The sequence below is a fragment of the Equus asinus genome, chromosome 6, assembly GCF_041296235.1.
Source record: "Equus asinus isolate D_3611 breed Donkey chromosome 6, EquAss-T2T_v2, whole genome shotgun sequence".
Lineage (NCBI taxonomy): Eukaryota > Metazoa > Chordata > Mammalia > Perissodactyla > Equidae > Equus > Equus asinus.
In genome coordinates, this window is record NC_091795.1 from 44857862 (window position 1) to 45002040 (window position 144179).

The following is a 144179-nucleotide window of genomic DNA, read 5'->3' on the forward strand; positions in this document are numbered from 1 at the left end:
TTTGGTGGTTTATTTCTAATTTCATTACACCATAGGAAGTCTTCATTGTGGGCTGCATATATGCAATGCTACCCATGGCACGTCATCTGAGGAAGTTCCCTCGCAGTGTAAATGGAATTGGAGCTGCTAAGCCCACCTAATGAAGTTTAAAATCTCAGAAATAATGTGTGACGCTGGTGGAAGTACTGTACTTATAATTTGATGGTTTCACAGAGTACCAGCTACTTCTCTTCATGGCTTTCCATCTTGTGTGCTTGATGAGAAACGAAAAGTCTCTCAGATTAATTCCAAACTTCAGAATGACCAATTTTCCTTTGAGATGCCTCACATTCTGCTTGATTTTCATTGGTCAGGCTGGACTAACTGCTCATCAGAGATACAGGAAAGTGAGCTTATACTGCCTGTTTTTCCAGAAGCTCTCCTTCAACAGCATCTCATCCTTGATACCAGAAAACACAGAGTATGGGAGTTATAATAAATAGGCAAAGTGGTACTTCTGTTTAAACGGATCATTCAGAAGATCTAACAAAGTGATCTACACTCTACTTCCTCTAGATCAGTGGTTCTCAACTGTGGTTTTGCTGGGAACACTTGTGGAGTTTGTTTTAATATGAATGGCCCATCTGGGAGATCTTGATTTTGTAGATGTGTGATGGAGCTGAAAACCTGTTTAAAGAGCTTCACAGGTGATTCCGATGCATACCTAGATGGAGAACCACTGTTTTAATAAATTTAAATTAAAAAATGTTAACAGAAGTACAACTACCCATTCCTAAACATTCACAACATTCTGAATCTCCCACTCCACAGACTCCTTCTTCCTGTCTATAAAACATGCTCTGTGTTCTGACTGTAAAAACAATACAACACAAACTTCGACCACTTTTGTTCATCTCTATACTTCTCCAGAGTGATCGCAATCAATATCTTTATTTTCTTTCCACTTTTTCTTCCTGAAAACCCTGAGATTTTGCTTCTATCTATGCTACTTATGAGATAATAGAAAATACATAGATTGGTCTTTGTCCCCATTTCCTGGCATAGACCTCCAAAGTCCCTTGTAATTTCCTAAGTGGCAAGAGCACTAGGAGCATCTTTTGTTCTAACGAGCCAACTCTGGGTGGGCTCCTGGTCACCAGACAGATCAAGCCATGATTAGAAGCTTGGAATTCTCAGCTCCGCCCCTCACCCTCCAGAAGCGGGAGAAGGGCTGAAAATGGAGTTAATAATTGACCATGCCTACATGAGGAAGCCTCCATGATATTCCAGTAGTATGGGGTTCAGAGAGCTCCCACATCCACATGCTGGGAGGGTGACGCACCCCAACTCCATGGGGATGAAGCTCCTGCGCTCATGACCCTCCGACATCTCGCCCTATGCATCTCTTCATCTGGCTGTTATCTGTATCCTTTATATCCTTTAATAAACTGGCAAATGTGTTTCCCTGAGTTCTGTGAGCCACTCTAGCAAACTAATCGAACCTGAGGAGATGGCCATGGGAACCTCTAATTTGTAGCCAAATTGGACAGAAGTTGTGAGTAACCTGGGGACTTACTCCTTGTGATTGGCATCTGAAGGGGGGTGGGAGCAGTCTTATGGGGCTGAGCCCTTAACCTGTGGGATGTGACGCTATCTCCAGGTAGATTTCATTTAAAAATAACAATAAACTTATTATACATCAACACAAGTAATATATTTTATTAAAAACAATTTTTTAAAAATTTAGTGAGATGAGTGCCATTGCTTTACATTTTTGTAAATCTCTTTAATGTCTGGCTTAATAAAAGACAGCTGGATTCTCAGTCTGCTCTCCTATGTTGTTTTGCTTAAAGTATCTGGAGAAAATTAGGCCTTTCACAGATACGTAGTTGGAAAAGAAAAATGTATTTTTGAAGGCTTTTCAAATAGTTGTCAATATTATTTTTAATATGTCACCAAAATTTGACAAATGGCAGCTTCAGAAAGGTTAGTTGCAATGTGTAATCTGAAACCACATTAACAAACTTTACACCCTGTTACATTAAGTTCCATTGGTCTATTTTATGCTTTGAATGGATCTTTTACCCATGCCGGATTTTGTAACATACACTGGTCATTTGGAAAATATTGGCTCACTGAGATCTTCCAAATGTTGACATATCTTACTATATTATCAACAATATCATCAGAATAATTTTTAAAGTTTTGGGAACCTAACAACCTCACAATGACAGACACAGATTTTCCCAAATTCTAATTTTTGTTTGAAAGCTTAAATTTTACAATTACAACAAATACTGGTTGTTGTTTTCCTTGAAAAAAGATGCTCACTTAGTTCAGTTTTGAGGAGCTGTCCGCCAAATACTCAAGTTTGAATAACCATAGTATGTCTGCCGGTCGTTCTTTCAAGTAAAAATTTTGTTCTATGAAAGAATCTGCTAGTTCGGTTTGCAACTCAATTATACAAGGGCTTTCCTCAGGATTGAGACTGTATTTCAATATGCAACAAGATGGGATATTCAAATTAGACTCCAACACTCCCTTCTCTGACTAGTCCCATTCTATCCATTATTTGGGAACTGCCTCATCGCCTTTGGAAGCTCTTTGACTGTGGACCCCATGTCTTTTTCTTCCTCCTATCGTCCATAGTATTCAGTAGTCATGTTAGTGAATGAATAAATATCCAATCTTCCCAAATAGATTGTAAACACTTTGAAAATAGGAATTCTATGCTATTCTTATTTGAATTACCAGCACCTAAGACAGGATCTTTTGCACAACTGTGGTTGTTTATGATAAAAAAAAAAGTTTATTATGTACATTATATTAGGATGGCCAATAATGGTCTCAGCATTATTCTTTATCACTTTTCTTTCAATACCTATTGTAGAGGCTCGGCTTCATAAGTTAGGTTTGCAGATTGGTAGGAAGAAACCACACACACACCCCATTACAGGTTCCTACTCAAGAAAGAGAACTTGGTGGGGAATGAGGTGGTCTCACAGAGCAGGGCTGTAGCTGCACGTCGGTGGGCGGTTTCTCCCTCCATGGAGTGTGTTGTGACACTGAACTCTGAACAGATCAGTTGGATAAAAGTCACCATCCATTTATTCTCAGCTTTACATCACCATTCTGGAAAAATTATGCTCATAATCTAACTATTTTCATTACAATGAATGTCTACAACCATCAGGATCTTCTAGTTCTAGAAACCAACAGTGTCAACAAGACCGTCGTCAACCTGGGAGAAAAAGCAGAATCTATACCTAAGTACCATTGAAAAATCTTCGTGTCTCCAGTTTCCCAAGGTCCCAAAAAAACACACCTCCCCTCAAGAGGTGGACAAAAAATTTTTCCTTTTAGAATTAAGCACATAGGTGAGGAATGTATATGTGATAATTCCGACCATGATGGAGGCTGGGATGTAGTTTAAATTCCGTGAACGCTATGATAGGGAGAGTTGGCTCTTATCCATTGTTTAGGACAGCAATTAATTAATGAGTCAAGTTTTTGTTAACACTGCTCTTGAACCCACTGACAACCTAATGTCATCAGCTTCCCTCTATTTTGGAAATCATGGATGCAAATATAGTCCAAATACAAGTAGCAAATTTTCTTTACACTCTAGCCAATTAAGTTACATATTTGTAGATTGATTATACTCCCAAGTGTCTTCAGGTAGATTATGAAAGGCACATCAAACTATCCTTAAAAATAGCTATCACGAGCTATCATATTGCCACCAAGAAGAATATATTCTGATATTAAATGTATTTTTCTTTCTAAAAGACTAGGGTCACTTTTTTTTTTTTAGTAATTTTTTTTTATTAAGCTTATAAAAGTTAACATCCTTGTGAAATTACAGTTGTACATTATTATGAGTCATGTTGTAGGTTCACCACTTCACCCCTAGTGCCCTCCCCCCACCCCCCTTTCCCCTGGCAACCACTGATCAGTTCTCTTTGTCCCTATGTTAACTACCACCTATGAGTGGAATTATACAGAGTTCGTCTTTCTCTGTCTGGCTTATTTCACTCAACATAATACTCTCAAGGTCTATCCATGTTGTTGTGAATGGGACGACTTTGTCCTTTTTTATGGCTGAGTAGTATTCCATTGTATATATATATACCACAACTTCTTTATCCACTCATCAGTTGCTGGGCACTTAGGTTGGTTCCATGACTTGGCTATTGTGAATAATGCTGCAATGAAGATAGGGGTGCATGGAACTTCTGGAATTGCTGATTTCAGGTTCTTAGGATATATACCCAGTAGTGGGATGGCTGGGTCATAAGGTATTTCTATTCTTAACTTTTTGAGGAATCTCCATACTGTTTTCTATAGTGGCTGCACCAGTTTGCATTCCCACCAACAGTGTATGAGGGTTCCCTTTTCTCCACAGCCTCTCCAACATTTGTCACTCTTGGTTTTGGATATTTTTGCCATTCTAACAGGTGTGAGGTGATATCTTAGTGTAGTTTTGATTTGCATTTCCCTGATGATTAGTGATGATGAGCATCTTTTCATGTGTCTATTGGCCATCCGTATATCTTCTTTGGAGAAATGTCTGTTCATGTCCCCTGCCCATTTTGTAATTGGGTTATTTGATTTTTTATTGTTGAGTCGTGTGAGTTCTTTGTATATTATGGAGATTAACCCTTTGTGGGATAAATAACTTGTGAATACTTTTTCCCAATTAGTGGGCTGTTTTTTTGTTTCAATCCTGTTTTCCCTTGCCTTGAAGAAGCTCTTTAGCCTGATGAAGTCCCATTTGTTTATTCTTTCTATTGTTTCCCTCATGTGAGGGGTTATGGTGTCCGAAAAGATTCTTTTGAAGCTGATGTCAAAGAGTGTGCTGCCAATATTCTCTTCTAGAAGACATTGTTTCAGGCCTAATCTTTAGGTCTTTGATCCATTTTGAGTTTATTTTAGTAAACGGTGGAAAAGAATGGTTGATTTTCATTCTTTTACATGTGGCTGTCCAGTTTTCCCAGCACCATTTGTTGAAGAGACTTTCTTTCCTCCATTGTAGGCCCTCAGCTCCTTTGTCAAAGATTAGCTGTCCATAGATGTCTGGTTTTATTTCTGGGCTTTCAATTCTGTTCCATTGATTTGTGCATCTGTTTTTGTACCAGTACCATGCTGTTTTGATTACTGTAGCTTTGTAGTATGTTTTGAAGTCAGGGATTGTGATGCCTCCAACTTTGTTCTTCTGTCTCAGGATTGCTTTAGCAATTCAGGGTCTTTTGTTGCCCTATATGAATTTTTGGATTCTTTGTTCAATTTCTGTAAAGAATGACATTGGAATTCGGATTGGGATAGCATTGAATCTGTAGATTGCTTTAGGTAGTATGGACATTTTAACTCTGTTTATTCTTCCAATCCATGTGTATGGAATGTCTTTCCATCTCTTTATGTTGTCGTCAATTTCTTTCAAGAAGGTCTTGTAGTTTTCATTGTATAGATCTTTCACTTCCTTGGTTAAATTTATCCCAAGGTATTTTTATTCTTTTTGTTGCGATCGTGAATGGGATTGAGTTCTTGAGATCTTTTTCTGTTAGTTCATTGTTAGCATATAGAAATGCTACTGATTTATGTATGTTGATTTTATACCCTGCAACTTTGCTGTAGTTGTTGATTGTTTCTAATAGTTTTTCTATGGATTCTTTGTGGTTTTCTATATATAAGATCATGTCATCTGCAAACAGCGAGAGTTTTACTTCTTCGTTGCCTATTTGGATTCCTTTTATTTCTTTTTCCTGCCAAATAGCTCTGGCCAACACCTCCAGTACTATGTTGAATAAGAGTGGTGAAAGTGGGCACCCTTGTCTTGTTCCTGTTCTGAAAGGGATGGGTTTCAGTTTTTGTCCGTTGAGTATGATGTTGGCTGTGGGTTTGTCATATATGGCCTTTATAATGTTGAGGTACTTTCCTTCTATAAAGACTACGGTCATATTTTGCATTCTTTTTTAATAATAGCTTTAAGATAAATAATTCAGGGGTCAGCCCCACGGCCTAATGGCTAAATCTGGCATACTCTGCTTCAGTGGCCTGTGTTCAGTTCCCGGTCATGGACCTGTGCCACTCATCAGTGGCCATGCTGTGGCAGCAACCCACATACAAAAGAGAAGCAGACTGGCACAGATGTTAGCTCAAGGACGGTCTTCCTTAAGCAAAAAAAGAGGAAGACTGGCAACAGATGTTAGCTCAGAGCGAATCTTCCTCAACAAAAGAAAGATAATTCATATACCATAAAATTCCCCTTTGAAAGTGTACAATTCAGTGGGTTTTTAGAGCATTATGCAACCATCACCACTAATTTCAGAACACTGTTATTACTTCAGAAAGAAACCCTATGCCCTGGCAGCTGCTAATCTACTTTCTGTCCCTATGGATTTGCCTATTTTGGATATTCCACGTAAATGAGTTCATACAATACGTGGCCTTTTGTGTCTGGCTTCTTTCACTTAGCATGTTTTCAAAGCTTATCCACATGGTAGCACGTTTCAATACTTCAGTTCTTTTTTATGGCTAAAAAATATTCCATTGTATGGATATACCACATTTTGTTTCTGTATTCATCAGCTGATAGACATTTAGGTGTTCTTTTTGACGATTATGAATGATGTTTCTATGGACATTGTGTACAAGTTTTTATGTGGACATATGTTTTCAATTCCTTTGGGATATATCTACGAGTGGAATAAGGAACACTTCAAGGATAAATCAGCACAGGAATGAGAATAAGTTCAAAGATTTTTTTCACAGTGTGTCAAGCCCCCAAGACTAAAGGGATATTGGAAGGGGAAAATGAGTTCCCAAATAACAGAAGAGGCAAAGTCAGAATAATAGGTAGTAACAGTCTAGAGAAATGTTCATCTTGTCCTTGCCGTGGTTTAGGACATTTAATATGCGACTACTTGGAAATATATTTAAAAACACTAAGAAAATTATAAATCTGTCTTGTCTTGTATCTTTTAAGACACAAATTCTTAGGTTATCTTAGGATAGAACATATTAGTGTTTAATACTTGGTTAGTGATTTATGATTTCAATACTATAACTACCGCTCTGTATACACAGACCCAACTGTTATTAAAGGTTCTAAACTATATTCCAAAAATCTAAGTCACCCAAAATGAAGAGCATTACAGGGCCTAAATTAGTTTAAGAACAGAGTTACAGAGATATACTTCAGAAAACTGGAGAATAAGGGATTTCTTCAGGAAATAAAAGGCCAGAATCTTAAACACTGGCAGACAAATTGCCACTTTCATCTGAGGACAAAAGAACTAACATCATTTGAGAAAATTACACTTAAAAATCATTTCTATATTCTTAACGTAAAGATAGCATGTTGTGAGTTAAAATAATCAGGCAGGACTTTAGTTTGGAAAAAAACCGTCAAGCTCTTTGAATTTTTCTACCTTTAAGCTCAGACCTACAGTCAATTACAGCTGTGGGACACAGAATAACATCCCCTGTGTGGGGAACCTTTCCCTTCCGCAGTCCAGCTGAATCCATGCTCAGTAGCCATTTGGTACTAATTTCCCCAAGTTTCCAAGAATGAAAGTAGTAAATGAAATTGCAAAACTCACATCTAGGGTACTAGATAAATAATAGCCACTCTCTGATGGCTGTCACTTTTTAAAGCCTGGTTCTGCTTGAAGAATTACTTCAGTAGCAATGAGAGAGACGTGCCTTCCCACCCGTGACGGAACTGCCTGCTTACACTTGCACAGTGTTCCACAGAGACAGACTCTTTGGAGAAAAGACCAAAGTTTTGTGCAACATATGGCTTTTATTTTTTATTACCAACACACAAAGGACATGAAAAAATATCAATTCTTTCTCTTTGACTCTCTGTCTCCTTCCTATTTCCAGGTGCTTTTACATAGGATAGAGAAATCATAGCCACAAAACAAATTCCATCCACTCCACTGAAGGTTGACATTTCAATGTTTCATTTGCAAAGAGTCAATAGTAAAGACATAACTATAAAAAGGAAAACAGTTATTGCTTAAGTGCCTCCTTAGTTCCTGAATTTTTTCCCATAAAGAAGAGTAAATGTGAGCCATATGCTATCACTGCAGAAAAGAGTTACTTTTTTCTTTTCATAAATTTTTTTGCTTCTTTCAAAAGCTCTTCCGTATCTTCCTTCTCTTGGTCTTCCTTTTCTGGTTCCCAGTCAGAATCTTCATCTGTTGGCTCATATTCTTCTTCCTCATCATCTAGAAAGCTGTCATTCAGGTCGTACTCGTTAGGCTGCCCAACATCATCATCTTCACCTGAAATGCTTCTCACTGAAAAATGGAAGTTTGGTACACAACATATCAATCCCACTCAACCTTGGACTGGAGAGGTCTAACTATAAAATGTCTTACTCCATCAAAAAGAATTAATTTTACTTAATACATATCTAACCACTACAAATTTCCAGAAAGGGGACTCAAACGACCATTTATTATTCATTATTCTAACTTCTCCTACCATGAGGCTCCTGAGACTAAAATGTCCCATGAGTAAGGGGCACAGTAATGGCCCCTTAATAATATCATAATTATATTCATGCTACCCTACCCTCTGGGGTGGTAGAATGTATTTTTGTCCCAGTTATTCACTGTCCCTTCTTGTGATATGATTCTCTATTTCCCCACCCCGACTGACAGCAGATTTGGCCACAGACAAGTGACTGCAGGTAGTGCACGCTGCTCCCGAGGAAGAGCTTTGCTGGGGCTCTGCTACTCCTGTTTGCCCTCTGCCAGGAGAACAGCACGGGCCAGACAGGGGCTGATCCTTCAGCCTGGATCCAGGATGAAAACACACTTGGGATGGGGCCACAGCCCCCATGCAGTTGTAATATGAAGGAAAAATACACCTATTTATTGTTGTAAAGCACCAAAATTTGGGGATTATGTGTTATCATAGCAAATCTAGCACAATTGGTTTGACACACCAGAGTCGTGACCAAATGAGAAGAGTTTACATACTTCGGAAAAGTTTAGTTTTATAGATCTAAGATATTCTTACAGTTCATGTTTCAGTAAGACTAGGATTACTATGGCACAATCATTAGAATTTACAGATTTCTAAATAATATTATAATGCTACAATTCTTCTGTCTCCAAATTCATTTCTTCTGTCATCCTGCTTTGTTTTCTTTTCTTTCCAGAGCTGAGCAACAGAGTTGGTTTAAAATAAGGCACTGTGAGAGTCTAGGGTGATGTGGAGCGTTTAAGAGACAAGTAGGAAGAGTCTATCCGGAAATCTTCTGAATGGCAGGGGACAAATTTAAGATACAAGATTTGCTGTTCTCTGTGATGAACAGCAAACGAATGGGTTAAAAATATTAATGCCTGCACTTTTGTATACGCTTTAGTTAATGTCTTCCTAAAATGTTCACACACAATAGACAGATGCAACTTAAATGAAAATCAAGGAATTTGATGAGGAAAAAGGGAGAATGATGACAAAGGAAGTAATTTATCTGTCTTCTTAACACCCACAGCCCGGTACATTTACATTTTTCTTAATACAACTACTTATCCCAGAGAGGATTTGAGACAGCTTATAATAATAATAATGAGGTAATAAAAAAATACAAATAAAAGTAGAAACTAAGAACATAAAAAGCAGAACATAAATATGTCAACCTTGATTTTTAACATAATTATTATAAATTGAGCATAAATTTCTCCCCGAGTTTCTTGGTAGCCAAGGCTAAAAAAGTCTACAACATAACTCACACAGTCCTCCTTAGCATAAGGAACACCAGCTCCTTCAGGGAAATCTTGCATTATACTTATTTGTATACCTATCTTATCCTCTGTAAGCATCTTGAGGGCATGTTTTATGTCGAGCTAATCTCAATTCCCCATATAACTTTTATGACAGAACACATTTAAAAAACATTTGGAGGGTAGTTTGCAGATGGGGAAGAGAGTGAGGAAGAAAGAACATCAATATCTCTATTCTTGTCCATTTTGCTCTTGGAAGTATCTCATATGATATAACTAATGACATCTCAATAAAACGCTTCTTTCAGATTCAGAATTATCTTAGCAGATTTACAAGAAAAACAGACATCAAGCTGAAACAACTCTGGCTCCCCCTCCGACTTTACTGGATGCTCTTTCTGGGTCTCCTTTGCTGGATCTTCCTCCTCTTCCCAACCTCTAAATTTTGGAATACCCAAAGTTTTAGCTGGGACCTCTTCTCTAACACATTCTTTAGATAATTCCATTCAATCTTATATCCTAAATGCCCAAATTTATATCTGAACCATCAAGTGAATTCCAGACTCATGTATCTCCTGCCTATGTATTATCTCTGTTTGGGTGAGTAACAGGCATCTGAAATGTAACATTTCTAGAACACAATTCCTGAGTTGCTTCACCCAAATCTGGTCATTCTTTTACCAGTCTTGAGTATATGACTTCTCCAATCCTCCAACCTTCAATTGTTTTGGCAAGAAACCTGGAGTCATCTTTGGATGTCCCCCACTGAAAATCCAATATCCAATAGGTCAAGAGATCCTAGTGGCTCTACTCAAAATACATCCACCACTTCTCACCACAGCACTCTAATACCCTGGTCCAAATACTATCGTCTTCTCCCTGGCCTATTCCAATACCCTCATAACTGGTTTCCCTGCTTCCCCTCTAGTCTATTCTCCACAAAGAAGCCAGAAAACCTTCCAATATCTTTCTATCTCACTCTGAATAAGATCTGAAGTCCATACTCGTAGGTCTTGGCCTTCAAGACCCTATACAACTGGCCCATTGCTAACTTTTCTGATTTCATCTGTCATTCTCTGCTTACTCTCTTTGTCTCAATTCCACCTTCTCTTCACTGCTCCTTGAACAGTCCAGGCAGGTTGATCTCCAGGGATGCTGAAGTCACTATTCCCATTGCCTCGCATACTGTTCCCTTGGATAATAACCTGGCTTGCTCTCTTCTTAAGGCCTTTGTTCTAATATCAAATTATCAGAGTCCTTCTTTTACTATCCTATCTGAAATGGTACCTCTTCCCCACATACACACCCTTGCCATTCTGTCCTCTTACACAGCTTTATTTTTCTTCTTAGCAGTTATCACCACGTGACCTCACATAATTGTTTACACGTGTACTGTCCACCTTTGTAAAATTCTACAAATACAGAGCATTCTCTCTATTGTATCCTCAGCTCCTACATGTAGAAGGCACTTAATATATATATTTGTTGAATATATATGAATGGATGAACAAACAAACCATTTGCAAATCAAGGGGCTTTAAGCCTCAGTGAACCCTGGAAATCTTTAGCAACTTATTGGGCAGGCTCATTTGTTGAAACAATAAGGCCAGAGTAATCAGAAAAATCCCATTTGTTTCCTCAAAAAATTGTTTACACCTATAAAATTACCATTTACATTCGATGTTTAAATTTACACATTCATGTTCTTTTAATAGGAGGTTACGAATCTAACAAAACCATCCATAACAGAACTGGCTGTGGCTGGTAGTCAAATTTCATCCACTTTGTTTCACATGGACAGGCACTGTAACTGGGCTGTAAGCGAAAGCACGCGAGGAGCCAAAGTCACGACCGGGGGGGAGTCAGCTCCAGAATTCAGCTCTACGTCCTCTGTAAGAGGTGCCATGTTGACACTTCTTAAGAGGGTTTTAAATGCTGACATGAGATTATCTTTGTGGAATCAATTAATTAATGGACCCTCTTACAGCAAATTCAATTAGTGATTTTAATACTCCACAATACAAATGCCATCTAGATGGGAGTTTACCTTTTTTTGTTCAATTGCCGAAGGTGTTTTTAGAGAAACAGTTTCTGTCTTTCAGTGTAACTGGGTCATAAAGATAACAAGACTTTATTTACTTGGGAAATGCTCTGAATCAGTGTACTTGTTGATCTAAATTATTACACGATTTCCTGAATCATGGGTACAATCTCAGGAAGCAGGGTTCTGAAATAAGTATGACTAGTACCTAACGTAGGAATTGGTCCCTGCCTTACATAAATGATACAAAGAAGGCAGAATTTGTTAAAGGGAAAAAATATTAGAGTTTGGAAACAGAAGGTACAACAGACTGATGTAAACAAGACCCATGGACATTTGATAGTTGCTTCTCTGGTGTCAATCTCCCTTCTCCTGTTCCCCTAACTTAAGTTTCTATTGGGGACCCCTGTGGTTCTGAAGAAGGTCACTCTACCCTGGTTCCAGGGGTACAAATCAGTGGTATAGTTATTGGTTCAAGAGTAAGAATGGGATCTAAGATAGTAAAAAAAGTGAATTTCATGATTTTTCCTAGGAATAGTGAGATCCAAAGTTGTATGTGTGTGTGTCTCTCTCTCCTTAGATGTAAACACAGGTGCGTATCGTCCCAGCTGAATAAGGACGCATACAGTCCCTTAGTGGGGAGGAGCCAGTCTTAGGATAATAATCACCTCTCTAAAGACAGCATTATGGAAGGAAATTGGGTCCTTGGTGACATTATTGACACTATTAATAATTAATAATTATTGACATTATTAATGAGCCAAAGCAACAAACTTTGTCTAAATCCAGCCCTACTTCTGGACTTTTTAGTTAGAGAAGTCACTAAGTTCTCATTATCATTTAGGCCAGTTTGAGATTTTGTTTTCAGTACATGCAAACAAAAGAATCTTAACAAATACAAGGATAAATACATATTGTTGGATAATGATTGTAGAAAACATCTTCTATTTAAAAAATTTATCATTTTTTTAAGAAAAATCACTAAAATTATCAATTCAACAAATTCACAGAGCAGATTAAAAAACTATTCACAATAACTGGAAACTCTATCTAGGTTTAACAGGAGAATCATTTGAAGGTTTCATTTTGAGTTTTCTGAAGTAAAATGACTTACTTGAAAGTGTACCATGTCTATATTCTATCTTGTGCTGGGGGTTCTTCCTGAAAAAAACAAAACAAAAGAAAGCAAAAATAAGACCTAGTTTTTCAACCACTAGAAATTAATAAAACTATTTAAATTAAACGAGAACACTCACTAACCTACAAATAAAATTAATAAGCCTCTTATTCAAAAAATTTTTTTGCTATTGTTGTTGTAGACTATAGTCATCATGCTGTACAAAACATTTGCATTTGAATTACAATATTTATTGAGTGCCTACTCCATATGAGGCATATTTCTAGATGCAAAGATAGAGTGGTTAACCAGACAAAGCTCTTCCCTCAGGACTTACACTCTAGAGAAAGACAGTATGAGACAAATAAAATATATCACATTCCTAAAATACAATATATTATATTTCTAAAATGTCAATGTCATGTATCACATATATTAAAAAAAAAATGTAGGGGGGCCAGCCTGGTGGCACAGAGGTTAAGTTCACATGTTCCGCTTTGGTGGCCCGGGGTTTGCCAGTTTGGATCTTGGGTGTGGACCTATATGTACTGCTTGTCAAGCCATGCTGTGACAGGTGTCCCACATATAAAGTAGAAGAAGATGGGCATAGATGTTAGCACAGGACCAGTCTTCCTAAGCAAAAAGAGGAGGATTGGTGGCATATATTAGCTCAGGGCTAATCTTCCTCAAAAAAAAAAAAAAGTAGAGGCTGGCCTCGTGGCTTAGTGGTTGGGTTTAGTGTGCTCTGCTTCAGTGGCCCGGGTTTGTGGGTTCAGATCCTGGGCACAGACCTATACCACTTGTCGACCATGCTGTGGTGGTGACACACAGACAAAATAGGGGAAGACTGGCACAGATGTTAGCTCAGGGCTAAACTTCCTCAGCAAAAAAAAAAGTAAAATAGTATATAAAATATATAACACAAAATATCAGATACGTGCGTGTGTGTGTGTGTGTGTGTGTGTGTTTAATGTCTAAAGGAAATTTTTAAGGCTCTTCTTGAACCCAATACAAAAGCATTTAAGTCATGTCTCTCCAAAGAACTCCAATCGTTATGAGAAAACAAGAAAGTCAATTTGCATTAAGAAATTTATATGACATATTCCAAAGTCAAAGAGAAACTACTGTGTGAATCTCTACTATTGATTATATGTTCTTATGATCCCTATTATTTTATTTGTTAAATAAATGTTTGGGTATCCTATATATACAAAACATTCTCCAGACAATTCAAAATTGCCCAGGCAGCAAAACTCCAAAGCAGTAACTAGTTGATCATGATCCACCTGATGAGGACCTCGCAGGAGACTGACACAGGAAAGCTGGGGTACACTGTCAATAGGTAAGTGCAGAGGTGCACAGCTCATATGAAGCTGTTGTGAGGATCCATGAGGAATGCACAATAAGTCCTTAGTCTAAGAGCATGGTAAGTTGTAAATAATTAATGTTAGCCATTGATCCATTCATCATTGGTTCAAGAAATAGTCACCGGGCAATTATTGCATGCCAGGCTCTGTGTCAGGTGTCAGTGACATTTCGTATTGCTAATATCTCTTCTTTTCTGGTAACTTTTCCTACAATATGACTGTTAAACACAGTACAAGAGTGCAACCACACCGTTAATTAGGGTCATAACTCAACAGTTTTGCAAAGTGGAAAGAAGGTTCAACATGAAATTGTGTGTTTGGGGTAATTAACCCAAATTTGACCTTTTGATGGAAAAGAAACTTGTATGAGAGAAATAAACTGGACAACTCAAATGTGATGAAGAGAGCTGCACAGGAACAAACCGCAGCGATGACCTGCAGGAAGAGCGTCCCCCCGGACACCCGACCCAGGTCGCCGACTTGTTCGCTTCAGTCTTTATTAAAGTACATTAACGCGGGACATCGGGGGAGGAAGAACAGAAAATGAGGGACACTAATACCAAAGGTCTTCTTCACCAGTAATCTAGAAAAAGACTGCTAGCCATTTGAGATTATTTTCGGTAAACCTTTTTTTTATTGTGGTAAAATACACTGGTAGCTTTTTATTTTGAAAACATTTCAAACTGACCGAAAAGTGGCAAGATTAGTACACTGAAGTTCCATATACCTTTACTGAGATTCTTCAGGTGTAACATTCTACACGGATGCCTCGTTATTACTATCTATCTACAGGCATTTGAGAATTTAAGGCTTTTTCTCCACCCTTTTAAGATACTTTTTCTTCAGGCACCACCAGTCCCATTTTTCCCTGCTTTGCCCTTACCAGAGCAGGATTACTGAAAAGTTAAACATGGTCTTCATTGTTTGCTACTGGAGCCTCCTTCAAAAGCTGCTTTAGAAACTCCCAAATAAGTAAATGTCAAGCTTTAAAAACAGGTACAGAAAATGGAACCAAGAGAGTTAACAGAGACTCAAGTAGACTTTATGCACCAAACGCCAGTTAAAAGACTGCTGACATCAGTTCTAGAAAAAGACTGAAAGCAAGAGTAACTTTTTAAAAATGCAAAGTGCAGACACAGTATCAGAAAATGGAGTGGGGAGACTGGTTCAGCCTTAAAGTTGCAAAAGGTAGTGGCCATTCTCTGCTGTCTTGGAACAAATCCACAACTGCTCTCGCCCGCTCATCTACACAATCTCACATCAACTAGGAAAAGGCAAGCCTTTTCAGAAGAAATGAACAGGAGAAAAGTTTTACACTTGGATATTCCAAAAAGCAAGAGTAGAAAAACGTATCATGAAAATTTGCACTCAGAACACGAAAAGATCTTCAGCTCTGTGTGCAGATTTTCATCCGCCTTTGAGGGGGCAAAGGTGTTTGAGGCTCTGAGAATAGTTTCCATCCTTTCCTAGAACTGGCTAGTTTCATAAAAAGACAAGTGTAAGACTGCAATAGACCAGAAGAAACTAGTTGAGTTGGTGCTTTTCCACATTTAACTTAGAGATCAAATTTCCAATTTAAAACAAAAGCATTAATTAATATCAATAAAGTTTTTGTTTGAAAGTGAAGAAAAAAATATCATCTGTGACAGGTTCAAAAGTTCCCTGTTTTGGATAGTTTCAAATATTCTTATTTGTTGATGACAAATATCACTCTCAGAATGGACTTTATAAGAAAATGAGCCAAAACAGAAAAGATATCACATGCAAAAGCACATACTCAAAATAAAAACAAATTTAGATGTTTTATTTACATGGCAATTTAAATGTTAAAAAAATTTAAATATTCTGAATGTTAAATTCTTAAATTATACTGTCCTTCAAGGTCCCCCATAATCTCAGTCCCAACCTTTATTTGTGGCCCAATCCTTCATCTCTACTGTAGGAGAGGAGTTTTTGATTCTTTGCCACTGATAGGCGCTTGCTCACAGTCTTTTTGCCAAGACTACTCTTCTAACTGCCTAAGTTCAAATCATACCTCCTTCAGGAAGGCACCTCTGATCACCACTGGAAAACATCTCTAGAATGTATTGTCTTTCTCTACCATTTGGTACTTAATTTCTTATACTGTCATTTAAATGTTCAACACAAATGTGCGTGTGTGTGTATTATCTCTATCATCTGTCAGATGAGCTGTTGGAGGCCATGGGGTTTTTCTTACCTCTTTTAATATATTCTAAAGCACTTACAACAGCACCTTTTATAAGGGGACATTCAACTATACTTTTCATAAATTAATCTATCTACTAGAGTACAATCACCTTTTTTCCTCAAAAATTTTTTAATTAATCTTTTACATGAATTTCCAAAACGATGGACTCCTTTATATTTCTCTATTTAATAGGAAAAAAAGACATTTGTTTTTGCTACCTTTACTAATATTTCTTAAAAAATAATTGTTCAAAAGAACTTGCAAGAAAATGTTTAATACAGATCACAGTTTAAAATTCTCATTGATCAGAGGACAAAAAAGTAGTTTCTAATAATTTCTAGACTGATAATGTTTTCTTGAGTTAATATTAATAATTTTTTTTAGTAAATCCTAATCTCTGGATCCTGATGTTTTCAGAAGACTATCCTTTGACACGCAGTTTTTCTTTGGAAATAAGCCAGAGAATGCCTATCCTCATTAGGTTGAAAGGAATGTCAATGTGCTAAAATTGCTTTGCACTCACACTCAAAAAGTTAATCATCAAAGCACTCACTGACTCTTTTTACACAAACCTAAGACTAAAATATGTTAGAATTTCCTGCCATTAACAATTCATATTACTTCCCCAGGAAACAATGAAAATCTGACAATCACATTAAGCAGACTCCATTGCAATCAGGCTCCTAAGATACTGGCTGCTCAGCATCATAAGACACTTAGCTCGTCAATCAATCACATGGGGCAACAAGGAACACAGAGTCCTCGTATGCTTAAGAGACAGATGCCACTGTGTCTTGGACCTCTTCTCATCTGGCTTGTTAAACTTTCTATCACCAGCATTCTGTCGTGAAAGGGGCTCAGGTTCCAGGAGCAGAAGAGCTGAGTCTGCATTTAAACTACACTGTTTCCCGGCTGCACATCAGAGGAAGCTCTATGAACCAAGTCTCCACTTCGTCACCTGGGAAGCAGGGACGACACCACCTACTTCCCACAGCGCTGGTCCAAGGGTCAAAGGAAGTCATGTGTGTAAACATCTGTAGGCTATTAAGCATTTACAGGTATCAGCTATTTTTATAGAAATAGAGATCAGTTTTACTTTAAGATAGCCAACAATGTCTGGAAACTCTATGTGCCAATAAAAGAAATTGCCAATTAACACTACATAGCTGAATTTTGCCTTCAATAATACATACAGTTATTATGGTTAAATATTTCCTCGATCATACTTCACACATTTATGGAATATTTTCTAACATTTGCTTATGCATATCCTATTTTCAACAATCCGTTATTTCATAACAAGGCAGAATATCTTTTTCATATAACCTTGTTTTAGGCAAAGTGGCAAGTCTGTACAGCTCTTTGGGGGCATTTGAGCATTTGAAATAACTTTCAAGGACAATGACAAATTCCACCCAGGACTTTTTTCCTAATAATGAATGGAAATACTTACTCAGAGTTCATGCATAAAAGATTTACATCAACTCACAACTAGAATATACAACTATGTACCAGGGGGCTTTGGGGAGAAGAGGAAAAAGAAAATATTGGCAACAGATGTTAGCGTAGGTGCCAATCTTAAAAAAAAAAAAAATTTACATCAACCTTTTTCAAAAATGGCATTTTCTGTAACTCAGCAGGTTTCAAAATCCTTTCTGTTTTTTGTTTTCATTATTGTTAATTATTAATGGAAATTTTGGGGTTCTAAACATAGAGCTATACACCCATAACCACACCAGGTTTTTGTGAGCTGTTATATTTTAAAATACACATTTTACAAAACATCTCTGATTTTAATAATATAGATATATGAATAACCAATACATATCTGAAGGAAGAACACTCCAGGAAGAAGAAACAGAAAATGTCTTTAAATTTACTAAGGCCCTGAGGTAGGAAACGAGCTAGGGTATTTGGAAAAACACACAGACTTGGATAGCTCCAGGGGAATGAGTGAGAAGGAAAACAGTAGGAAAGGAAGTCAGAGAAGAACATATAAGCCACGGTAAAGAGTTCTGTGGGAAGCTACTGGAAGACTTTGAGTAAGAAAACAACAAGATATGACTTATTTTCAGGGAATTACCCTGGTTGCTGTGTAGAAAGTGAACTACAAGAGGGCAAGAGAAGAAGGACGGATATCAGTGGAGAAGCTACCGCAGAACGTCAGGTAAGAGATGGTGGTGGTTATGTCTAAGACGGTAGAGGTAGAGGAAGTAAGAAGTGGTCAGGTTCCTACTATATTTAAAGGCAAGAAGTGAAATGAAATGAAGTGGCAAGAAATGGCAAGAACTGCTGATGGAGTGAATCAAGACTGCTGCCTGCCCTGGGGCCTAAACACTATGAATGGTGAAGTCATCTACAAAGCTGGAGAACATTTGGGAAAGAGTTGTTTTCATGATAAAAATCAAGAGTTCTGTTTCAGATGTGATAAGTTTGAATTACCTATTTTACCACCAAGTGGAGGCATTTAAACATATGAGTCTGGAGCCATTAAATTGAATTCAATCACCTAGGGAGTACAAACAGAAAAGAGAAGGGGAGAGATCAGAGACCCGAGCCCTGTGCCTCCACAATAATCACAGGTGGAGAAAAAGAAGAGGAGACAGCAAAGGCCAAGGAGGAGGAGCCAGGAATATAAGTGATCTGACTTTATGAACATGAATATATTGCTCTCTGCTCTGGACTTCCCCACTAGTGACTGGAGGCCCTCAGAGCACAAATGATCCAACCTCTGTGTTTCCCACGTTTTCAGGAGGAAGAGAAGCCCAGGAAAATCAAATGACATGCAAAGTTACGCTACAAATTGGCGTAACCATAATTAGAACCTGGTAAGAATTAAGTCTGCTGATTAAAAAACCCATTCTTGCTCCATCATAAAGAGCTACCTAAAGATTAACTAGTCAACAGTAATGAGAACAGAATAATAATTTTTATTTTTGCTTACTTCCAAAGATTTGGTAACTTAATACCAAAATTTAACACTCAAAATTTTAAATGAACCTAAAGTACTGTTTTACATCAGTTTCTATAATAGTGACTAGTACTTTAGATGTTCAATATTTGCTTGATGAATAAATGAGGATACTATATTTTTGTTTTCATTCCAAAATAATTTATCTTGCATTTTTGAAATTCAACACATTTTAAAACCTAAAGCAAAAACATGAATCCTATGTTGTCAAATATCTAAGTCTCAAAACCAAGGAGAAATAACAAATATGGTCTTTATCAAACAATGAAAAAGTAAACCAGCATAAAATAGAAAGTGGTCAATTTGTTAATTGAAAATCATTACAATTTACTCTTTTTGCCAAAAAAACTCTGAAAATTCTTTTAAGATTTTATTTTTTCCTTTTTCTCCCCAAAGCCCCCTGGTACATAGTTGTGTATTTTCAGTTGTGGGTCTTTCTAGTTGTGGCATGTGGGATACTGCCTCAATATAGCTTGATGTGTGGTGCCATGTCTGCACCCAGGATCTGAACCGGTGAAACCCGGGCCACCAAAGTGGAGTGCACAAACTTAACCACTCGACCATGGGGCTGGCCCCTGAAAATTCTTATATATATACAGTAGACCCCTCTTATCCATGGTTTTTCTTTCCATGGTTTCAATTACCCACAGTCAACCGAGGTCTGAAAATATTAAATGGAAAATTTCAGAAATAAACAATTCATAAGTTTTGAAGTGTGCAGCATTCTGAGTAGTGTGATGAAATCTTGAGCTTTTCCACTCCATCCCATGAGGGACATGAATCATTCCTTTGTCCAGTGTATCCACACTATATACGCTACCTGTCCTTTAGTCACTTACCAGCCATCTCGGTTATTAGATTGATTGTTGGGGTATCACAGTGCTTGTGAACGTTCAAGTAACCCTTATTTTACTTAATAATGGCTCCAAAGCATAAGAGTAGTGATGCTGGCAATTCAGATACGCCAAAGTGAAGGCGTAAGGTTCTTCCTTTTAAGTGAAAAGGTGAAAGTTCTCAAATTAATAAGGAAAGAAAAGTATGCTGAAGTTGCTAAGATCTATGGTAACATTTATCACATTATACATTATGATTGTTCTATTTTATTATTGTTGTTGTTAAGCTCTTATTGTGCCTAATTTATAAATTAAACTTTATCATATGTATATATGCATAAGAAAAAACATAGTATATACAAAGTTCAGTACAATCTGTGGTTTCAGGCATCCACTGGGGGTCTTGGAACATATCCCCAGCAGATAAGGGGGGGTTTACTGTATGTGCAATTAACACTAAACATAACAAAGAAAAACAAATTTATTACTATGAAAATAAATGCATATTCAAATAAGGGAGAAAGAAAAACAAAACCAGAGAAGACATTCCGGCACATTTTGTTACGGCTACATGAATATAATTGATGTTGTTACTGCTATTTCTAAATGAAGTTCTAAAAACATTATAGCCAAATCTTAAGCAAAACTGTGTAGCTAGTGATTAACATTTAGTCTCCGATATTTTCTTCTAAGATTATATTCTTACACAAGATTAAAGAACTGTAAGCATGGCAAACAATGGTAGGTTACTTCCTCTATGCTGATCCTATAAAAATGGATTAAGATGCTATCCATTTTGATTATTCTTAACTATAAATAAAATGATTGATAGCCTCATATGATTCATTCTGGGAATCTCAACTACCAGGCAACTAAACTTTCCCCATTGAAACCTATTTATTTTGCCTCAAATAACATGGATTTATACTAAACACACATGTTCCTATTTTTTATTAAGCAGTTTATAAAAATCGGTATCTTGAAGTCTGACATGTACATCTGCATAGTTATGTGCTGCATAACAATGTTTCAGTCAATGACGAACCCCATATATGACGGTGGTCCCATAAGATCAGTACCATAGAGCCTAGGTGTGTAATAGGCCACACCATCTGGGTTTGTGTAAGTCCACTCTACGACGTTCGCACAACAATGAAACGGTCTAACAAGGCATTTCTCAGAATGTACCCCCGTTGTTAAGCGATGCATGACTATATACGATCAATTAAGACAACAGTATAATAACTTGGAACACTTTTCAAAAATAAAAAAGGAAATAGCAAAAAAATTTAGATTACAGCTAAAAACCCAGATCGGCAAATAACAAGAGATGACAAATTTACTTACTATCAAATATATGTTTTGTTTTTTTTTTTTAAAGGTTTTATTTTTTTCCTTTTTCTCCCCAAAGCCCCCCGGTACATAGTTGTATATTCTCCGTTGTGGGTCCTTCTAGTTGTGGCCTGTGGGACGCTGCCTCAGCGTGGTTTGATGAGCAGTGCCATGTCCACGCCCAGGATTCGAACCAACGAAACACTGGGCTGCCTGCAGCGGAGCACGCGAACTTAACCACTCGGCCACGGGGCCAGCCCCTCAAATATATGTTTTTTAAAATGAACTATGCTTGTGGCAAAACACTTGTGTTCTTTCACACTATACAGATCATGGTGCAGATTCATCACAATGAGAGCATTTAGAGTTGATGACTGATACACTTCCTTACGTCAGCCCTCTTAGAAGGTATTATAATTAAAAAAGAAAAGTAGGGCATTAGCTTCTGAAAAATATCAAGGCATCAACATTGTTGTTTGCATAAAACATGCCTGCCTAAGGTTTTGTAAACCCAAGGTAACATATGTGTTTGACTTGACTTTACTTTTTCACTAAGATTGTTGAAGACGGATTCCACTCATTTTAGTGTGTGTGTATATATATACATATATGTATGTATTCTAAGTTTAGTGCTTCATTTCACAAGCAACAACAGGAGTAACGCACTGCATAAAATCCTATTACGCATCAGAGGAAGTGAATGAGTCAGAAGCAGGCACAGCAATCACTAGGTCATACTGGACGTTAAGTATCCAATGTTCTATTTCAGACAAGTACCTTAAGCTAATCAAATGCATTAACTGAGCGAGTCTTCTGACAGACTGCAGTGCACAGCACAAAAGGAATAAATCAGTTAAATGGGCAAGATACTTAAAATGACAACATCAACTGATTCTTTCAAATTATCATTTTTTAAGTTGATTTAATTTTGTTAGATTTTAAAAAATATAACATCAGAGAAAATGTTAATAATGCTTGTGGTCTAGAAAAAAAATTTAATAATTAAATATCCTTTTCTAAACATCAACCTCCTACATTATATGGCCTATGGAAATCTTTATTTTCACTATGGTATGTATTTAATATGTGATCCATATCTGTTTTTCTGTTTTCCTCATGAGATGAAATGGCTAAGAGAATAATTTCACTTCAAAGAATAATTGTCTTTACTTGAGAATAATTCTTATTCTGTTTAATGAAGGCAAACCTTTAAAGATAAATAGCAAATAAAGATGTTTTAGCTCACTAATTTCACCCCCCTTCCAAATGTGTCAACCATCAGCGAAAACAGGCTTACCACAACTCTACTATTGGAATATATGTGTTTTTGCTTTTCTAAATATAATAATTTCTGGCTGATTTTTGTGGGTTATGATCTGTGAGACTTCAATATTTTTTCTGTGGCTATAGGAAAAATCTAGCATGCAATTACATGAAAACTTGATTTTAGGCAAACTAAATTAGAATATTTTATCATTCTGATACAGTAGGCTTGTAGTACTGTTGAAATAAATATCTGGGACCAAGATGTGGCCACTCCTGCCCGGGTGTCACGTCAGCAAACCAAAACTTACATCTAACTTTCACGTCCCTGTAAACGCTCTGCTTGACCAGAAACACAGTGTATTCAGTCAGCCAATCCCAAAAGCCAAGCCAGTTCTGGGCTCTATACTTACTTCCTTCTTCCTTCTCACCCCACACAACACTGACTATGTGGCCCCAGCCAATCAGCGATTTTCTATTTTTCTCTTCCTTGTTCTTTATTTTTTATCCCATAAAAGCTTCCTGCCTTCCACCCCATTTTGCACTTCTCTGAAGGGAGGCTGTCCACTTCATGAAGTGTTAAATCAAGTTTGTTTGGATCGCCTAAATTGTCTTCTTTAACCACTTTTTAACAGCGCTAAATATTATATGGCTAAAAATACATACATTTTTGCAAATCAACTTTGTTAAAGAGTAAAATGATTATAACATCAGTTTAGTTTTAGCAATGATACAAAATAAATCTACTAGATCACATTTCTCGCCTAACAAAGATAATGTGACAAGAAAGGGCATATAAATATATATCATACTTCCGCAACTAGGGTATCTATTATCTCATTGATCTGAAAAATTCATGATTTCTTCAATCAAAGTACTTTGTCTGGAGTTTTAGGGGTTTTTTTTTTAACTCCAAAATACGACTTTGCCATTCGAGTAAAAGACACTCACTATTAATACCTTAGAAAGCCACGAACAACAATGGTGGAGTCGGGCCGCACCACAGACAAACACTGGAGGACGGAGGAGACTTGATGTTGATCTTACTAGCTTTGCAATATTACCCTCTCACAGTTTCCACTCCCTCACGTATAAAACAGTAGTCAGAATAAGCCATCATAGGGGAAAAAAATCTTAAGATTTTATCTCCAAGTAGAACCAGGACACCAAGCAGCTCAACATATGAAAAATGTATATACTCTCTCTATATATAAATATATTTAGATATAGATATGAAAGTTTCTATTAGCACTTGTGGGTCACTGGTGTTGGGACTAATTTCTCTTGACTACTTGCTGCTCTGACCTCTCTGAAAGAGACTGATGACATGGAGGCAGCAATTTTCGACATCGTTATTCTTAGCAAGGCTTTGCATTTTATTCTTCTTCTTAAGTGTAGGCATATTTGGATTTTGCTTCTGGGAAAAACGTAGGACATCATGGCAGACGAAGACTTGTTTTAAAAAAACTGATAAACTGTAAAAATAATTTTTTATGAGAGAACTGTGGGAGCAATGAGAATTTTAGATAACCCCACAGAGGAAAAAGCCCTTCCTGGGTGAGCTGATAATCACTGGGTGTTTTGGTCCGTAGAGGCCTTCGCCAATTCTTGGTGTGAGCTGAGATTAAGATTTAGATCAAGTGGAGGAACTCTATTTGAGGAAAGAGAAACTAGTAGAGATTTTCATGATCTTCTGGGGTTGTCATGACAGTTCGAAAGCAAAAGGAATCCCAAACACAAGGCTGATTTTTCCCAAGAAATATTTGCTGAGTTCCTGGGAGGTGTGAGAGGTTTAAGATCTGGGTCTGAAATTTCAAAAAGGCAGAATGAATCTCCAATTCATGTAGTGTTTCAGAAACAAAGTTCCCACTGAACACTAGTGTTCAGAAACAAAGAAAGGGATCTGTAACAAACACATAACTAGCCTCCCCTCAAGAAATGTGCCAGAATTTAAGATGCATGGGCTGTAGCCTAGTGGGCTAAGCTCAAAATCTCCGAAGGGAAGTCTCAAAGCTAAGAAGACAGAGACCAGCTTTCCAATCAAAAGTCTAGAAAAACCATGCCAATGGAAAAAGGACACCAAAGGTAGGCTGAGTTTTATTAAGATGTCAACCTAGCTATTACCTAGCTAAATCTCTGCCTAGACAGAGATGACTAGCTCTTATCTGCTAAACAGAGGGGGCATCCTCACCGATGGAAGATAAAATCTAGAACCCAATAATTCTTGTTATAAACAATATTAGTATTGCAATAAAAAATTACCAGACATGAAGAGGCAGAAAAATGTGATCAATAATCACAAGAAGAGAAATCGATCCAGAAATGTTGGTTAGCAGATAGAAATTTTAAAATAACTAAGACAAATATGTTAAAGAATATGTGAAGGAAGAGTGAAAAAATGGGGAAAATGAGTTAAAAGATGGAAATTTAGAATCTATATAAAAAAATCATGGGGATATTCTAGAACTGAAAAATGTATCTGAGATTATCAACTCTCTGGATGGGTTTATCAGCAGACGAGCCACGCAAGAGGATTAGTAAACTCCAAAACAATCAAAAGCAAATATCCAATCTGAAGCACAGAGGAAAACAGGAATGGAAAGAACAAAACAATGTATAAGAGACATGTGGAACATGATCAAAAGATTTAATATACGTTTAATTGGAGTGGAAGAAGGAGAGAAGAGACAGAATGGGGCAGAAGCAATATCTGAAGAGATAATAGCTCAGGAATCGCCTCAAATTAACAAAGATATCAACCTGCAACAAAGCTCAGTGACCCCCAAACAGGATGATTACAAGGAAAATCATATCTAGACACATGTCAATTAAACTGCTGAAAGGAAAACCAACAATAAAAATCTTAAAAGTGGCCAGAGAAAAGGCACATTAATTTCAAAGCAACAATAAGACAAAAAACTGACCTTCAACAGAAATTATGGATGCAAGAGTCAATGGAATGACTTTTTTCTTCTTTTTTTTTTTTGAGGAAGATTAGCCCTCAGCTAACATCTGCTGCCAATCCTCCTCTTTTTGCTGAGAAAGACTGGCCCTGAGCTAACATCCATGCCCATCTTCCTCTACTTTATATGTGGGGTGCCTACCACAGCATGGCTTGCCAAGCAGTGCCATGCCCACACCCGGGATCCGAACCAGCGAACCCCAGGCTGTGAAGTGGAATGTGCGAACTTAACCGCTGTGCCACCAGGCCAGCCCCTGGAATGACATTTTAAAGTGATGAAAGGAAACAAAACTAGCCAAGCTGTAATTCTACACCCAGTGAAAAAAGCCATCCAAAAAAATTTTAAAAATCAAAATAAGGATATTTTCAGATACACAAAAGCTGAAAGAATTCTTTTCCAGAAGATTTTCACTAAAGAAATACCAAAAGAAGTTCTTCAGACTAAAAGAAAATGATCCCAGATGAAAGGATAAAACTTTAGGAAGAAATGAAGGGTGCCCAAAGTGACAAATATATCATAAATATAAAAATATGCTGATGCTTACACTCATGAAAATAATACTAAAGTCTTACAAGATAATGTGTAGAGGTAAAAATACATGCTAAAGATAGAGAAAAAGAAAAAAAAAAAGCCAGAAGAAGAAATAAATGGACTTAAACCAATGTAAGATTGTTGCACTGTTTGAGAAATGGTGAAAGTACCAGCTGTAAGGTAAACTGTAATAAGTTGGTGATGTCTATTAAAATCTAACATAACTAATGAAAAAAAGAATATATAAGTAAAAAGTTAATGGAGAAGAAAAAATGGAATGAAAAACACTTGATTAATCCAAAAGAAGTCAGGAAAAGAAGAAAGGAACAAAGAATATGTGGGGCAAATAGAAAAACAAACAGCAAAATGGCAAAATCAAACTCCAATATAGCAGTAATTGCATTAAATGTAATCAGACTAAGCATTCCACCTAAAAGGCAGAGGCTATCAGACCGGATTAAAAATAAAACCAATGAACCAATTATATGCTATGTGTAAGAGACATCGTTTAAATATAAGGTTTAAGTATAAGGACAATTTATAAACATAAATTGAAAGTAAAAGGATGAAAAATGATAATCACACAAACACTAACCAACGAAACCTGGAGCTTTTTTTCGAAAGGGACTCCTTTTGGTGGCTATCCTCTGCCTTAAGATTATTGATTTTTATATTTTTAACAGAGTATAATTGCTACCTGGGGGAGGTTTAGTCTGATACAATTTCCTCTGTCATTACCGGAAGCAGAACTCCTACTTAATTCATTTAACTAACCTTCTTATTTTTTTAAATATATTTTTAAGATATTTACATTAAGTTCAAAAGTAATTTTGTAATTTTTCATTCTCGTATTATTCTTCCTGGGTTTTAGTTTCAAGGTTATACTGGTCTCATTAAATGAGTTGAGAAATACACCTTCTTTTACTTTTTTTAAGGATATCTTGTATAAAAATTGAGTATTTCTTCTTTAAATATGTAGCAGAATTAGCCATTAAAGCCAAATAGACTTGGAATTTCTTTAGTTGAAAGCTTTTTTTTTTTTAGGATTGGCACCTGAGCTAACAACTGCTGCCAATCTTCTTCTTTTTTTTTCTCCTCAAATCCCCCAAGTACATAGTTGTATATTTTAGTTGTGGGTCCTTATAGTTGTGGTATGTGGGACGCTGCCTCAACATGGCCTAACGAGCAGTGCCAGGTCCGCACCCAGGATCCGAACCAGCGAAACCCTGGGCCGCCGAAGCGGAGCACGTGAACCCAACCACTTGGCCACGGGGCCGGCCCAGAAGGCTTTTAATTATGTATTCAATTTCTCTAATGTTATAGGATTATTCCATTTTCTTTTTCTTCTTGTATCTTTTCTAAAAGTTGTATTTTCTAGGAATTGTTCATTTCTCCTAAATTTAAGTTTATTGACATAATTGATGACAATATCCTCTTCTTATTATCTGTAGGATGTTATGCTGTAATGGAACACCTATTTTTCAAATGATAAGGCACAAGCTTTTTGACTCTTCTTTCCAGCCTCAGAAGCTCATTCTGCCTTCTTATTGAAAATCACAATCATAGAAACAGCAACAACTTCAAATAGGCCTGTAGGTGCAGTAACTTATATTCTAAAATTATCTAAGAAAGATGGCTGTCTGGAATTAAAGCTCTCTAAGCTTGGAATCACTACTTCTTTCTTTGGTAGTTTGCTTTATTTCAAGTTCATTCATTCATTAAACAAAGTTGCAGATAGACGGATAAAAGAGTCCTTGCTCTCAAGAAATTTACTGTCTGAAAGAGAAGCCATTCCAGTAAGAAGCAAACACAATCCCATGAGATAAATTCTACTCTGCATGATACAGACGGGTATAAGATGCTATGGAAGGAGAGAGGAGGGGTACTCTTACTTTTCTTTTAGGACTGAGTTTCATGTGTTGGCAATAATGGTGGAGTGGTAGGAGTTGAGGGAGGCAGAGAAAACATCCTGAACTGATTAGACATTAAGGAGTCTGGATAGCGTGTATGATGGGGTAGCACTGACAGCCTTTAACTTATCTGATCTACATTTCAGAAAGTTAGAAATGAGGAACAATTTTCAAAAATTTAGAATTATCTAAAAGAAACATTATAATCCTACCTATTAACAAAATGAAAACCTATTAACTGTGGAAGTTTAAAAACTAAAAGTTAAAGGCTTGAGATGAGAAGCTGCCTGCAATTTCTCCTGAATAAATAACAGAGATTAAGGAGAAAAGGAGTACAACCAAACATTTCAGGTTCACATACCTATAGCAAGATGCTCCATAGGGACATTCAGGCCGGTCATCTGCCTCATCTTGACACATGACTTGTACACCTCCATAATCACTATCACCAGGGTGACTGAAGTGTTGAAAATGGACAGGATTCTTCCTATGAGGGTGACAAACATACTTTAGAAAAAATAATTAATAGGGTATAATAGATTTCTAGATATACTAGAAAAAATAATTAATAGGATATGGCAGGAAACTAAGCAATACACATCTGATTACTCAGGAAAGTGAACCAATATTCTACATTGTTAAAAACAAAGCTCATGACATGTAGTCAGTACAGAACTCTCATGGTAACAAAATAAAGTTTTGGTGACATATGGTATGTCATGAATGTAAATGGACAATTTGAAAACAGTATTTTATATTGGATATATATATATTATAAGTATACACAGCTTTTAAAGACTTTTAATAAAGTCAACACACCTATGCACCCTCCCCTAAGATAAGAAACAGAACATTACTGAGATTCTAGAATTCGCAGAAGGTCCCCCTCCAATCATTAAACTCATTTTACTAATGGGTTTAATGTCACCTAAAACAATGTTTCTCAAACTTTTCGGTCTCAAGAAAAATTAGTAAAACTCCAAAGACCTTTTGTTTATTTGCGTGTTTTGGGGTTTTTTTTGAGGAAGATTAGCCCTCAGCTAACATCTGCTGCCAATCCTCCTCTTTTTGCTGAGGAAGACTGGCCCTGAGCCAACATCTGTGCCCATCTTCCTCTACTTTATATGTGGGATGCCTGCCACAGCATGGCTTGACAAGCGGTACATAGGTCTGCACCCAGGACCCGAACTGGCGAACCCCGGGCCCCTGAAGCAAAGCGTGCAAATTAACCGTTGCACCAATGGGCTGGCCCCCATGTGGGTTTTTTAACCTGTTAGAAATTAAAAATGAGAAATTTAAAAAATGTATTTATTTAAAAATAACAATAAACCCTTCCCATATTATCATAAACGACGTCTTAACATAACTCTATCTTCGAAAAACATTTGTGGAGACGTTGTTTTATACTTTGGAAATTTCTTTAATGTCTCTACTGTACACTTGTGACTGAGCAAATGAGAGTGAAAAAGGTACACACACACAAAAAAACATATGAAAATGGTTTTGACCTAACAGATTTCCTAAAGCATCTTGGGACTGGAACACTCAGAGGTTTCTCTCTGGACCACACTTTGAGAAGCCATGTTATAAAACAACATAATAGTTTTGCCCTTTCTTGAATTGAAGTGAAAATATATAGTATGTACTTCTTTGAGAATTACTTTTTATGTTTGCACAATTACTCTATGTTGTTTCACATAGCAGTAGTATATTTTCATTACAATGTAACATTTCATTGTATGAAGCTGCTACTATTTATTTGTCCATTCTACTATTTATAGATTTTCGGGTTCATTCCAGTTATTGGCTTTTATAAGTAATAGTGCCATGAACATTCTACTTTTGGTGTACATGTATATGCATTTTTCTACAGATGTAGAAAACCCTAAAGATTCTACACACAAAAAAACTGTGAGAAGTAATAAACTAACTCAGCAAAGTTGTATACAAAATTAACATGGAAAAACTGGTTGTGTTTCTACATACTCATAATGAACAATCCCAAAAGGAAACTAAGAAAAAAATTCCATATATAATAACATTAAAAAATAAAATATTTAGGATTAAACTTAATCAAAGAGGTGAAAGACTTATACGATGGTTTAATTTCTATTAAAGAAGACACAAATAAATGGAAATAAATCCCATGGAATGGAATGGAAGACTTAATATTGTTAAGATGTCAATACTGCCCAAAGCAGTCTACAGATTTAATGCAATCTCTATCAAAATCCCAATGGCGTTTTTTGCAGAAATAGAAAAATCCATCCTAAAATTCATATGGAATCTCAAGTGACCCCGAATAGCCAAAATAGTCTTAAAAAAGAACGAATTTGGAGGTCTCACATTTCCTGACTTCAGAACTTATTACAAAACTACAGTTATCAAAACAGTGTGGTACTGGCATAAAGACAGGTGTATAGACAAATGGAAGAGAATAGAGAGCCTAGAAATAACTTCTCACATGTATGGTCAAATGATTTTCAGCAACGGTGCCAAGACCATTCAATGGGTAAAAGGACAGTTTTTTCAACAAATGGTGCTGGGAAAACTGGACATTCACATGCAAAAGAATGAAATTGGACATTTCCCTTACACTATATATAAAATTAATTCAAATGGATTAAAGACCTAAATGTAAGACCAAAATTTTAAAACTCTTAGAAGAAAACAGGAGGAAAGCTTCATGACATTGGATTTGGCAAAGATTTCTTTCCAAATGCAAAGGCAATAAAAATAAAAATAGACAAATTGGACTACATAAGAATTAAAAAATACCTGTGCATCTAAAGATACAATTAACAGTGAAAAGGAAACCTACAGAAGGGGAAAAATATTTGCAAGTCATGTATCTAATAAGAGGTTAATATCTAGAATATATAAAAAACTCCTCCAACTCAATGACCAAAAAGCAAATAACCGGGGGCCTGCCTAGTGGCACAGCTGCTAAGTTGGCACGTTCTGCTTCAGCGGCCCGGGGTTCACCAGTTCGCATCCTGGGTGCAGACGTATGCACCACTTGTCAAGCCATGCTCTGGCAGGCATCCCACATATAAAGCAGAGGGAGATGGGCATGGATATTAGCTCAGGGCCAGTCTTCCTCAGCAAAAACAGGAGGATTGGTGGCAGATCTTAGCTCAGGGATAACCTTTCTCAAAAAAAAGAAAAAACAACAACAAATAACCTGATTCAAGAATGGGCAAAGGACTTGAATAGACATTTCTCCAAAGAAGATATACAAATGGCCAACAATCATATGAAAAGAAGCTCGACATCACAAATCATTAGGGAAATGCAAATCAAAAACACAATGATATATTATACCTCACACCCATTAGGATGGCTACCACCAAGAAAACCCAGAAAATAACAAGTGTTGGTGAGGATGTGGAGAAACTGGAACCTTGGACATGTTGGCAGGAACGTAAAATGGTACAGCTGCTATGGAAAACAGTATGGTAGTTGCTCAAAAAATTAAAAATAGAATTACCATATGATCCAGCAATTCTACTTCTATATATATATCCAAAAGAATTGAAAGCAAGATCTCAGTTATTTGCACATCCATGTTCATAGCATTATTCACAACAGCCAAGAGATGGAAGCAACCCAAGTGTCCACTGACAGATGAGTGGATAAACAAAACGTAGTATATACACACAATGGAATATTATTCAGCCTTAAAAAGAAAGGAAATTCGGACACATGCTAAAACATGAGTGAATCTTTAGGACATTACGCTAAGTGAAATAAACCAGTCACAAAACAACAAATCCTGTATAATTCCCCTTATATAACGTATCTAGAGTAGTTAAATTTTACCTGCTTTAATCCCCAACCACTTTTATGCTATTTTCATATATTTTAATTTCACATATATTTTATACAACACAGAAATTATTACTACTTTATATAGTCAATATTCACTTATATTTATGCTTATATTTTCCCTTCTGATTGTCTATGCTTCCATATGGGGACCCTCCGGCTTGGCAAATACTGAACTCCACGTTTGTTGCCTAAGCCCCATGAGACTGCCCAAAACTCTGCTTGGCCTCTTAGCCCTCAGCCTGAAACACTAAAAAATTGGCAAATGTCACAAGGGGAAAAGCCTCAAAGTCCTGGCTGCCTCGGGTGTTTTCAAACCTGAGTGTTCAGCTTGCCTAGTAGTTCTCACTGTGAAGTTTGGTCTTCAACAAGATACTCCACCTTTACCAGAGGTGAAAACTTTATTTTATATACTATTAACTCTTAGATAATTTATATAACCTTATATAGATAAAAACTACAAGTTTGAATTAAAGTATAAATTCTTTGCATGCTAGTAAGAGAAAGACATTGCAACTTCTGCCCAGTTTTTAAAATTAGTTTACTAATGGAACTATACACGCTAATACACAGAAAAACTATATGACCTCAAAAGAGTAAAATTTTCGAAAAGAAGTTTTTGGAAGTAACAGTTCCTGCAAACAAAGTTAAATGCTACTTTGCTGTAAGTTTGTTTCACAAAGGATTGAAATAAGATGCCATCGCTTTAGTGATGTTGAATTTGAAGCACCTGTGGATACAGTGGTGGATAAACATCTGGATCTAAAATTCAGTGCAGAAATCTGTGCTGAAGATACAGATTTGGGAGTCAACAGCACGACATCAAGGGATTGAACAAGACTCCCCTTGACGAAGAATTTTCTATTGAGAGACAGAACACGTAAATAAATAATTAGAAATCAATGATTAGATTTTAAATATTAGATCTAATATCAAATATCAGAAACTGTATGAGGAAAAAGTTGCAAGTAGGATGAGCAATTTGGGAAAGAAGGGGCATGTCAGAAAAGGACTCAGAAAGGAGCTGAACGTGAGCAGGGTCTTTAAGCAAGACAGGAGTGAGAAAGAGGGAACAGCAGGTCCAAAGGACATAGACAGCATGGCAGGAGCAGAGAATTAACGGGAGCTCAGGGCCGTCTGGACTACGCAAAGAAACCCGGACACTAATCACCAAACGATTCCGTACAAGAGAGTGATGTTGTCAGATGTTTTTTCTCTCTCTTTCTCTTTTTCTCTGTTTTTATTTTCTTAACCAGATCACTCAGGCAACAATGAGGAATATGAACTTGAGGGAAAATGTGGAGACTTAGGAGATTATTCACTCGGCCCAGAGAGACCACAGCATGAACCAAAGCAGTGGCAGTGAGGCTGGAGAAGAGATACATTTAAGTGATTGTTACGGTGTACATATATAACAAGAACTCAAGATACGTTATTTTCTCCTCTTTGTTACAAATATAAGCATTTTGTTTTCAAGATTCAGTGGTAAATATTTCTTAGGTATTAATTATACATACCAAAATTAGTAAAAAATGAAATAACTATTCATAAGCTATGACTGATTAAAACTAACGTGTATCATCATCAAATATGAATGAATTCATTGTGACCTTGATAAAGCATTCAAACACCTTTAACAAAGACAAACGCCAGTGTTGAATACTGTTGTGGACTGAATTGCATCCTCCTCCAAATTCGTATGTTGCAGCCCTAACCCCTAATGTGACTGTCTTTGGAGACAGGGTCTTTAAAGAGATACTTAGATTAAATAAGGTCATAGGACGGGGCCTTAATCCAGTATGACTGGTTTCCTGGTAAAATGAGGAAGAAACACCAAGGATGTGCACGTACAGAGAAAAGGCCACATGAGGACACAATGAGAATGAGGGCTTCTGCAAGCCAAGGAGAGAGGGTTCAGGAGAAACCAAACCTGCCGACCCCTGATCTTGGACGTCCAGTCTCCAGAACTGAGAGAACAAATCTCTGTGGTTTAAGCCACTCGGTCTGTGATATTTTGTTAGGGCAGCCCTAGTGAACTAACACAAATCCGAAACAGGATTTTTCAAAAATCCAAAATAATAGAAGGTTATATACTTCTATTCTACAAGTTTATACATTATGTTCCATATGTGAAACTAAGGGTATTGAAAACAGACAGAATTATGAATAAATGCATAAATTATAACTGCTGAAATTAAAAATTATGGTTAGTCAAGTGCTAAAATGGCAAAGCATTTTAAAGAGAGGTAATATAAATGTGAAATGAATGGAATATTCGATATAAAAATGCTACTGCATAGAAGACAATAAACTCTACTGGAATGTATTGGGAAGATATTTGATTTGACAAGTTGAAATGGAAAAGAAATACTTCTGAATTAGGCCTGTGTAATTATAAACATGCTAGTATAAACATTACAGCTAAAATTATAGCCTAAAAATAAGGGATTATAATTTAAATTCACAAAATAAGAAATCAGAAAATAGAGTACAATATAATAAAGAAGTACAGGAGTAACTCATCAATGCACAAAATATATATTCAGTTGTTTTATTTTTGTTTTTTTTAAAGATTTTTTAACAATTTTTCCTTTTCCTCCCCAAAGCCCCCCAGTACATAGTTGCCTATTTTTAGTTGTGGGTCCTTCTAGTTGTGGCACATGGGATGCTGCCTCAGGATGGCCTGATGAGCAGGGCCATGTCCGTTCCCAGGATCCGAAACGGCGAAACCCTGGGCCGCTGAAGCTGGAGTGCGTGAACTTAACCACTCGGCCAGGGGGCCGGCCCCTATTAGTTGTTTTAGAAGGCATCATGGTGATTCAAGAGCACCATTAGAAAAATATAAAGGAAAATGCACAAATATAATAAGATGCCTAAACACAACCTAAAATTCTCTTAATAGTTATACTGTATACAACAACTACTTATGATGGCCTCTTTCTAGTATCTAAATAACACACTAAATAAGCAGGTATTTAGGTCTGAGTGATTGAATTTTCAAGTCTGGATTCCCCAGTTCAGATCCTTGCATTAATCAGTATGTCTGCTTACGAAACACTTAACTCCCCACTGTATCTTAAAAGCCTCTAGCAGCATTTGCTAGAATGCATATTGAGAAAGTCCAAACCAGTAGATATAGGACAAAACTCCTAACCTTTAGGCCAATGGGTTTTATTAGGCTTCTCATACACTATAGCATATATCTACATGGCTACATGCTGTTGAAATAATGGAATTACATGCTACCTGTAATTTCATTTTACCTGTAGCAGTTTGCCCCATACATGCAGGATGTCCTCTTGACCTTGTTTTCTTCAGAAGCTTGTGGAACGGAATCAGTTGCCTTTGCACGTGAAGTTCCAGGATTGGAAGGATCAGAGCTGGACTCAGGGTGAGATCCTTGAGCCTCATCATGGAACGACTTGCCTTGGGCCCTTGAACAACTCTCAGAACAACTCACTGCTTCGTCTTCTTTATTTGGTGTCCCTTCAGTGATGATGTTATGTTCAGAAACCTTACCAAGTTCCTCTATTGGGATTTTGTTTCTCTGTGTATCAGTCTTCGTATCATTCACCTCCGCGTTACTTACTGTGATTGCAGAAAATGATTGTGGCATTCCCTGTAAGATATATCAGGAAAAAAAATTAGAAATAAATGGAACATGTTTTTAAAGAAATATGTAAATTTAAGCATAAAAGCATGAAACTCAAGATTCATACAATATGTATATTTTTAAAAATTTAACATTCACATATTAAAGTTATTACAATTACCATTTTCTATGTCTCTAGTTTAATAACTTTAAAACAATCTATAGTTATTAGAGAAGGAATGTATAGTTGTACCAAACCTTTATAATTATGTCAAACATTCAGTGAAAAACAACCACAAAAATACAAATAAAACAGATGAGAATACAATATTCACTTTCATTTGAATATAATCTTTCCTAAAAAACCTATTAGGCTCTTAAATTTCTTGTTCAACGATGTGTCATGCTCTTAACATGCACTGTCCTTATAATTTCTTATAAGTTACTGCAATACTTTATTTCTACCTTCTAAATATAATCATGATTTTGCCTTATAGCTGAATGATAAAACTGCTCCTCCCTCACAGAAAAATTTGCATGAAGCTATGTTATGACCAACTCAGAAAATAAACATGATTCCTTTGAAGTGGTTTGAATAAAAGTTTTAGTTTAACCAATTAAAGGTGTTTCAAACCAAGTAAACATTCCCATTAGCACTGCAGAACCTTTTTAATTTGTACTTACCACTAGCACAAAGAGTAAATCTAGTCTTATCTTATTAAAAATGGCTGCTTAATTACTTATACTTCCTGTGGAGTGGAAGCACTACTCAGATAAACCTCAGTCTTCCTGGTAACCATTTCTAGAATGTGATGACAACATATCAGACATACATGAATGTCCCCCCCCACCATTTATAATTAAGGACTCATGTATGCTGAATGCCATCTGGACAAAGCTGGCTTTGATATTACTGAATATCCAACAACTCCAATTTATTGAGAAGATATTATTAGTATGACTTCTTTTGGACTAATTACTTAAGTGTTTATTTTCTTCTTTAAGAAACACAGTATGTAACTTTAAAACACTATCCAAACTGACTAAAGACCTTGCAAAAGGAACCTGGGTCTTATCATGATTCTTGTAAAATAATAAGTAACCTATGGGAAAAGCAATCATTTGGCTACCTCTTGGAGCTGACCCTTGGCAGGTGGCATTTATACCACACCCCTCTAAAACCCACACTCTCTTCTCCCAACTATTCAACTATACCCCAACCTCATCTCCTTCTATTATAGGACCAACTGACACATGCCAGGGATTGGAACTCTGGCTTGGGAATGGGGCAATTCTGACCCATCTCCCACTTGACAGTCCTCTACCAGGTCAACTCTCAGCAGTTTTCTTTTTCCCTGTTCAGGTGGTAATGGGGTAGGTCAGCAAATCCACTGGCTAAGCAGATGTCCAATTAAATGCCAGTCGCTTGTTCCTATTGGCATCTCTAAACTCTGCAAGTAATTCTCTTAGAGTGCCTCCCTTCTCTTAATTTTAGAAAGGGAGAAAATAACTTTTCCCCACAAACACAGCTCTCCCTCAAATCTTAGAACCTTCTTGTCTCTCAGTGCTCTTTGCAGAAAGCCTGGGTGGGACAGTGAACACTTCTCATACCTTTCAGTAAGCCCCACAGGGAAACATCCAGATCTCACTGCTGGGGGCTCCTTTCAAACACGAGTACTTACCCTTAGTCCCCAGCTTTTGTCCCCAGCTTTGGGCTTCAGCAACAGTTTGGTGACAATAGGGAAAAAATCCTCCTCAACAGCTTTCATATTTATTATAGAAAAAAAAGGACACGGCTAGGGAAGTAGTTAAATAAATTAGAATACATCCTTACCATGAAATACCATGCAGAGGTTGAAAACAAAGAGGCAGGTATTTATACATCTAACGATTTTTAAAATTAAACAAGAACAATACATATATATATACTATGATTCCATTTAACTTTAAAATAAATTCCCTATATATCTATGTGTGTACTTACCTGTGTGAATCCAAATGAAAAGGTTTAGGATACAAATCAGAATATTAGGACAATGGAATTGAAGGGTGAAGCAAATCAAGATTTTCACTTTTTACTCCACATGCTTCTGAATATTCTATTTTTTGACAACAGCATATATTATTCTTTCATTAAAAAATGAAACATCAACCAAAGAAAATGAAATGAAATATAAGATACGAAATATTTGGCATCATATTTCAAATCCCACTACTTCCATGAAACGTAAAGAAGGATTTGTTTTTTTAAACACCTTCACAAGGAAGATGTTTAACATGTTAATTTATTCTAAAAAGAGAAAGGAATGATAAAGTCACAGATGTCAATACTATGGATCAGGAGTTCTCAAATATATTTTAAGAGTCATGGGGCCAGCCCCGTGGCCGAGCGGTTAAGTTCATGCACTCCAGTGGCAGCCCGGGGTTTCACGGGTTTGGATCCTGGGCACGGACCTAGCACCGCTCATCCAAGCCATGCTGAGGCAGCATCTGGCATGTCACAACTAGAAAGACCCACAACTAAAATATACAACTATGTACCGGGGGGCTTTGGGGAGAAGAAGGAAAAATTTTTTTTAAAATCTTTAAATATATTTTAAGAGTCACAAAAGCTGGAATTCATAATGCTCTTTATGGAACTCCATGAAATACTGATATTCAGTAGACCCTTGGCATTCAAGAATTTAACATTCATGGTTTCAATTATTTATAAGTGATCCCAAAAACCCATTACATGCAGTAATTTGTAAGTTTGCTGAGACATAAATTTGTACTGTGCCAATTACAAAGCACATGAGCAAGTCAGTGAACTGGCAAGTGAGGCAACAGGAAAGACAGAAGATGCTCTGTACTTGGAAGAAGTAGAGGAAACGCAGAGAGCTCCAGATTTTATAAGCACCCACATTGCTTATTTCTTAGATTAAATGAAAATGTTAAGAACAAAAGTGTGAGAGGCTAGAGATTCATGATAGAGAGGTCAGATCCCCTAAACTGTAGAAATACTTGCCAGAGACCTCAGGGATCAAGGAGCACGGAGCTGGTGAAAGGTGACCTTGGTGCTTGGAGGAGGCTGGAATGTACTATTAAGGCTATTAAAATAGTCCATTCCCTTGCCAACAAGCCCTCCCTCATCCCGCAACCACCTGAAGCTTTAACGTACTGTGAGGAGCAAGACAAAGAACTCCCCCCAATACAAGTTCAATGACATAATTTATTGTCGTTGTTCCAAGCTGCCCTTAAAAAGAACATCTGTACTAATTAGTTGCCTTAAAAGTCCCGCATCGATCCCCTTAGCACCCACATGCTAAAGACTAAAACAATCCTAAACTCCAGCCCCAACTTCACTCTTGCATTTCAAACTCATATAATATTCAATCACTTGCTAGACATTTCTTCCTCAATAGCCTATGCACCTAAAACTCAAAACGTCAAAATTGAAATCCTCCCTCTGTATTCTGAACCACAGTTTTGGTCAACATAATTCATGCATTCATTCTAGCTGGAACCTTGGAAGTCCCTCTTCCACTCCTTTCTCTCATGATCTCAAGTAACAAGTCCTGAAGTTTTGATTTCTAAATACTTCTCTAACCCAACACCCGCGCATCATCCTTAATGCTACTGCCCTGGGTCCGATTCTCTTTATTTCTCGACTGCCTTAGTATCCTAATCTCCTCCCTCATCCCCCTGTCTTTCATCTTGTTCTCTTCCAGTCTCTTCTCTGAAGAGCTGCCAGAGTTATCTATGTGGCTGAAAGTATTTCAAGGTCCTCCCTTGAAGAACTAGTCCCCGCCGCTGGCTTCACCCTCATCTCATGCTGCCACCTGACTTCGCATCCAGAATTCTAAGAACAGTAATTCCAGCGTCCTATTTGTATCCCCCGGGCCCTTACAGCTGGGATGGACTCCTACTTCCACCTCTTCTGCACCTGGTTCACGCCTACTGCTCTTCTGTTAAGATGCAGCTCAGACCACTTCTTTTAGGAACTCTTCCCTAGGAATCCTCCAGCTGGCTTAGGTAGTCCACCTCAAAGCTCCCATAAAAATCAATGCGTTGTCACATTATTTTATGATTTTAATCATGTCCCCCAAAAGACTATTAGCTCCTTATCAACTATGTCTTTTCATCTTTTAATGCCAGATTCTAGCACACTGCCTTCCATATAAAAGAGAGACTGCTTAGTGTAATGATTATTAGAATGGTCTTTGAAGCAAAAAATCCTATTTGAATATCAGCTTTGCCATTTCTTAACCTTTGACCTTGAACAAGTTGATTTAAACTCTGAGAACCTCAGGTCTCCTGATCTGTAAACCAGGGATACTGTCAACCTACTTTCCAGGATTTTCTAAAAATTAAATGAAATAAATATATCTTAGCACTGGGTCTAGCCCAGAATAAGAGCTCACTAAATGGCTGTGTGTTTTTTTAGTTGTTGTTGGTAATAGCATTATTAATGCCACTATATTACTACTATTTGTTTAATACATGCCTGTTGAATGAATGAATGAAAAGATGTTTCTACGGGACTGATCAGAGCCATGCTATAAAATGGTACTAACCCAAATGGCCAACCAGGAGCAAAGGGGATAAGACTTTTTGATGTAGTAAAGCAGCATAGAGGAGCTCTGGGGGATATAGCCTTACCTAAGAGACAGCTGTGCAAGTAAGAGTTCTTGCTATTTCCATGAAGAAATATGAGTAAGAGTCCATAGCAGGCATCTGTATGCAGAGCAATGAGATACTTAACAGCCAGTTTATTTGACCCAGCAGTTATTACCATGGGGGAAGCTGCATATACAGGACAGAGCAGGCAGTGTAACAGGAAATGGCTCTCGATGCCAGGGCACCCCCTCCACATACTGCATACACTCTAAATGCAGTGTCTGCAAGTTTGCTTTCTGATAATATGGATATAACAGAACTCTCTTTAGCCCTGATTTTTGTCTCCCCTGTGAGGCAGGCTTTCATCTCTGTCTATCAGACAACTTTCATAGATATGCCACCATTGCCTCAAACCAAGCAAATCTTCCTTCCTTCCCTAACTGCCATGCCTATCTCTTACCCTCTGCTCTGTTAAAGAGCATTTTCAATATCTCCTCCTCAATATTTTCTTAGTCATGAGGTTCTGATAATTCCATCTCCAAAAAAATCTCTTACACTTGTCTGCCTCTTTCTGGTCCCACTGCCACCATTCCAGTTCAGGCCTTCATTCCCTGTGGCTTCCTGTGACAGCTTTTTAGGTGGCTCCTGCCTCCAGCTTATATCACTGCTAACCACATGACTCCCTCACTCAAAACCCTTCAAAAAGTCTCTGAAGCCATAAAATACAGTCCTAATTTCTTATTTACTTGGGCCAGCAAGCGTCATCCTGATTTGTTCAGTAGCTTGCTCCTCCCATCTCTCACGTCCATATCCAAACACACCCACCCATGCACACGTGCACAGGACACTCCAGTGTAGATGTACATTCATGGAGCGCACACACTTCCTGCCTCTGCCCACATTGCCCTTCACTGACAGTACTCTCCTCACCAATTCTGCCTGCTAACATGCCAGCCATCTTTCAACACAACTCAAAAACCTTCTTCAAAAGAAGTTAAATAAGCATTTTTCCCTCCCGCCTTATGGTGTACCCCAATGTTCCCAACCATTCCAAACCTCCTCATTTATTAGGTTGATCTCAACCAACCTAAGAAACTACCAGTTCTTTTCCTTCTCTTTGAATGTATCCAGATCTAACTATAAAATCCAAAAACTAGTGCAATGCCTACTGTATTTCTTCCTAGACTGCTTTTCTCCATTCATCTGATAATGAGTGAACATATGGCCCAGAAAGGGGTAATGATACCATCTCATCTCCCTGACTACTGTGAATGGTCAAAGAGGAGATTCCATGACTCAACTCTCTAGAAATTTAACACTGAAGAAGCCACAGAGAAACTCTTGTTTTTCCTCTTAATTGAAAAAACTGGATGACATGAGCCTGGAGCTACCTGTGACCATGTCATACACCATGTGAAGAAAGTCTGCTGATAGCAGTAAAGAATGATTCAGGAGGCAAAAATGGGAAAATCACAGAACAACCTGATTTTGATCAAGTCCCTGGTCCCAGCTGGTCCCTATGATCTGTAGTTCCTGCTGTTTTCCTTTCCATTCTAGAAACTGAATTATTCCTATATCTTTGTGTGGTAGATAGTCATCAAAGATGGCTGCCAACAAGCGCTCTCATCCCTTTATACACAAATCACTCCACCCATCAAGTGGAGCCTAATCCCCTACCCCTGAATCTACGCTGATGTAGTAACTTGCTCTGACCAAAGAATGAAGCAGAAATGACAATGTACCAGGTCCAGTCGTAGGCCTTAAGAGACCAAGAAGCTTCTACTTTCATTCTCTTGAGATCCAGCTGTCAGGAAAAGACTGAGTCTAGACTCCTTAATGGTTAAGTGGAGAGAGGGAGGCCCACCCAGCCCCCGAGCCATTCCATCAATGCTTACTGAGGCTCGATTCATATGAATGAAGCTATCTTGGATGCTCCAGCCTCAGCTGAGCTCCCAGCTGAATGCAGCCCAGCTGACACCCAAAAGCTGTCATAAAATTGCCTAGCTGAATGCAGTCAACCCATAGAATTATTATAATAAGTCATTGTTGTGTTAAGCCACTAAGTATTGGAGTAGCTTGTTTCGCAGCAATAGACAGTTGATACGCTTTACAATACTACTTTGCTTAAGTTGTTTCAGTTAGGCTTCCTTCTGTCATTTACAACAGAATCCTAATTAGATTTTGTAAAGAACATACCATCCTTTACTTTAAAGTTAATAAATTCAAGCACCCTCACTTTCACTTCCAAATTGGGCATTACATAACTGGTAAGGAGTTGCAGATGGACGTAAGAGAGCTGATGAAAAACACAGGCTATTTCAGAGCAATTATCTTCATGATCAGAAGTTACTAGAGTCACAAAAACTTTGGAGGCAGTCTAATACGTACAGTAGAAAAATACATTGTACCCAAAATGAAAAGACCTGTGTTTGAGACCCGAGATCCCTAGCTGTGTGGCCTTTGGCATCAGTTTCCTCTGAGGTATTAAATGATGTACATCATTAGCTCTCAACTTCGAATGCACATTAAAATTGAGAGAATTTACTCAAAATAATACTGATGCACAAGCCTCACAGACCAGCTGAATCAGAATCTTAGGAATAGGGCCCAGTAGGAAGAAGGTGATTTCTGCTCCTACTCTCCACTTCCTTTCTTAACTCTCCCCCAAAAGAATGGAATTGACTTTTTCCAAGTAAAATGACCACGTCTACTCTGCAGTCCTGGCCAAACCGTTTTCGTTCTTTGTAATTGGCAATCTCCTGCCATTAGACTAACCAGGTAGGCCCAGCCTCTTGTTTTCTCTCACTTTGAACTTCCCCTCTCACCTGCTCTGCTTGTAGACATCTCTTCAGGACTAGCTGCTCACCAGTGTCAAGACTGAAACTGGGTGGGGTTTGGAAAAGCCCCGCCTGGGGTCTTCAGTCTAAGTCTTCTCTGGCCCATCCTTACCAGAAAACCCTCATAAAGGGTTATGAAACGGCTATGAAGCCTTGAGCCCTGTTTCTCCTGTGCTATGAGAGGCGAATCTCCCTCAGAAACTCTAAGGGAAGGAAGGGCAATTGGCCAAGCCGAGCTCAGGCATTCCTGGGACCTGGCTGAACACTCCCTGATGTCATCAAAATCTCGCAAATACCTTGAATATCTTGGATCTCCTCTCTACAATCTATTAATTAAGAAGGTGTTTCTTAAAGTCTTTCTTGTGATTATCAAACTTTATGGGTTAGGATAAACGTAGTAAAGCATGTATACTACAGATTTTCCTCTGAAAAAAATAATTTCTCTTCTTGGCCAAAAAAGGCAGCCATATTGATACATTCAGAAAACAGAGAAAAGTTTATATAAAACAAGTTTTATCTTATTAAGTTTTTATGGCCAATATATGTGTCAGAAAACACTTTCTTTTCATTTATTAAACTTGATTCCGTAAGTAAGCAAAGGAGTTGAGCCTACAGTGATCAAGTCTCCACTTCTCTAGCTGGAAGAAAGGATCCCGTGCGAAGCTGGTTCTTCTCTAATGGGAGAGGAGGTAGGAGTGAGGGAAGTACTATAAAAGGCCTGACCCTCTGGGATAGCTATTCGCAGTTCAATCACTCCAGCGCACACTATTCTAACACCAACTCTACTCCTTTCGCTCTGAGACTAAAAAATGGGGGCCCACAGAGCTCAGCCATAGGTCTGCAAGGATCATGAAAACTTTCATCTAAAGCCACCCCTCTTTTGAGAGAAAGAATACGTCGCCTTTCTGCCCTGGGACCATCTCTATCATTTTTCTTCTCTCTTTTTAAATGCATCCAATAAACATGCCTCATCTTCTTTAAGTATCCAGTGTTAAAGAATGTTTAAGTCAGCCAAACCATTCTAGTGAGCCAGCAAAAACTGAAAGAGGTAAGAGGTTTATAAATACTGTAAGTTAGCCCAGAAGTAATCCTGCAACAGGCTATTAAGAACTACCCCATCAATTGTTATTCTCTTCACACTTCTCAAGAAAAAGGTGGTTACATGCAGTCTGAGAATGAAAAACCAGGTTTTCAGAATGAATGTACCAAATTATGACTAGAGTCAAGTGGTCTTCACTTTTTTCCAGTCTGAAAATTTCTGAATTAAAAGTTGTGTTTTCTACAATGCAAGTGCTTTATTAAATATCAGTTTCAGTAAGTCAAAAAAAATCTGGGTTAGTTTTTATCTTCATAAACACAATAATGAAAAGCAGTTTTGATTTTTCCTTGCTGTATACAGCATATAATTAATTCTTATCAAGAACACTTGGTGAAGAAAACAATCAAATAATGAATTTTTAAAAAATCACCTTGGATGAAATGACAGACTCTTCCTGATCAGCATTTTTGCACTTTTTTCCTGTGTCTTGCTCTGCTGATGTACTTTCTGAGCTTCCTGATGAAATTAATCGCTTTTTTCCTTGCTGTGTTATGTTAACTTGGGTTTTATCTTTGTAGATTCCTTCTTTTCCACTTCTCTGGGTTACAATATTATCTTAAACACACACACAAAGAAAAAGAACAAAATTATCTCTCATATCTTCAATTGTCAGTAATCCATACCAAAAAGAAAGAAAAAGGATAGAAGTGCTAGTAAAATTAAAGTCCCATTTATATTAACGCCAACTTGAAAACACTTATTTGCAAATCTCAAAAAATATTACGCAGCACAATGGCCAAGAGCTCCAGGCCTGGAGACAGCCAGGCCAAGACACCAACGTGGGCAGCCTCCATTCTTTAACTCTTCCACCTCACCTCTCTGAACTTTGGTTTCATCATCTGGAAAAAGGTATGCATAATAACAACTCACGGAGTTATCAGGAGGAGTAAATGAAGTAAGATATATAAACTATCTAGTAGACTACCTGATATATCTTAGCTATCTTTTTGTTTTTTATTTCAGCCTTGAATTTTTCTAAAATAAAATCTGACATGTAGTACCCAATGATTTTACATATACTTATCAAGCCCCTAACATCCACAGTCAGAGATTCAATTTAAGTTATCTTAAATACAGATTGAGAACCCAAAATAACCCAAAAGGAAGAGTGATCTCTACAAACTTCACCAATGAAAAAAATGTCTCAGTAAAATGGACATTGTATCCCATATAATACTTACCGAAGGTTCAATATAGTTGGGAAACTTAAGTCAGTATCATAATTTGTTAACAAATTCATGAACTGTCTAATCAGAAAAGAAAATAGATTTACTAATTTTAAGAAGACAATCATCATGGTTAGTTGTCTGTCTCCTCTATACTCAAATGATAAATTCACGATATGCCTTGTTTACATGCCTTGTTCATTGGTCCCCCCTTATGTCTCCAGTACCTAGAACTGTGCCTATCACAAAACTGGTGCTCAATAAATATGTTTGACTGAGTGAACTGTGAACATAAACAGAACTTATCCCAAGATTCCCTTAGGAGCTTAGATAAAGGTACGTAAGGCAATCAGTAATCCCTACTCTAAAGTTCTAAAGCAAGGGTTAGCAAAGTTTCCATAAAAAGCCAGAAAGTAAATATTTTAAGCTCTATGGGCCACATAGTATCTGTCACAACTACCCAGCTCTGCCTTTGTAGCATGAAGGCAGTCACAGACCATATATACACAGATGAGCATGGCTGTGTTCCAATAAAACTTCATTTACAAAAACAGGCAGTGAGCTGGATTTGGCTCATGGGCTGTAGTTTGCTCAGAGCTGTTCTAAAGGACATACCGGCGGCCTGAAATAACACCCCTTCATTAAGTTCAAGAAACAAATGCTAATACAATACTGTCCCTACTATTAAACAGGAAAATCTATTGAACCAACATAAAAATAATGTATTTATCAAAGGAAACTTATGAATACACTAATAACTAAACTTTGCCTAAATTATTTAAGTATTTGTTTTGAATCTAGATTAGGAAGCATTCTGTATCATTTTAGAAACTGTCAGAAACAGGACTAAACAGGACTGTATAGCTTGGTGAAGCAAATGACCAAAGGCTACAACAGTTATGAATTAGTCAGACGAAGCGAAATAATCAGCTATGGCATTGCTTACCACGAGAACTAAAACCCAAAACTGTAAATTCAACAAGACAGGCTTCTGCCAAATGGCAGTTTACCACATGCCGTGTCACACATGTACACTAATTCTAAAATTAAAATTATATATATTTAAAATATTCAATCCTTCAAAATTCCAAATTCTCTACTACAATATTCCTTCTTTGGACCAAAGCTAATTCCTTTTTGCAGAGGAAGAAGCCATTTTGAAATTGTTGTTAAAATGCTCTTCACAAAAAAGTATATAAAACAAATGTTAATTAGCTCATAACAATCTTTATACCTGGCATATCAAATAATTTTCTAAATTCAGGATAGGTACAGTTAAATGATAGAAATATAAAAGAAATTAACTATTAAAACAAACCAGTTTATTTTTAACTATTACTAATTGCATTTACTTATATGAGCTCTTACACTAATATTATAGGAATGATGGCTCAACTGTATGCATGCATATGTGTCATTAAAATTATATCCATCCAATTTTGTCATCCAAAGGAACCACTCCTAACAGTTATATTAACAGTTTGATGCATATCCTTCTCAACTTTTTCCTAAGTTTAAGCAAATATATCTACAAATATGTATATGTAATCACACAAATGGTTAATAGTATAAATGTCATTATTTCTACGGGATAAACACCTAGAATTGGAATGTCTAGATCAAAGTGTGTTGTATATTTAAAAATTTAAGAGAAACCAGCCAATAAGTTTAAAAGGCTACACCAACTTCTACTTTCACCAACAATATTCGATAATTCTTACACCACTGGATATTACAATTATTATACTAGATATTATTAATACTTAGATTTTGATGAGTTTAATGAACAAAAAAATGGTACCTGGTTGTTTCAATTTTCATTTTCCTATCTGACAGTAGTCATATATTTACTGGTTATTCGTATTTATTCTTCTGGGTATGTCATATACAATGCCCGAAATTTCTACTGAGTCTTACTTTCTTTTTTATTACTAAGTAGACAATTATTAAAAACCTTCCATCTACTTTATAAGTGTGACAAATACCTCCCAGTATATTGTTTGCCACTCTGTCATTTGCCTCTGACTTATAAGTCAGTCACGATAAGTCACTATAGTGTCTTTTGTATATTTTTTTCATTTTTAATCTAGATAGATCTGTCAATTGTCCATTATAGTTCTAGGCTTCCTGTCATTTTAAGAAAGCCTCCCAGAAGTAACAAAAATATTTTTCTCATATTTTCCTCAAATGCCTTAATAGTTTTAATTTTTACAGTAAGATTACTAATTCAATAGAAATTTATTTATGAATATGGTACGAATTAGTGCTCTAATGTTATTTTTTTCTAAACAGAAAGCTAATTTTCCCAACATCATTTTTTTTTTGAGGAAGACTGGCCCTGAGCTAACATCTGTGCCCATCTTCCTCTATTTTATATGTGGGATGCCTCCACAGCATGGCTTGATAAGCGGTGCATAGGTCTGCACCTGAGATCCGAACCGGTGAACCCTGGGCCGCCAAAGTGGAGCACATCAACTTAACCACTACACCACCAGGCCGGCCCCACAACATCATTTTTAATAATGCATTCTTTCCCCATCAGTTTGAACTAATATTTTTATGTATTTATTTATTTATTCATTTATTTAGTGAGGAAGATTTGCCCTAAGCTAACATCTGCACCGATCTTCCTCTATTTTGTATGTGGGATGCCTCCACTGCATGGCTTATGAGTGGAGTAGGTCCACACCCGGGATCTGAACCCATGAACCCGGGTTTTGGAAGCAGAGTGTGAGGAATTTTAACCTCTTGGCCACAGGGCTGGCCCCTGAACTAATTTTTTATACATTAAATGTATGTTATTCTGATCTGTTTCTGGGTGTTTCATTCTTTTTTACTGGTCTAACTTACCTCTTCCCATGCTAGAACTATCAACTACTAAAAGTAGGCACCAGGCCAAGATTGTGATGTAGGAAAGTTCTACCAAGAAACAGATATTTCTGTTGTCTGTTCTTAAGCATATATTAAAAAACCTTCTAATTCATTTTATACAACACTGACATAGCTCTAACACTAAAATCTGATGTAGATGGCACACATGGAGAAAAATACTAAGCACAATTATGAATATATATACAAATGTCCTAAAATAAATATTAGAAAATCTAACAGAGCATAAAAATAATAAGCTATCATGATAAAACTAAACTCATTTCAGGAACACTAGCATGGTACATATTAGAAAATCTACCAACATCATTAATTATATTAACACATAAAAATACAGGACTATTTCTATGTCAAAAAATTTTTCAGGGGCCGGCACGTGGCCAAGTGGTTGAGTTCACACGCTCCGCTTCAGCAGCCTAGGGTTTTGCCGGTTTGGATCCTGGGTGTGGACACGGCATCACTCATCAAGCCATGTTGAGGCGGCATCCCACATGCCACAACTAGAAGTGATGAGGATTTTTAGGCTGCTTAATTTTAAAATGGCTTATGATGAGAATTTTTAGGCTGGTTAGTTTTAAAACTACAGATGAGATTCAGGCTCCAAGGAGTGGAATTTGTTTGTCCCTTTGTTGGGAAACATTTACATTTCTAAGGGAAACCTCTATCTGTGAAGATGCCTCCCTCTCTGTGCCAGGAAGAAGGGGGGATGGTCTTATCTCTAGAAGCTCTTAATCAATGCCAGAGGCAAGAACTTAAGTTGGTTACTGTCTGGCAACCTCATGTAACTGACCCCCACCCCCCCCCCCCAACACACAAATCCTCCTTTGTCTTTAGCCGAGGATAAAATTAAAGCGGTGACTTCTGCCATTTACTCAATCCGGTTTGATTCTTATCTAAAAGTTGTGGGACCGCCAAATGGCCAGACCATACGGGCACTGATACCATTTTAACTTTTTTACATATTCTTTGTCTTGTAAAGAGATAACTCACATACCTATGCCTTAAATTTAGCCCTAACCCTCAACTCGGGGCAGCAGCAGAAGCTCTGCCTGCCCATGGGTCCTGTCCCCATGCTATTCTATACTATTCTCTAAATAAAAGAGCACTACTGCCAGATCTTAAGAGTCTAAAGAAATCTTTCTTTCGACTCCTCGGCTCACGGACCCCGCATCAGAAGGACTCACAACTAAAAATATACAACTATGTATGGGGGGGGGCTTTGAGGAGAAAAAGGAAAAATTAAAAAAAATCTTTAAAAAAAAATTCTTTTTCAAAGAATTCAACAGTCATTCCTGAAAAAAATAAAACATCCTCAACATGATAAGAGTATCAGAATTGGATACCAATCATATTAAATGCTGAAATACTAATAGAATTCCCATTAAAATCAGTAACAAGACACAGATACCAATTTTATCCATTTTTACTGAAAATTTACAGGGCCTAGCTCATAAAATAAGACAAGAAAAAACTTTTAAAGCTGTAGATAGAAGTGCCAAAGTTATCATAATTCTGTAGATATGACTGTATAGCTAGAAAATCCAAGAGGCTAATAAAAATCTATTAATTAGATCATTTAGCAGCATTGTTGGAAATAAAGTAAATATATAGAATAACTAGTGCTTTAAGTAAATTTTTAACTATCATCAAATTAAACAATGTCAGCTCAATATTTATTATCTGCACTGAGTTGTCACACAGAAAATATTCAGAGTACAAAATTAAATGTAAACCAAATGGTTTCGGGACTACTTCCTACTTCAATCTTTATCGTACGTGCCACTTTTCATGATTCCATGTGGGAGGGTCAGAAGATGGGGAAAGAAGAGTACTGCAGAGTACCATGACACCAGTGAAAATATCAAAGCTCTTTCTTCAGTGTAGCAAGAGTGTCACACCTAGGAGTTATGACTTGTCCCGGGGCCTAGAGGATTTCGAGAACAGAGCTAAATGGAAGCCAAGAGAGGAGAGGCTCTGAGAGCCTTTGCCCAAATCCCAAATATATTGACTTCCCAATCACTAAGGGACATGGAGAAAATTTTAGCCCAGGCCTGAGAAACTCATGATAACATCCAAGGACTAGAACCTGGGGACCCAGAAAATAAAATAAACTAGAACATCACTGGTTGAAAAACAGAAAAGATAGCCTGATCACAGCAACTATTCATGTACGTGTCAGGATTAAACCAAGAGTGAAAGTGAGAAAAGATCCAGGAGAGAATGCAAGTGCATATTTAAAAAGAAAAAACAAAAGGAAAAAAACACCAAAAATAGAACATACCGAGGGTAAATTCCGGAGGCAATACAGTGATATGGATCAGAGCACGGGCTTTAGAGTCACACAGCGCTAGGTCTCAATTACAGCTCGGGCAGTCATTATGTGATCTTGAATAAGCCATTTAACATAATTAAAATTATTTGTCCTGTACCTAATGACACAGAAGCTTCCAAAATATCAAGATGGTTTCGGATAATCTAAATAAATATCAAAGAACACAGTACAGTACTAAAGCTGCAAAAGACATAAGAAAGTGTCTTCCATCTAAATGAACCTAAAATGCATCCTGGAAATTGATTTTTTAAAATCTCTAACATTAGTCTATTGACCTGGATGATTCATCACTTAAACAAACAAACAAAATAATAATAATAAAAAAACCTACACAGCAGAAAAAGTCTAATTATTTCAACCTTTAATAGCTGGATTCAAGTGCTGAACTGTCCTGTTCTATAATCCTAAATCTTTAAAGGAATTAAGTAACCTAACCCTCCTCTTACAAGTACTCTCTAAAAGTCTAAGTTTACAAGAAGAAATACCTGCATCCAAAGACTTTTCTCTCATTTTGAAGCTTTAGATTTTAAGTACACTGTGTACTATGTAATATGCCTGTCCAAACCAATGTCAAATTACTCTCCTTTGCATTTTCAAGGTGAAGTGCCCAAAAGGATGCTTCATATTTTATATGGTACATTTATCAAGTGGAAATTAATAGCTATTTATAATTTGAAGCAAAATATATTTTAGACTATTATAAGCAATGTCATAGTGGTAGCACAGAAGCAGTTACAGCACAAAACAAGACAGTCCTGAAAGCAAATGGCTTGTCTGCAGGGAGGCAGGTCACATTGGTCCAATTTTTGGTCAAGGAGCTATTCTTTCTATATCAGAGAAATAGTTCTACTGAGGGAAACTGCCTGCCTTCCTCCACTACCATCTCCAGATCCCCATTTCCTTCCTGCAAATGGAGGATTAGCACACTTAAGGAGAAAAGCTACTGATAAAATACACTACACATGTATTGATGGGCTGGAGGGGACTGAAAACCACTGTGCTGGAATAAAACTCTTACTGGGAAATCTTAGGTTTAGATGCAAAAATTCTCCAGATCAAATCACATCTACCTCAACATACAATATATAAGGCAGTTTTCTCACACGATCATTCTGATCCTACTATAATCCAAATTAGCATTAAATAAGGACTATTCTATACATAACATATTTGACCAAAAACTTCAGAAGATATCTGTGACCACTATGCTAAATATTAGAAACAGTAAGAGTAGTAATATTCAACTAAAATATATATTCAATTGTGCCGTAAATCTATAAAAGACAGTATTCAGCGCAAAATGGCAGAGTAGCTTCATTGAACTAATCATCTTAAACAAAACAATTATAAATTTGACAAAATATTAAAAAACAACTATTTGGGGGGCTGGCCCCGTGGCCGAGTGGTTAAGTTCGCGTGCTCCGCTGCAGGCGGCCCAGTGTTTCGTTGGTTCGAATCCTGGGCGCGGACATGGCACTGCTCGTCAGACCACGCTGAGGCAGCGTCCCACATGCCACAACTAGAAGAACCCACAACGAAGAATACACAACTATGTACCGGGGGGCTTTGGGGAGAAAAAGGAAAAAATAAAATCTAAAAAAAAAAAAAAAAAACAACAACTATTTGAAGGCACTGGAGAGTGACCAAAACTGGATACCTCTGACCTTGAAAAATCAACTCCAACCTGTGAGGTTTGTGAATTTGTAGTTTTTTTCGGAGGGCATCCCCCAGTTCACAGGCGGCAGAAAGCTGCAGCCTTACCAGCTTAACTGGCCCGAGGACAGAGTCTGAGCCTTGTGGAACAGGATAAAATCCTGGAAGGAAGAAAGCCACAGAGAGCCACAAACCAAAATCTACATAAAATCAACCCCAATCTTTGGCTGACTACTAAACTACATGTGCATGGGGGAAATCCCTGGAACCCAGAGACAAAGCAGCAGCTGGAAGCTGAGAGAACTAGGCAGACACTGCAGCTGCTGCCCATGACAAAACAGAATTTAGGGCCTGCATTAACGGCCTATTAGAAGGAAACTGACTTTTAGGCCAAATTAATTGCCTATTAGAACAAAAATATTTATTCAGAGGAACATAATATCAAAAGTCTCTAGAATACATCATTTATAACATCCAATATCCAATAGAAAGTCACCAAGAGAATAAACAGGAAAATGTGACCCACAGAAAAGAAAAGAAGCAGTCAAAAGAAACTAAACCTGACATGACTGAAAAGTTGCAAAGAAAATGCTGACTAAGTAAGACAATGCAGAAAACATTTTAGCAATCTTGTATCAAGGAGAACATCCAACAAATGACATAAATCACTGTGATGTCTGCCACGTCAGGGAGCTGTGCTAGGACAGAGGTCACCTCTTCTTTGAATCTGTCAGCATATAACATTGTGTGCCTGACACTTTCTTATTTAATTAATTAGTTTAGAAAGCTCTTACTGCGCTGGCCTTTTATGTTAGACATGACACCAACAGGTTTGTTTGCAAATCTATATTAAGATGATAAGTCTGGCACATAAGATAAATAGCACTTTTTAAATCAAAGTAATTAGCAGGATGGTGTTTGATAAGTGGCTTGTTTTAAATTCAATTTCATGTACATATCTAAAAAAAATGTTAAGCTAAGTTATCCACTTTTACAACTACTACTCCATCTCCATTTGTTCAGGAAAACTTTCAAATTCTGCTTAAGGTTTTCTTGAAACAAAACCTACCTCCAGTGAGGACTGGTGCTGAAAGGTTTTGATCTCTTAGATCTGTTAACATCCATGCGGGAAGGATTCTTTTCCTCTGGGCAGGGTTTGACTGCTGCTTACTGACGTCTCTACATTCACCTGGGAAAGACTAAAAAGGCACCTATATATTAATTACTAAAAATAACCATATGTCCTTAATGAAATCGTAAGATCATTTACTTTGCAGACAACTATCATTAAAAAATCCATCTGCAACTGTGGACTAAGTTAGTCATATTTCTCAAGGAATGAAATTCATTCTATTAGTTGAAGTAGTGGACTAGTGTGATATTCTCTAGAGCTTCACTTAAAAACAGCAAGACTAGTAATATTGTCATGATATGTCTAATTTCAGTTGTCTTTTCTCTCCTCGAAATAAGGAAGATGCTTTAAATGGATGCGATCCTAAGTTTCTCACCACACTCTTCGCAGTAGCAGTCTGGGTCTTAGCTACTTCTGTGCTTCTTTCCAGCTGTGGGGCACCAGCTGTCTCATCAGGCAAATTAATTGAGGAAGATTTTGGTGTTTCATTCAATACATTATCTTCATCAAGCATTTGACTGTTTCTATAAAATAAAATAAAAATTCATTTATCATTTAAATTTAAAACACTTCCATTGCCTACCATGTCATGATAAATGAGATTCTCTCAAGTACATATAACTAATGAGTTATGCTCCTTTTCTCAGACTTAGCAGGACCAAAAAGCAGATTACAGTAGACTAGAATACATATACTAGACTATGTTCTTTATCTTCTGCCCACTGTATCACCATAAAATACATTAATCTTTCCAAACCATGGGCCTAGAAACCACAGCTATTTATGAGACGGGCGAAAGCCATCTCTCTCAAGTAAGAGCTATTTACTTATTCGGTATTTGTCCAGATAGTCCATAAAAGATCACCACTGAGCATCCAAAGAGAAACTGCAAACTGCAAGAACATCAGCTAAGCTACTTAAGCTTTCGAAGAAAAAAATAAATAAAATCGTGATGTCAAGTTCACACATAGCTGCTACTGGAGTTCTGGCCAGTACGTCCACTTGTGAAATCTCCCCAAATTTGTAGTTCCACTGGAAGCTAAATGTTCAGACACAGGAGCATCTGTGGTCAAAGTGGAACATACTAGCAGAACCAACTACCTCCCACTTGCTGCAGAGTGCAGTAAGGTCATCCAAAGTTGATGGTTCATTTTTCCTTATATGTGCAGAGAGATGATCCACCGAATTTATCTTTTGGAAAATTTGAAAATGCAGATGGAAATACTACTCAGAAATAAAAAGGAATCAACTAGTACTGATATATACAACAACATGAATGAATCTCAAAGGCATTTTGCTAAGTGAAAGAAGCCAGATACAAAAGGCTATATGTCATATGACTCCATTTATATGACATTCTGAAGAGGTAAAGCTACAGTGACAGAAATCAGATCAGTGGTTGCCAGGGGCTGGGGGTGGAGGGAGGGGACTGACTACAAAGAGGGATGAGGGCATTATTTGGAGAAAGGGAAATGCTCTAAATCTCACTGTGGTAGAACTTACACAACTACATACACTTGTCAAAGTGCGTTGAATTGTACACTTTAAAGGGTTGAATTTTACTGTATGTAAATTGTTCCTTAGTAAAAGTAAATTTTAAAATATCAAAGATATAAGACTTTAGAAGTGTGTCTAGCTGAGAGGACAGTAATTAATGGTCTGTTTTAATAGGAATAACCTCCTTCAAAGGTAGACTTGAATTCCAATGGCAGGAAAAAGCCAAAAGAGAACAACCTACTTAGACTAAATTATTGTGTAAGACCACAGTTCTTGTTTATTCAGTAAATATTTTTAAAATACCTACTGTGTGTCAGGTACTGTGCCAGGCACCGGAGACAAAAACTTGAAAATGTATGAATGTCCTATCTATGAAATCTCACTTTCACCCCAATATTCAATTCCATTTTACTCATAGGATACAGGCATACTTCCAAATTATGATTTTTCCTCAAATTTTCTTAATATTTAATTAGAAAAATATTAAGAAATATTCAAGAGTAATGTAATGGCTTTTCCTAATTTACAGTATTAGATTTTATAGTATTAGCAATTAAGTAACATTGTCTGTTCCATTTCTAGTTTATTTTCTATTGTGGCATAAATTCAAGACTAACACACACAGCCTATGGCCCACAGGGAATTTTTTGTTAATATTTACCAAGAATAAACATAACAACAAAAAAAGTCCAATCCCAGAACAAAATTCTAATTAACATTTAGTTTTAAAGAAGTCAAAATACAAATTATTCTCACATCTTTATGTAAATATCAAACACTGTCACCGTGATGCAGACGTATTTTTTTAATCTGCAAATACTTCTAAGAGTAATTAACTACCACAGGAGTTATAATTCAGTGTTACCAGAATTTGTTAAATAAAAAAATAAAAACTTGGAAATTTACCTAAATACAGAATAATAAAGGTAACCGAGCTATCCTTTTTAAATAATAGCTTTATTGAGATATAATTCACATAACTATAGAATTCATCCTTTTCAAGTACACAATTGAGTGGGTCTTAATATATTTACAAAGTTGTGCAACCATCACCAATACCTAATTTTAGAACATATTCATCACCTCAAAAAGAAATCCTGTATGCACTGCAGTCACTTCCCATTCCCTTTTCTTCCAGGCCCTGGCAACCACTAATCTCCCTTCTGTCTCTATGGATTTACATTTTCTGCACATTTCATGTAAATGAAACCAAACAAGCTTTTATGCAGACAGATGTTTTCAGTTCTTATATTCCAAGCAGTGGAACTGCTGACCCGCATGTAATTCTATGTTTGAGATTTTGAGGAACTGTCAGAGTATGTTCCAAAGAGGCTATACCATTTTACAACCCCACCAGAAATGTGTAAGTGTTCCAATTTATCCACATCGTTATCAATACTTGTTCTTATCTGCCTTTTTGATTATAACCATCCTACTGGATGAGAAGTGGTATCTTATGTGGTTTTCATTTGCATTTCCCTAATGACTAATTATGTTGATTATCTTTCATGTGCTTATTGGCTATTTGGATATGTTTTTTAGAGAAATGTCTACTTAAATCCTTGCATTTTTTAATTGAGTTCTTTGTCTTTTTATTGCTGAATTGCAAGGATTCTTTATATATTCTGGATGTAAGTTCCTGATAAGACATACGATTTGCAGATATTTTCTCTCATTCTCTGTGTTGTCTTTTCACTTTCTTGATGGTGTTCTTAGAAGCAAAGAAGTTTTTAATTGTGATAAAGTCCCATTTATCTACTTTTTCTCTGTTTGCTTATGATTTTGATGTTTTATCTAAGAAACCATTTCCTTATCCAAGGTCACAGAGATTTACACCTGTGCTTTTTCCTAAGCATTTCATAGTTTTGGGGGGGGGTGTTTTTGCTTTTTGGGTTTTTTTGCTGAGGAATATTAGCCCTGAGCTAACATCTGTGCCAATCTTCCTCCATTTTATATGTGGGTCACCACCACAGCATGGCTGACAGGTGGTATAGGTCCACTCCTGGGATATGAACCTGTGAAGCTGGGCCACCAAAGCAGAGTGCGCTGAACTTAACCACTACGCCACAGGGCCGGCCCCATTAAGTCTATTTTTTCTATGGTGTGAGGTAGGAGTCTAACTACATTCTTTTGCACATGGATATCCAGTTGTCCCAGCACCATCTATCGAAAAGACTATTCTTTCTTCATTTAATTATCTTGGTACTCCTATCAAAAATCAATTGGCCATAACGCAAGGGCCCTCAGTTTCTGGACCCTCAATTCCATTCCACTGATCTACATGTCTTTCTTTATGTTAGTACTACACTGGCTTCATTACTGTAGCTTTAGAGCAGGTTTTAAAATTCGGAAGTATGAATCTCCAACTCCTTTGTTCTTTTTAAAGACTTTTTGGAATTAAGTTAATTCTTAAATCTTCAAAATATACTCCAAATAAATTTAAATATAAGCTATATATTTTGGATCTTTAACATAAAAAATGCTATAATATGAATGAGAGGGATCTAGAAAAAGTTTAAAAAATAACTACAAATGAATTATAAACATGCACATTGTCATAGTATAATGGCATTTTCATCAACATTTTATTGTTTTGTTCCAAATCAAAAAGTGATTAAAATTAGCTATTTATATGGAATCTAATTATTAAGAACCTTAACAATTTGAAAAAAAATTTGGTATGACAAAAGATTTACTTTACTTTCCTCAACCGTGTCTTAAAGAAGACAATTTCCCTAGAGAGACAATGTTGTACTTCCTCATCAGCAACGAAATTCAGGTACAAAAACAAACTGTTATACAACATTTCATTCACGTATTCAAGAAACCAACACTTGCTAAGTACTCACTATTGGGAAGGCAATAAGGATGCAAAATTAATGTTGGTGCTTCTGATGAAATATGCCATAATTTAATTAACTAAAATATAAAACCAAGTGTCGTTTTTTTTCAATTTGGTTTTCTTTTACTTTGACTTCTCAAAAAAGTACGTGTTTTTGGTACTTCTAGTAGAATAATTCCATAGAAACATATTTGGAAAAGAGTGAAAAATGAACCAACTAGCACCGATGTGTGTAGACCTGTACACTCCCATGGAGTCGGTTACGAATGAGATTTATTTTACAGAATCTAAATGCTATACAAAAAGCACGCTGACAGGAGTAAAATGAAAACCTAAATAAATGACAAGCTTTTTTTACTGCTGCTTTGTTGCTCAAATCCCTTTCTTAAATTCACAACTAGTTGGAAGAAAAAATTTATAATGGCATCAAGATCCGGACAACTGCCACAAAACACACAAGTTTTCTTTTGTGTTCTTTTTTAAATTTTAAAATATTTCCTTCTTCAAAGGAAAACACTAGCCTGATTTTGATGTCCATTATTCACATGCATATCTTTATCCTTTCACAATAGGATGTGTGCATCTACTCTTTGTGTGTGTTTGTATATATATATGTGAATATTGTACATACACAAAAAAGATATATTATGCATATATGTTACATAACTACATAATATATATGTTATTCATGAAGTAATCCATAATATACATATACATTACATATATGTATGTCCATATACAAATAGTGTGTGCTTTATATATCTGTTACTTTTCTGTTTGTTTTTTTTCTCAACATTATAGTGTGGAGATTTATCCAAGTTTTAACCTGTAGTTCTCTCTAGTACATTCACTTTTACTCCATTATAGAACTACACCAAACTTACTTAGCCATTCTCCAAGTGTGTTCACTTCTAGAATGATTGCTATCGTAAGTTTTCTTGTACAACAGGGGTAGTCAGTAAGAGCTCTGGAACTAGGTAGCTTGGTTTGAATCCTAGCTCTGCCATGTATTAGCTGTGTGACTTTGGGCAAGTCTCAAACCTTCTGTGTCTCAGTTTCTTAATCTGTAACATAGGGATATTAACAGTATCTATCCTTTATAAAGATTGTTATGAAGATTAAAAAGTTTATACATATAAATCTTGTACACAATGTTGTTATGTGTTAGTGCAAAATGGAGCTAGTTCTAAAATATATGAAAATCCCATTGGTATCAAGAAATGTCTGAAATATATTTCAATACTTCCACAGTCTAAGATATGGTCCACTTCCCCTTGCTAAAGGATGGTAGCCTCTCCTTGTCTGGAGACTAGGCAGCTGCGTCCTATGGGTAGACACCTCTCTGATGATACTTGCCTTCCTTAAGACCTGCCCCCATTTCCCCTCATGGCTTCTATTCCAACAACCAGCGTCAACACATCATTACCTGACTAGAAAAGTACCATCCCTGCTTCAACAGGAAAGCAAATATTCACTAAAGAGCTACAGAACCTGGCTAACATGTCCTGATAGAAACCAGAAGAGTATGCCCAAGAATGGAACTTGAAGATGCCAGACGAGGGGATGCAGAATATAAGGCTAGATAAAGAACACTCTCCTGCAACCTAGGATTTAAGGTGCTGGAAGGACACCTAAAGCCAATCCTAATAAACACCTGAGATGGCTTGTTCATGCTTGGAAAAAATACGGCTTTTAGTAAATATGGTAGAAATAGCAGAGAGCCTTGGTAGAGTATTGAAAAAGGGGTCAATAGACTCAAAGAAGTAGGCATGCTAAAATGGATTTATTACATAAGACTAGAGAATCCACCAGTTGACTATGTTCCCCAGAAGGGTCCAGAACAATAGGCAATAAGGTATGCAATAATGAAGCTGTGTTTGGGAGTTCAATGGCAGCTGCCTCTAGAAGTCAGTGTTGGTGGTAGGAGAGGCTGCCAAGGAACAGGGCTCCTTAGAATCAATGGAAATGACAGGATTCTAGAATTGTACAGACCAGGTGGCTACCTTTTAACCATCAGAGGCTAAGTGGATGTTATTTGCATAACAGACAGCAAAGTTGGAGTGGCACTGATCTGTAAGCTTCTGTAACAACGTTTGTCTATCTAGCTGGAGACTACATTTCCAGCCTTCATTGCAATTCAGCGTAGCCATATGTCTAATCTTTTTCAGCGGGATATAAATGGAAGTGATATGTACAAGACAGTTATCCTGGATTCTCTTCCTCATTTCCTTCCCACCAACTGGAAATACCAATGATGAAGCTAACTTGCAAGCTAAACATGAGGATGGCAGAGATATTCCATTAGCTGGAGCACTTGGATTACTTTACGAAGGAGAACACACCTACAACTCTGGACTATTATGACAGAGAGATAAATTCTGTCTTGTTCAAGCCCTGCATTTTGGGGTTGTTTTGTTAAGCAACTTAGCTTTTACTCTAATACAGGCATCAGCAAACTAAAATGCTTAAGTCCAAGTCCAACCTGCTACCTGTGTTCGTAAATAAAGCGTTACTGACACACGGCCATGTGCATCTGCTTACATACTCTCCACAGTTGCTTTTGCACTACAAGAGTAGATCTGAGTTATTATGACATAGATTCTATGGCCTACAAAGCCTAAAATAATTGCAATCTGGTCCTATACAGAGAAAGGCTTTCAACATATGTTCTAATACACAGCACCTTTTGAGAAAGTACTCAGTATTTTAGGTTTCATTTTTATTTTGTATGCTCAAATGTTAAATGTTTAGCCAATGAAACCAAAGACATCCCAAATAAATCTAAAACTGCCAAAATGCTTAAAAGAGTGAGCTATATGCTTTGAATTACAAATGGAATGATGCAAATGTGATAAATATCTTCAATTAAAAATAGCTATTATACTTAGACTGATCTTTAGGAAAATGGTTTCAGGCTGCTGATCTTTCAACTATTGTTACTTCATGAGCAATAAGGATCAAAGTAAAAAAAAAAAAAACCAGAAAATGATTACTGCAAATCAGAAATTCAATGTATTATCACGGGAATATCTGAAAACTCCAAATTATAAACTGAAAAAGAGCTGAAAGTAAAATTAACACCCTAAAGGAAACTTTGCACTACTAAGTCAAAAACAGAACATTTAATTTTTTAATATAAAATACAATTAATTCGGTTACCCTAAACTAGCATTCAATTACTGAAAAAGATATATAAAATATTTATTACCTTTTTCAACACATTTAGCTTGAGAGCAACAATGCACCATAATACTACTCATAATAAAGAGCCTGAAAAAGTACAGTGCTGTTGAAGTGGGTTGTTTTTTCACTTTTATCAATACTAAAAAAATTCATAATTCACTAATCCCACAATTTGATTTATTTAAGATACAATATTAGTCTTTCACACTAAAGGGATAAGCTAATTTGAATGGATACAAATAAAATTAAAGTTGACATATAATACTTTAAATAAGTTATCAGGCAATGACAATACTTTGTTTTATAGCAATGTACAACATTTCCCTGATTTTTGACAAAAAGCATATAATTCTGCTATGGAAATTTATTATAACAAAAAAATTGGTTCTTTATATTTCTTTTTTTTTTTTTTTTTTGAGGAAGATTAGCCCTGAGCTAACTACTGCCAATCCCTCTCTTTTCACTGAGGAAGACTGGCCCTGAGCTAACATCCATGCCCATCTTCCTCTATTTTATACATGGGATGCCTACCACAGCATGGCATGCCAAGTGGTGCCATGTCCACACCCAGAATCTGAACCAGGGATCCCCGGGCCGCCAGAAGCAGAATGTGTGCATTTAACTGCTGCGCCACCGGGCCGGCCCCTCATTATTCTTTTAAGGTATGTAAGATCAGTAGTGATATCTCCCCTTCCATTTCTGCTACTGATAATTTGTGTTTTTTCTTTTTTTCTTGGTAAGCCTTAGTAAGTTTATCAATTTTATTAATCTTTTCAAAGAACCAACTTTTGGCTTTGTTGATTTTCTTTGTTGTCTATTTTCTATTTCACTGATTTCTAGTCTTAGTCTTCTTATTTCCTTTTTCTGTCTGCTTTGGGATTAATTTGCTCCTGTCTATCTTCCTAAAGTAGAAGCATAGATCATTGGTTTTATAGCTTTCTTCTTTTCTAAATATAGGCATTTAATATAAATTTCCCTCTAAGACTGCTTTAGCTTCAGCTCACAAATTTTTATCTTGTGTTTTCAGTATTATTCTGTTCAAAATGGTTTTAATTTCCCTTATGATTTCTCTTTGAGCTATAGGTTATTTGGAAACGTGTTGTTTAATTTCAAAATATTTAGAGATTTTTGTACATATTTGTTATAGATTTTTAATTTAATACTATTGCAATCAGAGAACATACTCTGTATAATTTTGTCCATCTAGTTATATACATCCAGCTTATGTATTCTATAATTTAAAAAACTGAAACAAAGGCATATAATCTGCTAATGACTGCTTCAACAAAACTAGTGGAATAATTTTAACTTTACACCAGACGTTTATTGTAATACCTCGCTTCCTCAGTTTCCCTATGGTATATTTTCTGTTATTTTTATAAGAATGAGGAGTTATACAAGTTTAGTCTAAGCCAGAGCTTAAGACTTTAATAAAATTTTAAAAGCTAAGAAAAAAGATTAAGAAAACGTAGTTGGTTTCAAATTAATCATCCTGGTTACTGTTGGATGGAAAATACATTCTGAACACAACAGTAAAAGACACCACATATGGGAGCAATCACTATTAAGACATAAGTTTCCAAAGTCAAATGTTTTCCAGAAACACACATACACACATCATGTAACTCCTATTTCACCCATGCAGTTTCATCGTACAATGGTTTCTACTGAAGCATTTGTGAATGGCTGAGAGATTAGGTTACAAATACCATTACTTAATCTCATTTCATCAGGCAATCTTACCTTAAAGTACACTTCATTTCCATTTCAGAGTGTGTAGAGAAAACACGGAAAATATATTTGTCGACTAACAACGAAAAACTATCTCCAGGATTCAACTGGTGCCACAGATTTATCTCTAATGGTAAGAACTGGCTCTTCTCAGTAGACAGACAAAAACATGGATTTGTGTGTATCTAGCAAGTAAAAAATACAATGAGGTTATAACCCAAAATTACAACAAAAATATAACTAAGAAGAACTGATCCAAAATTTTAGTATTAAAACAATTTAAATATAAACTTAGACTTAAAAGTCTAACAAATCTGGCATGTATAAGTACCATAATTATTATCTATACATAAAAAAGGAAAAAAAGATACAATATGCCTCCCATTTCTCTAGGAATCAAAGAAAAAAGCAAAGTTATCAATTAACTGGTTAAAAGATACTTTCTTATTATGCTTAAGAGAGACAACCGGACATTGGAAAGAGAAACAGGAAAAATAACTCTAAGAAGAGAACTGAGTCCTCCAATTTTGATATCCAAAATTCACTAATCTCCTGGAAATGGCTAACTTCTTTTCCACTTATTTTCCCCTAAAAATTTCTTACTGTGATTAAAAACTGAGAACCTCTGGGGAGGGAAATTTTCATCAAATCTCTCAAGCAAAGCTTTTTGTTTGTTGTTTGCTGTCACAGAGGGATCTTCTTATTTCGTGTGGATGAAACTCCCGTTATGAAGGTCTTCATCCATATTCAAATTGCAAGTAGTAAATATATCTCAACGTAGAAACTATTACAGTATCCACCACTTTGAATTACGTTTGCCACTGTTTTCCCCCATGTTAGCAAAGATAATGAGAGTTGCCTCCATACTAAGACTTATTGAAAGGCACCTTAAAAAGTCTAACTAGAACCCAGCTGAAATTGGCCATTTCTAAAAGTCAAATAGCCTTTTTATTATCACTATCATCGGGTTTTTAAAACAAATAAGCTTTAGAGTACAACAAAGCAATCTATATAATGCAGATCTTTGGTTTTTGTTTTGTTTTGGGTTGGTTTTGGTTTTGGTGAGGAAGATTGGCCCTGAGCTAACATCTGTTGCCAATCTTCCTCTCTTTTTTTTGCTTGGGGAAGACTGTCACCTGCAGAGCTAACATCCACACCAATTGTTCTCTATTTTGTATGTGGGATGCTGCCACAGCATGGCTTGATGAGCGGAGTATGCAGGTCTGTGCCCGGGATCCAAACCTCTGAACCAGCGAATCCTGGGCCACCAAAGCAGAGCGCATGAACTTAACCACAACACCACCGAGCCAGCCCCTGGTTTTTTAACAGAATCTTATATAGAGCAACTCCCTATATACCTATATAGATATATATATATATACCTATATACCACCATCCATCTATCTACTTCATCAGTTTAAATGAGACCTTTCTGGAGACATCAACAACCTCTCCAGTACAGCAAGTTAATTACCACTCTGGGATTGGACATACACTGAAAATTCCCAGTTTTTCTATTTATACTTCATTAAAGTATCTTGAGATACAACTATATTTTCATACATCAAAATCTTTTTTGATCCCAACCATTTAAAATAACTGTTGGTGTTAAGATATGTTTTACTCACCTTGAGTTTTAACAGACTAGAATTCAGTATAAATTCAGTAGGTAAAAACTTCTGTTCTTACTGTAAAAAATATTCATTATGGAAAAATTAAGGAAGTTTACAAAAGGCCTATTTTTAATGTGGGTGTTTTGAAATTCTAGCAATGTGTCAGCTCTTTCCATTTTTTCTTTTTACCCCTCAACAATTTCTTTTCATTGGGAAACCTGGTTAAAATTTTTATTAAATAATTACTTTCATTTTTTAAAATCTTAAGCTTTTATAGATATAAACTAAGTAAAATATAAACAAGTCTAGAATGTTTTATAGAACATGAAGCAAATCATGTTATTAATTTTGGTAGGCTACTTTAGACTATAATTTATTTTTCTTCTTTTTTAAAAAAAAAGCCTACTTGTGCAGAAAATGTATAGGGTATTTCAGGGCAATATATTCTGATTTACTTTCTATTATATATTAAAACACATCAAAATAGCCACAAACATCTGTTGAACATCTACAACATTCTCCCACTCCATCCAAATGTCAAGTCCCACATCATTTACCTCTGAAGTGTTTCTTGAATCCATTTCTCTTTACCATTTGCAGTCACTGCCCTAGTTGAGGCGCTTACCCACTGCTTGCACTTCCTGCTTGTGCTAACATCATATCAAGTCTCCCTGTTTTCATTCACCTCACTGCTTCCCAAGTCATTCTTTCACATTTCCCTGTGTACAGTCTCTGACGGTCCCCCAATATACACAAAGCACTGCAGTGAAGGCTCTTCATAAACCGACAGTGGTTTCCAACGCCATCTCCCACCTCCATACTCCAAAACCTTCACCCTATACACACAATCTTTGATCCAACCATGAATGTCTACTCAAAATGCTCTTTCATTTACTAGAGCCTGAGATGCCTTATCCCACCCCACCCTTCTGCTTGACCTGTTTGAATCAGTCCCTACACAGCTCTAATAGTCTATGATTAAAATGACTACAGAAGTCTTTAATGGCAGGAAGAATCATAGATGTTTCAATTGTCAGTCATTAGTGAATAATCTCAGGAACGGTTCCAAAGAGTTTACTACAAGAAGTGAGGCTTAAAATCTAATGTGTTTACTAAAAATGCTACCCACTGAGTCACTTAAATAAACTCATCCCTAAAATCATTTGAATTCCATTCTCTATGTGATATGAGGGTTGCATGATTTTTAAACATTTGAATATAATCTATACAACTAGGTAAACTAAATTTTTAAACATTACCCACTTTCATCTTCTAAGAAACTTGTGGTAAAAGAAAAAAAAAAGCAGCTGAGCACGAGCTTACTCGCTTTCATAATCCCAAGAAAAACACATAAGTAACTTTACCTGTCACTTCACATGACTTCATTTGATCAAATACCATACATGATAATTTTAAACTAACCACAGAACTATGGGATTTGGGGAAAGGATCCTAGAAACTATTTAGCTCAACCGGGAAAGAAAATAACTACATTTTAGAAGCTGAAGTTTCCCAACAGTACTTTTCGCCAAGGATGGGTGGGAGAGACTGATACAGAACAGGGAGCATTAAAACAAAAGCTGCCAGGAAAATAAGCATCGTTACTTACGTGCCCAAATTTACAACAACAACAAAAAGACAACTTTGAAAGCTAGAATGAATAAAATCTACCTAGTTCTGGCAATTTAGTTTCATGAGGATCTGGCCATAAGTCCTTCCTAGGTGTATCTGCAATTGAAAATATTGTATTTCCTTTAAATCTGTGTTAGGGCCAGGCCTGTGGCGCAGCAGTTAAGTTTGCACGTTCCGCTTCTCGGCAGCCTGGGTTCGCTGGTTCGGATCCCAGGTGCAGACATGGCACTGCTTGGCAAAAAGCCATGCTGTGGTAGGCGTCCCATGTATGAAGTGGAGGAAGATGGGCACGGATGTTAGCTCAGGGCCAGGCTTCCTCAGCAAAAAGAGGAGGACTGGCAGTAGTCAGCTCAGGGCTAATCTTCCTCAAAAAAATATATATAAATAAAAAATAAATAAATCTGTGTTAAAAGAAAGCAGTAAAATAAAATTTGAAGATAAAAAGTAGAAGTAGAAATTAAAAACAGAGACTCAACAAATTTGGGTAGGCAATTATTGTATTGGTCAGAGTCATTTTACAAACTATATACAAGACTGCATAAGAACGGGAATGCAGCGCAACACCATGTTTATGCAACACCATACTCCTAAAAAGAGTTGTGAATATCTGATTTTTTAAAACAAGCTATAATTTGAATTAATGTTTAGAAAGCTTTCATTATGCTATCAGCCACCCCTAATTTATCTCTCAAAGTGGCTCTCTGGCTCATGGCTAGAGTTTTTGAGTGCAATAAGGCAGGACAAACTACCAGGTTCTGAGCTGATGCACAGTGCCAGCCTTGGAAATCGTTTCCTGCTACCCCTCAGCCTTTTAAGCAAAGCGTCCCCTTCCTTGAATAAGCCATGATCACCACAGTCAGGAACACTGGGTAGCGGGAAGGACAAAAGTAAAGACAGGAATACACATGGCTTCTGCCTGAACCTTGAATATTCTTTAAATGAGGTTTGCTTCTTATAGGCTAAGATAAGACCATGTTCTTATTCATAACTATTTTAAAGACTCAGATGAATCTTAAACAACATTAAATAACAACACAGTCCTAAATTTACAAAGGCTAAGATGTTCAAATATGAAGGCACAAAATTCTAAAAGTTTCCACTTTTCTAAGGTAAAATTCTTAAAAAAGGAAACTAATTACATTTCTTTAAAAAGGCATTACAAACCCAAAGTCAAAGAAACATTCAGTTTGAGTAATTTTTTCCTCAGCTGAAAGCACTTATTTAAATTTTAGGTGGTGAAATATTAGGCATCTAGCAAAATCAGCCACAAACAAAGTGGACCGATGTGTGTGATCCATGATCATCTTTTTCTTTGTCTAAAACTGCTCATACCAGGGATCCCAGGACTAAGAGCAGAAATGACATTCCAAGATATCTAATGTTTGATCCTTTAACTTAAAACCTAAATAAATGTTACTGATTGAAGAAGTTTTTAAAAATTGATGTCAAACTATATACATTCCAACTAAAAAGCCACACATACATGAAGTCCAAAAGGTAGTTTTCTAAAAGCTACAAAGTAGACAAAAATCTAGAAATATTAATAAACAGAAAGGGAGAAGAAACACACACACACAAAAATTTGGAATTAAAACAATGACATAAGTACACATAAAATAAAACTTTTGAAAAGTAGTAGAATACTTTATGCCAATATATTTGTCAATATGTCCAAAATTTACAATTATCTTAAAGAATATACACTAAACTGACTGAAAAAAAAAGCATGTATATTTAGGTGTGAGTGTGTGGCTTGTTTAGAAAGGAGATTGAATAATACACAATATTTTTTAAAATATCAATAATTAAAAATCTTTCTAATCTCTCCCCAAACCAGACCCAAATGGATTTAAAGATTTTTCTGAATATTCAAACTCTTCCCAAGACCAGAAAAAGATGGCAGACTCTCCAATTCCTTCAGTAAGGCTAATTTACCTTTTATTCTAAAAGCAGACAAGGGCAGTCAAAATACTGGCAAACCCAAACCCACGGTGAATCAAAGATATGAGCTACCTATATGAGAGGCCTATCTTTGATGTGTGCCTTTTAACATATCCATGGGATTATAAATGGGAACTTAAATAGACTACACTATAATTTTAGAAGTGGTACAAAGACTGCATTATCCCTGAGGAAATGGAACTAAAATACAAATCAACTTTCCATAGCTTTCTTTTGGAGTTAGCACTAAATATCAAAGAAAGATTGATGTGTACCCCCCAAAAAAGTTCCTCTCATTTTCAATGTCTTTTTTTCTTAATTTGGAAAGCATTCTTTTTACGTATTTATTCTACAAAATGAGTTGTGGAAAAGCTTTGTAGCATTTTATAACTATTTTCCAAGTACACTCATAATTTCATGGGAAGAAAAACAATCACAAGTCAGGAATTTTATTGTGCAACAGAAAAAACACAACCTTCCAAAGAAGTGTATTTTAAGGATCAATACCAAATGGGAAAAAAAAAAAAAAAACCTTTTGCAATTTATACGTAGTTATGCAACTACTCCTTCAATCCACCAAGAACCAAAAAGAATAAGATTTTATTAAAATGAAATAAAAGCACTGACAGCTATGAACTCACCCTGAGGCTCTAACTAACCACTGGTGATACCGTCATTTACAGAGACCATCATTATTTTGCCTTTAAAATGTATTTTCTCCCTGCTGATACCAGACTGTGGATTAAATTTGAATGACACACAGAAAAGCTAACATACTCTCCTCATGAGCTAACATTATCTCCTCATGCACTATTTCTAAGAACTGGTGAGAGCTACAGCCTTTTTTAAAGGGAAATATTAGAGGAAAAAAAGACAAATTCATCCAATTTAAAAGGACAAATTTGTAATTGCCCTAACTACATTCACCTATCATTGTCAAAGCTACATTTTTATTTGATTGGATTTCTAATTTTAAGGAAAGCATGAAAATATTTAATCACTTCAACATAATTTGGAGTATACAGCATACAGAATGGATCACCAAACAAAACATTTGCAACTGCTGGGAAGATGGTGTTGTAGAAAGACTCTGAATTCACCTCCTCCTACAGACACAACAAATTTACAACTACCCTTGGAACAATTACCCCTGAGAGAGAATTGGAAGTTGGTTAAAAAGAACCCCCACAAAAAGGGATGGTACTGACTGAGGTGGAAGAGGCAGAAATTCCTTTCTGGAGAGGAAGAAGCCACATCCTAGCCATGGTGCTTCATGACCAGGAGCAATCCTAAGGTACAAAGCATTCCCTGGGGTAGCAGGGGATCTGAGCAGAACTTTGCCACAATAAGCAGATTTTGGACTCAGCACAACTGAGACAAGCATCATTAACACCTGGCTTTGCTGACTATTAACAACAATGGGGAATACTACCAGAAAAACTATCAAACATAAGGGAAGGAAAAAGCCTGCTCTTAAAGGGCCCACACACAAATTCACTCATTTCAGAAAGCAACCTAAAATCATCAGAAAGGTGCACAGTCCTTTGGTGAAAAGAGGCTCACATGATAGGTTCTGAGTGCATCTCAGTGAAAGGCAAAACCTCCCCAGGCTAGGACCATCTCCACTAGGACTGAAACATTGGTGCAGTGATTATTGTGACCTAGTACAGGCCTGCTGAGACAGACGTTGACAGATGCCACTGGAGTTCTTCCCCTGGCCCGTTAGCACAGGAGTCTGCCCCACCCACTAGAGTACCAATTTAATCCAGCTCAGCCAGGGCAGGCAGCCCACCCTACGGACTGGCCCCACCCAACAGCAAGCCCTCGGAAAACTTGTGGGCCTGCAAAGGCAGGATGTGTTAGACCTCTGCAACCAAGGGAAGTGGGTCTGCCTCTGTGAGGCAGGATGTATGTGAGGGGTGGGTCTGCATTGGCAGAGTGTGTGGGGCAGGGCAAGTGGGTCCACTTCAGCGGGTCAGGAAGTGTGCTTGGGGCAGGACTGCATTGATGGGGTGTGTGGGGGCTGCAGCTAGTGGGGCTTGTCAGCTACAGCAGACTTGTGCTTCTCAAACAGCCACATAGGGGATTGGCTCCACCTTTCAATGCCTGAAATGATTGTATGCTGCCATGCCTGGGTCTGGCCCCAATAAGGTGCACTACTGAGAAATCTGACAACAGCCTTGCAGGCCAGAGGCCTACAGCAATTGTAAGCCCCTGAGCCTAGCAACCAGCCAAGTTAGGGACCTACTCACTTAACATAAAAACTGCAGCAAGAATGTGCTATTAGACTCTGCATCCAACTGTGGTGGGGCTCCTCACACCCAATAAAGTGACTGAAGGGACCACAGCAGCCACACGCAGTTGAGCATTATAACTCAGCCAGCCTGGGGAGCAGCCTAGCCTTCCCATGCACCAGCAGCAAGAGCAACCCTGCCACAACAGAAGGACACACATAGCCCACACAGGCGACACCCCTGGAATATTTGGAACTGGTGACAAGATAGACATGCTCTGCTGGGCTCCATAAGGCATCTCTTACATAAGGCCAATTCTGCAAGCTCAGCAGATGTAGCTGATCTACTGAGTACATAGATATAAGCAAAGAGAAAGAGGCAAAATGAGGAGACAAAGGAATATGTTCCAAATAAGGGAACAAGACAAATACTCAGAAAAAAAACAAAACAAAACAGAGATAAACCACCCACCTGATAAAGAGCACAAACTAATAGTCATAAGGATGCTCACTGATCTTGGGAGGAGAATGGATGAATTTAGTGAGAACTTCAACAAAGAATTGGAAAATATGAAAAAGAACCAATCAGAAATGAGGAATACAATAATGGAAATGACAAAATTCACTAGAGGGAATCAATTGCAGAATAGATGATACAGAAGAACAGATCAGCAAGCTGGACAAAAGACTAGAGGAAATCACCCAAGCTAAACAGATAAAAGAAAAAAGAATTTTAAAAAATGAGGACAGTCTAAGGGACCTCTGGGATGACATCAAGTGCACTAACATCCATATTATATGTGTCCCAGAAGGAGGAGAGAGAGAAAAATGGGCAGAGAATCTGTTTGAAGAAATAATAGCTGAAAACTTTCCTAACTTAAGAAAGGAAACAGACATCCCGGCACAGGAAGCACAGAGAGCACCAAAGAAGATGAACCCAAGTGGTCAACACCACGAAATATTATAATTAAAATGTCAAGAATTAAAGAGAGAATTCTAAAAGCTGCAAAAGAAAGGCAACAAGTTACACATAAAGGAAACTCCATAAAGCTGTCAGCTGACTTCTCAGCAGAAACCTTACAGGCTAGAAGGGAGTGACACAATATACGTAAAGTGCTGAAAGGAGAAAATCTACAGCCAAGAATACTCTACTCAGCAAGGTTATTATTCAGACTGTAAGGAGAGATAAAGAGTTTTCCAGACAAGCAAAAACTAAAGGAGTTTATCATCAATAAACTGGCCTCACAAGAAATGCTAAGGGGACTTATTTAAGTGGAAAAGAAAAGACTACAAATAGGAATAAGAAAATTACCAAAAATAAAGAAAATAAAATCACTGGTAAAGGCAAATATACAATAAAGATAGCAGATCAACCACTTATGAAGCTAAAATGAAGGTCAAAAGACAAAAGTTACTAAAATTATCTATTCCCATGAAAAGAGGGTAATGGACACACATGCACAAAAAAGCAGTTAAATACGCTATCAAAAACATAAAGTGAGGGAGTAAAGAGCAGACCTTTCAGCAAGAGGTCAAACTTAAGACACTGACTTACTAATAGATTGCTATGTATGTAGGTTATTATATATGAACCTCATGGTAATCACAAACCAAAGCCTATAATAAATACACAAAAAATTAAGAGAAAGGAACACAAACATAATACTAAAGACAGCCATCAAACCACAAGGAAGAGAGGAAGAGAAGAAGAAAGGAATGGAGAACTATTAAAACACCCAGAGGAAAAGTAACAAAATGGCAATAAGTACATACTTATCAAGAGCTACTTTAAATATCAATGGACTAAATGCTCCAACCATAAGACATAGGGCAGCTGATTGGATAAAAAAACAAGACCCACAAATATGCAGCATACAAGAGACATACATCAGACCTAAAGACACTCACAAACTGAAAGTGAAGGGATGGAAAAAGATATTCCATGCAAATAGCAATGAAAAGAAAGCTTGGTAGCAATACTTACGTCAGACAAAATAGATTTTAAAACAAAAACAGTAAAAAGAGACAAAGATGGGCACGACATAATGATAAAGGGAACAATCCAACAAGAGGATATAATACTTGGAAACATCTATGGACCCTACACAGGAGCACCTAAATATATAAAGCAACTAACAGACAAAAAAAGGAGAAATAGTAACACAATAATAGTAGGGGACTTTAACACTTCACTTACACCAATGGATAGATCATCCAAACAGCAGATCAATAAGGAAACATTGGCCTTAAATGACACATTAGATCAGATGTACTTAGTAGAGATATAGAGAACATTCCATCCAAAAACCACATAATACACATTCCTTTTGAATGCACATAGAATGTTCTCCAGGATAGATCACATATTAGGCCACAAAACAAGTCTCAAAAAATTTAAGAAAACTGAAATAATACCATGCATCTTTTCTGACCACAACAGTAGGAAACTAGAAATCAGCTACAGGAAGAAAATTGGAAAAGCCACAAATATGTGGAGATTAAACAAAACGCTACTGAGCAATGACTGGGTCATTGAAGAAATCAAAGGATAAATCAAAAAATACCTGGAAACAAAAGAAAATGAAAATACGACATGCCAAAATTTATGGGCTACAGCAAAAGTGGTTCTAAGAGGGAAGTTTACAGTAATACAGACCTACCTCAAAAAATAGGAAAAATCTCAAATAACCAATCTAAGAGTGCACCTAAAGGAACTGGAGAAAGAAGAACAAACAGAGCCCAAAATGAGTAGAAGGAAGGAAGTAATAAAAATGAGAGCAGAAATAAATGAAATAGAGACTAAAAAACAATAGAAAAGAAATAACGAAGAACTGGTTCTTTGAAAAGATAAACAAAATTGACAAACCTTTAGCTAGACTCACCAAGAAATAAAGAGAGAAGCCTCAAATAAATAAAAACAGAAGTGAAAAGAGGAGAAATCACAACGGACACCTCAGAAATACAAAAGATAATGAGAGAATACTATGAAAAGTTATATGCCAACAAACTGGATAATCTAGAAGAAACGGATAAATTCTTAGAATCATACAACCTTCCAAAACTAAATCAAGAAGAAACAGAATTTGAATGGACCAATCACCAGTAAGGGGATTGAAACAGTAATTTAAAACCCCCAAAAAATAAAAGTCCAGGACCAGTCGGCCTCCCTGGTGAATTCTATCAAACATTCAAAGAAGACTTAATACCTATCCTTGAACTCTTCCAGAAAATTGAAGAGGAGGAGAAGCTTCCTAACTCATTCTACAAGGCCAACATTACCTTGATACCAAAACCAGACAAGAACAACACAAAAAAAGAAAATTACAGGCCAGTATCACTGATGAACATCAATGTAAAAATCCTCAACAAGACACTAGCAAATCAAATACAACAATACATTAAAAAGATCATACACCATGATCAAGTAGGATTTATTCCATGGATTCAGGGATGGTTCACCATCTGTAAATCAATCAACATGATACACCACATTAACAAAATGAAGAATAAAAATCACCTGATCATCTCAATAGATGCAAAGAAAGCATCTGATGAGATACAGCAGCAATTTAAGACAAAAACTCTGAATAAAATGGGTATAGAAGGAAAGTACCTCAACATAATAAAGGCCACATATGACAAACCCACAGCTAATATCACACTCAACAGAGAAAAACTGAAAGCTTTCCTTCTAAGAGCAGGAACTAGACAAAGATGCCCACTTTTGCCACACCTATTTAACACAGTATTGGAAGGCCTAGCCAGAGCAATCAGGTAAGAAAAAGAAATAAAAGACATCCAAAATGGAAAGGAAGAAGTGAAACTGTCACTATTTGCAGATGACATGATCTTAATATAGAAAACCCTAAAGAATCCACCAAAAAACTTTTAGAAATAATAAATGAATACAGTCAAGTTGCAGGATACAAAATCAACATACAAAACTCAGTTGTGTTTCTGTACACTAACAACAAAGTAGCAGAAAGAGTAATTAAGAATACAATTCCATTTACAATTGCAACAAAAAGAATAAATTATCTAGGAATAAATTTAACCAAAGAGGTGAAAGATCTGTACAGTAAAAACTATAAAACATTGTTGAGGGGCCGGCCCAGTGGCGCAGCAGTTAAGTGCACACGTTCTGCTTCTCAGCAGCCCAGGGTTCGCCGGTTCAGATCCCGGATGCAGACACGGCACCGCTTGGCAAAAGCCATGCTGTGGTAGGCATCCCACATACAAAGTAGAGGAAGATGGGTATGGATGTTAGTGCAGAGCCAGTCTTCCTCAGCGAAAAGAGAAGGATTGGCAGTAGTTAGCTCAGGGCTAATCTTCCTCAAAATAAATAAATAAATAAATAAATTTTTAAAAATCATTGTTGAAAGAAATCAAAGATGACACAAAGAAATGGAAAGATAGAATGTACTCATGGATTGGAAGAATTAACACAGTTAAAATGTCCATACTTCCTAAAGCAATCTACAGATTCAATACAATCCACATCAAAGTTCCAACAACATTTTTCACAGAAATAGAACAAAGAATCCTAAAATTTATATGGAACAACAAAAGACCCTGAACAGCCAAAGGAATCCTGAGAAAAAAGAACAAAGCTGGAGGTTTCACACTCCCTGATTTCAAAAGATACTACAAAGTTATAGTAATCAAAACAGCATAGTAGTGGCAGAAAAACAGACATATAGATCAATGGCACAGAACTGAGAGCCCAGAAATAAACCCACACATCCATGGACAGCTAAGTTTCGACAAGAGAGCCAAGAACATACAATGGAAAAAGCAAAGTCTCTTCAATAAATGGTATTGGGAAAACTAGACAGCCACATACAAAAGAATGAAAGTAGATCATTATCTTACACCATACACAAAAATTAACTCAAAATGGATTAAAGACTTGAATGTAAGACCTGAAACCATAAAACTCCTAGAAAAAAAACATAGGCAGTATGCTCTTCAACATCAGTCTTAGCAGCATATTTTCAAAAACCATGTCTGACCAGGTAAGGGAAACAAAAGAAAAAATAAACAAGTGGGACTATGTCAAACTAAAAAGCTTCTACACAGCAAAGGACCATCAACAAAATGAACAGACAATCTAACAACTGAGAGAAGATATCTGCAAACCATGTATCTGATAAGGGTTTAATATCCAAAATATACAAAGAACTCATACATCTCAACAACAAAAAACTAACAATCAAATTAAGAAATGGGCAAAGGATCTGAACAGACATTTTTTCAAAGAAGATATACAGATGGCCAACGGGCACATGAAAAGATGTTCAACATCACTAATTATTAGAGAAATGCAAATCAAAACTATAATGAGATACTACCTCACACTCGTCAGAATGGCTATAACTAACAAGACAAGAAATAACAAGTGTTGGAGACGATGTGGAGAAAACGGAATTCTCATACATTGCTGGTGGGAATGCAAACTGGGGCAGCCACTATGGAAACAGTATGGAGATTCCTCAAAAAATCTAAGACTAGAACTACCATATAATCCAGCTATTCCACTGCTGGGTATTTATCCAAAGATTATTAAAACATGAATGCGTAAAGATACATGCACCTCTAGCACCTCTATGTTCACTGCAGCATTATTCACAATAGCTAAGACTTGGGAACAACCTAAATGTCTATCAAGGGATGAAGAGATAAAGATGATGTGGTATATATACACAATGGACTACAACTCAGCCATAAAAAAGATGAAATCTTGCCATTTGTGACAATATGCATGGACCTTGAGGGTATCATGCTAAGTGAAATAAGTCAAATATTGTACGATCTCACTCATAAACAGAAGATAAAAACACCACCACCGACAAACAAACACATCGATACAGAGATTAGATTGGTTGTTACCAGAGGGCAAGTGGGGAGGGAGGAGGGTAAAGAGGTGATTAGGCTCATGTGTATTGATGGATAATAATTAGTCTTTGGGTGGTGAACATGATGTAATCCACACAGAAATCAAAATATAATGATGTACACCTGAAATTTATATAATGCTATATAAATCAATGTTACCTCAATAAACAAATAAATTAAAAATAAAGCTTTCCCCCAAAAAATCTGCTGTATTCTGTTATATAGTTTTACAAAGGTTTTTTGAACTAAAACTTTTCTCTCAACATTTTATTACAATTGTGTATATAACTTGCTTTAGCAGATCAAGTAATTTGTGATTAACCAGGAAACAGAGAATAAATGATATTTAGCACACACTAAGTAAAATGAATGAACTGGAAGTTATTTACCCATTTATTCTCATTATTTTCAAGATCTTAAAACTTGCATTAACAATTAAGGTCTGTTTCAGAATTTCTGTAAATTTCTCTAAATTGCACCTTGAAGATGCACTAATAATAAGTAGCTGAATAAGTAAATAAATCTATTTCAAGGGAATAGCCATTTTATTGAAACTATATTAATATAAACAAGAAATCAAGCATTACATAAAGCATAGGACCTAGATGTATATCACCACGTCCAAGAAGTAGCTTCCCTTCAACTATTACAACATAAATATAATAATTCTTGGAATAAAATTCAAAACCCAATTAAATATTTTTCTCAAAGAGCAATCAAATTCTAGTACTACAGTTGTGCAGTTCCTTAAAAACAAATACACTTTCCCATGTCTTCCAGTGTTTGGTAGTTTCGTTTAAAGAAGTAATTACAGTACATTGTACTATTTTTCACACCTTTTTCATGTTGTAAATGTTCCATGATAATTTTTCTTTTCCCTGAGGAAGTTTAGCCCTGAGCTAACATCTGCTGCCAATCCTCCTCTGTTTGCTGAGGAAGACTGGCCCTGAGCTAACATCTGTGCCCATCTTCCTCTACTTTATACGTGGGACGCCTACCACAGCATGGCTTGAGAAGCAGTGCGTACATCCACACCCAGGATCCGAACTCCAGGCTGCAGAACCGGAATGTGTGAACCTAACCGCTGCACCACTGGGCCGGCCTCCCATAATAATTTTTTAGAGACATAACACATACAAGATATTATGTGTGAACCCAGCACCCAGTTTAAGAAAAAGAAAATTACCATTACCTTTGATGTCCCCTGTGAGTCGTTCCCTATCCCGTTCTCTTCTCAGTTCCCTCAGAGGTAAGTATTATCCTGATTTTTCTGTTTCCCACTTCCTTAACTTTCTTTATGGTTTTACTATCTATTTTTATAACCTTGAAAATACTATTTATTTTGTGGGATTTTTAATCTTATATAAACAGAGCCATACTGTATGTATTCTTCCAATGCTTGCTTTTATCATTCAGTATTATGTTCCTGATTTTTAAAGATTTTTATTTTTTTTCTTTTTCTCCCCAAAGCCCCCCAGTACATAGTTGTATATTCTTCGTTGTGGGTCCTTCTAGTTGTGGCATGTGGGACGCTGCCTCAGCGTGGTTTGATGAGCAGTGCCATGTCCATGCCCAGGATTCGAACCAACGAAACACTGGGCCGCCGGCAGTGGAGCGCACGAACTTAACCACTCGGCCACGGGGCCAGCCCCTTATGTTCCTGATTTTAATCCACATTTTTTCATGCTTTCACTGTAATTTATCTTCACTGTTATAGTATATTTCACAATATACTTACATATAGCATTATATATAGTTGGTATATATCACAATATGTTTATCGATTCTACTGTTGTGGAAATTTATGTTGCTTCCAGTTTTTCACTACTGTATAAAGAATTTTGTATTTCAGGTGCTTGTACATTTTGTTGGATGTGTGTTGTGAGGTCTGGCACGCCTGTATCTTTGGGAAGTAACGTCAAGCTATTTTCCAAAGTGGCTGTACCATTTAAGCTCCCACCCACAGTTTATAACTATTCTACTTGTTCTACATCCTCACCAATACTTGAAATTGTTAGACTTTTCATTTTTGCCAATCTGTTGGGTGTGAAATGGTATCTTATTGTGGTTTCATTTACATTTCTCCACTTAAAAAGGAGGCTGAACGCCTTTTCATGTTTACCGACGAGTCAGGTTTCCACTGCCATAATGTGCCTCTCAAGGCTTTGGCCCACTTTTCTACCGAATTATCTTTTTCTCATTGATTGAAGGCATTTGCCATATATTTTGGATGTCACTCCTTTGCCAATCATATGTGTTTTAAACATCTTCTCCCTGTTGTATTTTTCATTTCATTTCAATATAGCATCTTTTGATAAACAAAGGTTCTTAATTTTAATGTAATTGGCTTTTTTTAATCTTCCTTTGACAGTTTCTGCTTTTATATCTTACTTAAAAACTCTTCCTTAGTCTGTCATAAAAGTTTTTTCCTAAATTGTCTTCTAATAGTTTTATAGTTTTGACTTTCACATTTAACCCACCTCGAATTGATTTTTGTGTATAGTTTGAGGTAGGGGACTAAATTTTATTCCCAAACAAATAACAACTGTCCCAGTAACATTTACTGATAAAAAGTCCTCTTCTCCACTGATACACAATGCCAGCTCTGGCCCAAATCAAATTCCCACATAGATAAGCCTGAATCTAAGGTTGCTTTGAGTTCTAAAATTCTATTCACTTGAAGGCACTAAAACTTCTTGTGAAGATAAATCAACAATAAGTTTTAACTTCAAGAATTTTTTTTTAAAGAAGAGAACACCAAATGGCAAGAGAATCCTGACTTGGGAAATAAAACGGGAAAAACTACTGCATAGGGTTCAAAGAACCTGAGTTCTATTTCCCATGCGACAGCTTGCTGACTACATAGAATCAGACATTCTCCAGTTGTCAAAAATAATGGTACCAAGAAAAGGGTAAAAAATATTTACCTTTCTCTCATTTCTATAAGCTCACATTTACCAGAAAGTTCATAACATTATACTAAGAAATATTTAAAAGATAAATATAAACAAAGGTATAATTTAAATAAACTTCATCATCCCAAATTTTACTTTTATATGTATAACCTAATGAGGAATTTTTGCTCTAGCTTCTAACTTTGTATCAACCACAGTTTGGTGCTCAAACTTGTTGACTTCATATAGTTGTCTTACATGAGTACAATCTATTTGAAGACCAAGTAAAGGCGAAGAATATTTTCTAAAAGGTGTCTTGAACATCATGGAACTCCCATGCAGAAATGTGACCCACTTCATAATGGATAAAGTTTAACTCGAAGAGAGAATTCTCCATTAATAAAATCACCTTTAATTTAAGTGTACTTATTTTATATTATTAATACTCTTTTGAATAGTCACAGAAGTTCAAAATATATCGGAATACTTTTCATCTAAGTATAGACCCAACTCCAGTTAAGAATCTTTATGAAGGCAATTCGGAAAACATTCTAGTTTTTACAATAAAAATGTCCTTGATTAACACTGAGAAAAAGTATAAATAAGTTTTAAAATATGCATGCATTAGTAAAACTGATGGTTTCCTAATGGCCTATTTTTGACACATAAAAAATTTAATGCCATGTAAATTTCATTATAAGGGTTTCTTCTTAGCAGTGAGTAAATAAGAGTCTAAAAAGAAAATCTAATATTTATTCAGTTGTTCACAATTCAGTTGATTAACTTGCTCACAAATAAATGTGCTGAGTTCTTAAAATGGATCATTTCATCGTTTACTACTCTGTTACTGTGAATTTTTCAGACGTTATTTGAGGCGAAAACAAAGCTGCAACAAACGATAGGAATTAGAGGCAATAACCACTGTTTTTATAAGTGGAATAAAGAGTACTGTTGGTTTTTTAATTTTCTGTGACATGTGCATCCATGGTTAGTAGGATCTGAATACTAATTATACAAACCTAGAAAAGTCTAGAAACCTACTGTAGAAGCTGATATTCTCTGCTTTGGTATCAAAAATAACCAAACATGTAATCATCAGGGACTATTTAAATGTTACACTCATCAAACAATTAAGTACTCACTATAGGTCCTCATTTCATTAACATGAATTGTAGAGCAGTAAATCTAAACAATGTAGAAAGTAAGTAGTAAGTTGCGGGCCTTCCACTTGAGGAGCCAGGTGTACTACTTGCCATAATTGCTATTAATGATATGCTCTATCAGAAAAGGCAGGATAAGGAATTAGAGATTCCTATACTCCTAATCTTAATGTGCTTCAGCATCAACAAAAACAAATTTCATTTCAGGCCATAGTAGCTTATGGAAAATGTGTTAGAAATTAGGTACTAGAAAATAGCAGAATTCTGTAAAAATCCAGGACATTCCCACTCCTAGAAATGCCACATATAGTTCTCACTGCAGCGTTATAAAGGAATGAATTTTGTTCCATAATAATTTCACCACAACAGCATGTGGTCCCGAATAAAGGGACCCTCATACACGCATTTCACTCTCATGTGCAAAAGATTCTGCAAACGAAAAGGAATAATCACCCAGCGTATTCTCAGAAACTGCTGTCCCTACAGAGCATCGGCGCTCAAAATATAAAGCAGGCAATTAAAATTCTATCCCTCACCAGGAACTTTCAAATTAAAGTTATTTTTAAAACCCTAAAGTTGAACAAGGTATAAATTTTAGAAATAATCAACTGTATACACAGAGTAAAGAAATCTGTTAAAACACAACCCTATAACACCTAAGCGGCTTTGGTTGCTACCCGACCCCAAAAAGACCAAACATTACATAGTTAAGTGCTTTCTTAGAGGCTCTTGCTTGTAATATCCAATTTTGAACAAAATCATAAGGTATACATGAACTGGGAGTCATCTTTCATTAAAATTCTAACTACATAAAGTAACACGGCCCTGTGAGAAAATAGGTAGTTTCAATAGTTTAAATCTTTCTCTCCCAATTATCTTCTGGCAATAAGAAGGATATATTCTGACATTAATTCCCTATTCCCTTAACCTTAGAAAATAATCCCCTCTCATCAGGAGCTGGAAAAAGGTGAGAAACAAAAGAAGTTAAAATAAGTCATTGATAACGTATTTACCGGTTTGATTCGAAGCTGACCATCTGCCACCTCAAGAATGGCATGTCTTCTGGATACTCTCTTATCTGTTATCTACAGGGGAAAAAATTAAAAATTTCAAACACAGCCACCTCCCTAAAAAACAATAACAGCAACAACAACAAAAAAAACCATAGCCACGTTTCTGCAATTAGTAGGCTAGATATGAAATATATTATTCATTCAACAACTATATAACGAAATGACTATCCTCACTGAACAGATAATGAAACAACTCAGAGATTAAGGGACCTGCTCAAGGTCATAGAAGAATAAATGGCAGAGCAAGAGACTCAAGCTCGGAATCTAACAGATCCCAAAACCTTGCATGATGATTTCCATATAAGACAGACAGACGGTGGGGATTCTTATCAATAAAAATCATAAAATGAGAAAAAAATCTATATAATATGTACTCACTAGGAAACATTTCAAATACAGGAAAGACATAGTATTTTATAACGACAAAAGTTTTCAAAAAGCAGCAGTCTGGCAAATGTAACAGGTATGACTACAAGCTCTGGGGTCAGGCAGACCCGTATTTGAGCTCTGGGGCTGTCAGCAGTAGTTAAGAGAATGGAAGGCAGGAGGCGGAGTAGGGAAAACCAAATATTTACAGTGAAGAAGAGATCATCACCTATTTTTCAAAATATATATTGGCTTCCTGTTTTGAGCCAACAGTGTCCTACTTATGCTCACAATCATTTCTGCATACCAAAGTTTAAAAACTGTTTGCACTTTAAATGCTGAAATTGTCAATCAAGACTTCCCTGCCTGGCTATAAACACAACACTTAAGATGGCCTTTGTAATTTGTGGCTGATACATCATGAAAACATTTTAAGCACTCCCCTTACTTAATACCATAATTATTTGGCCCATCTCTCAATTATCTTATATCAAGTCTGATATTTTCCACATCAGGACCAAAATTATCAGTAAAACCAGACTACAGCAATGCCTAAATTCAATTAAACCCATTAGTTCTGTAAAAATGTGAAACTGCCAGGAATCAGTACTCACTGTTTTCAACCAGAGAGTAGTTCTTAAGGCTGTGATTATATAAAAATAGTAACATCAGGCATGACAGCAGGATGAATTCCAAATACATGAATTTTCCACACAGCTACAGTTAATTTTTATAACATTTTTTAAAATAAAATATTTCAGGGACTGGCCCCATGGCATAGTAGTTAAGTTCATCGTGCTCTGCTTCAGCAGCCAGGGTTTATGGTTTGGATCCCAGGCGCAGACCTACACCACTCATCAGCCATGCTGTGGTGGTGTCCCACAATCAAAATAGAGGAAGACTGGCACAAATGTTAGCTGAGGGCTAATGTTCCTCAAGGGAAAAAAAAAAGAGGAAGATTGGCAACAGATGTTAGCTCAGGGTGACTCTTCCTCAGCAAAAAAAATAATAATAATAATAATAAAGTATTTTAAAGGTAGCCTATTTAAAACATATCCACTGTTAGCCACAACAGCTATTTCAAAAAGGTAAATATAAATAATCTATCCTATCAGAAAAGAGAGGAGAGAAATTTGGAGGTTCCTACAGTCTTTCCTATAACGTGCCTTAGTGGGCCAAAAACAACAGCAGTCATCTAATAACCCACTTTACCATTTGCATAGATTTTATCTTTCTAAAAAAATTTTTTTTACTAAGGAAGATTCGCCCAGAGCTAACATCTGTTGCCAATCTTCCTCTTTTTCTTTTTGCCTGAGGAAGATTAGCTCTGAGCTAACATCTGCACCAGTCTTCATCTATTCTGTATGTGGGTCACGGCCACAGCATGGCTGATGAGTAGAGTAGGTCCACACCCAGTAAGTCCCAACCTGTGAACCTGGGCCACCAAAGCGGGGCATGTAGAATTTTAACCACTCAAACACAGGGCTAGCCCTAGCACAGATTTTATCACTTGCAAGGAACTTTCATGTAATGTAGAGATTCACCATAATACTGTCACAGCTATTATTTACATTTTACATATTTGGAAATGGAAAGTCCACAGAATTCAAGCAACTTGTGTAGGTCACTCTTCCAGTAGATAGCACTCAAATTCATACTCATCAATAAAAACAATTATGTGAGAAAAATAGTCATATATGATTCTACACCATGTAATCATTCAGAAGTACTTTCAAGAAATGTAAATTATTCTGTGTTGGGCATAAGAAGTTTCTATTTTTAACTTGGGTAGTAAACTGTCATTGCTAACTTAAATAATACAAATCAATTTTCTAACCAATAGAGTAACAAACTATCAGATATAAAGCTATGACATACTGATGGTTCCCGGAATAGTCCAGCTTGGGTTTGTTTCTTTTCAAACCATATTTTTGCAGGAAGCAATAATGGACTTTTCCTATCTTAGTCTTTTTTTGAAGTAGACTTCACTGACACTAGCAAGAAAAAGATATTTTAAATAATATAAAAGCATAGTGTGACCTCTAGTGGACACACAATTCCACAACAGCGTAATTTCATTGCAAACTGCATTTTGATAGAATACCAAAAAAACTGTTTTTTTTAAAGAGTCTTTGAAATTAACATCTTTCAGGCATTTAGCTATAATTGTCCCTTTTAAGTTATATCTCTAAACAAGTAAGCTACTGATGGGGCTGAGAGCAGGCCGCTCCAAGGTGTGGCACTCTGGTATGCGGACTATTTTGAGCTGAAGACAATGAAGCCTCAAAAGACCCAGAAAGAGCATCTGACCTTCCCCCAAGCTGCCTAAAGAAATTTAAAATAAAGGTTGTCTCCAGGACAGGCCATCACCGTAGATAACTATCTAGGACACTTGCGGGGATCCTTGCTAAGTCCACTCTTATCAAAGTCCTGCTTATCAAACTTCTGCATTCCATCTCTATGACGATTGTCTTCCCTTGAAGCCCCAGATCACTATGTGCTCCTTGTCCATAGCTGAGGGTACTTAAACGGGTGGACTCAGCCAGATGGCCGAGTTACTCAGTTTACCCTGAGTTTCTCCCATGTATACATGCTATTAAATTTTGTTTGATTTTCTCTTGCTAACCTGCCTCTTTGATTATTTGACCAGCCATAAGAACCTTGAGGAAAAGCAGTGGTGGGGAATTCTCCCACTTCCCCAACACTACAAAATAAGAATTTATGTTTTCTCAATGGGAAGCTTAAAGGTTTAACAAATTATCATTAAAGTTTATTTTAATTCCAGGATGGGGTGGGGCAAGTAGGGGGTGGTTGGGAGGTAGGTCACAATTAGATTATCCTAAAACTCTGATGACCTGCTTTATTTAACAGCAATCACTGCTCCTTGTGCAGAGTCAATATCCATACATTCTCACTAATACATTAACTGTAATACCAATTATTTACCAAGACCAAGGACCCTTCTACATATATCATGTATAATCTTTTTTAGTCTTCACAACCTGTGGAGAAGACACTATTGTCTTTATTTTATAGGTGAGAAATGGAAATGCAGAGAAGTTAAGCAACTACTTAAAGTTACACAGCCAATAAGCCACGGGACCAGGATTGGAACCCAAGGAATCTGATTCTAGAGACACCTTTTGCTCTTAACACTGTACTAACTCTCTCACTATCATCATGTAAAATATCATTTTGTAAATTATTTACCATGAGCTTAACTGTCTAAACTAGAACATACTAAAGAACTGGAAATAGGCAGAATAGCTATTTAAGAAGCAAGTAGACTTTCTGAGAAAGAGGCCTTCAGGTTTTCATTAGTTCCTGTTTATTCTAATGTCTTACCCAAGTCTAACAAGACATGTTATCTGAATTCCCAATTCTCTATTCACAGCAGATAATAAAGTGGATAGGGTTGAGTAGGCGGTGCCATGATGACGGGGGGGGGGGGGGGAAGACTGATGTCGGTCTGCAAGTGGAAGAGAAAGCCTACAGAAAAGCAAAGAAACCCAAGGACTCAAAGAGTACACTGGCTAGAGGCTATTGAGAGCAGGGACAAATGGCATAGCATAGTTCAAAAAGGGTACTAAAGGCTTACCCGAGTTTACTGATTGATTATCAAGAGTCACCAGGTTTAAATAAAAACTTCACGTGAAAGTCAGACATTTCGCATCTTAGAGAGCCATCCAAAAAGTTAAAATCGAGGAATTCCAGTTTCCTGTCGAATAATTATAGCCACCTAAATTTTAATCGCACCACGCATTCTCCAAAAAATTAGAGATCAACAAATAGAGCAAATAAAACCACCTATATCCCATATCGGCACTACTAGGAGACAGATTGCCACAAACTCTAATGTACATGTAAGAGGGGAAAGAAACACCAAATGCAGAAGATCAAGCGTCAGGACCTACGTTGAGAGAGAAAGTCAGGTAGCAAGTGGGAGGACCAGAGAAGAGAGGGAGTGAGAACCTGGGGTGGTGGGGCACAGGCAATATCACTCCTAGAAAAGAAGTCACACCATGAGAAGGAAGTGCTGACAATGCCTCTCACATCCAGCAGTTCAGAGGGCCAGCAACATGGGGAACAATCTGGACATCAATATGAATAATGATAATAATGGAATATAGCACACTGAATACAAAAATAATCCATGAGTTCACACTGAACTCAAGAAAGGGGCTGGGGCTAGAGCTGGGAGGAAAAGCCTTTCTTTATAAAAGAATGCCAGCTAAGGTCTAAGAAACGATCAAACCAGGAAATCACTATTCTGTAATACCAATGTAATACCTGGCTCAGTAAAGGATCAATGGATGCCAGCTTTCAAGCGAAAGCTTGATGGGAAGTAGAATATTCGTGACATCTCAAAGCACCACTCCACGGATTATTCACAAAGGGAAGTGTCTTCACTGGAGAAGTCTGACAGACACCATCTTCCCCAAGCAACCACACTTAACATCATCACCAACAGGACAAACTGATGGCTGGGCCTCCTGATATGCTGCTGAGTCCACATCACCTATGGACTATTCTTGCTCAAAATGTTTAACCTGAATCTAATTATGTGGAAACAATCAGACAAATCAAAACTGTGGGCATTCTATGAAACAACTGGCCTGGAGACCTAACAGCATTAATGCCACGAAACAACAGTTCTAGATTAAAGAAGATATTTGACAGGATCCTAAGTTTTTAAAAAAATGCTGAAAAGGACATTATTGGAGAAGTTGGGTAAAACTGAACACGGAATATTAAAATTTATTATACAAATACAAATTGCTCATGTGATAGTATATATATATATTATATATATGTTATATATATAATATATATACACACACACATATTTTACTTACATAGAAATGCCCTTGATCTTAGGTGAAACATGTTGACATATTTAGGGATGAAGTGCCATAATGCATGCAATGTACTTTCAAATGGGTTCAGGAGAAAGACAAAAACAAATTGTGTGTGTGTATATATATATATACGTATTTGTGTGTGTGTGTGTGTAGGTAAGTATGAGAGAGAGAGAGAGAATAAATGTGCCAAAATGTTAACCATTAATTAACCTAAGTTAAGGATATATAGGTGTTCATTGTACTGTTCAACTTTTCTACAGGTCTGAAATCTTTCAAAATGAAAAGATGAGGGAAAAATAGTTAAAATTTCAAAAATGCTACTTATAAGGGTTATCATCAACTTATCTAAAAAATGTTGTGTACATGATTGCTAAATAACATGACAAAAGAAGTGTAATTCTATATATAGACTTTGCCGTAAAATTAACAAGGCTCTTTGTATTAGTTATATGTAATTAAAAAAAAATTTCTTTGATTTAGACTAGGCACAACAAACTGGCAGCCAATAAACCATAAATCACTCACCCACTGCTTTCTCTAAATTTTTACTTTGAAGATTATATGTGCCTCCACCTCACCACAGTCCCCAGCACTCCTATCATCCTCCACAGAGCCCACTTCACTCTTTATTGCACTCCTGGCCTCTGCAGGCATTTGAATTAGCAACTCATGATTTAAAATACACCTATACGTTTTAGATGCTAATTCTTCACACTGACACTGTGTACCAGATGCTTCTAGTTGCTTAATCAATATCTATTCATTTATTCCTTCATACTAATATTAATCCAACTTTATTTAGGGTAACCATATACTCAGTTAAAAATATCCAAACGCCCAGAATTCCTTGTAGCTATGGATGGCCAAGTGACATAGTTCCAGCAAAGGATATAAGAGGGAATGTGTATTAACCAATTTTCTAGTGTCTATATCTGAGGCTTTGATATGTGGGGCCTTGCTGACTAGAAGGACTACCCTATTCAGAGTCATAGGATTCTCAGACAGTACCCATCTTACCGGCAAGTGCACCTTCCATTTGCAAACGAACCAATCCAAAGCCCTGCCAACAATCATGGCTTCACCTGGCTCTCACACCGCCCCAATCACCCCAGCGCTAGGCATCTGACTACTAGCAGCAGCATCTACAGCCCAGAGCCCCACAGAATTATTCACACGAGACCATCCTAAACCTGCTTGCCCGGCCTTGCTCATTCATTCCTGAGAAAACCACAACAAAGGTTTTCCTGCAGTTTGCCTAAGCTCTCTGCCTTCACCCGACCTCATGTGGCCCTGTAGGGCACGGTGTGCTCTTTTTTCTCTTGGGAACTGTATTAAATTATCTTTTCAACGCTGAGTATCTCCTCATCTGTTGGCCTCACCACACCTGAACCAAACAACAAAATCTACATTTTAAAACAGGGTGGAGGGGCCGGCCCGGTGGCACAGCTGTTAAGTTCCCACAGTTCCCACGTTCTGCTTCGGCAGCCCGGGGTTCACTGGTTCGGTCCTGGGTGCAGACTTATGCACTGCTTATCAAGCCACGCTGTGGCAGGCATCCCACATATAAAGCAGAGGAAGATGGGCACGGATGTTAGCTCAGGGCCAGTCTTCCTCAGCAAAAAAGAGAAGGATTGGCAGCAGATGTTAGCTCAGAGCTAACCTTCCTCAAAAAAAAAACAAACAAAAATCAAAAACAAAACAAGGTGGAGCTTCTGGAAAGATTATTGTCTTCCTGATAACAAGGGATAGGCTCAACTGGCATGCACCTTTCGCCCTCTGCCTTTCTCCTTTCTTCCTACTTAAATGTGACACCTCAAGGTACAGCAGCCATCTTATGACCAGAGGCATGAAAACTACTTGCAAAGGCCGACCAAGGATGAGCACAGAAAAGCCTGTGCCTTGCGTAGCTGCACCAGCCCTGGACTGACTGCCGCTGAAGTCACAGAAGTTACAGAAGAAAAATCAATTTAATTAAGCTATTTGTCACATTTCTGTTACTTGCAGCCAAAGCAGTTATAGTTAATACACATTAACAACTGTTATATTGATACTAGACATCTAATAACAAATTCATTTATGTTCAGCCAGAGGAGGACTAGTAGAAAACAGAAAAGCTAACTAAATTGAACATTTAAGTACAAGAACACTTTTTAATATTAAAAGCACTGCAGAGCACACAGCAGGAGCTTAGAAAAGAAACCCTGAGTAGTAGCATGCATGCTGAAGGACAACGCTGAAAACACTCCTCTTCTCCGTCAGCAACAGCTAAAATGATAGCAATTTTTCTTCAGATACCATAGAAAAAGTCCTTTTTACTTGAATTTTTCATATTGTTTCTTAAATGGGGACAAGGTTCTCTTGCTTTCATAACACTTTTGTGTTGATACAATGTGGATCCCTTGTCTTTGATTTTCTGGTTTTGAATTGAATGTTTCATGTACGTACAAGTCCCTTCTCCATATTTAAGACATGAAGTTTTGTGCTAGAAGAAAAGATGAAGACATGAAAACATAACTATTTGTGATTTGTTCGTCAAATATTTGGGGCATTTACTGAAATCAAACAAAATGAAGATTTTCTTATGCCTCCAGTAGAAATGCTTAGATGTTTTGAATCAAGGTCTCTGACTTATTTGCTTACTATTTCCAAAATTCTAAAAATAAAAAACACACCTGAATAAAGTAAAAGCAGAAAAGCTACCAGATCTTGAAATAGATAGAACAGAATAGTACCTTTCATTCATTTTTGCCTATATACAATATTTACTGAAAAACCAACACCCGTTAATTTTTCTTGAAATGTTTTCCTAGAGAAATTTCTGAATATCATAGACAGGTATAATATATCTCATGAATTAAATGTTCCCATTTAGCCTGCTTCCTATGAGTGTAAAAACAGAGAAGAAGAGGTTTGTTTATTTTTTTTAGTATAAACTACATAACACTCCAAGGGCTAAGGTAATAAAAATTTTCTTGTACAATATAATTTACAGTGCTTTCACACAAGATTATCTAGTATTCTCTATGAAGAACAGAAAACTAAAAAGTAGCTAAGTTCAAACTTTCATGGTAGAGAAAAATAGAAAATCATCTGGTATGGGATTTGAGCCTGTATTATGAGAAAATACATAAACCTAAGGAAACATGGCATCTATTTTAGGCATAATTTGCATAAAATTCTCTCTTTAAACTGTGTGTGTATGTGGCAAGTAAATAAAATCTAAAACTAAGACCCGAATTGAATAGACTAGTTACTGTAAACCAGTCGACAAACCATAAAATGTTCTTATCTAAAGTGCTTCCCAGTTGTATGAGGCCCAGCACACAATCCAGAGCTCAGTCATCAACACTTGAGACACCACAAAGAATACTAGATGATGTCGATCCTAGTCCTCAACAGAGCGAAAGTTAGTTGATACATAATATTTAACATTATTGCACCTGCAATGTACCAAAGTCCAATTTCTGATATTAAGAAAGGACAAGTTTGAGGAAATGAATTTTATTTTGGCCAGAGGCTCTCTAGTCAGACTCCAATTTATGAATAAGCTCTCTTTAAAAGGTTATTAATATACTGGATGTGAAGTGGTCTTTGAAACTTGTGAATATACTTTCCCATAAGAATAACGCTGTAAATAGTAATTAGGTTATTAGGCTACCTCACAAACACCTATCTAATCCACAATACTGATGAAACATGGATCATTTAGATTTTAAAAAGTCAAATCCAATAGCTTCTGAGCTCCGAGTTCAAGGTTGCTGAATTGTTAGCCAATATGACAGAATTGTGCTGACGATGCCAATAAAATTTCACCTCACCCAACCTGTTTGGCTTGCAATACTGCTTGCATTATGAATGCTGTACAAATATGAGAAAGTCACCCTCAGCATTAGTGTAAGAGAGGTAACATAGTGAGTGAAAACATCAGCAGAGCTTAGGAAGACAAAACCGAGTTTAAATCCCCAAGTGGGACTTTGGTAAATTAGTTTCCAAATACTTACTTTCTTAGTTCGGTTCAGCAGACATTTCTTAAAGACCTGATGTGTGTCAAGAGTTCTACTTAGTGTGTCTAAAAGTGGGTTTCAATTCTGGTTCTGCAAAAGAATCATCTTCAGAGATTTTAAAAATACGGATACTGAGATATTTCATACAAAATCAAATTACCAGAAAAAGGAGCTCAGATAGAGGTATGGAGATAGGTGAGAGGATGGCATATTCAGGTTGAGTAGTATATGGGAGACAATAATATGGTGATTTAGAAATCAATATATATATGAAAAGTAATTCACTACACACTTATTAGAATGACCAAAATACAAAACACTGACAACTCAAAAAGCCAGTGAGGATGTGGAACAACAGAAACTCTCATTCACTGATGGTGGGAATACAAAAAGTATGGTCACCTTGGAAGACAGTCGGTAGTTTCTTACTAAACTGACCACACTCCTACCATACAGTCCAGCACTGGCACTCCTTGGTATTTACCCAAATGAGCTGACACCTTACATCCACACAAAAATGGGCACATGGATGTTTATAGCAGCTTTATTCATAATCGCCCAAACTCGAAAGTGACCAGGATATCCTTCAGTAGGTAAACGGATAAAGCGTGGAACATCCAGACAATGGAATATTACTCATCACTAAAAAGCCATGAAAAGATATGGAGGAACTTTAAACACATATTACTAAGTGAAAGAAGCCAATCTGAAAAGTCTACATATACAAACACTATGATTTCAACTACATGATATTCTGGAAAAGGTAAAACTGTGGAGACAGTAAAAAGTTCAATAGTTGCCAGGGGTTGGGAGGGGAAGGAAGGATGAACATACAGCACAGAGGATTTTTAGGGCAGTGGACACATTCTGTGTGATACTACAATGGTGGACACATGTCACTATATGTTTGTCAAAACCTGTAGAACACACACCAAGAGTAAACCCCAGTGTAAACCATGGAGCTTGGGTGACAATGACATGTCAATATAGGTTCATTAAATATACCACTGTGGTACGGGATAGTGATAGTGGGGGAGGTTGTATGTGTACGGGGGCAGAGGGTATACAGGAACTCTCTGTACTTTCTGCTCAATTCTGCTGTGAACCTAAAACTGCTCAATAAAATAAAGCCTATAAAAAAAAAAACCAATATGGGGGCCAGTCCAGTGGTGCAGTGGTTAAGTGTGCACGTTCTGCTTCAACAGCTCGGAGTTCGCCAGTTTGGATGCTGGGTGCAGACATGGTACTGCTCAGCAAGCCATGCTGTGGTGGGCATCCCACATATAAAGTGGAGGAAGATGGGCACGGATGTTAGCTCACGGCCAGTCTTCCTCAGCAAAAGAGGAGGATTGGCAGCAGATGTTAGCTCAGGGCTAATCTTCTTAAAAAAAAACAAAACTAATACATACCATAAAAGCAATGTCTGTAAAAGTTAAACAGGATCATTGATGTAATGTGATTATCCCACAAGATAGGTGGCACTTATCTAATTATCCAATATGCCATATACTTTTGAATCTTGGAGACTTAAATCATACATTCATTTAGCCTGATGGGCCCTTCCCTCCCAACCTCCCACTCACCACCTACCAATATTCTGTCCTAACACTTCAAAATCAGTTCAATAAGTCACTGAGTTCCTGAAGCCCTCTCTGACCCGTCATCTTAATTGTGGGTTCCTTCCTATACCTCTCTGCATCATGTAACATCCTTCTGTTTGGCTCATGGTATTGAAACAAAACTTTTAATGAAATGTGACCTTTTTCTTTTTCTTTTTTTCTTCTTCTTCTTCTCCCCAAAGCCCCTCCCAGTACACAGTGTATACCCTAGTTGTGAGTGCCTCTGGTTCTGCTATGTGGGACGCCGCCTCAGCCTGGCCTGATGGGCGGTGCCATGTCCGCACCCAGGATCCAAAGTGGTGAAACCCCGGGCCGCCGAAGCATAGCACACGAACTTAAACCACTCGGCCACGGGGCCAGCCCCTAAATGCAACCTTTTAAAAATCAGAGGTTATATCTAAAAACCCAGATTTCTTACTGCTCTTGAAAAAAATGATATGACACTGTTACCAGGTGGGAATGGGGGTGAGTAGCAGGGACTATATCACAGATCCCTCTCCTAGCGGCCTCCCCAATACTAAGGCAGTTGTCACTTATAACACTGCTGTCATTCATCATTGTCCCTGTGTTGTTTTTCTTACTCCCTCCCACTTCACTCAATCAAGGTGCCTGCCTGGCTCCAGTCTCCATTTGAGGTTGTAACCACCGTTTGTTTACTTGCTTCTACGCCTCTCACACCTACAAAACTGCAAGTTTCTTGAGAGCAAGGACTTGTTTCTCTTTCATCCTTCCCATCAGATCATAGTATACATTTATCAACTATTTTCTGAATTTACTAAATTACTGGTCAAGAAAATTGGAAAAATCTTAACACAATCCTTCATGAACGTTGATCCTTAAGCTTCAGCAGTTGGAAGCATTGCTTCTTTACTATGTTTAAATTCACTTCAAAACTCTAAGATATCCTTTTTACACCTAAGTTACAAGTAGCCTCTTTTTGAGAGTTGGAAGAGTAAGAGGCTGAGAGCCGGAAAAGGAATAGATTGTGTGTTGAAGGCCTACTATGTGCCAGGCATTGCACTAGACTCAATAATTAAGCGAGGAAGGGGCAAAACCCAGCAGCTAGGAATATACGGCACACCCCTAGGGACAAATCTTGTTGGACTAGGTAGCACCAGCATTCCAGGACAGCATGTCGACTTCTGCAACAAGCAGGACAGTACAAAGTTGCCAGGCTAGGGAGTGGTTACTTTGTGTAAACTTTGGGGAGTGCTTACAGCATTCTTAGAAGTGGGGAACTGATGCCCCCTGAAGAGTCCGTACTACAGTCCATGACTATCTCCATCCCCAACTTCGGGCCGCTTCTCTTTTTCATTAAAGCAGTCGATTCAATTACATCTGCCTTTAGGAAGTCTCACTAGATAACCTGGTGCTGTTCTATTTCCTTGGAGGAAAACAGATCATAAAGAAATGTGTCATATAATTCCTGCTATCAAAACAAAATAAGGAAAATCTGAAATCAGAAACAGCAGTTTTCATTCGAGTGTAATCAGCTTTTTTTTTTTAAGATTGGCACTGGAGCTAACATCTGTTGCCAATCTTCTTTTTTCTGTTCCTTCTTCTTCTCCCCAAAGCCCCCAGTACATAGTTGTGTATTCCAGTTGTGGGTCCTTCTAGTTGTGGCATGTAGGACACCACCTCAACACGGCTTGATAAGCAGCACCATGTCCACGCCCAGGATCCGAACCCACGAACCTCTGGGCTGCTGAAGTAGAGTGCTTGAACTTAACCCCTCGGCCACTTGGCTGACCCCTGTAATCAGCTTGAATTAAAGGAAAACCATAAAGTAAATAATTAGGTTTAAAGGTACTCTTGCTTGAGATGCTGTATATATTATAAAATATTTTTTAATTAAATTTTTTATTTAAGATAGTTGTAGATTCACATGTAGTTGAAAGATATGATACAGAAAGACCTCTGGTGCCTTTTACCCAGTTTCCCCTAGCAGTAACATCCTACAAAACTACAGTACAGGATCACAACCAGATACTGATTTTGATACAGTCGAGATACAAAACATTCCCATCACCATAAAAATCCCTCACGTTGCTGTTTTGCAGCCATACCCAATTCCCTCCTGCTCCTCTCCTCGCTTTTTTAAACCTGGAAACCACTAATTTGTTCTCCACTTTTATAATTTTGTCACCTCAATGTCATTACATAAATGAAATGATACAATATGTCACCTTTGGGATTGACTGTTTTCACCCTGGATAATTCCCTGGAGACTCATCCTGCTGTAGAACCTTTTACTTATTGGTGAAGATCATAAAACAGAATTACAACCTAGTAAAGTAACTAAAGACCTTGGATTTGCTGATGATGCACACTAAAGCAAAAGGCGCCAGAAAAGTAAACTTCACCGCACTCTCTTATCGACAAGTGTTTTTCTGCCACTGTAGAGGCATAAAGACATTCTCGTTGTCAAACTGTTTTACTACCATGACTGTTTTACACACTGGAATTACAAACCTTCGTACTTGTGTGGCCATGAAGGTTTGTGAAAGTTGTCTCCAAAACACATGCTAGTTAAGTAAGGGAGCTTAAAACCCATCCTTAGTATTGTTATCGTTTGAAACAGCAGCTCTCCTGTCGAGTTTTAACAAATGCAGAGAAGAAACACACGTGTTTCTCAGCTCCAGAATCTTAAAAACCATAAGGTGATCTGTTTGTTCTTCCAATTTTTCCTTCAATGCATTTAGGATATCGTTCATAACCACTTCTAATATCTGCCAAACCTGGCAAGAGAATCTTATCACTGAATGATTATTTGAAAAGGAAAAGCAAAATCCTGACCAGATAATTGATTAACTTTCTACTCCTTACCAGGAACAACAGAAAACAAATAAGTCATCTCACATTAGTAAGCCTGTAACACAAAGATCAAAATAATGAAAGAGTCTGCAACATGTTGCCACGTTTATAAAACACAGGCCCAAAATACATCGATCTTTTAACCAGATTCACATGATTCTGTGTTGGTGATACAACTTGTCAAGCAAATCAAAACTCATTAGTCATTTCTGGATGAAGTGCATACTCTGTTAAATTTCTAACTTAGAGAGAGAGAGAGAGATACAGAGAGAAAAGAGAGAGAAAGAGAAGGAAAACCTCCCAGGCAGTTCCTTCAAATGTTTGTATAGGTTAATAAACTATGGAGAAAAGTAACAGAATGCTATTTAAACATTTAAGTAATTACTTATCCAGCAAAAAAATAAACAGCAGGTGAACTTCCACTTTCTCAATAACCTTACTCCATACATGTACATACACACACATACACACAGACCCCTTTAGGACATGCTTCCCCATCACAAACTTGAACTATCACTCCTTTTCTTGCTTCGAGGAGGGTCCTAAGGCTAACACCAGTGGCTCCATTTAGACACTGGAGGTTAATCAGGATAATATTCCACACTCCTTACTCCCTGCTATTAGTTCACTTACACAGGTTTGTCTCCACAGTCCAAGAGAAAACTCCTAGAGGGCAGGCACTCACGTCTCACTCATCTTTGTACGCTCCACAGTGCCAGGGTCTGCAAACTGTGCTGCACAAAGTGGGCACTAAACAAGATATGATGCATGTTATGAAAGAATATATATGTATTTAGGGAGAGATCTACAAAATTCCTGAATGTTACAGGCAAATTTTCTAACTCCTAAATATCCAAAAGAGGATGGAGAATATAGAACTTAAGACACTGTGTGTCCAAAAACTTACGTGTGCCCTTTAAATAACCAATCTATGGGTCAATTATCTCATCTAAACAATGAGGATGATAACAGCACCTAACTCATAGGGCTCTGAAAGGATTAAAGAAGTTGGTATATGTAAAGTCTTTAAATCAATGCTTGAAACACTACACACTACATAAGGGTTAGCTACTGATATTATTGAAAAAGACTATTACAATAAAAGTAAGGACCACAGAGTCCCATAAAAAGGGCCAAAAGTTTAAAAGAAATTATTCTAGAAAAGATAAAGATCATCCTCAACAAAATATTAGCAAATCGAATACAACAACACATTAAAACGATCACACACCACGATCAAGTGGGATTTATTCCAGGGATTCAAGGATAGTGTAACATCTGTAAATCAATCAATGTGACAGATCATATTAACAAAATGAAGAATAAAAAACACATGATCATTTCAATAGATGCAGAAAAAGCAATAGATAAGACTCAGTATCCATTTATCATAAAAACGCTGAATAAAATGGGGATAGAAGGAATGTACCTCAACATAGTAAAGGCATATATGACAAACCCACAACTAACATCTTATTCTATGATGAAAAACTGAAAGCTACCCCTCGAAGAACAGTAACCAGACAGGATGCTCATTTTCACCACTCTTAATCAACATAGTATTGGAAGTCTTAGCCAGAGCAATTAGGCAAGAAATAAAAGAGATCCAAACTGGAAAGGAAGAAGTGAAACTGTCACTATTTGCAGATACATGATTTTATATATAGAAAACCCTAAAGAACCCACCAAAAAACTATTAGAAATAATAAATGAATACAGTAAAGTTTCAGGGTACAAAATCAACATATAAAAATCCATTGCGTTTCTATACACTAACAATGAAATAGCAGAAAGAAATCAAGAATATCATCCCATTTACAACTGCAACAAAAAGAATAAAATACCTAGGAATAAATTTAACCAAGCAGGTGAAAGACCTGTACAATGAAAACTATAAAACACTGTTGAAAGAAATCAAAGAAGACACAAAGAAATGCAAAGATATTCCATGCTCTTGGATTGAAAGAATTAACAGTTAAAATGTTCATACTTCCTAAAGCAATCGAGAGAGTCAATGCAATCCCCATCGAAGTGCCAATACCACTTTTCATGGAAATAGAACAAAGAATCCTAAAATTTATATGGAACAACAAAAGACCCTGAATAGCCAAAGCAATCCTGAGAAAAAAGAACAAAGCCAGAGGCATCACACTCCCTGATTTCAAATTTAGTACAAAGCTGTAGTAATCAAAACAGCATGGAACTGGCAGGAAAACAGACACACAGATCAATGGAACAGAATTGAAAGTCCAGAAATAAACCCACACATTTATGGACAGCCAATTTCTGACAAAAGAGCCAAGGGCATACAATGGGGAAAAGAAAGTCTCTTCAATAAATGCTGTTGGGAAAACTGGACAGCCTGATGCAAAAGAATGAAAGTAGACCACTATCTTACACCATACACAAAAATTAACTCAAAACAGATTAAGGACTTGAATGTAAGACCTGAAACCATAAAACTCTTAGAAGAAAAGATAGGCAATACCCTCGTTGACATCGGTCTTAGCAGCATTTTTTTGAATACCACATCTCCTCAGGCAAGGGTATAAAAGAAAAAATAAAGAAATGGGACTACATCAGACTAAAAAGCTTCTGCACAGCAAAGGAAACCGTCAACAAAACAAAACGACAACCTACCAATTGGGAGAAGATATTTGTAAATCATATATCCAATAAGGGGTTATATCTAAAATATATAAAGAACTCATACAACCACAAAAGAACACCAGGTTAAAAAATGGGCAGAAGATCTGAACAGACATTTTTCCAAAGAAGATATATAGGTGGCCTACAGGCACATGATAAGATGTTCAACATCCCTAATTATTAGGGAAATGCAAACCAAAACCACAAAGAGAGATCGTCTCACATGGGACAAAAAGCAACAGGTGTTGGAGAGGATGTGGAGAAAAGGGAACTCATACACTGCTGGTGGGAATATAAACTGGTGCAGACACTATGGAAAATAGTATGGAGGTTCTTCAAAAAGGTAAAAATAAAACTACCACATGATCCAGTTATTCCACTTCTGGGTATTTATCCAAAGAACACGAAAACACTAATTCGAAAAGATACGTGTACTCCTATGTTCACATTTATTCACAATAGCCAAGACTTGGAAACAACCCAAGCGTCCAACAGCGGATGAATGGATGTGATATATACACACACACACACACACACACAATAAAATACTACTTAGCCATAAAAATTAGAAAAGATAAAATCTTGCTATTTGCAACATGGATGGACCTTGAGGGTATCATGCTAAGCAAAATAAGTGAAACGGAGAAAGCCAAATACCATGATCTCACCCTTATGTGAAAGGCAGATTGCTGGCTACCAGAGGGGAAGGGGGTGGAAGGAGGGCGAAAGGTGTAAATTGCACAAACAAAAAAAGATAAGATCAGACGTTGGCAAACCTTTTCTGCAAAGGGCCAGATACTAATACAGATACTGTGCCTTGTCAGGCCAAGAGGCAATATCCTCAACCCTTGCAGCAATTATTCTCTCTAAAGAGCTAACAGGTTTTTTGTTTGTTTATATTTTTAAATTTAAGATCCATTCTTAGTAAGTGGGCATATACAAAAACAGGCTGAATTTGGACCCATGGCCACAGTTTGCCGAGTCCTGGATAAGAGTACGATGATGATAACATAAGTCAGTGCTTTTTAAAGGCAACATAAGGAAACGTTGGTGAGTTGATTCAACGTGACTGTAAAACGAGCTGCCCCCAAACTTCTAAACTCCAGACAGGCAGGGCCGCCGTGATGGGGAATCGGGCCAGGACGCGGAGTGGGGCCTCGGGAGCCTGCAAGGACCTCGTTCGGCTCTCGGGTCCGGCCCAGCCCCATGCCACACTTACTCCCAGCAGCGGCCCGCGGCCGATCACCGTCTCCCCGGGCGCCAGGGCCACCCGGGGGCCGCCGTCCTGCGGCTGCAGCTCGAAGCCCCCAGACATGGCGGCGAGGATCAGACCCCTTGGCAAGGAGGTGGACCCCGCGGCCGTTTCCGCCTTCCATGGACAGGCGCGGGACCTACGCCGGCGCCCGGAAAAACACAGGGGGAGGGGAAGCAAAGACTCCGCTCAACTGCGTCCAGTCCCCGCGCAGCAGGAGACCCAAAACCAAGTCCAAGCCCCGCCTCCTCACTCCGACCAGTGACGCACCCTGGGATTCCCCCCTCACGCCGGCTCAAAATTATTGTTTAAAAGCCCCGGTTTAACTCCCCCACTCCTTCTCACCGCCCTCCCGTCCTGGAGGACGCCGGACCTTGTAGTCTCTGGCGCCTTCCTTCTCGTCCCTTGCCGAGCTGAGACGCCCTGGTAAAACTACCAATCCCAAAAGGCAGTGCGCGCTCCTCTCTGCGCCTGTGCGAAATCCGACTCAGCAAGACCGGGCTAGAGTGGGCGGGACGTAAGGCACCATGGGGAAAAATTCGAATTCTGCAGGATTTAAATCGCGAGAGGAGAAGTCGCTGCGGCCCAGGAGGTAGGAGGATTTTCCCTTCCCGCAGACGTCAGATGGGCACGCTCGGGGCCGCGGTCCTGGCGCCAGCGCAGCCTTCGCTCAGCGGCCCCGCGCTGCGGTGACAGTCGGTGCTGGCGGTTGTTATCGTTGTTCACTTGTCAGTGTCCGGTGTTTTTTGGACTGCGGCAGGTGCAGCCTGCGCGAGGCACGCAAGGAGGGTGGCTCAGAGCCCTGCGGGGTCCGGACCGGGTAGGGGCTCCCAGAGAACCGGGCAGCGCCCCTCCGTCTGCGCTGCCTCCAGACCTCTCCTTCTGTGTGACACCTGAAAGGGGGATGAGCTCCTACCTAATTAGAGAGGTAATTCAGCAAAATGTTCATAAAGAAGAAAGGGCAGAAGAGAGAGGGTTTTCAGGCTCCAGGCAAAACTGGACTTAGAAGAAAGGTGCCTAATAGGATTTTAGGAACTTCACCCAAGGCATCCCCGACTATTATACTCAAAAGCGTTGATCTGCCTCCGGTGGAGTAACTGTACCGGGAGAACGCATTCTATTCCCCAGTAAGATCCTGGGAGAGGTAACAAACATTTAAATGCACAGTAACTTTCTCCTAATATGAGATTCTTTTCAAGAATATGGTAGTTTGGCTTTGGTTTGTATTAATGGGGGGGGGGGGCGTGGCAAAACTTGCTCTTGATTCATGAACTCGTTTTTACCCGTTTACTTTCTTACTTCCCCAAACCCTCAAGAGGAAGTCCTCTGTCGAACTAGGACAGTAAAATTCTAACCACCTTAGCTAATTTGGATCGTAAAAAACAGATGAATGGGAGCAGCTGTGGTCTTGGCAAGTCCAGAAACATATAGGTGAGTAGCACATCTAGAAAGGGGAATTGTCATTAGCTGAGTTAACAGAAGTATTTAGCTGTGTCTTAAACCCCAGCTCCTGCACCGGAACCCCCTATTAGAAAAGCAAGTGCAAAATGGAATAAACTGATTTTAAGTAAATATGAGTTGTCTTTATGTGCAAAAATAGCTCCACGCTTTCAACTGATTGCAGAAACCTATACCATGCACCTTAGGTAAATTAGCTGAAACTGGACTTTAAATCTTTGGTCACATGCTATGCCTACCTGAATTATAAACATTGTTTATAGTTGTAAGTCACTGTTCCTTGATGGCCTCAGTAACTATTATCTTTAGTTCATAATTAACTTGGCATGTAGGATAACTTCAAGAGGCCCTTTTTTTTTTTGGGAAGATTATCCCCGAGCTAACATCCGCAGCCAATCCTCCTCTTTTTGCTGAGGAAGATGGACCCTGAGCTAACATCCGTGCCCATCTTCCTCTATTCTATGTGTGGGACGCCTACCACAGCATGGCTTGACAAGCTATACATAGGTCAGCACCTGAGATCGGAACCACGAACCCCCGCCCACCGGATGTGCAAACTTAACCTCTGTGCCACTGGGCTGGCCCCTCAAGAGGCCATTTTTAAAACACTAATCTTATAAATGAATTGAATATTTGAGACTTTGTATCACTATAACCCGGACCTCAACCTCTTGTCAATTTCAGATAGTATTTGTGTCAAATGAGAGCACTTACCTATTAGATACGAGTGGATAAACAATTCTTACATATGCTACTAAAAGGCCATCAGGTTTCTGCTTAAGTCACAAATTGTGGATGAAGAACTTAATGACAAGGCATCGGTTCCCATAGACAAATATTCAAGAGTTCAATAGAATTGAATCATACACATTTTCAAAAGTATTTTAATAAATGTTTGGAATCGAATGTATTCTCACAATAGTCATTTCTACTACTAAATTCAATAAAATATAGCCTGTGAAGAATCACTTCTCTTTTTTTTCCTCATTTCTCTTTTCTAGGTAATGTTCTTTGGGAGCAGAAAAATAAATGTTTAGAAACAAACCCATTTACTAAAAATATTTTAAAAGAAGAAGGGAAATAACATGTGTTGAGTGCTTCCCACGTGCAATGCCAGTGTGAGGCTGGATGTTTTTCACGTCATCCCTGTTAATCCTTGCAAGAACACACGGAAGAAGAGCGTCACTGGCCTCATTTTGCAGATTGAGAAACTCAAGAAAGTTAAAGTTCTTTAAATCATACCCAGAAAGTATCTGGCTCAGAGTAGGATCTATAGTCTGATCTGAAGAGACTAAGTTTAAACTTTGCCTTTTAGGTTACATATGAGAATATAATTTACACAAACATCAAGCTATGCAGAAAAACTCCAAGAGGAACAGTAATTCAGGAGTTTCTGACATAGAATTGAACTCTGTGGATGCTGACAAGGAAAAAAAAGAAAGTCAAAATAACTTTGTTGAACTGCTGCCTCCAGAAGTTACTTTTAAAATTTTCAGTCAGCTGGACATTCGGAGTTTGTGCAGAGCGTCAGTGGCATGCAGGAGCTGGAATTACGCAATAAGGAACAGCGACTCCTTATGGAAACCTCATTGCTTGACTGTACGGGCTGTGTGCCAAAGAGAAATAGATGATGATCAGAAAAGGGGTTATTCCTGGAGGGTACGTTTAATCTTTGTCGTCTACGGTGTTCTTGACAATATGGCAGTGGGTTTGAGCCAACTCTACCTTCTGCTTGGAGGATGTAGGATTCCATATACGGAGTGACATCCAGTGTGTGTTGACTTTTGGCATTCAAGTTGAATTATTATTCTTTTCCTGCAAACCACACTGTCCCCCATCCATCCTTTTGCAGTTTTTACATCCTGAATTCACGCATTTTTCTCTGTTAACCAGAAGGAAAGTGGCTACTTCTTTTCATCCCTCCTTATCCAAAACCCTCAGCAAACTGTGGTTCACTCTATCTCTGTATATATATATATATATATATATACACACACATGCATACACACACAGACACATTTATTAGTATGTGTGTGTATTAATGTAAATACTTGGTCTTCTTTTTGGACCTGTCAATCAGCTTCTCTAATTTCAAAGAAAACTCACTAACCAACCACCTACTACCTTCTTTAACGATGATGGTTTACCTCTTTCAGGTAATACTACTGAGGAATTACCAGAAGAGTAAAGTGAAACATGAATGGTTAAGCGGCAGATACAGCAACATATGTTCTCCTGTTAGCCTACCAGAAAAAATCATGTACCCGATGGATGCAGATACGTGGGGGGAAATTCTAGAAGCAGAATTGGAAAGATAAGCAGAAAAATCACAAACAGATCTCATAACTTCGAGAGTTTAAAACTAAAGACTCAAGTTGCAAAAAGTCTATCTTTATCCATTCATTTTTTTGTTCTCCTTTTTAATATTTAAAATTTAAAAGCAAACTAAGTGGAAAATATGTAAAAGTAAAGCTTTGTTTTTATTTTGCACTTTAGTAAAAAATATTTTTCTGGTTTTATTGTAATGTGGAAAAATCATGAAATGTTATTTATATGAGAAATACTATACTGATAAAGTGATTTCAAAATGTATTATTTCATGTGTTTGTATTAGTATATTGCAGTACTTTAATAAAGATAAGAGAGTTTGGCATTTTCTGCTTAATGATAATTTAAAAATTCAGGAAACCATTTGAAGACGCTGACTTAGAGATTCATTAAGTAGTAGACATAACGAGGCTCACAGGAAGACTACCTAAATGAAATTAATGGCAATATTTTTAAATGTATAATAAATTTTTATTTCAATGACAAAAATTTCCATTTCAGTGGAATCAGGTTGAATTGTCACACATTGAAACTATTTTAAAATGTATTTAAAAACTTGTGGTTTAGTTTAAAACTAATCTGACTAGAGGGGTAAAACTTGTGAGATTAAGGTCCTGTTACTTGCCTACAGACCTGGAATTGCTCTCAGGGACTGAAAATATATGGAAAGTTTCCAGAACACTTAACTGCCATCAGAACTGCCACACTCTTTTTCTTGGTAAAACTTGCTTTCTTTCTGACAGCCTTACAGCACCATCTAGTGTACTACTCGTAGATAACCGAGACAAAGGACTTGCAGCTCCTTTCTGTTTTCTCCACATTTAAAAGAAAGAAAAATATTATTTTAGAGAACCCTATATACCTGACTTTGTTAAAGTTTATAGTTTTCAGGGAACCTTTAGGTTTTGTTCTCTTTTTCTTAAAAGATGATCTAGTACTCACTATACCAAATTGTTCCTTCTGAATCTGTGGTCAGCACCATTGGAAAAAGTGCCTACAAAGAATTTTAGTTGGTATGGGGTTTTCTTCTGAAAGTGTGCTCTATAGTGCAAAAGATAAGAATCCAGGAAACCAGTATTTAACAAATAGGCAAATATCCGAAAGATGCTCCACTCTATACAAACTCCCTTTGTTGGATCTCGAAGGTGGTGACTGGTTGTCTCCCGCTATCTTCTTAGAGTCGGAAGGGGCCAGTGCGGTCTCTAGGACTATTTGGCAGTTCCCTCTATGGGAGCGTTCTTCCTCTCACCCACCATTAATTCTTTTCTTGGTAAACTCTTTTTTAAAACTCATCATCTTGACCTGGAAGCCGTCCCTAACTTCTCTTGTTCTGGATTAAGTGGTCCTCTTAAGGTTCCTGTAGTTCTTTGTGCATTACCACTCTCAAAGCGATCACGCTACTTTTAATTGTCTCTTTTATCTGTCTGTTTCCCCCTTTAGACTGCAACCTTCTTAATGGCAGGGACCATTTATTTATTTTTGTGCTCCCCAAACCTGGAACATAGTAGATATTCCATAAAGATTTGTTAAATTATTTCTATATTATTTATTTTAGCCCCACCCAGAATTTATAATAAAAATAATTTGCTATGTTGTTAGCAGACAAGATTGTATTGAAATGCAAAGTACAACCCATAAGATGTATGGGATGCTTAATATTAATGCTAATATATGAATAATTGTTCTAGTCTTCTCAAAAGGTATAAGAGAAAAATAGGAAAGTAGAAATGTTTTATTTTATTTTTTTGAATAAACACTTGAAAATAAATGTAACCCAAAAGTATCACGTATTATTTTTAATTATTGGGTCATCCCAATCAGTTTTAAGTATTCTTTTGCAAGTTATATGAAGAATCTTTAGTTTGGTTTTTTAGTACTGTAGCATTAAAATAACTTTTTATGTAATAAGTTATAAGCTATGATCACAGTCTATACTGAAAGGCAAGTTTGGGAACTTAATGATAAATTTTATGTTATGGACTTAGAATGAACTGTACAGTTATCAAACTAAGCCATTAGCTTCTGAGCACGAGTGGGTGGAGTAGAAGGAAGGAGTGCCGTCACTCAGATAAGACAGCACATACGGATACACAGTTTGTAAAAAGGCAAGATTATTGGGACAAAGTATTAAGGAATTTCCAACGGTGTTTAGTATTTAATCAGTTCAAGATCTAACGTTTTTGGTTTCTTTTTTAGAAACCTTTCTTTAGTTACTTCTAGTTTATAACTCAACCTTAGACTAGGACATAATCATCAATAAGATCTATGTGAATTTAAACTTTAGACCTTAGAATACTCATATATATACAAGGCTAATTTGAAAAATATACCCTAACCACTTTAATTTCATCTTTGCTTTGACTTTGTATAACATCTTCTCTCCAAAACTTCAAATGCCCCAATAATATTAAGATAAATGAGTAGTAACATCAGGAAATGATTTGGAAAGAGTGGTACATATGATCGAAAATCACACATTTTTATTTAAAGTAGAGTTGAAAGACCAAAATGATCAAATGGATGAAATTAGATCAACAAAGGACAAAGATGATCAATTATAACAGCCATCATTTATTTATTTATTTTTATTTTATTTTTTTCTGGCAGTAGTGCTGTTTTATTCAGAGAATAGTATGGAATAGCATGGGGACAGGACCCATGGGCAGTAAGAGCTGCAGGCATGGGTTGAGGGTAGGGCTAAATTTAAGGCATAGGTATGTGAGTTATCTCTTTACAAGGCAAAGGAAAGATTATGTAAAAAAGTCATTAAAATGTTATCAGAGCAGGTGGGGTCTGGTTATTGGATGGTCCTATAACTTTAGATAAGAATCAGATCGGATTAAGTCTGGATGTCCTTGCCTTCCCCATTAAGAGTTTCTAGAGATAAGGTCATCCTCCCCTCTTGCTGGTGCAGAGAGGGAGACACCCCTACAGATGGAGACCTCTCTTACAAATGGAAATGTCTCTTAACAAAGGACAAGTAAATTCCACTTTTCAGACCCTCTTTCCTGTCTGCAGTTTTCAAAAGTAACCAGCCCAAAATAATCCTCATCACCGGGGCCAACCCCACATGCGCTGCCTCCCAGCAGAGAGCTCCTTGTGCAGTGAGTGAGGCTCCAGGCAGGACCACAGCATCTCCCCATTCTGCAGGAGAGGCCACTGGGGCCAAGGGGCGGGGAGGGACTTGCTCGACATCCCATCAGCAAACAGCGAAGGAGAGCCCCCCTGGGCTGACCTCCACCTATTGCTACTTCTGTGAAGGCCAGGCCTGGTCAGCACCCCTGACACCTCAGACTCCCCACCCTATGGAAGCCCCCAGGCCGACCTGTGCCCTCCCCTCCCGGGGGCTACCTCACCACGCCAGACAGCCAGCCAGGGTCAAGGAGCAGGATAATAGCCATCATTTATTGAGTGCCTACTCTGCTACAAGCATTGTGCTTATGGGGGGGGGTGGGGGGGGTGGGACTATTACTTTATATCCATTTTATGGATCAGGAAACTGAAACTCAGAGAACGATCTTGTCTATCTGGTTCATTGCCATTCCCTGGCACCTACAAGAGAATGTAATACATAATAGGTACTCAACTAAATTTTATTGACTGAATTAAAAACTTCCTTGAGAATGAGTAGCTCAAATGAAGGAAACAAGAATGTTCCTCCAACTTTTTATTTTGAAAAATTTTAGACCCACAGAAAAGTAACCGTATGACAAAAAACTCTTTTGTATACCCTTCACCTAGATATACCAGTTGGTTAAGGTTTCCACATTTGTTTTATCATTTATTTTTGCCGAAGGATTTGAAAATAAGTTGCACAGTGATGATACTTCACCCCTAAATCCTTCAGCATGAGTCTCCTAAGAACAAGTACACTCTCCTATATACAATGTCGTTATCACATCTACGATTGTTTGTTAACTCAATAATGTCATCTGATTTATAATCCCTATTTAAATTTCCCCAATGGCCCCCAAAATATCTTTTATAGATTTTTTTTCCAATTCAGGGGCCAAACAAGGTTTACATATACATATGATTTTTTTTTTATGCCCCTTTAATCTCTTTTAACCAGAAGCATCCCCCTGCCTTTGGTTTTGTTTTTCAGGATATTGACCTTTTTTTTAAGAACTCAGCCTGGTTATCCAATAGAATGTACTGTAATTGACTTGTCTGATTGTCTCTTCATGATTCGATTCAGGTAAAACATTTAGCAATTATGCTGCATAGGTGATGTAATATACTTATTATTGCATCACATAAAGAAGCACATATCTGATGGTTCCACTATGTGAGTGAGGGAGTCTGATCATTTGATTGAGGTGGTAATCACCGAATCTCTCTATTTAAAGGGATATATTTCCATACAGCCAAGATTTCTTTTTTCTTTTTGCTTTTTGTTCTTTTTTCTTTTTTTTTTTTTGTGAGGAAGATTGGCCCTGGGCTAACATCCATTGCCAATCTTCCTCTTTTTGCTTGAGGAAGACTGTTGCTGAGCTAACATCTTGTGCCAATCTTCCTTTATTTTATGTGGGATGCCACCATAGCATGGCTTGATGAGAGGTGCTAGGTCTGCACCCGGAATCTGAACCTGCGAACCCTGGGCCACCAAAGTGGAGTGTGTGAACTTAACCACTATACCACTTCGCCAGTCCCAAGATTTCTTTCTTCGACAACCTGTTTCTAGAGTATTCTCATTTGGTTAACCCTATGCTAGTGCTTTATTAACATTATCTTGTTTCATCTTCACAATTAATTAGACTTTCAAATAACACAGGAAATCATCTCCAAGTTCTTTTTCAGACAATCTAAAATATAAATATCAAAGAAGATGTAAAGCCACTATTTAAACCCAAATCTCAGAGACCAAGCATTTTACCAGTAGAATATAGTGTCTTATAATTTTGACACTTAGTTCTTACACTGGGGCAACATGAAGGACTAACAGGGGACATCTCCCATTAAAAACATTGAGAAAATCTGTGGGAAATTACTATTAAATACATGGAACTTACATTTCCACTAATGGCAGAGCCGATAGTTCTGGCAAGCCTTCCTGCTTAGGACAACTTGAAAACCTGGGGGAAATAATTAATCTACTTGCAGGCATGATAGAGATAACAAGATAGTAAAGAAATATTGGAGCAGTTTCTGGGGAAAGAAAGAGAACCAGAGAGGGAAGCCTATGATTGAGGTTAATCTTGCCATGGGAGCATTTGACAATTTCTGCAAAAGCAGCTGAGGGATTAAGTAGATTTTGAAATCCTTTCAAGGCAATGAGGACAGCGAGTGGAATCTAGGACTCCCTAAGAGAAGGGGAGCTAGTAACCCCCTCCATAGTAATCTCCCTTTTTGGAGTTTGGACTGCAGAACCGCACCCTAGGAATGGGAGTGACCTGAAGTACATAGGGCTTCATGGGAAAACCGTGCACTTCAAAACATCTCAGTCTCTGAAACTGGACTCAGAGGATCCCAGAATAATAATGCCCTAGACACCTGGCAGAAGCAAAATAAAAAGGCCTCCTTGGAGAAAAATATCAACATTTTAGGCTTTCCATTTTCTCTATGAACACTTTTAAAAATCAATGTCTGATACACACACACACACACACACACAAGACGACACAATAACATGAATAGAAACAGAAAAACAGACATAGGAAAGGTCCACAGTTGGATTTATCAGACGAAGTCTCCAAAATAAAAAACTTTAATCAATGAGATAAAAGTCATGCTGGAAATTTCAGCAGAAAACTGAAAACAATAAAAAGAGCCAAATGGAAATTTTACAACTGAAAAATAAAATGACATATTAAGAAAGCAATAGATGGGGGCTGGCCCAGGGGCGCAGTGGTTAGGTTCAAACGTTCCTCTTTGGCGGCCCGGGGCTCACCGGTTCAGATCCTGGGTGTGGACATGACACCGCTTGGCAAGCCATGCTGTGGTAGGCGTCCCACGTATAAAGTAGAGGAAGATGGGCACGGATGTTAGCTCAGGGCCAGGCTTCCTCAGCAAAAAGAGGAGGATTGACAGCAGATGTTAGCTCAGGGCTAATCTTCCTCAAAAATAAATAAATAAATAAAAATAAAAAATAAAATGAAAGCAATCGATGGGTTTAACAAGAGAGTAAACCCACCTGAAGAAAGGGGAAAGCGTTAGTGACTCTGAAGACAGGTGCAAAGAAAATAATCCAGGATGAAGCAAGGAGAGAAAAAGGATGAAAAATACAGAAGACAAGAAAGCAGGAAAACATTAATAATAAAGTGAGAAGTTCTAATATATAGGTCAGTAGGGTCCAAGAAAATAAGGAGGGATAGAATGAGGCAGGAGCAATTTTGAATTGATGTCAGCTAAGCACTTCCTCAAGTTGATGAAAGACCTTGTCACAGATTCAAGAAGCCATACAATCTGCAAAGATGATAAATAAAAGATATACTCTCTAAGCTCTATCAGTAAATCTGCTGAAAAGTAAACACAGAGAGAAAAATGAAAGCAGTTCAAAAGAAAGGACCAACTACCCTGGATGAGCAATAATTCAATGGAATGGTTTCTTCTTAACAAGAAAAAGGAATGTTATCTTCAAAGAAACTTTCCAAAGAAGAAAACGACCAACCTAGAATTCTGTACCCAGAGGAAATCCTTTTTCGAGAAAGAAGGTAAAGCAAAGACATGCTCAGGAAAGAAAAACTTGGAGAGTTCTTCATATTTGAACTAAAGTATATAGTTAAAAGGGAAAAGGAATATATTCCCAGATTTCATCTGACTGGAGTGTAGGAAAGAATAGAGAGCAAGAAAAGTGGTAAATATGTGGACAAATCTCAATGAATATCAAATATAAGACAATAAATCTGCAAGCTTTAATATAGAGAGAGAATTAAAATACAGGATAACAATGGCATATAAGCAAGGAAGGGATGAATGAAATTAAAATTCAAGGTTCTTGCATTGTCTGAGAAGAGGGTAAAAAAGTCAATTAATGTTCTACTTTGAAAAATAAAGGGTATGTGAAGTAATCTCTATGGTAAACCCTGAAAGAATATTAATGGAATATAACTATAAGCCAATATATAACTACCAGGGTAAAATAAAATAATAAAAAATAACCGATGCAAAGAAGACAAGAAATGACAAAGGAACACAGGACAAGCAGAATAAATAGAAAACAAATAGTAAGATGAGAAATTTCAACCGCAAAATATCCATAATCACATTTAAAATAAATAAGCACACTAAACGCTCCAATGAAAAAATAAAGATATCAGACTGGATTTTTTTTTTTTGAGGAAGGTTAGTCCTGAGCTAACATCTGCTGCCAATCCTCCTCTTTTTTGCTGAGGAAGACTGGCCCTGAGCTAACATCCGTGCCCATCTTCCTCTACTTTATATGCGGGATGCCAACCACAGCATGGCTTGACAAGCAGTGCCATGTCCGCACCCGGGATCCGAACCGGCAAACCCCAGGCTGCTGAAGTGGAACGTGCCCACTTAACTGCTGCACCACTGGGCCGGCCCCAGATTTTTTTTAACTATATGCATTTTACAAGAAATACATCAAAACATAAGGATATAAAAAAGTGTGAAGTAAAAGGTTGGAAAACTATATGCTATGCAAACACCAACAAAAGAAAAGTTGGTGTACTTTAATATCAGGCAAATTAAACTGTAAGGGAAAATGCATTACTAGAGATTTTTTTTACAAAACTATACAATGATAAAAAACACAATTCACCATTGAGATTAATCTTTTTTCTATTTGTGTGAATTTAATAATACAGCATAAAAATATAGAAATAAAAAGTCAATTTATCCACAGGAACAAGTAGAAGAATCCATAATCACAGTATGAGATTTTATCACACCACTGTCAACAATTGATAGGAAAAAAAGACCAAGAAAGACAGTAAGGATATACAACAGCGTCGCTACTGCCTCAAATAAGTAGAAAAGCCAGACATAAAATAGAAAACATCTGCTGAAAGCATCAGAGAGCTGCTGAGGCAACCAGGACTAGAGGGACCAAGATTCTGGAGAAGGATGGACCTGGAGAGGTGAGCTGATCTTCTGCAGTTTTCTTTTCTCTGGAAGCATTTGGCAATTCCAGGTGGGTTGCCAAAAACCTGAGAGTCTGGGCTTTGTCAAGCTGGAGGGCCTTAGTCGGGAAGCAGGGAATCCAGGAGAGATGTGGGCGGTCTCAGGGGGGGCTGGAGAGACAAAAGTGAAGACTTGAGGGCTCACCTAGAAGGGAGAGGTGCAGCACCAAGTCCGACATGTGGCTAATTTTCTTAGACATTTGCCAGATTCTGAAGTTCTGCGGAATTAGAGGCTAAGAAGCTAAGCAGAGAGCCTCTGAGAAGCAGAGTGGAGTTTCTCCACAGTCTCACTCTGCTGAGGAGACAGTGAGGACCCACCAGAGGGAGGAACCCAGGTGAACAGCCCAGGCTCCCACTTTAACCCCTTAGAGGGCTCCACAAAAAGGACTCCAGCCTCAGTTCAGCTAAATCCTTCATTTGATTAAGGTGAGCAACCCCTCCACCTGGCAGAGGGCGGGTGAACCCTCTTTGGAGAAGATGACATCACCTGGAGCCCCTACAGGTTTTCACGTACAATGTCTGCATCCAGTAAAAAAGTATCAGGCCTGCTGAAGACAGAACCACATGATTGAAAGTCAAGAGAAAATCAAAGTCACAGGGATTTAGTTGGTGGAATTTGCTGACAGGACTTCACTATAATTATGTTTAATATGTCCAGGTAAATGGAAGAAAAGATGAAGAAAATAGATGAAAATGGAGAATTTTACCAGAAAATTAGAAAATAAAAAAGAACCACCTGGACATTCTAGAACTGAAAAGTACAATAACAGAAATGAAAATTCAATACATTGGTTTAATGGCAGAGTAGAACACTGCAGAAGAGAGCATCTGTGAATTTGGAAATAGAACAACAGAAACGTGCTTGAGCTAAAGCACAGAGAGAAAAAGAATTTTTTAAAAAGAGTTTAGAGATTATGAATCAGAATACAGGGGTTTGATATATGTAGAATTGGGCTTCCAGAAAAAATGAAGAAACAGAGTCAACCCTGAAGTTTCCCTCAGCTCAGTGGGACAGCAAGGAGATCTGAAAAAGTTCCTGTGCCCCGTGAGAGGGCTATAGAAGTAGCTGAGAAATAAGGCAAAGGACCCCCAAAGCAGAGGCTGCGAGATTGACAGCCAAAGCCAGGAGCCCAAGAGAGGATGCTGCAGAGTCCTTGCAGTGGAAGGACCCCGTGCCGTGAGCCCTGATTGTTCCAGGAGAGCCCTGATCGTTCCAGGAGAACAGACTGCACGTTACAGGGACAAAGGATGCAGTGAGAGGAGGGGTTACTGCCCAAAGTGGAACGAGGCCTCTCAAGAAAGGCTGTTAGGAGTGGAAGCAGCATGCCAGCTGTAGGCTTTGCCCCTGATGCTGTTACTCAAGCTTGCTACTCTGCCTGGATGCTAGGAAAGGGGAAAGAGGAGGGGAAAAGGAGACAGGAATTCCAAATAGGTTTGCCAGATTTAGCAAACAAAAATACAAGATGCCCAGTTAAACTTGAATTTTAGATAAACAACAAATCATTTTTAGTATAAGTATATCCCAAATATTGCACTGGATATACTTATACTCAAAAAAATTGTGCATTTTTTTATGTGAAATTCAAACTTAACTGGGCAGCTATATTTTACCTGGCAACCTTAACCTGAAAGACTGAGTAATGTGCTGAGCCTGAGTTAATGTGGAAATGACAGATGTAGTTTTAATAGGCAAGATTAAGTCTCACAGTGTGCTCCGTCCTCCCTCTCAACTCCATAGTCCTCACTGAACACAGAACGGTTGCTGACTAAGTGGTCACATTGTAAGGTAACTCAGTCTCTTGTCAGGCCCGCTCTGCCGGAACACCCCACAGCATGCCCCTTTCTGCTCTGGGTGGTGGCCTCATGCTGTTACAGGACTTCCTCATCCCAGGTTCCAGGAGGCACGTAGAATGTTCTGCCATGAAATCCTCAAACATGTCTGGGGAGTTTCAGCTCTCGAGAAAGGGAGGGCTGGACCCTCTCAGAGGTGCCCCACGTAACTCTCCTTTAGTCTTTTCTGATTCTCTTCTTTCCACCAACCGGCCATCATCTCAATACCTTTTTGGGTGGGAATGCTATACTTCACTCATATCTCGTATCCTCCCTGTTGTGTGGTAGTTCATCTAATAAACATTGTTCTAGACTATTTAAAGGGAATCTTTCGAAATTCAGAAGACACTTTCCTTTCTCAAGTGCCAGGATCTTTGCCTTGAAAGCCTGACTCTGAAAATTTTTGTTTCTTTTACGCTTTTTTTTTCAGTCTTTTGAATTTCAAAGCTGAGCTCTGACTCCTTTATTCTTAGCTGTATCCACTCTCCCCGGCAAAGCTCTGGATGTCACCTTCACAGGTGGAGAGCTGCAGATTTACCGGGGATGGAAAGCGCAGTGGAATGTGTTACAAAAATGTTGACACATTCTATTAATACTCTGCACAATAAAACAATGCTGGAAAAAGAAGAAAGAGTAAGGACTATAAAGAACAACAGAGGCTGAAGGAGACCAAAGAAGGTGTTAAAGAGAAAAACCATAGGCCCAGAACGATGTCACTTGTGCTACAGCCCCTGATAGCAAACCTCGATTTAATACCTAACCTAATTGCAGTTTTGACCTTCTCCAGAAATGGAACCTCAATCAGCCAGTCTGGAATCTTCTGGTCAGTACCAACGAGATAATGTCCCCTGGGCCCTTTCCATCCCCTCCCCCACAGTGGGAGAAGAGGTAATACTTGCTGTGCCCTCACCCCCAAAGAGAAGACATCCTGGCCCCAAATAATCCTTTCTTTTCTTTGGCTGACAGTTTCCTTACCCCACCCTCCTTATAAAAACCTCCCATTTTGGACGACTCCTTGGAGTAGCTCTCTACTTGTTAGCTGGGATGCTGCCCAATTCATGAGTCACTGAATAAAGCCGATTAGATCTTCAAATTTACTCGATTGAATTTTGTTTTTTAACAAATAGTGCAAAACAAGGGACACAAGTCGGGCCTCTGATAAAAGCTCAGCATCCTTCTAGTCTGCGCTACCATAAATAAAACCCACTTCTTAGTAAACCTTTTCCGTATTTTCCCACACTTCCTAGTCTCTGTTCAGTCAAGGCAGGATGGATGATAAAATAAGATAAAACTGGAATTTTGCAAGCCACAGCAATTATGCTGTGTTACCATAGACATTAACTCGTCAAGGAGGATTTTTTTAATAACCATTTTCTGAGGCCTGTTTTTCGGTTATGGGTCTTCTGGGCCCTGTAGGAAGAAACCAATTGCTTCCCCTTTTTCTCGTTTTGATTTAGTTTTAATATGACAAAATTATCTACTTGATCATCATACAGTGAAAGCCTGGTAGAAAATACATAAAATCGTAAAAGAAGCTTTCTAAAAATCATATTTGAAAATCTCTCAGCTTAATGCAGTGGCTATGTTTTTTGTTGCCAATAAGTAGACTAGGCAGGATTGTTGGTCTTTTCTTAATTCTCATAGGTTAATAATAGTTAAAAAAAAAAAGTCTTTATACTGATACATAAATAGCAAGCAATGGGATATATTGGAGTATATGAGGAAGGCATTTGGTGTGAAGCTAATTTGGCCTGACCTTGTTTTTCCAAAAGGGCCTGATGTGGCCATTGAGCACACATTGTGTGTCTGCTTTAAGTATTTACTATGTCCCAAAGACAAGAACAATGCCCCTTAAGGAAGATGTAACTTCCCCCGTGTTGGCACTTCCTTAAGGATAAGCATCTCTCCCGAGACTAGGGATTGATTGCTGACCTGCTGTGACCACCCAGCTGGACCACAGACCCGCTACCTGCTGTGTTCATCAATTGCTGTGTGAATCCCTGTGCCAGCTGGGCAATCTCATGACTGTTGTAAAAGGGACACTCCAATCATATATGATACTGCTGTTTGACAGTATACAACCACTCTGTACATCCCCATTTCTTTGGGGTGCTCCATTCCTTTGTGGAAGGTCTCTCCGGGGCTATATGGTCCTCAGATCTGGCTCATGATAAACTCACCCCAATTTTGATTTATAAATTGATTATGGATTATTTACATCGACCATACCATTGTTTTTCCATGTGTGGCCTATTGTTAACTGTCTTATGTTCAGCTTCTGTTTTCTCTCCTAGACTCCTTTTATTATATATTTTTTTAATTTACTTTTTCCCTAAACATTTTGTCTGGAAAAATTTCAAACAGAGAAAAGTTGAGAGGATAGTATAATTGGGTAATCACCTAGATTACCCAGTTATTAACTTTAGCCTCATTTGCTTTATCTCCATGTATCTACACCAGGTTTCTAAATGCTGGCACTATTGACATTTGGGGTTGATTAGGGGGCTGTCCTGCCTCCGGTAGGATGCTTAACAGCCTCTACTCATTATGGCCTCTACTCCTTAGACACCAATAGCACCTCCTCCTGAGGTGTAACAATCAAAACTGTCTCCAGACTTAGTCAAATGTCCCTGATTAAGAACCATTGGTCTGTAATAAAAACACACATCACTTCGGTTGAGCTGAAGTATTTGAAAGTACACCCAAGAAATTTAACTTTCATATAACAATAATATCCTCTAATACCCAGCTCAGATCTAAATTTCATTCAATTGATCCCAGAAAAGTGTGCTTTCAAGCTTTCTAATGCTTGCCAATCTGGTAGGGAGAAATGATATCTTAATGTAACTTTTTTCCATTGCTTTATACTGAACTTTCTCAAAGACACAATAAAATTGAAAGAACGTTCTTATTGTAGATTTGATTTGCATTTCTCTTAATAAATGAAGTTCATTTGTTTAAAGGCACTTATTTTTTTTTTTTTGGTCTGTATGAATCTTTGCTTTTCTCAATTTTTGAGTGCTTTGTAAATGGAGGAAGTTAGCTTTTATCTATGATATACGTTGCAATTATATTTCTCCCAGTTTGTCACTTGTCTTTTGATTTTGCTTATAGTGTTTTTTTCACAAAACTTCTTTTTTTATTAATGTAGCCAAATTCATTAATCTTTTCTGCTATTGCATCTGGATGACGAGCATGTTTTAAAAGGTTTCCACACAGCAAGATTATAAACAAATTCACTTAGGTTTTCTTCTAGTACTTGTGTGGCTCATTTTTTCCATTTGGAGTCTTTCCTGGAGTATGATGTATGTTATGGATCCAAAATTATTTTTTTCAAATAGCTGTGCAGTTATCCTAACATCATTTATTAACGTCTGTCTTTTCGCCAGTGATTTGAGATGCTACTTTATTTATTAATAAATTTTCTTTTCACTTGGTTCTATTTCTGAATTTTCAACTTTGTTCCAAATCTGTCCATCTATTCATGCCACAGTTTTAATCATAGAGGATTTATAATTTATTGGTACTTAATAGGGTTTCCTCTCCTCATTGATCCTCCCCCCCCCCAGGTTTTCCTATATACACACATACGTTTATTTTTCCATGTGAACTTTAGAATCAATTTTTCTAGTTGTAGGAAAAATATTTGTTGAAATTTTATCGGAGCAGTGTTAAATTCGGGATAATTTACATCTTTATGATGTCAAGTTATCTAATTCAAGACCAAAGGATATTTCCATTTGTATTTCAGGAGGTTTTAAAATTTTTCCTCTTATGGGTTTTGCACATTTCTTTTTTTTCCCCAAGAATTTTTATCTTTCACATTGTTGTTATAAATGGGATTTTCTCTTCCTTTATCTTCTAATTGGTTATTGTTACAAACACACACAGACACGCTTGATCTTTGTATGTTAATTTTGTAGCCTGCTAACTTACCGAATTCTTTTGTTCATATTAGTGTACCATTGGTTCTATTTGGTTTTCTGGATGTATTATCATATGACCTGCAAGTGGAATTTTACTTCTTTTTCAATTCTTAGGGGTCTACTTTTTTCCTTGAATGAGTACACTGACTAATGCATCCGGGATGATGCTAAATCATAATGAGGATCATGGACATCTGTGCCTTTTCCCTTTCTTCAGTGGGAATGCTTCCAGTATTTCTCCACTATTACGTACACCATATACATAACCATGTTAAGGCAATATCCATTAATTTCTATTTTATCTAATAACTTTTATTAGGAATGGATATTGAATTTTATAAAAGGGCCTTTTGGCATCTAAGATTCAAGTTATACATTTCTCACCTGAAAATTTTTAAGACCTTTACAAATATTATGTTATTATTCTACACACTACAACAACAGAATCTTAGGTTGACATAACACATATACGTTTTCTTGGATCCAGAAAATGAACAATATTGAAGATCATATTTTACAACCTTGAAAAACTTGATGAAGAGGCTGCCTTTCTTCTTCAAAATTGTCTTATAATATCTTCCACTGATTACATTTTATGTGGCCATTTACTCATCAAATAGTCTTGAAAGGTAGTTTCTTAACATTAATATTTTAAAAGTGCAAAAATTGAGGTTCATAGAAGCAAAGTAACTCGAGTCAGGTCTAATAGCTTGTCCATGGAGGAGCGAGACCCTGACCCCGGTCTTGGAAGCTGTTTTTTGCCGCGCTGTCCTGAGGTCTGGTAAATGCCAAGCAGCTGCCAGCAGGGGGAGCAATATTTCTATTGAAACCCAGACGAAGAGCTTGGGCGCGAGAGGAGCGAGTTCCTCATTTCAACCCTGTTTACTGATGGGAAAATGTCAGAACTCAGAATTTGTCCAAATTTAGTTGCAAATGACAGAACTGAAACTAGTCCTGCCAAGCCAGGTGAGAGGGTTGGACTGAGCGTGGAGTCCTTCCTGGAAGAGAACATAGGGCATAACCCCCAAAATGACAAACAGCCTCTGCAACTAGAAAGTTAAGATGGCAGGAACGATCACCCTCCAGCGAGGAGAGTTCTCATCCCGCAGTGCCCTGCAGCCCTGGCCTGACCGCCCAGCGGGTTCCTACCCTCATCTCCAAGGCACCATTAAGAACATTTGAATTCAGTTTTGCATTTTTTGTCCAAAAAAGAATGTCCAAGTCATTATTTTGTGCAGATGTTTTTCCATAGGGGTATTATTTCATTTTCCACAAGTTTGTTCTCCAAATCTTCAGCTGGGCGTCTCCCCTGATTCTGTAGTTCTGCGAAGTCGGGCTGCAAGTGTGAGTATATTGTACTGAAGTAACAGGTGTGAGCTCTGAGGTGGTTGGTTCCAAGGGTTTAGAATTAGACATTTATGGTTTAACAGTCTTTAGGTGTAAACAAATTTCTCACCCTTTACTAACACTGTGAAAAGATTCTACTCCCTTATATGAAAAGACTTTAACCTGGAAGTGAAAACACTTCTAGGGTTACATTTTTATTCTTTTTCTTTGAAAGTCATTTAGCAGGGGCTGGCCCAGTGGCATAGTGGTTAAGTTCGTGGGCTCCACTTCAGCAGCCTGGGGTTTGTGGGTTCAGATCCTGGGTGCAGGACCTACACACCACTCATCAAGCCATGCTGTGGCAGCATCCCATATACAAAATAGGGAAAGATCGGCACAGATGTTAGCTCAGTGACAATTTTTCTCAAGCAAAAAGAGGAGGATTGGCAACAGATGTTAGCCCAGGGCCAATCTTCCTCACCAAAAAAAAAAAAAGAAAGAAAGAAAGAAAGAAAGTCATTTAGGCAGAAAGAGTGAGCCAGAACCCTTGGGGAGTTGAGCAAGGTAAGCAAGATTCCATTTCATTTGAAAATAAACCTGTCATATGTAAATTTTGAAATTCATCCCCTGGATTACACACTAGATTATGTATACAATAGCCACATCTCAAAATAGAAAGCAAAATGTGTCCAAATATGATGTATAATTTTGTCTCAATATGATTTAGTTTTTTATTCTACTTTCCTGACCTGCCTAAAGCACAGTACATTTGTGATACAAAAGTCACCACTCAAGATTAATGTCTACAGATATTAATAGCTCCCCTGAGGTGAGTGCTTCCTATGTAGAAGGTGTCCTCGCAACAACCCTTGGAGCTATTCCATTCCTGCAACTCTCCCTGATTAACTGGGTGGGCAAGTTATCTATGCCCCAGATTTTCATCTGTAAAATGAAGATTACAAAAGCACCCTACCTCGTGGAACTGTTATGAGGACCAGAAGTCATGTCGCATCTCCCCGGATTCCTCCTGTTTTTGCCTCAACCACCGCTGATCCACTTTCTGTCTTTATAGATTTGCCTGTGCTGGACATTTCATTCTGAGTTCATTTTTGTATAGAGTGTAACGTAGGGAACTTCATTCCTTTGCATGTGGCTCTCTAGTTTCCCAGCACCATTTGTTGAAAAAACTGTTCTTTCCCCATTGAGTGGTCTTGGCAACTTTGTTGAAAACCACTTGACCATCGATGATAAATGGATTCATTTCTGGACTCTCAATTCTATTCCATTGATCTATCTACCTTTATGCCAGTACCCCATTATCTTGATTACTGTAGCTTTGTATGAAGTGTTGAAACCAGAAAGCGTGCATCCTCCAAGTTTGTTCTTTTTTAAGGTTGTTTTGGCTATTCTAGGTCTCAGGAGGATAGTTTTTTAACTTTACCTTGGTTGGGGGAGTTTCATAAGAAGGAGAGAGAAAACTATCCCAGATGAAACGATTTCTGAGTGATTGGGCTGTCTCCTGCCCATCTCAGCCTCGAGTATCTCTCTTTCGTAGCGAAAATTGCACAAGGCTTTGACAATACATTTCATACTCCAGGAATGTTGTCCCTGGTATTTTCTGTGTTACACAGTTTTGTGCAGTAACAAATAGGAACAGAGATAGGGCAGTAGAAGCATCATTAACATCCACTTAGTAATGTCATTCCAGGCTGATTACTCGCTGTTGACCGCCAGGCCTGTTACTGGCATTAAAGAGATACCTGAGAGATGGCAGACCCTAGCAGTTCAGCCCATCTCTGCCCTCCAGAAACTCTGCTGAAGACCCCAACCCACAGGAGTTACTTCAACCCAAAGGTCGTTCTGAGTAACTCATGTGACCTGTCAACTTTGTTTCTTTTTAAGTAATGGGAGCTTGTTTTTCCAGACCATCATTCCACAAATACTTGAAAATTTGGCGTTCAATTTTAACAAGCTTTAACATTTTGATTTTGTGCACTTCCTCCTTTAGTCTTTTGTCACCTCTTTATTTTTGCTCTCTATATTTATCCTTTAGCTTATTTTAGCTTTGCCATGATTTTATCCTTCTAAATCTTGGGGCCTCGAGTTTTTACTTTTCACCCTGTCTATTCTTGATTTCACAATGTATATTTTATCCTTTTTATATCCTCTTTTATTTAGCCCTAATTTTTATCCTTAATCTGTGTTTCTTTAGCTTTTTAGTTATGACTCTTTTAATCTTTCCTCTTCATTTTTTAGCCAAATCTATTACTTTAATTTTCTAAATAATTCTGGGCTCAGCTCTTTTAATTACAGTTTCTTTTTTATTCTTTTAACTTAAATTTCTGTTTACATGTTTTTCTTTGTAAATGTGTTTTTTGATATCCATAATAATTTTTTAAATCTTTTTTTCTTTTTTTAATGCCCAAGCTATAATGGTGGGCAGGATTTATGGGTCTAGAAGTAACACAGCTGTGTTGGGCTCCACACCACAAACAGGAATGCTGGGCACTTTTTTCCTTCTAACTGTCTCTGTGCTTACCTCTGGCCCTGCTTAGCAAATCATCTGTCTCCCTTAATGATTTTCTCCAAAAATGAATATTAACTGGGTTATACCAAAGACTCAGGAATGACAACTCCTTCATGTGGCTCTAAGCTTCCTACTTATGTCAGCTGCATATTTGAAACTCTGGAAAACGAGTGTCCTTCTTAAGGAGTTATACGTTCTATAATCTGTGATCTCTGATATATAACTAATCCATATAAGGGGTGAAGATTTAGGCAGAAAGTACCTGTTCTTCCCCCACTTTTTCCCATTGTAGTAAACCACGAATCCAGCTGCTCAAACCAGACCCTCATGAACCATCCATCAGCAAGTTCTGTCCATTCTGCTTCCATAGGCCCCGTGTTTGTCCCCTTCTCTTCAATGCACTGCTCACCCGGACTACTGCCATGTCATCCCAACTTTGCTTCTCGTCTCCATCCCTTCTATCCTTTATCCATATAGCAGCCAAAGTGATTTTTTTTTAAACAGCAAATCATAAAACCTGCCAACATCTTTCCACTGTATCTCAGATAAATCAGCACTCTCCCAGAACCTCTACTTGGTGACCTGGTCCCTACCCAGCTCTTCCTCCTCTCCTTGCTCTTTGAGCTCCTCCCTGCACTGACCCTTCCCTGACCGTGCCAAGCTCTTTTCCACCTCAGAGCCTCATTCTTGGGGTGCTTGTTCCCAACTCTTTGCAAAGCTGGCTTTTTCTCATCCTTCGAGAGGGGTGACCAGCCATCCTGGTTTTCCCAGGACTGACAGGATTCCAGGGACGACAGACTTTTAGTTCTAAAACCAGGGAAGTTCTGAGCAAACTGGGTCAAACTGATCACCTCCGTTCAAGTCTCATCAAGTGTCATTCCTCAGGAGAGCTTTCCTTGCCTGCCATATCCATAGCAGGCTCCTCACCCAACCACCCATTATTCCTCATTTCCACACCCTCTTTCCTTCCTGAGGAGGACTTACGACACCTGGCACTTATTTTACTCTGTGTGGTCTTCCCTTGTTTTCTCTTTGTCTGTTTGTCTCCTTCCCTAGTGTCTGAGCATCATGGGTGCCATCATGCCTGTCTTATTCCCTGTGACTCCCCCAGTGCCTAGCACCGGGCCTGATCACATTTGTTGAACAAAGGAAGGAAAAAAAGAAGAATGAAAGGAAAGAAAAGGGAATATCCTTAACACAGCACTCAGGCTTACCTTTGTAAGATCTACATAGTGTTTAACCTTCCCCCAAAGCCCCATGGAATGAGGCGAATCCATTCTTCACAAGCCTACATCTGTGTATTTTTAATTGGATTTGTGTCCATTTTTCATGGGATTACTGAAAGATCCTTTTAATGTGTGAGTTTTATTCACTCTCTCCCCTTTGTATTCCCTTCAGAGTCAAGAAGTTCCTGAAGAGGCATTTAATTTCTTCTTTTTGAGGGTGTTCCATACTGTTTTCCATAGTGGCTGCACCAATTTACATTCTCACTGGCAGTGCACAACGAGTCACTTTTCTCTGCATCCTCGCCAACACAAGTTATATTTTGTCTTCCATTCTGAGAGGTGTGAGGTGATATCTCATTGTGGTTTTGATTTGCATTTCCCGGGTGATTAGTGATGCTGAGCATCTTTTCATGTGCCTGTTGGCCATTTGTATGTTTTCCTTGGAAAAATGTCTGTTCCATTTGATTTCTTTAAATATGGAAATGCATAAACCCCAAATGCCTTCAGGGGCCAAGTTGGCAATATACAGGAATGAAGGAGGCTAAATGTAAGAAAAACCAACTGATGAAAGACATCATCAGAGGCTGGCCTGGTGGCGCAGCGGTTAAGTTTGCTCGTTCCGCTTCAGTGGCCTGGGGTTGGCCGGTTTGGATCCCAGGTACAGACATGGCACTGCTTGGCAAGCCATGCTGTGGTAGGCATCCCACATATAAAATAGAGGAAGATGAGCACGGATCTTAGCTCAGGGCTAGTCTTCCTCAAAAAAACAAAAAAATAGAAAGACATCATCAAACTTCCCTTATTTTAATTGAACTATGACATACTCACTCTCATATACATCAGTATAGTATTGGACATTTTATTTTGAAAATGAAATGGAACACAAATTAAAATATGTAAATATTTAATTATCCTGAATACTGTCTTTGGTTTCTTATACAACTTATACATACATAGAAAAGTGTTTTCACTTTATTTAGCTCGTATAAATGATCAGGTGTTCCTTGCAAGCTTCCAACCTCTGGGTTTCAACAGGAGAAAAAGGATTTACCCTTCAATCCATTTCAAACCTTAGCGCAGTCTAATAACATAAAGTATTATTAAACATCAGGCTTTTCAGAAAAATACTCATTATCTTCTATTTCTGCTGCCTTCTACTCTACTCCCACTCAAAATGGTGAAGAGCTCCTCGGGGCAGAGGGAGTCACATGATTTGGCCCCCGAAGAAGTCCTGTGACATCTATTCTTCCATCATCGTCTGGTCTTATGCCTGCTGAAGCATAGTTGGCTGGTCTGTCTTGGAGTTTCTACTGGCCTCTACTGCTGACTTACATCTGATGCATGATGGCCTCTCCACAGCTCAGTCATACTGCGTGGCCTCTCATGCAAATCAGCCCTACCCTTAGCTATTGCTTGGCTATAGACTGGCATCTCTTTCAGGTCCTCCTGCAATCATAACCAGTTGGTCTCCCTCCAATATCTGCTGTGGGGCACCCTGCTCCTACCAATGGCGGGCATGATGCCCAGCCCCCTGGCTCTCAGTAAGGAATGAAGGGAGGCTTGGAGTCTAAATTAGAGCTACTGTCTTCTTGTCCCTGCCTAACAGCTCTCCTGGCTGTGCTGGTTCACACTATATTGGTATGGAGCCTCTATACAGGAGTTTCCTCCAGAATCTCAAACCGTAAACAGGGAAAACCACTCTTCCTTCAATTTATCTGACTCTTCCCACTCTCCCCACCAAGGCCCAAAGATGGACAATCACGACGCACTTCCTCCATCCCTCTTGATTCTTTCTCTCTGCCTTTCGTCTCGACCCCAGAACTTGGATGGATGAGTTCCACCACCGCCATCCCTTTCTAGCTCTAGCCTCATCGCCTAGCCATCCAAGTAGGAAGACCTTCTTTACATTAACTCTATAATCTCAGTTTTCAGCCTAAAAAAGCATAAACCCTTTCTCTCTCACCATTAACGGGATTTTAAGCCTAGTGTCTTGCTGTAAATCTCAAAGACTATCAAAAAGGGAGTGTTACCTTATTCTCACTCCCACATTGCTTCTGTAACACATCCAGATCTCCCCCCAGGCTACCCAGAGGGACGGTCATGTACTTGGAAAAACACAATAATACTTTTATCTAAATATTAAATTCTATTTTCCTTTTTTAATTGGCTACTCCTTTAATTTGGAACTAAAGTCTCATGCATTTTCTTCCTCACTAAGATGTCATTGTTAGGTTTGCATTTCTTGTCATAGTTTGCAATGGAAAATTTAGCTTTAACTCCTTTAAATTGGAGAGAGAGTTATTTTTGTTCATAATGAAAACAACTGATCACAAATATAGGTACTTCCAAGTATGGGTACAGTCTTTGCACAATGGTTCTTATATCCAGACTAACCACTCTTAAGATATTTGTAAAATTCTGCTCTTTTGAAATCACTTTCTTTTTTCTGATCTTGTTTTACTGCGTTTAGTAACTTCCCTTTGTAGCAATTTTCCACACTTTCAATATTCACTTCGATGGTGAAAAGAACAGTCTTGGCTCATTTTCATAAAGTTTGAAATCAGAGAACTTTAGTGGGATTTTGTTCACAATTATGCTTCATACCGTGATTCTTATTTTTGGAAACTGACTTCAGTGTGACAAAGTGGGCCAGATTATGATTTGCCAGCTGAGTTTCTTCAAGACACAATTTCACTAGGAGTGAGTAGATTATGTAACATGTTTATGTAACCAGCTATGAATGCCCATGCAGGGTTACATGCAGTGTGATGAGTTGAAATGTCAACCAAATGACCAAGTCTTTGATCCAATCTCGTTGGTTATCTAAGGCAGGGATTTTTTTTTTTTAATTGGTGTAAAAAAATTGATTTTTTTCCTAACATTTCAAACAACCTCTTCAACAATTTGCAGAACTAAGTCATTCAAATGCTGCTACCACATTGTGCAGCCAATTAGCAGGGTAGAATGGTCTGGATATTAAGCAATGGGGCCATATTTAGCTCGCAGCAATACATCCTCAGTGTTTTCCATTTTTTATTTTAAGGACAGTATTCTTGGTGACTCTGTAATGAACACCTGTAAGTCTTATACACTTGCAGAATATTTTGTCTCTGAATTTAAATTTTGTAACAAGTCCAGGATTAACACCAACTATCGCAGGGCCATAATCATTTTGATCAATTTATGTTAAAAAGTTCAAGACTGTTTGCAACACAGGGTTAAGTAGATAAAGAAGAGGTCCAAGGACTAAGCCCTGAGACTCTCTATCACTGAGAAATGAACAGGACGAAAAGGTGCCAGCAAAGGAGACTCAGAAGTGAAGTAGAGAAAAAACTGGAAAGAAAAGTGAAATGCTTTAAGGAGGCAGGAAAGATCAACCATGTCAAATGCTATGTATAGGATCAAATAACAGGACGACTGGGACCATTGGTTTTAACAATGTGGAGGTCAGTTATGTATCCAATAAATTGACAGGTGCAATTTATTGCATATTAAATTTAAGTGGAAATATTGTTGCTCAGGAATAGAGGAAATGCCTGAGAACTTATAGGACACATTGCCACTTATTTGTGGCATTTCCTTAAATGGTCCCATTTGTCCACTGCTGCTTTGACCTTACCTTCAAGCCCTTTTTCTCCTCCACCTCCCATTCATAACTTTGTTCTTGCCATACTGGCATACTTGATGTCCCTCAAGCATAGTTCCACCTCAGGGCCTTTGCACTTGCTGTTCCTGCTGTCTGGAATGCTTTTCCTCCAGACATCAACATGCCTCACTCTCTCCCTTTAGGTCTCTTCTCCAACATCATCTTATAGGAGAGGACTTCCCTAACTACCCTTGCTAAAAGAGCTAGCCACTGACCTTAAACTCTTTATTCCTGTTATCTGACTTTTTATTTAACAATTATCACCATAATACAATTTATCTGTTTAACAGGAATATAAATTCTACTAGATCAGTAGCTAAAACAGTGCCAAACACATGGTGGTTAATCAATAAGTATTTTGAATGAATATTAATTAAATAAATGAACAAAAAACAACTGGCCAGAATATTTTCATGGTAACTAGACACAGCATAATTATTCATCTGCCAAGGAGGCTGAAAACCCCAACTTTGATTAAGGAGATATTTTTAGAATCTACTAGGCAAATGTCTTGCAAAAACCCATCCACTTTTATCCAACAAGATGTAAATGGCTACCTGAGAACATTCTCTTCAACACTCTCGTGTAAATTCTTTCCTATTCTCTAAATATCCTCCAGCAACAACTGTTTCTGAAGTTTCTGACTTCATTTTGAATGAATTAAAAAATATATGCTGTATAAGCTTTATTTTGCACAGTAGCAAATAGGAGAATCACACAATAATAATGCCTATACATTACTTTACATTTTCTTCCATTTTAAGTAATAATTTGTCTAATTAACTCTTTAATAAACTGTATATACCAAATTTTATTTTGAGCCTTCACTTTTTAACTAATCCTTCTATTGATTTTAGCAATTTCAGCTTTAAGAAACCCTCAGGCTTTGTAAGGGAAAGTACGCAAAGCACTCAACCAATTAGCATTTGTAGTCAACATCCGGGTATCCAGATGGAGTCAAAAAGATGAACAGACGCCGTCACACGCGCACCACCTGCACAGACATCGAGGACTTAGGAACAGCGTCCCCGGCACCTTTGTTTCAGTGTGACATTGAAACACATGAAACAAGTCAAATAAGGGGACATTTGCATCTTTGTTGATTTATTTGACAAAAGATGAGAGATTCATCGGCAAATACAAACGAAGAGTGAGCATGGAGAGAATGGGCCCGGGGGCGGGGTGTTGGCTGTGGAGGCGTTTCTGGTAAGGCAGTGGGCCCTGAAGAAGCATCCATATATAGAGACAACACTTAGAACAGATGCATGAAGGCATAACAGTAGCCACATGAATGTGTGTAAAACATGCAGTAACAGGATAGTGTTCACAATTTGAATGTGCCTTATTCTTTTGCCTTCCTGAAGATAAAAACCTGATCTAGTCATCCACATGCGTGGGAAGAATAGGGTGGAATTAGTTGCCAATAGGTGGTAAGAGAGGCCATTAGGAGCTTACTTCTGTTTATTTTCTCAGCCTTTCTGAGAGTAGGCAATCAATAAGCATCAGCTGAAAGACTAAACCAATGAGTGAAACAAAGGAAAAGGAAATTTCCACTTCAAGGGAGCAGGAAAGAGACCTTTATGCACTTACTTGCAGATTATCCCAAAACAACAAGAAGGAATAGAAACAGCAATACAAAATGCCTGGTCGGTAATACTAGGAGGTGCGAAACCGGATCATGGTGTGAAAACAGACAGTGGATGGAGGACTGGGCACTGGTTTAGTGGAGGAAGAGCAAGGTCAATCTAAGTGCCTGCGAGGGAAAATACCGAAAAGAATCGAAGGGAAGCGCATTGTGGAAAGCCAGACTGGCTCAGGAATTGAAGGTACAATGCTTTAAGACAAAGAGAGAATTTCAGGTCACAAATAACTTTGACTCAGAATTTTGAAGGCGTTGATCCATTGTCTTCTAGTTTCAATGTTGCTATTGAGGAATCCAATAACATTCTTATTCCCGGGTCCTTATGTCTGCCCTATTTTTGTTTCTCTTTTTCCTCTGATGTTCTTAAAGGTTCATAACAATGTGCCTGGAGAAATCAATATTGCACTTTCTGGTTAAAAGCTTCTATTTTTATATTATAAACTGTTTTCCTTTTTAAAGGAAAGTTTAAGTCAAATCTAAGCTTAGTATTTTTTCATCCTTCATCCCACTTCCTTATTTGTGATCAAACTTCTTCTTGGTTTTCCACCTATAAATTACCCAGGATTACAAAAGGACCAGGCAGTTTAGCGCTGCATCAACTTCAGCATCATCATTGCGGTGCTGAACCGATGGAACGTCAGAGAACCTAGGTAGCACTTAAGAGAATGAGGACTTACCAATGACCTTGTTTGAAATTAAAAGCAGCATAAACCACCTTAATTGTGTGCCTTGGCTAACCTGGAAAGTATGTTTTCTACAAGTATTGTCTAAAAGTCTGGAAAATGCCCCGTGTATACTAGGTCATTAATACTGAATAATATTTTCTGGGTTATCTCCCCAGGAGGATGGCATAACAGAGAAAGCGCAGAACTCCCGGCAAACACAGGTCCACTCAACACTAAGGACAGAACCAGCCTTCTAGGCTGGCCAAGGAGAGCACTACAAGGTGGCAAATTTTTGTTGCTTCTGGAACGGTCCTTCTCTGCAAAAGGGAAAATGAAACTGCTTGAAGCGTGAGTTGACCTTGGTGTTTCTTGAAGTGGAAGTCACACAACTGATCTTTTTCTTTCTTTCTTTCTTGATATGCATTTTGCCATTTTTCCCCATAAAAACCTGTTTCATATTCTTTATAGCCGAATTTTCTATTATACTTCAGAGAATGGCCAGGACAGGAGGTTGGATCATCACAAGGCATGTTATAAACATGTCAGCACTAGAGTAAGAGGACATTTTATCCAAGAATAAGTGGTTACTAGGAAAAGCCCATTTAAGAAGATGCCGGTTGAAAATGGGATCAAAATTTTAATTAACAGTTAAACAAAGTTTTTGGTTGGGACTTCACTTTGAAAAGTTTAATTATAAATTAAGAAACTATAACAATAAAAATTGGGGAAGGCAGGATAATGGATGCCCCAGAGATGTTCATATCCTAATTCTTGGAACCAGTGAATATGTTAGGTTAGAGGTAAGACAGAACCTTGGTAAGAGGGAATGAAGGATGCTAATCAACTGACTTAATACAGGGTGTCTGGGGGCCAGCCCTGTGGCCGAGTGGTTAAGTCTGTGCACTCCACTTTGGCATCCTGGGGTTCGCTTGTTCAGATCCTGGGCATGGACCTACACACCACTCTTCAAGCCATGCTGTGGTGGCAAGCCACATGGAAGAACTGGAGTGACCTACATCTAGGGTATACAACTATTTACTGGTGCTTTGGGAAGAAAAAAAAAGAGGAAGATTGGCAACAGATATTAGTCAGGGCCAATCTTCTTCACCAAAAAAAAAAAAAGAAGAATCATGATGAAGACACTACATATAAAAACTTGATATAAAATAAAATAGAGAGACTATGCTGGATTATTCAAGTGGGCCCAATGCAATCACAAGGATACGTAAATGGAGGAGAGGGAGGCAGAAGAGTCAGAACCAGAGAGATGGCATCAACCAGACATTATTGGCTTTGAAAATGGAAGATGATACTGAGCCAAAAAAATGTGGGAAGACTCTAGAAGCTCAAAAAGGCAAACCAAACAAAACAAAACAGTAGTTCTCAACATAGAGCCTCCAGAAAGGAACGCTGCCCTGCCCACTCCTTGACTTTAGCCTAGTGAGACCCATTTTGAACCGCTAACCTTCAGCATTGTAAGATAATAAATTTGTGTTGTTTTAAGCCACTAAATTTGTGAGAATTGATTAAAGCAGCAATAGGAAATTAATATAATAAATTTTTATTGAAAGACAATATGCAATTAAATTTTAAAAACACACTGATCTTAAATGTACAGATCAAAAATTTGTCTTCCACAGGCTGGCCCAGTGGCACAGCAGTTAAGTTCCTGTGCTCCACTTCAGCAGCCCGGGGTTCACTGGTTCGAGTCCCAGGAGTGGATATACACACCAATTATTGAGCCATGCTGTGGCAGGTGTCCCACATATAAAGTAGAGGAAGATGGGCACGGATGTTAGCCCAGGGCCAGTCTTCCTCAGCAAAAAGAGGAGGATCGACAGTGGATGTTAGCTCAAGGCTAATCTTCCTCAAAAAAAAAAAATTTGTTTTCCACATATTAACATACAACTCCCAGATCAAGTTATAGAACAGTCCAGCATTCTATAAGATTCCCCCCTCCTGCAATTTCCCAGATTGTATACCACTCCCCCAAAAAGTAATCAACATTCTTTTACGAACATTAATTTTGCCTGATCTTAAACTTCACATAAATGGAATCATACAGTAGATATTCTCTGGGCTGGCTTCTTTCATGCAACGTAATATCTTTGAGATTAATCCATGAAGGATAATAATTTGAAATATTATCAGAAGCACTTTTTATTCCTGGCACCTTTTTTTACTCCCTTTGCTTCTTCAGAGGGGTGAGTAGAACCCAGCTACAGAAAAAGGAAACAATGTTCAGCTTTTAGTTCCAAACTAGACTTTTGATATCCATTTTAGGGAGAACAGTCATGAAAGCCAATCTTTTCACTAGCAAGTGACAGATTTTATCAGGAGAAGAAAGGAATTTTATGTTCAGTGGAGCCAAAGCTGAAGGACTAGATAGAGTTCATTTAAAAGTTAACTAGACGCTAGGGAGATATAATGGTGAGAGGTTTAGGGACATTTTCCAAAATAAAGGAAAGGCTTTCTTTTTTTTTTTTTAATGGGTTTCATGCTACAATTTATGCTCTTTTTTATTTTTCTTTTTGGTGAGAAAGATTGGCCCTGACGAACATCTGTTTCCAATCTTCCTCTTTTTTTTCTTTTTTGTTCTCCTCAAAACCCCAGTACGTAGTTGTACATTCTAGCTGTAAGTCATTCTAGTTCTCTATGTGGGATGCTGCCACAGCATGGCTTGATGATTGGTGCTAGGTCTGTGCCCAGGATCCTAACTGGCAAACCCTGGGCCTCCAAAGCGGAGCACATGAACTTAACCACTCGCCCACAGGGCCGTCCTGCAGGAAAGGCATTTTTAAAAATCCATACAAACCAAATACTTCTCCCCAACTGCTATGATGTTCCATAAACACCACCCTCCCCTCACACGGTCAGAGATCACCTTAGGGAGGAGGCAGGAGAATAGCCCTGAGTTTGTATCTCAGCTACTTAGAACAAATGAACAGAGAATCCAGAGTTGATTCTTTTTTAATGGGCTAAGTTTTGAGACCAAAGAGTATAATTGCATGATACAAAATCCTTCTTTTCACAGCTTGGTTTTTCTACATGAACTTAAAGTGTTTGCAGAAATCTTTGTGGCTTCAACATTTTGATCTTCAAATCATTTTCTTTTGAAGTGTCTATCCCACATCATCCTCTCTGATTTTCACTCCTTACAATATAACCGTTAACCGTAGCGTTCATATTCTTTGAGCTGCTGTTAAAACCCTTTTATCGGTCTCCTGGAATCCTGCATCCTTTGGAATTCTTGCAATTTTTTTCACTCTATTACCAGATATTTATACCAGCCAACCTCCTGGCTGGTCAACAATATGCTCATGTGATGTGAGGCTGTACGCATTGCTGTTAAGTGGGAGGGATGTTTGAGATGGGCATAATTTTATAAACGGTCTGCTCTTTAGTAAAATTTTTGTGTCGTATTGTTTTTGTTTCCTATACAACCGTCTGGATTTGGGGATTTAAAGAACTAGTGTTTGACTAATAAAGACACCCTATAGTTCACTAGTCTTCATCGCAGGGTTTAAACAAGGGATTGTTGGACATGAGGCTGAGATTTGGGAGGGAGGAGGCGTAAAATCTTCAAGAGTTTTTCATCTCATGTGGAGGAGTTTAGAGTTAAAATCATTGACTCTGTGGATACAGAAAATAGGTTAAAGGGGGCCAATCACGAGGCAGAAAAACCAGTTAGGAGCCTCTTGAAATACCGCAGGCAAGCTAAGGACAGAATTGTGAAAGTGGAGAAAGGAGGATGACTTCAACCTACATTAAGGACTTGGTAACTAATTGGACTAGGGGTTGGCTCAGGAAGGAGAAGGGGGATTGGAGGATGTGCCAGTTATCCATTTGTTCCCTCTCAACTCCAAATTCACCCTTCATTACCTGCTCTGTGAAAGTCGAAGGTCCCTTTAAGCAATTTTCTTTTGCCAACTGGGATGATGTTAAGCTTTGTCGATCAAAGGTGCTAGAGACTTCATGGTTCCAGTGTGCTCTCTCTGCAGGCTCTTGCACCATGCACCCCGTCTCCAGCACCAGGCTCCTGAAGGGCATGCTGACCAGCAGTACCATACAGCCAACATCGTCCCCTAGTACTGCCCTCAGGCCATTTCCTAGCAGCACCATCCTCTGAGATCTCCCCATGAACAGCTTCCCCTGGTACCCTGGAGGATGGATTTCCAGCAAGTCCCACTAGTGGGGCACCCGACTGACATCTCTGCCATCCAGTGAGCCATGGCCATGGCCTCCCCACTGAGATCTGGATCTCACCCCTGGGGGAGCCTCTTCCTTGGGTGTTCTAGCTCAGCCTTAGTGACAGTGGCTGTTTCTTGTTTATGCTACTTCCGTATTCTTTAGAGATCTCTGTACTCCCTACTAGCCAATCCTTTATTACTCCAATCCCCTGTTATAGTTAATAATTCTTTCTATTAAACTTTCACTGTTAAGTTATTGTGTGATTGCTCTCTCCTGATTGGACCCTGACTGATACAGGCAATTCAAAAGAAACATCTGGGCTAGGAGCAGCTTTGGGAGGGAATAAATGGCTGCAACTTTTTCTGCCTCCTAGGGAGAGAGACTAGATTTAGTTTCAGAAGTAACAGTACTTTTATCTAAGAAACCTCATTATTGGTCCCCTTGTTTTAAAAGGGAATGCCTCAGGCCAACGTAGATGGGACAGTTTGAAAACTGGCAAGGTAACAATAATTTGGAAGTTGTCCTTTGTAACTAGAGAAGATAGATTGGAAGTGGGAATCAAGAGAAGCTGAGAAAACAGCCGAGGGGAACTAGCTGGCCCATGCAGATTGCCAGCAGCCTGGGAGCACAAGGAGAGCACTGTCCTGGGAGAATATCCTCTCAGCAGAAAGAGCCAAGAGACTTCAAAAACTTTTAAGTCTGAGACTAAGTTGTTTTCTTACTTATACTTTACTATAATTCCCCTCCACCATCCATAAAGCTTTGGTAAAAGTCTATCACATATGACAAGGTGTTAGCCAAGGAGGTGGGGACTCAGGTCTCCCTTCAAGAAGGAACTTACCATTCATTGGCAAGGAGTAAAGTTAGGTGACAGCCCAGAATGGTTAGCACCTTCACATGCGCCTCAGCTTTTGAAATGAGCCCTCTCTCTTCCTACAGTGGCAAATCATGGTGGAGTACCAGAGGTTGGCCATTTCTCCTCAGTGTGGGACTCCCCTAACGGGCAGTCTTTGCTCTGGAGCTTCCCACTGAGTTGGCTGAGCTATTGTCATATCTGCATCATAATGTGAGGTGCTCCCTGCCCAGTTCTTCTTCCTCCCATGTTCACCTTTCATAAGCGTTGTCTCCAATAAATCTCTTGCATGCCTAATACTGTTTCAAGTTAGTGACTCCACTTCTTGCCTGCTGGTCTCAAGACACAAGGAATTCAAGTACCCAGGTGGCAGCTATCACTTGTAGTTTAGTGGGAACTTTGCTGTGTCCTCTAGCAAGCATGCGCTCCCTGGGGATGAGGACCTCTAACTTACAGAGACCAAAGTTGCAAGGACTAGTAGCCCAAAGTCGTCTAGTGGATTATTGAATGTGATGGTAAGTGAGGCTACTCCTGCTTTCATCTCTTGGTTCTCAGACACGTGTCCTACAGAAGTCTGTGATTCATTGATGCACTGCCTCCTTGATGGTGGTCCGCTTCTTTGCAGTGTTTTGCCTTTGAACTGTCACTTCAGCTGTGCTTTCACCAGGCCATTCCGATGTTGTACCACTCCAGCGGCTTCTGGATGGTACAATATGTCATGTGACTAATGGATCCTGTGGTCATGGGCCCATTTCTTCACCTCCCTCCTTGTGAAATGGGTCCACTCGTTGGGTGCTATATTGTATAGGGCCCCATGCCTCAGATCAGACACTCTGTAAACCCTTGGATAGTGGTGCTGCCTGAGGACTCTAAAGACAGAAAAGGGAAATCCACACCCACATTTGATGTCTATTCCTATGAGAATAAATCATTGGTCCTTCCAAGATGGAAGGTGTCCAATGTAGTCAAGTGGCTCGTTAGTGTCCCTGAAAAATAGTGTCATATCAGGCACTCAGCATTGGTCTCTGTTGCTGACAGGTTGGGCATTCAGAGGTAGCAATAGCTAGATCAGCCTTGGGAAGTAGAAGTCAAGACTGTTGGCACTATGCATAGCCTCCATTTCTGCCACCGTGACCATTCTGTTTATGTGACTGTTGTGCCAATCCTATGATGACTGTAGACAAGGACTAGCTAACATCAACTAGCCAACTAGTTTTGGGGTGGATGCTTTTGGGGGTGTGAACATATGATCCAAACCTCTTCATACTTCAGGCCCACTCACATATGTCCATATGCCACTACCCTAGACGTTCTTGTCTTTGATCTTCTGTTCTCTTTCTTTATAGAACCATGACCACCTGTACAGGCCATTTGCCAATGTTCATGAGCGCATATATATTATCACCTTGGACCACTTCCTCTTCCACACAGCTCAAAGCTCTGTCCACTGAGGAGACTATCCTTTGCCACTGTCCTTTAAAGCCACTCCTGTCAGATTTGCGTTGTAGTCTGAAGGCTTTCCCGACCCAACTCTGCTTCCTGCTCCTTTTATTTTTCATGAGATTACCCTCTCCCTTTCCCAGTCAACCTCTTCCTCAGTATCTACTTTCCAGAGAACCCAGATGATATGTTATACCTTTGGAGGAGTGGTGTGTGGGGTAATGGAAGGGGAGGAGCTGTGTGCATCTGTAGGGGGAGGCGGTGTGTAAAGAGTGAACAGTAACTGTGTTATGTTAGGGGGCAGGTGATGAGAGAGAAGATGGGAGGAAGAACTCAGAATGAGAAGGGATAAGAGAATGCAAGTCTTCTTCTCTATCCTTCAGAATTTTGGGTGGAAACTGGTGAGGTGGCTCGATTTCCCACAGAAAGTGATACAGGACTGGAGCCATTTTATTTAGATGCTAAAAGATAGGGTAACCCTAGAAGGCTGGAGAATTCCTGCTACAGTGGATGCTAAATGTAACAATGGACTTGACTGACACACCCAGCAAGAGTGTCAGGAGTAAGAAGAGAAAATGTAACATTGATTAAAAGTGTAAAATATGGATTTGAATCCCATCTCTGCTATTCCAGTCATGTAACCTTGGCCAATTTACCTCACTCTTCTGAGCCTCAGTGTGCTCATCTGTAAAATGGGTAAGGTAAAAGGAGCTACTTCAGAGAGTTAGGGTGAGGTTGAAATAAAACAATGCCTTCAAAGTACTTAACACTGCTCCTGCTTAGCCTACATATTCTGTAAATAGTTGTTAACTTTATTAAATCGTAGGAAACTCCAATATCACATATGTCACTCCTCAGGGAATAAACGATGGTGTATGTTTTTCCCCCGAAGAATTGCAGGCATGTGGTTAAAATTCTGCCCACACAAATTATACCACCTTTACCCTTGCAAACAAATCTGCCAGTCCACAAAATAACTCCAATCTCCCTTCGTCCCCCAGGAAAGACAAAAGATGTTAAAGAAGCAAGACCACCTTCAGTATTCTCTCATGCACAGATACAGTACTGCTATGGCTCAAGCAGAACCTGTAGTTAGAGGAACTTTCAAAAAGTAGGACATACTTACTAAATACATTAGAAAGTATGTACTCTCTCTACCTTACATGTGCCGCATGGCAAATTAAGCATTTCCTGTGACCCTACACATCATTATGCTGAACACTTAACATCATGTTTCATCAGAGCTCATTTAAATTTGCGGACGAGCCATAATCAGGAAGTGGGAAATTTCCAAATTTCTTAATCCTTATTCAGGGATCATTGGGGTCAGCTCATTCATTTATTTCCTGGTTTTTATGGTTTCGACTTGTGGCGGTGTTACTGCAAAACCAACTGCGGGCTGCTGTGGGTTTATGTAACAAGGAGAAAAGTCTAACGCCAATTAGAAAGTGGAAGAGGCCCAGGAGAACCTTGTATTCCATCCCAGGACCTGGGTTCCGTCCTGTCACTTCTAGTTCCCATCAAAGTTGTCATATCTTTTTCCCCTGGACCTTGGCTTCCATTCCCTGACCAGCTCCTTCAGATCAGGGGTGTATCTTGTCTGCTCAGTCCTTCAGGATTCTCTCACTGAACTGTCCTGGCTGGTGAATATCTTCAAGACAATAGTCTACACCTAAAGGGGCCCAGACATCCAAGCAAGAGCAGCTGTCACATTGTGTTAAAAGCTTGCTTTGGGGGCCAGACAGGTGCCATAGTGGTTAAGTTCGTGCACTCCCCTTCTGCCGCCAGGGTTTTGCTGCTGGATCTGGGTGCAGACCTACACACCATTCTCAGGCCAAGCTGTGGCGGCATCCCACATACAAAATAGAGGTAGATTGCTCAGAGCCAATCTTCCTCACCAAAAAAGAAAAGAAAAAAGTTTGCTTTGCTTAGTGTTTTCTCACCCTGGTACAATCCTAATATATAATAATAACATTTTTGAGTTTTTATTATGTGCCAAGAACTGTCCTAAGGTACTTACACCAATTTTTAATGTAATCTTTGCATTAACCCTACATACTATTATTTACTATTTACATATCCATTTTGCTGATAAAGAAACAGAGGCTAAGTAACCAGCTGAAGGTCATCTAACCGGAAGTAGCTGCTCTGCTTCTGGACTTGCTCCCAGTGATCAGTCCCTGAGAGAGACTTCTGGGAGCCCCTCGCAGTCATTATTCCGTGATGCCATAACACACCCTAAGCATGGGGCCAGACACTAATCTCTTATTCATATGAGTCTGTATCTTCCATTTCTAAAACAAGTGTATGCTCTTTTTCAAAATCAAAAAAAAGTTATATTAAAAAGTAAAATATATCAAATTAATTTATAAGAAAGAGCCTCTGATCCTCAGCAGAAATATGTAGCTCTTATTTTTAAAAGTGTCCACCATTTGAAAGCCGCATTTCCCAGAGTAGCTCATCACAAATTTTATTATGCCTAGGACATCACCCGGGGACCTAGTTAAAATACACACTCTGTCTTAGAGATTTGGGTCAAAGCTGTAGCTTTCTGGAAGAGACTCCCAGGGGATGCTGATGCTGCTGGTCTGTGGACCACACTTTTAGCGGCACTTTCACATCTCTATGCTGCAGCAAACGCACCCAACATTTTGCCTACACCAGGCACCTACCACGCGGCCCTCCTCAGCACAGTGGGGCCCCTCTGTATCCCACACATGCCTGGTCCTTCAACACACCCTTCACCTACTGCTAGAGTCTTCACTCCACCTTTGATGTCCAGGTTACTGGCTTCCTCGTTCTTGCCTTAGGATCACTAAAGACATCTGAACAAGGTCAAATGGCTTTTCTCGCTCCTTGCACTACATGGAGACTGATGCTCTCTACTCTTAGCTGAGTCCCCACAACATCTATTCCAGATCTTGCTCCTCAAACTCCCAACAATCCCTCTCCCTTAAATTTCCCTGAGCGGGTGACGTCACTTCTTACTTTAGAGAGATATCAGAGGGCACTGAGCATACGCTCTACCCTCTTTCTTCCTCTCACCTTCTAAATAATTCTGTTTCTACATCTGTCTTTGTTTCCTCTTTTTGCATCAGTGATGCCCCTCTCGCCTTGCATGGCAACTCTCCGTCTAGGGCAGTGATCCAATCCTTTACCTCCTCCAAAACCCTCCTTCCTCATTTTCCTCCTCCCTTCCCCTCTCCAGCGTATTCCTGCCCTCAGTCTGCAGTTTACAAGTATTCAGTCCTCCGTTAAGAGAAAAATCTTTCCCTTGGCTCTGACTCCTCCTCTGAACCCCACCTCTACTTGGATGACTCAAAACACGTCACATATGAACAAAACGAAACTCTGATTGCTCCCACCCTGCCACACCCCACATCCGCACCTCCCCACATCTTCCCATCTCAGAAAATTGTTCCACTGCTTGTCCAGTCCCTCAGGTCAAAAACTTAGGTGTCATCCTTCACTTGTCTTTTCCCCTTACCCCCGATATCATTAGCATGTCCTGGTGATGATTCTACCATCAAAACATATCCCAAATCTGACCCCTTCTCTCCATTTTTAGTGCTACCAGTCTGGTCTAAGCCACCTCATCCCTTCCCTGTATCATTCAGCAGCTTCCTATTATATGTCCAAACTTCAGCTCTTACCCTCCACAGTCCATTCTTCCGTCATGAAGCAGCCAAAGAGAATTTGAAGTTGCAAATCTCGTAGTGTCACTTCTCTAAAATCCACCAATGGTGGGCTCTTACACTTAGAATGAAACCCAAACTCCTCCCCTGTCACTCTGACATCCATCCCTTTCCCCCTAGTTTATCAAGCACCGGATACGCTGTCCTTCTGCTGCTTCTTTTTTTTTTTTCAAGGAAGATTAGCCCTGAGCTAACATCCGTGCCTCTCACTTCTATTTTATATGTGGGACGCCTGCCACAATGCGGCTTGATAAGTAGTACTAGGTCCACGCTGGGATCCGAACCGGTGAACTCCAGGCCGCGGAAGTGGAGAGCATGAACTTAACCACTAGGCCACCAGGCCAGCCCCCCACACTGTCCTTCTTTTTGTTCCTTGAACATGCAACACTCAGTCCTGCCTCAGGATCTATGCACTTTCTGCTTCTACGGATTGGAAAGTACTTATTTCGTGCCTTGTCGTATTTTCATCAACAGAATTTTCAACATTTGGAGTGATCTTCATTGTCTGCAGACTGTCCCTCCACTCTAGAACGCGAGCTCCAACACAGTGGGGTGCCTGCCTGCCCCATTCGCCTCGAAGTAAACAATCGCCCAGAGGGCTCTGGTAAATATGGACCTATTGAACTAATAAACGAGTGAGTCACCTTATTACTCCTGGAAGCTGCAAACCAGTTCTCTATAATCCCCTTAGCAAACTTCTAGAATGAATACTCTGCAACCACTGCTTCTCCTTTTCACTTCCACCACCATTTTCTCTGTATTATGACTTTCCTCCTCACCACCCTTCTGAAACTGCTCCCTTGAAGGTCACCATGGTGCCATAATGACCAAACCTAACTGCCTGTTTGAGGCCTCAGCCCCTTTAACCCCTACATATTTGACACTGTTGACCGCTTCCCTTTTCCTGCAGAGTGACTCCTCTCTCTAGGCTTCTGACAGTCTTCTTCTGTAGACCACATCTTGACCAACCCTTTAGCTGGCTCCTCTTTCTGCCCCTGATCTCGATCCATGGGTCTTCTCAGTTGTCTGACATAAAGCTGTGTCTTTTTCTTTATTCTGCATGTTCTCCTTCCGTGAACACATCTCCTAGGACTTCAGCTTTTACTTCTTTGCTCATGAGTCTAAGCAGATCCCTCCATCTCCACTCTCTCTCCTTCCCTTCATGTAAGTCCCAACTCATGTCCCAAACCCACCATCACTCTATGACTTTCCTGCTTGTGTTAAGAAACTGCTTTTCTCAGAGGATCAAGATACTAGAATTCTCTCTGAGTACCTCTTAATTCTCACCATCTTATTCAACCAGTACCATCTGTGGGTTCTTCCCTTGAAATAGTCCTGTTCATTCTTATTTCTACTACCAACTCTCTATTACCTCCCACACGGATAAACTATAATAGTCCACGAGTTGATTTTCCCATCTCTTGAGTCACCTTTCTCCAAGCTACTGCCATCCAAGCCCCCTTTATGGCTCCCCCCACTGCCTACAAGGAAAAAGGAGAGAGCTCAAAGTTGTTCAGAGCTTCAAGCCAGTTTTCTTAGATTTTTCCACTTTTTTTCAATATTTTAACTTACTTTTTACAGGATTTTCTACAATTGAAAGTGTAATCTCATCTCACTGATCATCTCTACAGTTCATGGCATTAATCTTTATAATCAGATTGTAAGACCCAGAAGGCATGATTGGATCTTGACTTTTCTGCATCTGCCTAACATCAGTTCAGGAGTGGCCAATTAAAGTGTGTCCAACCAATTTCTTCTGAAACATAAGTCTTCTAAAGTCCATTATTTACAGAGAAGTATTGAATGATAGAAGTGAATGATTACATTAATAAATATGATTGAAGTCTCTGAACATTTTAACAATATTAGCAGCTACATATACAATCAACTGAAATTCTTGTTGTATTTCTCTCATTGACAAAAAGATTTTTTTCAAATACAGATGAAATTCAGCTAAATTTTCCACTCAAGAAAGCATCTCTCATCCTTGAAAAGTGTTCTCTTGGTTTCTTATCCCATCTAGTTATCAGCTATTTATCTCTTTCCTTGTACAATCAAGTTTCTTGAAAGAAGAGTCTATGCTTCTTTTTTTTTTAAGATTGGCACCTGAGCCAACCTCTGTTGCGAATCTTCTTTTTTTTTTTCCTTCTTCTTCTCCCCGAAGTCCCCCAGTACATAGTTGTGCATTCTAGTTGTAGGTCCTTCTGGTTCTGCTATGTGGGGCACTGCCTCAGCAAGGATTGATGAGCAGTTCCAGGTCCACGCCCAGGATCCGAACCAGCGAAACCTTGGGTCCCTGAAGCGGAGCACGCTAACTCAACCACTTGGCCACAGGGCCGGCCCCAGTCTATGCTCTTGTTTGTCTTTCAAGTACACGCTTTCCGAGGTTGATCTCACATTTCTTCAATTACCACATCGTGGGCTCTCAGTACATAGTGAGCGCATGAGTGAATGAATACGTGAACTCTTGTTCTTCCTGGGCATTCTCACCTATTCTTACAGCTTCAAATACCCACAGACAAGCTCCTCACTTCGGAATCTAAAACTCCACTTTGACCTTTCTTCTTTGCTGCGGTCCTGTAGATCCCTAACTGCTGCTGGGCAGTCACTCCTAGATTCCTACCTAGAACTTTAAGTTCAGTATTTTCCTATCTAAATGCATCATCTTTTCCACTAACTAGGCTCTTCTTTTTGTATTTCTTACCCTCATCAATGAAATGACCATCTTCTAGGTCGCTAAGTCATAAACTGGAAATCATCTTAGACTCCTTCTGCTCTTGTTGATGATTCCTCCTAAGTTTCTTTCAAATGTGTCTCCTACCCTCCTTGCTTGGTAAATCCTACGCCCTTCAATTCTTCTCTCAGTCATCACCACCTCTTGGAAGCCTTCTCTGAACAGCCCATTTCCCCTTCTTTATCTGCTCATTCCAGCACACAGCAATCAAAGGAGGTTGAAACCACCAGCTTAGAAGCTCTTGAAGGGCAGAGAGTAAGGCTTGGCTACCTTTCATTGTAGGCATATGGCGTACTCTCCATAAATATATGTGCAAGTCTTGACCGAACTGGCCTCTCCCCTGCGTCGCCTTCACTGCTGTGATTCTGTCATCTCTCACCTGGATTACAACTACAGGCTTAACTGACACTACTCTCCCAGGGATGCCCACCTCCAAACACCCTCCACATTGTGGTCAGAATGAGCTTGTAAAATGTTAACACAAACACTTTGCGGAGAGGCCCAGAGAGCAAGACACTTACCCAAGATCACACAGTTGGTTAATGGCTGTGGCAGAGTCTGCTAAATGTCTATTGTCAAGCCTTAAATGAAACCAGAGACTCTGATCCAGCAGATTCCATCCATAACTGTTCACCAAAGATTTTTCAAATAGAGTCAGAAAGCAATGCTGAAGCTACTCTTTATACCAAATTCCTTATGCAGCAAAGTAAAGGTCATCCACTACCATCTCTAGCATCTTCATGTGATTTGTTTCCCTGTTGAAGCACTGGCAGCTTAAGAATCAAGAGAAAACACTCTACGCGTGTTCTCAAAGAAAGTATGAACAAATTCAAAGCTAATATTAAAATAGAAATATTTTGGTTCAGAGCCGCCTCAGATGGAGTCATCGTCTGCTGCAGGGATCCTAGCATCTCACAACTTTGAAAGGCCAGCAGGAAACAGGAAGGGAGGCACAGCAGAAAGAGTGGACTGTTTATCCAATCAGGTCACTCACTGTGTCAGGAAGCAAATAACCAAACTGGAGCAGAGTCTTCTAGCCTTATGTTGACCTCATTTACTAACCCAAAGACCAGACAACCAGACAGCTAACTTCCTTGTGTGTCAAGACACTGACAGTAAAAGAAAAACACACACAGTTATATTGGATTTGCCACTCTCCTTCTGAATGACTACTAAACCAAAGTCCAATTAGGAGGACAAGGAAAATCCTGAGAGATCTTGACATTTCCAGTTGTTGGTACTAGAGATGAGGAGTCTAAAAAAGAAAAATAGACATTCACGGAGATTTCAGAGCATAGGATAGTCAGGAAGTTCACTTCTGCTGCCTTTCCTCTTCCAGGTTGACCCAATCAGCATAGCTAGGGCGTTAGTGTTGCAATAACAAACAACCCATTTTAACCAACGTCCTAAAACAGCGAACATTTATTTCTTGCTCACATTACACGTCCATTGTGGGTTGGCTGTAGGATCTGCTCCACGTTTTTGACATCCTCAATTTAGGAACCATCCACACCGATAGAGGAACTGCTATCTTGAACCACATTATCCAATAAAAATATAATGCAAGCCGCCAATGTGAGCCACATGTATAATTTTAAATTTTCTAATAGCCGTCTTTTAAATGGTAAAAAGAAATTACTTGTAATAATATCTTTTATTCAACTCACTATATTCATAATAGTATCTTTTCAATAAGTAATAAATATAAAAATTATTCATGAGATATGCAAAGCATTTTTTGGGTACTAAGTCTTTGAAATCTGGTGAATCTTTTACACTTAGAGCACACTTCATTTTGGACTAGCCACTTTCTTTTTTTGTTTTTTTTAAAGATTTTGGGTTTTTTTCCTTTGTCTCCCCAAAGCCCCCCAGTACGTAGTTGTATATTCTTCATTGTGGGTCCTTCTAGTTGTGGCATGTGGGACGCTGCCTCAGCGTGGTTTGATGAGCAGTGCCACGTCCGCGCCCAGGATTCGAACCAATGAAACACTGGGCCGCCTGCAGCGGAGAGCGCGAACTTAACCACTCGGCCACGGGGCCAGCCCCTGGAATAGCCACGTTCAAGTGCTCAGGGGCTACATGTGGGTGCAGAGTGGATCTGACATTGGTACAGAAAAGAGAGCTCCAGAGGGTCTTACACCACAATGAAATACTCAGCGCAGAACTAGTCACATGGCAACACCCAATGCCTAGAGGCTGGGAGATGCAATGCTACCAGGTTCCTGGAAGAGAGAGGGCTGGGACCATGCAGTGAGCAGCCTTCAGGACTGTCACGTAGGCCTTCATGAATAACATCTTCCAGTCACAGCAATAGCTACTGTAACTGTGGTGTTGAAAAGCCAGACTTCTAGGAGGCCAACAGAATGAGGCTTTATTTTTCTCCTCTCATAACCAATTCAGATGTCTGGGGCGAGATCTTTCCCCATCCTGGAATGGACTCTCAGGCAGGTTCCATCATATTTTGCAGGCTCTCTGACGTAACAAAAAGTCCTTCAGTCGCTTCAAGTTGCAAAACCATCTCAACTGGGTAATTAAAATGTAGCATTCCAGGGGCTGGCCCGTCGCCGAGTGGTTAAGTTCACGCGCTCCACTGCCGGCGGCCCAGTGTTTCGTTCGTTCAAATCCTGGGCGCGGACATGGCACTGCTCATCAAACCACGTTGACGCGGCATCCCACATGCCACAACTAGAAGGACCCACAACGAAGAATATACAACTATGTACCAGGGGGCTTTGGGGAGAAAAAGGAAAAAAATAAAATCTTTAAAATGTAGCATTCCATATAATACTCTGAATCTCATTTAGAGTTAAGGAATCTGCCTTCCACAGATCAGGCCTGTGAGGCTTGAGAAATCCACGTGGGCAAGAGTGCCGATGTGGTAAGGTCCTCTCCATTTGCCTGCCCTGTGCCTCTGCCCCTGCTTCCTCCAGCTCCTCCAGAAATGAAGGAGAATGGGAGGAGAGGTGGCAACAACAGGAAAGGTTCTACTTTCCTGCTACGAACCGAACCTGGTGTTGGTCTCCTCTTAGTTTGTTCAGGTTCAAATCTGACTCTTCACAGGAGCTTTGCCTGGTTTTCCGTTTCACTGCCCCACCCCCAGCAACCTTAAGATACACTCCCGGTGAGGCAGGCCACGTGTGTTCCCACAGCTGGCTGCCTACATTTTCTCCTTCTGCCTCTGAGAATCCGATTGCCATTCCCTTTGTCAAGTTCACATCCCTCCTGTTCAGGCAGTCTTCCTTGGCAGGATTTTTTACAGCTCCACATGGCCTTCTCTTGCCCGTGGCTCACACTGGAAACACTCACTCATGCATCCTGGGCCCCAACAACCCAGGAGCACAGGCTGATTCCAGTGCAGCCTCCTCTCCTTGCCTCTGGCACCAGGACGCTGGCTGGTCACAGCCTCTGGCCTTTAAGCTGTATTCAGGCATGATCTGCCACCAGCCACTGGGCTGCACAGATTCCTGTGGACACAGGTCAAGGTTGGAGTCTATCTGAAGCCCTTCACAGTCTGCGTGGGGTGAAAGTAAAAACCCTCATACTGCCCTCACTGAGTAGAAAGGAAAATTCCATTGCATTGCAACTGTTTTCCCCCAAAGAGATAATCTCCCTAATTTCCAACTTTTATCTCCCCAAGCTCTTCACCTCTTTTAGATCTTCCATATGGGAGAAGAGCAAAGGGTCACAGAACTGGCCTTTGGCCACCCCTTTGCAAGTCCTACATTGCTTGATGTGAGAGTACCTGTCATCTACTTTTTGTTCTGGTTCTTTCAAGGGCATCAGCTGAGTAGAGACAAAAAGAATCTCATTTCAACATCTTGTTAAACTACTGTATATTGACCATCCATGCCAGCGTCAGTCATTCTACTGACATTATCTTATTTATTCCTCATGTCAATGCTGCAACGTGGGTGTCAATATCTCCATATTAGAGAGGCATATGCAAGGCTCAGAGAGGTTAG

At 38.4% G+C, this 144179-nt stretch overlaps 2 protein-coding genes across 11 annotated transcripts; one reads left to right on the forward strand and one right to left on the reverse strand.

Moving 5' to 3' along the window:
* Nucleotides 1–7763: 7763 nt before the first annotated feature.
* APLF (aprataxin and PNKP like factor) lies at nt 7764–99009 on the reverse strand. Of its 5 annotated transcripts, XM_070512020.1 has the most exons (12): nt 98611–98723; nt 95376–95492; nt 81018–81089; nt 62649–62821; nt 53760–53907; nt 53321–53450; nt 44582–44766; nt 37359–37472; nt 35348–35703; nt 28618–28743; nt 12875–12921; nt 7764–8285 (listed from the first exon to the last, which is right to left on the reverse strand). In XM_070512020.1, exons 4-12 carry the CDS (start codon nt 62669–62671, stop codon nt 8083–8085), a joined length of 1332 nt encoding a protein of 443 aa, XP_070368121.1. In that variant the 5' UTR covers nt 62672–62821; nt 81018–81089; nt 95376–95492; nt 98611–98723; the 3' UTR covers nt 7764–8082. The 5 variants fall into 5 exon arrangements, with proteins under 5 accessions (XP_070368121.1, XP_070368119.1, XP_014692233.2 ...); XM_070512018.1 differs by lacking the exon at nt 95376–95492 and having other exon boundaries at nt 98611–98906; XM_014836747.3 differs by lacking the exons at nt 37359–37472; nt 95376–95492 and having other exon boundaries at nt 98611–99009.
* A 103-nt stretch (nt 99010–99112) lies between these two features.
* On the forward strand, nt 99113–102907 carry FBXO48 (F-box protein 48). 6 transcript variants are annotated; one of them, XM_014836749.3, is made up of 4 exons: nt 99113–99235; nt 99960–100074; nt 101103–101760; nt 102258–102907. In XM_014836749.3, exons 3-4 carry the CDS (start codon nt 101455–101457, stop codon nt 102417–102419), a joined length of 468 nt encoding a protein of 155 aa, XP_014692235.1. In that variant the 5' UTR covers nt 99113–99235; nt 99960–100074; nt 101103–101454; the 3' UTR covers nt 102420–102907. The 6 variants fall into 6 exon arrangements, with proteins under 6 accessions (XP_014692235.1, XP_044628542.1, XP_014692236.1 ...); XM_044772607.2 differs by having other exon boundaries at nt 101417–101760; XM_014836750.3 differs by having other exon boundaries at nt 99117–99571.
* The last annotated feature ends 41272 nt before the right edge of the window (nt 102908–144179 follow it).

What these genes read in the sequence shown, in the direction of transcription:
- APLF (XM_070512018.1), bottom strand. Translation starts at nt 98,706, where the DNA reads ATGTCTGGGGGCTTCGAGCTGCAGCCGCAGGACGGCGGCCCCCGGGTG. An exon ending in GCCGCGGGCCGCTGCTGGGA is followed by an intron (nt 81,090 to 98,610) that starts GTAAGTGTGGCA and finishes TTTCCCCTGTAG; the next exon opens with ATAACAGATAAGAGAGTATC. An exon ending in CTGCTACTGCGAAGAGTGTG is followed by an intron (nt 53,451 to 53,759) that starts GTGAGAAACTTA and finishes GTGCCTTTTTAG; the next exon opens with TCTTTCCCAGGTGAATGTAG.
- FBXO48 (XM_014836749.3), top strand. Translation starts at nt 101,455, where the DNA reads ATGCAGAAAAACTCCAAGAGGAACAGTAATTCAGGAGTTTCTGACATA. An exon ending in AAAGGGGTTATTCCTGGAGG is followed by an intron (nt 101,761 to 102,257) that starts GTACGTTTAATC and finishes TACCTCTTTCAG; the next exon opens with GTAATACTACTGAGGAATTA.